Source organism: Peromyscus maniculatus, chromosome 9, assembly GCF_049852395.1.
Source record: "Peromyscus maniculatus bairdii isolate BWxNUB_F1_BW_parent chromosome 9, HU_Pman_BW_mat_3.1, whole genome shotgun sequence".
In the NCBI taxonomy this organism is placed as follows: Eukaryota; Metazoa; Chordata; class Mammalia; order Rodentia; family Cricetidae; genus Peromyscus; species Peromyscus maniculatus.
In genome coordinates this window covers 41,521,922-41,660,996 of record NC_134860.1, presented here as the reverse complement: position 1 = coordinate 41,660,996, position 139,075 = coordinate 41,521,922, and the positions used below count along the sequence as shown (strand labels likewise).

The 139,075-nt window shown below is 41.5% G+C and overlaps 2 protein-coding genes and 1 long non-coding RNA gene across 10 annotated transcripts; 2 read left to right on the top strand and 1 right to left on the bottom strand.

Annotated features, from left to right (window-relative positions):
* Nucleotides 1–40,236: 40,236 nt before the first annotated feature.
* Nucleotides 40,237–98,748, bottom strand: LOC143267339 (uncharacterized). Its single transcript, XR_013042341.1, has 9 exons — nt 98,595–98,748; nt 95,722–95,860; nt 94,860–95,024; nt 92,548–92,756; nt 52,199–52,367; nt 51,126–51,257; nt 50,293–50,476; nt 48,271–48,386; nt 40,237–47,181 (listed from the first exon to the last, which is right to left on the bottom strand). It is a non-coding gene; the product is annotated as an uncharacterized LOC143267339 (long non-coding RNA).
* LOC143267324 (uncharacterized protein C2orf78 homolog) lies at nt 64,984–72,860 on the top strand. 3 transcript variants are annotated; one of them, XM_076544744.1, is made up of 4 exons: nt 64,984–65,117; nt 66,521–67,282; nt 68,528–71,565; nt 72,723–72,860. In XM_076544744.1, exons 1-3 carry the CDS (start codon nt 65,111–65,113, stop codon nt 70,408–70,410), a joined length of 2,652 nt encoding a protein of 883 aa, XP_076400859.1. In that variant the 5' UTR covers nt 64,984–65,110; the 3' UTR covers nt 70,411–71,565; nt 72,723–72,860. The 3 variants fall into 3 exon arrangements, with proteins under 3 accessions (XP_076400859.1, XP_076400858.1, XP_076400857.1); XM_076544743.1 differs by lacking the exon at nt 64,984–65,117 and adding an exon at nt 65,233–65,330 and having other exon boundaries at nt 68,528–71,338; XM_076544742.1 differs by lacking the exon at nt 64,984–65,117 and adding an exon at nt 65,233–65,330.
* Nucleotides 98,743–126,994, top strand: LOC143267336 (uncharacterized). Of its 6 annotated transcripts, XM_076544786.1 has the most exons (5): nt 98,755–99,016; nt 101,596–101,648; nt 103,227–103,450; nt 124,051–124,152; nt 125,553–126,994. In XM_076544786.1, exons 1-5 carry the CDS (start codon nt 99,010–99,012, stop codon nt 125,770–125,772), a joined length of 606 nt encoding a protein of 201 aa, XP_076400901.1. In that variant the 5' UTR covers nt 98,755–99,009; the 3' UTR covers nt 125,773–126,994. The 6 variants fall into 6 exon arrangements, 2 of the variants coding, with proteins under 2 accessions (XP_076400901.1, XP_076400902.1); XM_076544787.1 differs by lacking the exon at nt 101,596–101,648; XR_013042333.1 differs by lacking the exon at nt 103,227–103,450 and having other exon boundaries at nt 124,051–126,994.
* The last annotated feature ends 12,081 nt before the right edge of the window (nt 126,995–139,075 follow it).

Below are 139,075 nucleotides of genomic sequence, written 5' to 3'. Positions count from 1 at the left end.
AGCCTTAAGGGACTTCTAATAAATTATTAGATTTATTTGTTTAGAATCATATCATCTGCAAATAAGGACATTTTGACTTCCCTCTTTTCTGTTTGAATCTCCTCTATCTAACTCAGTTGTCTATTGCTCTAGCTAAGAGCTCAAGTACTATATTGAATAGGAGAGGAAAGAGTGAATATCCTTTCCTTGTTTCTGAATGTTTGGGAATTGTTTTGAGGTTTTTATCCACTTAGCATGATGCTGCCGTGGGCTTGTTGTACATTGTTGTTGTTTATTATGTTGAAATATATACTCTATATACCTAGATTCTCCAAGACTTTCATCATGAATGGAGGTTGGACTTCTACAAAGGCCATTTTTTTATATACTCAGATGTTCATGTAGTTTCTGTCTTTTATTCCTTTTTTGTGGTGGAAAAAACATGTTGATTTATTATATCAAATTATCCTTGCAGGTCTGGGGTGAAGACCACTTGATCATGGTGGGCGATTATTCTTTGATGTGATCCTGAACTTGATTTGCAAGTATTCTATTGAGAATTTGTGTGGATATGTTCATCAGGGTAATTTCCTGTAATTCTATCTACTCATTCATCTATCTATCCATTATCTATCTATCTATCTATCATTTTACCTATTTATTTACTTTCTTACCTATCTATGTATCTATGTATCTCCCTCTCTCAACATCAGGGTATTCGTGGCATAAAGAATAATTTGAAAGAGATCCTTCATGTTTTAATTTACTGGATAACTGAGGAGTATTAGTTGTCCTTTAAATGTCTGGTCCAATTCTACACTGACTCTGTCCTGCTCTAGGCTTCTTTTTGTTGGGCCACTTTTAATTACTGCTTCTATATCATTTATTAGTATGAGACTATTTAAATTATTCACATTATCTTGATATAATTTTGGTGGATCACAGACATCTAGAAATTCATCAATAATTTGAAAAGCTTTTTCCAATTTGGTGGAATGAAGATTCTTAAGGTTTGAATTCCCTCCAAGTCTCCTTTTTCCTCCTCTGTTTTATTATTTTCATCCTACTCTTCCTATTGGTTAATTTGGCTAAAGGTGTGTCCATCTTGTTAGTGTTTTCAAAGAATCGACTCTTTCTTTCAGTGTATCTTTATATTTTTCTTTTTATTTCACTGATTTCAGCCATATTTAATGGGACACCTGTATCATATCCTTTCCACAAGGCTGAAAGACCATCATTAGAGGTGGGGCAAAAAGATTATAGGAGCCAGAGGTCAGGGAGGATTAGAGCAAACAGTGTCTTCTAGCCATCACAGGACCACTGAACTTATGACCAACAGCACCTGTGGTCACTTATACAATATCAGGCGATTAAACTTTCAAGCATGGTATTGTATTCCCCCAAATATTGTGCATACTAATAAACTTATCTAGGGTCAGAGACAGAGCAGCCACAATATTAAACATAAAGGATAGGCAGTGGTAGCACACGCCTTTAATCCTAGAATTCCAGAGGCAGAAATCCATGTGCTCAAGGATTCAGCCAAGCATGGTGACTCATGCCTTTAATCCCAGAAAGCAAGCCTTTAATCCCAGGGAGGGGTGGTAGAAAGCAGAAGGATATATATAAGGCATGGAGACCAGAAACTAGAAGCATTTGGCTGGTTAAGCATTTGGCTGGTTAAGCATTCAGGCTTTTGAACAGCAATTCAGCTGAGACCCATTCTGGATGAGGACTCAGAGGCCTCCATTCTGAGGAAACAGGACCAGCTGAGGAATTGGCAAGGTAAGATAGCTGTGGGTTGTTCTGCAGCTGATCTACCAGCATTAGCCTCAATAACTGGCCTCTGGATTGATCTTGTTAATAAGAATTGTTAAGATTCCTGCTACAATAGAGTGGGAAGGGTGCTTGAGCCCCTACTCTTGACTGATGACCTAAGGATGAACAATGGCTTCTGGCAGAGGGAGAGTCAGCTTTCTTCAAGCCTGCCACTGGGGTTATTTAAACGTAATTTAATGATGAAGATACAAAGTTGGGCATCACAGATGTCGGGGCAGATTTGGATGAATTACTGGGAGGAGTTTGGGGTGAATATGATCAAAATGCATTCTATGAAATTCTCAAAGAATAAGTGAAAATACATTGAAGTATATTCATTAAATTATTAATGTAAAGAATAGATTATTATATAGAAATCATTTATTAAATAGCTTTATTGAATTCTGTTAACTCTAATGTGTCTGTCCACTTATGGGATCTCCCATGGAGCATTATTAATTCTGCCACTAATAATGTTTTATTCCAAATGGCAGCCTAAAAATGGGAAAAAGAATGTTTTTGTTTTTGTTTTTTGAGGCAGGTTTTCTGTGTGTAGTTTTGGTGCCTGTCTGGATCTTGCTCTGTAGATCAGGCTGTCCTTGAACTCACAGAAATCTTCCTGGCTATGCCTTCCAAGTGCTGGGATTAAAGGCATGCATCAATACCACATGGCTGGGAAAAGGATTTTTATCAACTATGTATTCAATAGAGGGCTAATATCTACAATATGTAAAGAAATAAAAAAACTGAATATCAGGAAAATGAATGACAATTAAAAATGAGTTACAGAACTAAACAAACAATTTTCAGTAGAAAAAATTCTTGTGTCTGTAAAACACTTAAAAGTGTTCAGAATCCTTAGTCATCAGGGCAATGCAAATCAAAACTACTTTGAGACTTCATGTTACACAAGGCAGAACAGATAAGATAAATACAATAAGTTTTCCAGTTTTGTGGAGTAGAGGTTTTCGAAATATGACCTTATAATTCTCTGGATTTCCACAATGTCTGTTGTTATGTCCCCCTTTTCATTTCTGATTTTGTTGATTTGGATTCTCTCTCTCTGTCTTTTGGTTAGTTTGGATAAGGGCTTGTCTATCTTGTTGATTTTCTCAAAGAACCAACTCTTTGTCTCATTAATTTTTTGTATTATTCTCTTAATTTCTAATTTATTAATTTCACCTCTCACTTTGATAATTTCCTGGCATCTATTCTTCCTGGGAGACTTTGCTTCTTCTTGTTCTAGAGATTTCAGGTGTGCTATTAAGTCACTAGTGTGAGATTTCTCCAACTTCTTTATGTGGGCATTTAGTGCTATGAATTTCCCTCTTAGCACTGCTTTCATAGCGTCCCATAAGTTTAGGTATGTGGTGTCTTCATTTTCATTGATCTCTAGGAAGTCTTTAATTTCTTTCTTTATTTCTTCCTTAACCCATTGGTGATTCAGTTGAGCATTATTCAGTTTCCATGAGATTGTAGGTTTTCTGTAGTTTTTGTTGTTGTTGAAATCTAACTTAAACCATGGTGGTCTGATAGAACACAGGAGGTTATTCTAATTGTTTTGTATCTGTTGAGATTTGCTTTGTGGCCAAGTATGTGGTCGATTTTAGAGAAAGTTCCATGGGGTACTGAGAAGAATGTATATTCTTTCTTGTTAGGATGGAATGTTCTGTAGGTATCTATTAGGTCCAATTGGGTCATGACATCAGTTAAGTCCTTTATTTCTCTGTTAAGTTTCGATTTGGGAGATCTGTCAAGTGGTGAAAGTGAGGTGTTGAGATCTCCCACTATTAATGTGTGGGGTTTTATATGTGGTTTAAGCTTTAGTAATGTTTCTTTTACATATGTGGGTGCCCTTGTGTTTGGGGCATAAATGTTCAGAATTGAAACTTCATCTTGGTGGATCTTTCCTGTGATGAGTATGTAATGTCCTTCTTTATCTCTTTTGATTGATTTTAGTTTGAAGTCTATTTTGTTGGATATCAGGATGGCTACCCCTGCTTGTTTCTTAAGACCATTTGATTGGAAAGTCTTTTCCCAGCCTTTTATTCTTAGGTAGTGTCTGTCTTTGAATTTGAGATGTGTTTCTTGTATGTAACAGAAAGCTGGGTTCTGCTTTCGTATCCATTCTGTAAGTCTAGGACCAGATGGTTTCAGCGCAGAATTCTACCAGATCTTCAAAGAAGAGTTAATTCCAATACTCTCTAAATTGTTCCACATAATAGAAACAGAAGGAACATTACCAAACTCCTTCTATGAGACTACAATTACCCTGATTCCTAAACCAAACAAGGATACAACAAAGAAAGAGAACTACAGACCGATCTCCCTCATGAACATTGATGCAAAAATACTCAATAAAATATTGGCAAACAGACTCCAAGAACACATCAGAACAATTATCCACCATGATCAAGTAGGTTTCATCCCAGGGATGCAAGGGTGGTTCAATATATGAAAGTCCATCAATGTAATACACCATATAAACAAACTCAAAGAAAAAAACCACATGATCATCTCACTAGATGCAGAAAAGGCATTTGACAAAATCCAACACCCCTGCATTATAAAAGTCTTGGAGTGATCAGGAATACGGGGAACATACCTAAACATAATAAAGGCAATATATAGCAAACCAACAGCCCTCCTATATACAATGGACAAAGAAGCTGAGAAGGCAATTAGAGATACATCACCCTTTACAATAGCCAAAAATGACATAAAATACCTTGTGGTAACACTAACCAAGCAAGTGAAGGACCTATATGACAAGAACTTTAAGTCCCTGAAAAAAGAAATTGAAGATGTCAGAAAATGGAAAGATCTCCCATGCTCATGGATAGGCAGGGTTAACATAGTAAAAATGGCAATCTTACCAAAAGCAATCTACAGATTCAATGCAATCCCCATCAAAATACCAACACAATTCTTCACAGACCTGGAAAGAATAATACTCAACTTCATATGGAAAAACAAAAAACCCAGGATAGCTAAAAGAAACCTGTACAATAAAACAACTTCTGGAGGCATCACAATCCCTGACTTCAAGCTCTACTATAGAGCTACAGTAATAAAAACAGCTTGGTATTGGCATAAAAAACCGACATGTGGACCAATGGAATCGAATTGAAGACCCTGACATTAACCCATACACCTATGGACATATAATTTTTGACAAAGAAGCCAAAAGTGTACAATGGAAAAAAGAAAGCATCTTCAACAAATGGTGCTGGCATAACTGGATATCAACGTGTAGAAGGTTGCAAATAGATCCATATCTGTCACCGTGCACAAAACTTAAGTCCAAGTGGATCAAAGACCTCAACATAAATCCAGCTACTCTGAACCTGCTAGAAGAGAAAGTAGGAAGTAGTCTTGAATGCATTGGCATAGGAGATCACTTCCTAAATATAACACCAGTAGCGCAGACACTGAGACAAACAATCAATCAATGGGACCTCTTTAAACTGAGAAGCTTTTGTAGAGCAAAGGATACGGTCAACAAGGCAAAGCGACAGCCTACAGAATAGGAAAAGATCTTCACCAACCCCACAGGTGACAGAGGACTGATATCCAGAATATATAAGGAACTCAAGAAATTAGACATCAAAACGACCAACAGTCCAATTGAGAAATGGGCTTTAGAACTAAACAGAGAATTCTCAACAGAGGAAACCCAAATGGCTGAAAGACATTTAAGGAATTGCTCAACATCCGTAATCATCAGGGAAATGCAAATTAAAACAACTCTGAGATACCACCTTACGCCTGTCAGAGTGGCTAAGATCAAAAACACTGAAGACACTTTATGATGGAGAGGATGTGGAACTAGGGGAACTCTCCTCCACTGCTGGTGGGAATGCAAGCTTGTACCACTTTGGAAATCAATATGGTGCTTTCTTAAAAAATTGGGAATCAATCTCCCCCAAGATCCAGCTATACCACTTTTGGGCATATACCCAAAAAATGCTCAATCATACCACAAGAGCACTTGCTCAGCTATGTTCATATCAGCATTGTTTGTAATAGCCAAAACCTGGAATCAACCTAGATGCCCTTCAACTGAAGAATGGATAAATAAATTGTGGCACATATACACAATGGAATACTACTCAGCAGAGAAAAACAATGACATCATACGGTTTGCAGACAAATGGATCGATCTAGAAAAAAATCATCCTGAGTGAGGTGACCCAGACTCAGAAAGACAAATATGGTATGTACTCACTCATAGGAAGATGCTAGATGTGGAACAAGGATGACTGGACTGCTACTCACATCACCAGTGAGGCTACCTGGAAAACGAGACCCCAAAAAAGACACGGAGAAATGGATGAGATCTACATGAACAGCCTGGTCATGAGTGGGAACAATGAAGGGCAACGGTCGAGGGAAAGAGAGTGGGAGATCCTAGCTGGATCAAGAAAAGAGAGGGAGAACAAGGAATAGGAGACCATGGTAAATGAAGACCACATGAGAAGGGGAGGAAGCAGAGAGCTAGGGAGGCCCACAGAGATCCACAAAGATACCCCCACAAAAGACTGCTGGCAATGGTCGCGAGAAGGCAGGAACTGACCTACTCTAGTGATGGGATGGCCAGACACCCTGTTAGTTGTGCCATCAACCCCATCCAAGGAAGGTCTGAGGAATCTGGATGCAGACATCCATGGCTGGGCCCCTAGTGGAGCACTGGGAGTCTAATTAGTGAGAAAGAAGAGGGTTTATATGAGCAAGAATTGTTGAAGCCAAGGTTGGATAAAGCACAGGGACAAATAACCAAATGAATGGAAGCACAGGATCTATGAACCAAAGGCTGAGGGGCCCCCTACTAGATCAGGCCCCCTGAATGGGTGAGACAGTCATTTGGCTTGATCTGTTTGGGAGGCAGCTGTGTGTTGTTGCCGGGTCCTGGGCTAGTTGCATGAGTTGGCTGTTTGAATCCTGGGACCTATACAGGGATGCTTGGCTTGGTCTGGGAGGGGGGACTGGACCTGGCTGGACTGAGTCTACCAGGTCGATCCCGGTCCTCGGGGGAGACCTTGATCTGGAGGAGGTGGGACTGGGGTGTGGGGGGGGCAAGAGTGGGAGAACATGAGAATCTGTGGCTATTATGTTGAACTAAATGATGTTGTAAAATAAATTTACTTTAAAAAAAAGAATGAAACCCAACCACTAAAACATTTAGGTGTATGATATACAAATATCCAAAACACACAAAAAAAAATTAATACAATAAATGACATCTAATGTCACCAGGATGTGGAGTATGGGAAACACTCATCCATTGCCCATGAGAATGCACACTTGTACAGCCACTATGGAAATAGGTGTAGCTGTTTCTTGGGAAGCTAGAAATTGATTAAGACTCAGCTATGACACTCTTGGTGTAAAACTAAAGGATGCTTCACCTACCACAGAGACACTTACGTGTTCAAACATGTACATTGCCGCTGAATGTATAATAGCCAGAAATTGGAGATATCCTAGGTGTCCCTCAACAAATGAATGTCTAAAGAAAATGTGGTTCACTTACAGAAATTGGCTATTACTAAGCAGTTAAAAAAGAAAAAGAAAAAGAAAACCATGAAATTTGCAGGTAAATGGAGGGAGCTTGAAAAAGTCATCCTGAGTGAGACAACCCAGACACAGAAATACAAATATGGTACGTTTTCAATTATATATGGGTATTAGCTATTGAGTCAAAGATATATCACAATAACCACAGGTTAGGTATAGAATTAGGGACTCACAGGGAGGGACAGATCTCCATAAAGGGGGAATAGAATAGATTGTTATGGGTGGATGAGTAATGGAATCTGGAACAGGATGGTCAAATGAGGTCAGACACAGAACAGGGGTAACTGAAGAAATATAGGAAGGGAGAGGTAAAATTCAGGGCCATTTGAGGGATCTTATGGAAGCCTAATAGAGTAAAACCACTCTAAAATATATACATATATGAGGGATCTAGATGAAACAGCCAAAAAGGAAAAAAAAATTAAAAAATCAGGAAGACAGAACCCCAATTGGATATCTCTTGTCTCCAAATGAAGCTTCCAACACTGGCGATGGGTTACATTTAGTCCATTTGTTGGCAAATGGGTCCACTGTAAATAAGTGAAAGTGGACCTGTAACTTCATTTGGTTTTCTTGATTTTGTAAGCAAGGCTAACTGAGGCTCAAAAGAAGTAGATGCAGAGTCGGGCATGGTGGCATACCCCTTTAATCACAGCACTTAGGAAGTAGAGGCAGGCAGACTTTTGAGTTCTAGGCCAGCCTGCTCTACATAGTGAGTTCTAAGAGAGCCAGAGCTACACAGATAAACCCTGTCTTGAAAATCAAAAACAAAAACAAAAACAAAACCAGAGTTGAGGCACTCTTTTCTTTTCTGTTTGGGAACAGCTTTCACTGAAAAAACAGTACAGAGTGGGACACACTGGTTCCAGCCTGTAACCCCAGCACATAGTTGGCAGAGGCAAGAGGATGACTGTAATGTTAAGTCCTGCCTGGTGTACTTAGTGATTCCTAGGCCAGCTAGAGCCACATAGCCACGTAGTCTCATTTAAAAGGAAACCATCTCTTCTCTACAGTTTAACAGAGTTTAGAATTTACCTGTGAAGCAGTCTGAGCCTGGAGATTTCAGGGTAATGAGGTCAATTACTAAATTAGTTCCTTGTTTGTTGTGGCTTCACCATGATACCTGACAGAAACAATTGGGAGAGGAAGGTTTTATTAGGGCTCACTCTATCACAGCAGAGAAGGCATGTGGGGAAGCTCAGTCTGTGGAGTGGGAGGCTGAGGCTGTTTCCATGGCAGCTGCCATGGCAGCAGACCAGGAAGCTGCCCATAGGCTCAAGGAGCTAGTCCTGAAGTAGGCCTAGGCTAGGCTTTATTGCTCAGAGGCTCAGCTGTAGGGACCTACTTCTCCTAGGGAAGTCCCTCCTAATAGTCCCCAAACTCCCGAGGTTGGACCAGCAGCTGGAGGACAACTGTTCAAAGCACCAGACAACCCTGTGGACAGGTTCCTGAGATGCTGTGAAGCAGTCTTTAGCTGGAGGAAATAGCTCCCCGGGGAGAGAGATAATCGGGGTTCTATCTTGTCCGGTCTGTTCCCTTCCTGTCTCTATGTCTCTGCTTCCTGGCAGCCATGAGGTAAACAGCTCCCATCCACCATATATTCCTACTATGGTGATCGGCCCAAGTCAACCAGGAACTGAACTCACCTGAATTCACATGAGGATAAACCCTCCTCTCCTTAAGCCAGCGGTTCTCAACACTCCTAACACTGCAACCTGTTAATACAGTTCCTCATGTCATGGTGATCCCCGAACCATAAAATTACTTTGTTGCTACTTCATAACTTTAATTTTGATGCTGTTATAAATCATAATTTTAAATCTGATATATAGGATATCTGACATGCAACTTCTGTGAAAGTTTCCTTCCACTCTCCCAAAGGGTCTGTGGCCCATGAATTGAAAACCACTGCCTAAGTTATGCTTTCCAGATTTTCAGAATATTATTATAAAAGAGGATAAAATATTTTAAACAGAATTCATGTCAGGCAATTTACTATAGTACACCAGCATATTATTTTACATCTTAACTCTTTATCGAGAAGCTTAATAGCTAATATAAAGTTTACATACAGTGGTAGGTAGCATCTGTAATCTGAAAGCTAATGTACATTTGCCTCATGGTATATTTCATAGGAAAGATGAGATAGTTAAGCATTTGTTATGAGTACATATAAAAGTCATCTTTTAACTTTATTTGAAAATGCCAGGTCAATGGGATCAGAGTCTGTCAGTTACCTAGGCAAAATCCATCTATGGCAAGAACAGCCTCAGATGGCAAACATAGTTTACAGCTTTCTATGAACAATCCCAATTCCCTATAGCACTCATTCCAAAAGCTATTATCAAATATCCATTCTTAAGTAGTCATGAAAATATTAATAACAATTTCACATATTAGAGGAAGAGCTCTATTTGGGAAAATTATAAAGACCACTCCACGTAGTTAAAAGGAAGATTTATTTAGTGGATGACTTACAAATGAAGGAATGGATAGGTTGTGGGGGTCTGGGGAATGTGTATCGCAATCCAGTGGTGTTCTCTGGAGCTCTGCACAGTCAGTCTCCACCGTCCAGGGTCCGGGCGCAGAGCGAGCACCCAGAGAGAGTGCTTGCCCATCCAGCTCTCGGGTTTCCAGCACCTCCCCTCGCCCCGCCTCGTAGGCGTGACAGTTGCCAGAGTCTCAATGGGGGTTGGAACTTCCAGATCCAAGCTGGAATGGCTACCCACTACAGAGCTCTGCTCACCTTAGTAAATAAATTGGATGGCTTAGAGGCAAGACTACAACAAGATTCAGAGTAATGGATTTAACTTCTATTGTGTGGCAAACAGCACTGTAAAATATTTACTCAAGATCTTCCTTCCCCATCTAGATCAAGGCTGAATGGCAGTACTAACTTTCAGTTCACAAAGCATTTGGACCACCAACTTCCTAACATTCCCCTCTAAGTCCTGTTTGAAACAGTGTGGCCTCTTCTTGAATAATGATTCTGAATTTAATGAAGGATGAATCAAAGATGTTGGTGCGTATACTAACTTATTTCCTCATATAAATCTTACATCATTTTACAACACAATACTAGTTTCATTAGGTATATCACACAGATTTTTTTATATTTTGACTTGTCTCTGCTAGTATATGTGTATGTTATTCCTAAGAACTAAAAATATTAATATTGTGATCCTATTATCACTTGTGTCGCTGAGAACCAGGAATTTAACATTCAAAGCCCTGACTTTGAACTCTATCATTATAAACACTTAACATATTTTATCTTTTTGGTTTATAGAATATGCTCAAATGTAAAAACATCATAAGTCTTTAATACTACCAAAGAACAAATGTCACATGTCAATTAAAGGTTTAGATGTTTAAATGTATTTCCAATTTATTCATGTAAATTTTGAATACGTTCATCATCTGCAATTACAGAGACTTCTCATAAAATAACAGTTGTTGGTGTTTGGACTTAAGTCATACCAGCAATATAATCCCTGTCCCACATTCAGCTGCCAGTGCTCCAGACTTATGGTAGACATGTTAGACTTCATCATGAGCATATAGACACAAAACCCAAACCATTAAGAACTACATACCTCATAGAAGGAGTTTGGTAATGTTCCTTCTGTTTCCATTATGTGGAACAATTTAGAGAGTATTGGTATTAACTCTTCTTTGAAGATCTGGTAGAATTCTGCTCTGAAACCATCTGGTCTTGGGCTTTTTTTGGTTGGGAGACTTTTAACGACTGTTTCTATTTCCTTAGGGGTTATTGGATTATTTAAATAGTTTATCTGGTCTTGATTTAACTTAGGTATGTGGTACCTATCTAGAAAATTTTCCATTTCTCTTAGGTTTTACAGTTTTATAGAGTAGAGGTTTTTGAAATATGACCTGATAATTCTCTGGATTTCCTCAATCTCTGTTGTTATGTCCCCATTTTCATTTCTGACTTTGTTGATTTGGATTCTCTCTCTCTCTGTCTTTTGGTTAATTTGGATAAGGGCTTGTCTATCTTGTTGATTTTCTCAAAGAACCAACTCTTTGTTTCATTAATTTTTTGTATTGTTCTCTTAGTTTCTATTTTATTAATTTCTCCTCTCACTTTGGTAATTTTCTGGTGACCCGTCCAGCAGGCCAGGTTATTAGGTAAGACTCGAGGAGGCTCCTCCTAAAAAACCAATGGGGGCGAGAGAGAAAGGAGACCAAGCACGTAAAAAGGACAGAGTCAGTCTGAGTTGCATCAAGGTCTCGTTTATTGCAAGGGGAAGCAGGTTTATATATGCTGGTAGATAGGAGAAATGAATAGGGGGAAAGTGGAGGAATGAAAGTTTGAAGAATAGAGGAATAGGGTCCAGGTGAGGTCTCTTTGGTCCACTGCTTGTGCAACTGACCAATGAAACATACTCCAGGAAGTTAATCTAAAAGTATATTAATCTAAAGGTTCATTTTGTGGTTTTTTCCAGGAGTTATTGCTTTTTGTAACTTAGTAATGGTAGTCAAGGGTGTAGTTACATCAGATCATCCACGCAAGAAAAGTCAAGGCGCACTCATCCATTTTTTGGTTCCCAACAATTCCCCCGTCTGTCTTTAAAATGACCAAAGTGGGCTTTGGTCATAACTCGAGAGGGCCCCTGTCTTAGGCTATATGGAGTGCATCCTGTGTCTGGCAATGTGCTATGTTAAGCCGGTCTCGACGACCTCTGTATGTTGTGCCGCCAGCACAGGCCCCATCCTAATCCCGTCATTGAGTACCCTCTAGCCTTTAGTTGTAGGGGATTTTTAGGGTCGTAGGTCACTGAACCTGAGCCTTTCACCTGTTTTGATAGTTTGATCTCAAGTTTCTAAACGATGGTGATGTACTGAGACAGTTTTTGATAGAGCCGAATCAATCTGAATTGCGTTAGCCGTTGAAAAGCCCAAGGACCAAAGGTGAGGAGGAGAAGGAAAATTATCAGGGGGGCCAGGAGGGTGGGGATCAGGGTAGAAAGCCAGGGAGATTCTTTTAGCCAGCCCTCAAACCAATTGTGCTGATTTTCAAAATCACATTTTCTTTGTGCCAATCTTTCTCTTAGTTTATCCATTGATTCTCTGACTATTCCAGTGTGATCTAGGTAAAAGCAGCATTCTTCCTTTAAAGCTGTGCACAAGCCTCCCTCCTTTAAAAATAGCAAGTCCAGACCTCTTCTGTTTTGTAACACAACCTCTGAGAGCGAGGTTAAAGATTTCTCAAGAGCAGAAATGGATCTCTCTATGGCCTCTAGTTCAGTAGTCATAGCCATTTGTAACTACATAAGGTGGTTGCTTTGTATGAGGGCAGTAGTTCCTGTACCAATTCCTGCAGCAATGCCCCCAATACCTAGCAAGAGGGCTATAGTCATAGACACAGGTTCTCGAGTATATCTGCCCCTCTGCTCAAAGAATTCCATTACTGAGCTCTCTTCATGATAGGTGACACGAGGCCATAGCTGGACCATCACACAAAATTCATGAGAATCATTAAATATCTGAGCAGACACGCAAGGGGTCAATCCTGTGTTGCAGGCCCAGTAGGACCTGTTGGGTGTCTCGAGATAATAGCTCCCTTTATAGGGTGTCAGTGTTTGGTTACAGAGGTGGCTATGGGTCGACGGGACCTTGCCCAAACAGGAACCTTGTTCGGAGTTCTCAGGGAGTGTTAGCTTATGTGGCCTAGTTTGACACCTATTGCTCAGGGAAGTGAGGTTACTGGCAGCAGACTGAAAGGTGATTCCTTCATAATAAGGGGGACTGGAGGTAAGGCAAAGCCAGCAATCCAAGGTCTTGTTTGGATTTGTGACATTTAGGGCCAGATAGGCTCCCTGGACCAAATCAAACAATCTATCTCTTGTTCCCCCAAAATGGGTAAGGAGAGTGCTATTACTGGAGTCTACAATAGTAGTCACGGTGCTTGGTGTAGGGTTGGGGGAGGTCTGGGTACAGAGTGATCACAGAGGGGGTACAGTTACGTCAACAGGTACATTCTTCCTGAAACCTCAAGGGGGGGGGGTACCCGGGCATGAGTGAAGTTTACACAAAGGTCACAGTGGTCCTTCCTGGAACACCTGCAACTATTCCAGTCACAACTGAGGACATCTCTTAACAGAAATCTTTTTACATTGTTATATGGTTGCAGGGGAGATTGAACAATGGCTAAGTCAGGTTGCCCTTGGAACTAGATTTTTAGTTTTTCATCTCCTGGTGCTTGAAGTTTCTCTCTTCCTTAGGCTTGGGGGTGTAAGCCTGAAGGGCTAGGGTCTTTCATTCCCCCATTTTTTTTTGGCAAATTTTAATCTTAAAATTATGGTATTACATTTGGTAACTCATAGCCTATTTTAGTAACTCATGGCCTGTAATGGCCATGCATAGTCCATGTATAATTAGCCATCTTGTCTCTATGCCAGGGAGTTTTCTTTTGACCCATCATTTCAACCTCTTTTGAACAAGGAATTGGGACGACATATTCTCTTCTGGAACTGCTTCGAGCTGGCATTGGGGCGCCGTTATCAGGGCCCCTCCCCCAAAAGGCTGAAAAGCTGGTCAAAGACTGGGCAGGGGGCATTTGTCAGTAGCATGTAGCTGTCTGACCCCCTAGGGACAGAGAAGAATCATGTTAGCTGGGCTGGTCCACGTTAGCCTTTAGCACGTCCGGAGCCCACAGTCGTCTGGAGCAGTGGAGTCAGCAACTGAAACTTGGAGGTGTCTGCCAGCCAAGTAGAAATCTGTTGAGACAGATTTAAACTAGGAACAGAAGTTAAAATTTATGAACTTATTTGGAACCCTTAGGTCCATACCCTTAATAATGGGGAAAGCACTAATCCCAAGACCAGGAGAGAAGAAAAATACCATCTTTAGGAATACGTATCTGGGGTCCTTTGGACCGCTGTGAAGTGGGTCTAGGATTTTATGACTCTTTTGATCCTTTGAGGCCTTCTTACAAAATGACATAAAAGTTTTAGATACATTAGTATTACCTATCTGTATTGAAATCCATATTGTAGACAAAGCAGGTAATGGGTATCTGTAAAACAGCGGAAGTGGACTCATACCTTTGAGTCCCAACAAGAACTACAGATTTGAGCATTTTTCTTCTGTCAAGAAAGCCAGGTATATATTGGACAGAGATTTTTTGGCCTGGTGAGAAGCATTTTTAGGTTCACATTTAGACATATCTAGATGACATCTAAAACAAATCCAAAATGTTGAGCTTGTGACTGAACAGTAAGTAGTCATTGCTCTACCAGCTTATCAGGACTCCTAAATGTTAAGCTCTGAACCATAGAACAGGAGAGTAATCTGAAACATATCTTATTTTAGATTCATATCCGAACCTTTATGACTTATTTAAACTTTTATATCTTAGAACATTTTTTTAAAAATGAGCTAACAAGCTAGCTATGGCCTTGCAGAAGGATCGGGGTGTCTGATGCTGCCATGCTGACAAAGTTAGAGCTAGCCTAGCCATCAGTACTGTCAGAGATCTGAGAAGGATAAACTATATCTGAGTGCAGACCAAGAAGTATCCAATCCTATAAATTACAGGGACCAATCCCTACCCACGTCTCCATAGTGTTGGAGGCACCAGTCAGAACAGCATCAATCTTCTTCCACCATCAAGCCCATAAGGCAGAGTACTTTTTCTGTGGAATAGGGACACGGAAGACTGACCTCAATTCCAGTGTATTACTTGTCCACAGTCTGTGCTGGGTCCTGGCGGCAGGCATTGCACTGGGGCATCTTGCCCTGTGGTCAGCGTTGTCATAATCCAGGCAGAGACGTTGTGGTGCCTCGTATGTAATCTTCTTCAGAGACCTTGGGTCACTGCTAAGATCTGCTAGGATCTGGAAGCCTGTCTGATATAATAAACTTTTAGATCAGCATTTAAATGCCATGTTCTGCAGATCTCTGAAGTATGAGGGCTGTTCAGGTGTCTGAATAGACAAACTTTGTTTCTAATTATTTGTTTTAAGCTCAACCCTGAAAACATAATGCAAGGGAGTGAGTAAATGAGCAAACTTATCTTTGTAATATTACATCAGTACTTATTTATCCTGACTATAATTAAAAAGAAATTTGATTATTCATGACTGACTATTAAAAACAATGCTTTTAAGTTGAAGTTCTTTTAGCATCAAATACGGGTTCAGTAAAGAAGCCAAAACAAAACATCAATATAAGACATATATATGTATCAGCTTATCCAAATAACTTAAGCTTAACAAACTTAGCAAATACAAGAAGGCTAGACAACATTCTTAAGCCTAAATGTACCTTGGGTAAGGAGAAACATTTTTAAGTCATTGGTTTTTAACTATAAAAACTGTTCTTAAGGGATTAAGATCTCTCAAAGTCTTTTGTAATAACAATAAAGTACTTTTTTTTACTTTAAGCGGAGCATAAATCTGTATAAAGTAAAACCAAGCTCCAGAGTATAAACAATCACAAAATTTAATATCTGGGACTCATTTATAATCTTTTTGGTTTCTTTATTCAGAGGCTTGGATGATTTCTTTGACCTTATCTTTGGCAGCACATACATAGTCTGTCTGCTCTATTTTATTATGGCTGGTGCTTTCGGTGATCATCACCTGACACTGGCAATTTTTAAAACTGCTAAGGTCCACTATTGCAACCAGACTCTTTTTGAAACTTTAGTCCTGCCATATATTTATAAACCTTAGCTGTTTTCTTTGATTCTTTTATATCTTTAAAATCATCATCATTTTACATGGGTAAATCTTAAATTACAAAGTTTAGCTGTGAGAGTAAGGTATATTCCTGTGTAAAAGCATTGATGTGTAGCTTTAATATTTATTAAATATCTTAAACATATGTTGTTATCTATTTAAATTTTTAGAAACTTGTTGAACATTTGGTAAAGACATAAGTACTTAGATGATATATATATATATATATATATATATTTAAAGCAATGATTACTTGCACACATACACACAGTTGGATCAAAGTTACATACATATATACATACAGTTAAAGTTTGCTTACATTTCCAAGTCATATACCTGTCCATATACACACATAAGCAGTTTGCAGAATCATTAGCCATTTTTAAGATGAAAACCAACCAGAATTAACTTTCAATTCAGTATTTGCAGGTATAAACAGTTTACTGACCTTTTATAACCTTTTATATCAAAGTCTTTCTTGTGATTTTTCTCAGGAATCTAGAAATCTAAATTGCATCAGTACTGTACCTCAGACAAGAAACTGTAGGTTAACCTTATATAGGGAGTGACTTTCCATTCTTGGAGCCAGATCCTGATCAGGTTTTAGCTCCATGGCAGGTATTGGGAGTCCCATCCAACAGCATAGGAGGTTCCATGCCCTGGCTGTGCCCACAGACCTGTCAGCTCTGACCCTGGAAGGGCAGTTAGTTCTCCATCAGCCCCCACATTCTGCGCTCCTTAAGGCTCCAGCTGACTCCTGCCATCTCCGCTCTGCTCCATTGCTCACAGGCTGCCTAGCCAGTGTCTGGAGCTGTTTTGGAGGATTTTTTTATTTTTTTATTTTTTCTACACCAGCAGGTGGATCTGCATGAGGGGGGTGATTCCATCATTAGTCTCCCGGGTCCTCTGCAAGGACAGGGGGTTTTTCACACTTGATTTCCTTAATAGGGTAAAGGGGGAAAAACGGTCAGAAGGCTGCCAGGGCTGAAGGGGTAAGGTGAGTAAGGGGAGTTTGAGAAGGAAGAGGTGGGGGTCGGAGCCCCAGTGTTGCTGGGACAAGCAAAGCCGTGAGGAACAGCTTCACCCAGGCACCTGTGAAATCACATCAATCAACGTTAAAAGTGCCGTCCCCCGGCCAGCCGACTCCAAAGGCCAGCCATTCCAAGGAACAGAAGGTGATCTATTTCTTTTTTGTGACGTCCAGAGAGGCATTGTGAGCCCGAGCGAGGACATCCTTCCAGTTATCTAAAGTCAAACTTACGGGGATAGTTAGCTGTTGCCCCATATGGAGAGAGAAAGGTAGAGGCAAAAGACAGACTCCAAAAAAAAAAACAAACACAAAGAAGACAAGGACAGACACAGTCCACGCGGTAAATGCCAAATCAACCAGACAAAAGACAAGACACAATAACATAAAACATAGATCGAGCTTGTTTTTACCTCCAACTGGCAGAGTGGGGGTCCAGGGGGCACCCCAATCTTGGTGGAACTTCCAATGTTGGACCCCAAAATTTAGGGTCTCAAGTGGGCGCCCCAAGAACCCAGACTCCAGTCAAGTTGATGCAATAGCAGGAGGATTTATTAAACTTCTGTACAGAAGGGCTCCTCTGCTCCCAAGAGCAAGAGTCGCCATCAGGGGACAAGCGGCCCTTCTTTTTTTACTTTCATTTTTTGGCGGAGCGGCCGCCAGGATTCCAGACTCATTATCGGGCGTCAGGCAGGGAGAGTCTTAGAGAAACTCCTCTGCAAGGGTTAATAAATGTGAAACATGTCCGTCTCCCTCTGTTTTCTTTAAAATATCTCTAATCACACCATAAAAACTAAAAAGGGCATCAGGGACATTTTCCCCATTTCTAAGCAATTTATTAATATCTTTTTATCAAATCCTTTTTCTTAACTCTTATTCCTCTCTCCCTAAGGTTGCCTTTTATCTCTTTAACAAAAAGAGCCTCTTTAGACCAATTCTTGCCCATGGTTTTATGAGACGACTGTATTTACCTCAAGACTTCCCGCATTGCACGAGTGATGCAGTCCGGGCATCTCTACCCTTTATAATCCAGAGCTCCGCTATTATCCATCGTCCAGGAGGTCACCGTCCCTCCAGCCCCACATTTGGGTGCAACTTTGACCTGTCTAGCAGGACATGTTATTAGGTAAGACTCGAGGAGGCTCCTCCTAAAAAACCAATGGGGGCTAAAGAGAAAGGAGACCGAGCGTGTAAAAAGGACAGAGTCAGTCTGAATTGCATCAAGGTCTCGTTTATTGAAAGGGGAAGCAGGTTTATATATGCTGGTAGATAGGAGAAATGAACAGGGGAAAAGGGGAGGGGAATGAAAGTTTGAAGAATAGAGGAATAGGGTCCAGGTGAGGTCTCTTTGGTCCACTGCTTGTGCAACTGACCAACCGAACATACTCCAGGAAGTTAATCTAAAAGTATATTAATCTAAAGGTACATTTTGTGTTTTCTTCCGGGAGTTATTGTTTTTTGTAACTTAGTAATGGTAGTCAAGGGTGTAGTTACATCAGATCATCCAAGCAAAAAAAAAGTCAAGGCGCAGTCATCCATTTTTTGGTTCCCAACATCCTGGCATCTATTCTTCCCGGGAGACTTTGCTTCTTCTTGTTCTAGAGGTTTCAGGTGTGCTGTTAAGTCACTACTGTGATATTTCTCCAACTACTTTATGTGGGCATTTAGTGCTATGAATTTCCCTCTTAGCACTGCTTTCATAGTGTCCCATAAGTTTGGGTATGTTGTGTCTTCATTTTCGTTTATCTATAGGAAGTCTTTAGTTTCTTTCTTTATTTCTTCCTTAACCCATTGGTGATTCAGTTGAGCATCATTCAGTTTCCATGAGATTGTAGGTTTTCTGTAGTTTTTGTTGTTGTTGAAATCTAACTTTAAACCATGGTGTTCTGACAGAATGCAGGGGGTTATTCCAATTGTTTTGTATCTGTTGAGATTTGCTTTGTGGCCAAGTATGTGGTCGATTTTAGAGAAAGTTCCATGGGGTGCTGAGAAGAAGGTATATTCTTTTTTGTTAGGATGGAATGTTCTGTAGATATCTATTAGGTCCAATTGGGTCATGACATCAGTTAAGTCCTTTATTTCTCTGTTAAGTTTCGATTTGGGAGATCTGTCCAGTGGTGAAAGTGGGGTGTTGAAGTCTCCCACTATTAATGTGTGGGGTTTTATATGTGGTTTAAACTTTAGTAATGTTTCTTTTACATATGTGGGTGCCCTTGTGTTTGGGGCATAAATGTTCAGAATTGAAACTTCATCTTGGTGGATCTTTCCTGTGATGAGTATGTAATGTCTCTTTTGATTGATTTTAGTTTGAAGTCTATTTTGTTGGATATCAGGATGGCTACACCCGCTTGTTTCTTAAGACCATTTGATTGGAAAGTCTTTTCCCAGCCTTTTATTCTCAGGTAGTATCTGTCTTTGAATTTGAGATGTGTTTCTTGTATGCAGCAGAAAGATGGATCCTGCTTTCATATCCATACTGTAAGCCTATGTCTTTTTATAGGTGAATTAAGTCCATTGATATTAAGGGATATTAATGACCAGTGATTGTTCATCCCTGTTATTTTGGGTGGTAGTGTGTGTGTACTTCTCTTCTTTGGGGTTTACTGCTGAGGCTTTATCTATTGCCTGTGTTTTCAAGGGTGTATCTGACTTTCTTCAGTTGGAATTTTCCTTCTAGTCCTTTCTGTAGGGCTGGGTTTGTGGATAAGTATTGTTTGAATCTGGCTTTGTCTTGGAATGTCTTGTTCATTCCGTCTATGATGATTAAAAGTTTTGCTGGGTATATTAGTCTGGGCTGACATTCATGGTCTCTTAGTGTCTGCATTACATCTGTCCAGGTCCTTCTGGCTTTTCAAAGTCTCCCGGATGACTAAACCAAACAAGGATAAAACAAAGAAAGAGAACTACAGACTGATCTCCCTCGTGAACAGTGATGCAAAAATACTCAATTAAATACTGGCAAACAGACTCCAAGAACACATTAGAACAATTATCCACCATGATCAAGTAGGCTTCATCCCAAGGATGCAAGGGTGGTTCAACATACAAAAGTCCGTCAATGTAATATACCATATAAACAAACTCAAAGAAAAAAAACACATGATCATCTCACTAGATGCAGAAAAGGCATTTGACAAAATCCAACACCCCTTCATGATAAAAGTCTTGGAGTGATCAGGAATATAGGGAACATACCTAAACATAATAAAGGCAATTTACAGCAATCCAACAGCCAACATCAAATTAAATGGAGAAAAACTCAAAGCAATTCCACTACAATCAGGAACGAGGCAAGGCTGTGCATTCTCCCATACTTATTCAATATAGTACTTGAAGTTCTAGCCAGAGCAATAAGACAACATAAGGAGATTAAGGGGATACAAATTGGAAAGGAAGAAGTCAAGCTTCCCCTATTTGCAGATGACATGATAGTATACTTGAGTGACCCCAAAGATTCCACCCAGGAACTGATAAAGTTTATAAACACCTTCAACAACATAGCAGGATACAAGATCAACTCAAAAAAAATCAGTAGCCCTCCTATATACAATGGACAAAGAAGCTGAGAAGGAAATCAGAGATACATCACCTTTTACAATAGCCACAAATGACATAAAATACCTTGGGTAACACTAACCAAGCAAGTGAAGGACCTATATGATAAGAACTTTTAGTCCCTGAAAAAAGAAATTGAAGAAGATGTCAGAAAAGGGAAAAATCTCCCATGCTCATCGATAGGCAGGACCAACATAGTAAACATGACAATTTTACAAAAAGCAATCTACAGATTAAATGCAATCCCCATCAAAATACCAACACAATTCTTCACAGGCCTGGAAAGAATAATACTCAACTCCATATGGAAAAACAAAAAACCCAGGATAGCCAAAAGAATCCTGTACAATAAAACAACTTCTGGAGGCATCATGATCCCTGACTTCAAGCTCTACTATAGAGCTACAGTAATAAAAACAGCTTGGTATTGGCATAAAAAACCGACAAGTGGAACAATGGAATCAAATTGAAGACCCTGACATTAACCCACACACCTATGAACATATAATTTTTGTCAATGAAGCCAAAAGTGTACAATGGAAAAAAGAAAGCATCTTCAACAAATGGTGCTGGCATAACTGGATATCAACCTGTAGAAGGCTGCAAATAGATCCATATCTGTCACTGTGCACAAAACTTAAGTTCAAGTGGATCAAGGACATCAACATAAATCCAGCTACTCTGAACCTGCTAGAAGAGAAAGTAGGAAGTAGTCTTGAACGCATTGGCATAGGAGATCACATCCTAAATATAACACCAGTAGCACAGACACTGAGAGAAACAATCAAACAATGGGACCTCTTGAAACTGAGATGCTTTTGTGAGCAAAGGATATATTCAACAAGGCAAAGCGACAGCCTACAGAATGGGAAAAGGTCTTCACCAACCCCACATCTGAAAGAGGAATGATATCCAGAATATATAAAGAACTCAAGAAATTAGACATCAAAATGACCACCAGTTCAATTAACAAATGGGCTATAGAACTAAACAGAGAATTCTCAAGAGAGGAAACTCAAATGGCTGAAAGACATTTAAGGTATTGCTCAACATCCCTAATCATCAGGGAACTGCAAATCAAAACAACTCTGAGATACCACCTTACCCCTAAGGCTAAGATCAAAAACACTGAAGACATTTTATGCTGGATAGGATGTGGAACTATGGAAACTCTCCACTGCTGGTGAGATTGCAAGCTTGCACAACCACTTTGGAAATCAATATGGCACTTTCTTAGAAAACTGGGAATCAGTCTCCCCCAAGATCCAGCTATACCACTCTTGGGCATATACCCGAGAAATGCTCAAAGGTACCACAAGAGCACTTGCTCAGCTATGTTCATATCAGCATTGTTTGTAATAGCCAAAACCTGGAAACAACCTAGATGCCCGTCAACTGAAAAATTGTGGCACATATAAACAATGGAATACTACTCAGCAGAGAAAAACAATGACATCATGAGGTTTGCAGGCAAATGGATGGATCTAGAAAAAAATCATCCTGAGTGAGGTAACCCAGACTCAGAAAGACAAATATGGTATGTACTGACTCATAGGAGAATACTAGATGTGGAACAAGGATGACTGGACTGCTACTCACATCACCAGTGAGGCTACCTGGAAAAGCGGACCCCAAGAAAGACACGAGGATCACCCAATGATGGAGAAGTGGCTGAGATCTACATGAACAACCTGGACATGAGTGGGAGTAATGAATGGCGAGGGTCGAGGGAAAGAGAGCGGGAGATCCCAGCTGGATCAATAACAGAGAGGGAGAACGAGGAATAGGAGACCATGGTAAATGAAGACCATATGAGAAAAGGAAGAAACAAAGTGCTAAACATGCCCACAGAAATCCACAAAGATACCCCCCAAAAAGACTGCTGGCAATGGTTGAGAGACAGACGGGACTGACCTACAATGGTGATGGGATGGCCAAACAGCCTAATAGTTGTGCCAGAAACCCCATCCAACGACTGAGGAATCTGAATGCAGACATCCATGGCTAGGCCCCAGGTGGAGCGCTGGGAGTCTAATTAGCGAGAAAGAGGAGGGTTTATATGAGCGAGAATTGTTGAAACCAAGGTTGGATAAAGCACAGGGACAAATAGCCAAACGAATGGAAACACATGAACTATGAACCAAAGGATGATGGGCCCCCAACTGGATCAGGCCATCTGAATAAGTGAGACAGTTGATTGGCTTGATCTGTTTGGGAGGCATCTAGGCAGTGGTACCAGGTCCTGGGCTCATTGCATGAGTTAGCTGTTTGAAACCTGGGACTTATGCATGGACACTTGGCTCAATCTGGGGGGAGGAGACTGGACCTGCCTGGACTGAGTCTATCAGGTCGATCTCAGTCCTCGGGGGAGGCTTTGCTCTGGAGGAGGTGGGAATGGTGAGTGGGCTGGAAAGATGGGGTGGGGGCAGGAAAGGGGAGAACAAGGGAATCTGTGGCTGTTATGTAGAACTGAATAGTATTGTAAAATAAATTAAAATTAAAAAAAAAAGAACTACATACCAAACAGAGTTCTCCTCCAACACAGATAAACTTTCAAGGAAAAAAGAGTTGAGAAAAATATGTAGGTTCTGAGGATTATCACATCACAAACAATAACCTTCAAGAATAAGAAAGTGTCTAGGGATGTATAGTTGGGTGGCAATAAAGACAGGGAAGAGATTGCTTTAAGACTCAGTGTAGCTGTTGCTCCTGGTGGGAGAGAGAACATTGCCATTGGATGGAGTACCTGAAGGGCCTCTCGGGGACAAGAGGGTTCTCTCTTCAATCTGCCTGTTGATTGTGAGACATCCATTTATCACGAGCTATAGTTGGATATCTCCAGTCCTGCCCAGGCTTGCAGCCATTCTGACCCAAAGAAATACACAGAAGCTTATATTATTTAAACTGTTTGGCCTAATGTTTCAGGCTTCTTGTTATCTAGTTTTTATATCTCAAATTAACCCACAAGGTATTCTTCTATACCTTGCCATGTGGCTTGTGGCTTACTGATACTTTTCTCTTGCTTTTCATGGTGGTGGCTGGCAGCATCTCTTGGCTCAGCCTGTTACTTTCCACAATTCTCCTCTCTCTTTGTCCTGCCTACACTTCCTGCCTGGCTACTGGCCAATTAGCATTTTATTTATTAATCAATTATATCAACACATTCACATTATACAGATATCCTCAGCACTTTCCTTTTTTTCAAAAAAGGAAGGTTTTAACCTTAACATAATTAAATTACATATAACAAAACAATTATCAAGCAAGAATTATAGTTATAATATCTAGTCTATTTTTATTTGGCAAAATTAAAGAAGATATCCTCACTATCTCATATTTGTGAGTATAAGGTTTTATATCTAACTTATCTTTTATCATCACTAAGGAAATTATAACTATCTAGTGTTTAAATATGTCAAAGACTCCAGAAGGATATAATAATTCCTAAGAAACAGGAGAAGGATGCAAGCAATTTTCAGAGTCTTGCAAGGGTAGACGGAGATAGCTGGCAGCCTGGACAGCCTTCCAAAGTTCCTCTATAAAGATGGTTTATCTGTCTTTAGCCCACAGGCCTAGAGTCTCCCAGTCCCTTTTTTCTGTGTCCTGTGTAATGTCTGGCAGGTTTCTCTTCAAGGCAGGAACCTGAAGGACCATCTCATCTTAAAAAGTTTAGTGGTCACCTTTCTATGGATCTTGTATGTTGAGGCAATACAACATTTTGTCAAGCAGTCCAGGAAAGAACATTTTCTTGCCCAAATGGCTACTTTTGTCAAGAAGAAGATAAATTCTATGTAGTGACTTTGATGTCCATCTTCCTCTCTGAAGTAAATCAGTGCTGTCGGGAAATGACATGTCTCACTGTCTAGAAAGTCCAAAATTTTTAAAACATTTTAAATGCTATATTTTAAAGGCCTTTGAAGTGTTTGAAGATTACCTACCTAATTGAATTATATCTATGTATACCTGGAAAATTTGACATGACTATAAGTTTGACTATCATAGAAGAATAATTATTAATCTGTATTTTTAATTATCTATTATACATTTAAATGAGTTGTACAAACATAATACCTTAAACAAGACAAGAAATATACATATAGTATAACAAAATTAAGTTTAAATTTGTATCAATAAACTAAAATCCATAGCAATGTAAAAGATTTTTAAACAAGTTGTTTTCTTTAAAAGTAGGTTTATTAATCTATCCTTTTATCTTATCATATCCAAACTATCCCCCCTTTTTTAGAAAGAGATTGCATATATAATTAACCTGTTTTAAATAAAAATATTGGTTTTTCTTGTCCCAACAAGAGGGCTCTTTTGATATTGCACAGAAGACTCTCTCAAACTTTTGTTTCAGCAATATGTTTGGGTTTAGAGAAGGAGTGAGCCAATTTTATTTCCAAAGCCAGCTTGGTATATTTGGGAATTTGGGTGTAGCTTTTCATATTATTTATTGTTGAATGAGGGTGCTGTATTTTTATGGGGGCATAAAGAAAATTTTAGGATTATGGCGTAGTCTGTGAGGCTGTATTGTCTAAGCCAGTTGCCTTGAAATCATTTTGGATGTTGGATCATCTGGGCCATGGTGTCATCGGAGACCTTTCAGAGGGTTTTGGCTGGTTAAACCTGATGTATCCTAATCTGGAACAAATCCTTAGCCTCTTGATTTTTGTGGAAATAAAAGCAGAGCCTCCTTTTCAAAGCAACATATCTTTAGATCCAAATTTTGAAGTCAAGGTATCTTTAAAATATACATATTGGTTTAACTGAACAGTCTTTAAAATCAAATGTCTCTCTGCAGTTAAAAATCCCAAAGACAACACAATCCATATTTTTTTGTGTAATATCTATCTTTATGTGGCTTATATTTATATTATTTTTACTTTTTTTAAAGACTATTTTGTAAAACTATCTATTTTTATGTAACTATATATATTACTTTTTTCTCTATAAAGCCTATGTACATTTTTACATATATTGTAAATCATTTAGAGGTTTATCCCATCTGAATCTGTCTTATTGCGAATCTATTGCTTTAAACTGAAGTATTACTAAGCCTGAATGGCAGCTGTGGCTTCAGGCGCTGCCTACTTTACTTCCCAACATTGCAGAACTATGTTTACAGCCAACTTTGGAGGAACCATGTTCACCGCTGGACTATGGGAGGCAGTGGGTCTATGTCTCTATCAAAGCAGTGTGTAGCCCAGAAAATTCTTTTTTTTTTTTTTGTCTGTACTAACAAACGCTAAATCCACCATGCAGTGTTACATGCAGCTTGCAGATGCCTCACTCCCGCCATGCTGCAGGTCCAACCATCAAATCGAGGAGCTCAAGCCAACAGGCTGCTGGTAAATTGAGAGAGACAACTAGGAAGATGTTTTTAGATCTGTTTTAGAATCTTCTTTCTCAGGTTATATGTGGAAAATCTTGTTTGATTTTTAGAGACCTTCGACTTTTAAAGTGTTGTAATTTTTAAAGGTTGTGGGATTTTTAAAACTTATACTGTGTTTTATATTATGATATTAACATAAGAATTTGGGGAACAAGAAATAAATGGTTATGGCATTGAGGTGATGTGAGTCATGCTGACAAGGAATATAAACTCCTAGTTAACTTTATCTGTTGTAAATAATGAAGACACGACAGAAGTCTTCCCTAGTCCTCCTGTATTAAGAAGAGGGAGTCTTTGCCTTTTTATGGTTTGTGTTTTGTTGTTGTTTCCAGGATGCATGTAGTGAGCAAGAAGGAGTCTGGGGGATTTAAAGTCAAAAACACATGGCCTGAGGAACCCCACTCTTTCTGACTGCTACATTGTGTTTGTTGTGTTGGGCCTTTCTTTCTTTTTCTTTGAAGAACACTCATTTCTCCCTCCTGTGCCTCTGTCCACCACAGTTACTACCAGGCACATCATAGTTATTTCAATGTCTACTCTCCTATGTATAGAAGTTGGATTTCCAGTCGATCCCATCCTTCCCAAGAAACGAGAGATGAGTGTTTACTCCTACTTCAGCCATCCATTACCATAAGGAGGATAAAGAGTCATCATGACCATGGTATCTACAGCTGAACCAAATGTAACTTATGATTATTTTCACTTCTTCCTTTCAGTGTCTAAGAGAGCAATTTGATCAAGAATATTAGTGAAGATGGGAATACGACTGTGATAGCTATTCTTGGTTGTCAATGTGAATACATATGATATTAACTAAAATCAAAATATATAGAGCACATATATGGGAGATACCATTTGAAGTAGGAGGATCTACTTCTAGTCCTGATCTTTGAGGTGGGAAGTCACAATTTAATTCAGACTTTAACCCAGATGTAATCTGGATCACTCCTTCTTCTCGAAGCATGTATAATGAAATGGAAGAAGGAAGATTTACTCTTTCTCTGCTTGCTCTTGCCTTGTGATCACATACATTTCTTCACTGGAATTAGAACCTACTTCTTTAAGATTACAGCATAGACTACAAACAGCTAATACATCTATTCTTGTGGATGGAGCATCTACTGAATTATTGGACATTCCATCATGACCAGACATTTTTGTATAGGCTGCACCACAGCCTGGAAGTCATTCTAACAAAACACTTTCTAGATATAGAGAACTTCAGCTTATAACTTCTGTTACTTTAGAGAGCCCTGACTAATACACCAGGCATGTAGAGAGGATATTATAGAGCACTTTGTGTCTCAGCTATGTCACAAATTCTCAATGGCCACTTTCCCTCAACCATTCTTCAGGTGAGGCTTTGGTGTTGGCCTCCATAACATCTCTGTAATGACAGGAAAATCACAAAAGTCCCACACCTCTCCAATGGAATGCAGAGTAATACAGTTAAATGAGTGTCTCAGATGGAGACTTTCTAGGGTAAGTGAGGAATGGAAACTAATCCCCATGTCTTAGCTTTTGTGGGACATGACTGGGCACCCCTACCCACATGAAGATCAGAGGACAATTTGTCAGAGGTTTGTTGTCTCCTTCAATCATGTGAGACCCAGGGAAGGAACCAAGACCTATAAACCAGTACCTTTGCTCACTGAGCCAATTGTTCAGCTGAACACATCATCCATGGAATTGAATGAGCTTTGTGTATATATTGATGTCCTGCATGTATATCTGTTATCTTTTCAGGAAGAGAAGATTCTTTCTACCCTTGTAGGACATCACCAGTTTGGCACCACACAGGATTATTTCCTCCACACATTAACTCTCTGATTCAGTCTCAGAAGTCAGATCTGGTCCAGGGGAGTTTCACAAGAATAAAGTACTCATCCGGAAGGAACCCTTTCTCAGTATACAGTGAGATCTGCTGTGTGAAGAGAGCAGCATGAACCATCCCTTCCCCTTCCTAGCCTTGTATAGGCATGCTTTCCATCAGAGATATGGGGCTTTTGTTGCAGGCTTCATTCACTGTGGCTGGTCTGCATCTTTCTCCCAACACTTACCTGGAGTATCAATTGGGACTCCTACCCACATCTCCAACACCAGAGGGTCTTCTCAGTTCTGCATTTCATCAGATGGACCTAATCTGCATTGTCAGTCAGGATGAGATGTGAGAGATCTGCTACAACCCTGACAATAAGTGATGCTGGAGCAGGATCCTGAACCCACAAACACCTTGCATGAATGCCTGGCATCCTAAGACAATTACCATGCCTACATCATATATTTGTCCCTACTGGATTCCTGAAATTTCTCTTTTTGGTTGGGGCTGTTTCATTCCAACTAATACAGCACAGATGGCTAGAAGGACAAAAGTCAAGTGCAGGAGCTTAAGTGTTGGCTGCTTCACTTTGAGTAATTGTTTATCTCCCAAAGAACCAACAGGGCCACTAAAAAGCCTCTGTAACTCCTTTCAGGTAGAATTTGATGCCCTCTTCTGGCCTGTGGTGGAATTGCATAGAGATAGATTACAGCCATTCAGAAGGCAAAACACACATACATATAAATAAAAGACAGAAATCTTTTAAAACCTGTAGCACTGATGCATCATTAAGGACAACAGCAGCAAATAATAATAATAATAATAATAATAATAATAATAATAATAATAATAATAATAATAATAATAATAATGTCCCAACTTATCTTTGAATTCATTGTGTCTGTTATTTGGCTATCACTGAACTCTTATTTCAAGGAAACCAAAGACAGATATCTTCAGATTTTTAATTTGTTTTTATTTAATATTTTATTGATTCTCCATTGGTTTCACATTCTGTATCCCAATCCCAGTCTTCCAACTACCTGTTCCCTTGCATCTGTGCTCTGCCCTTGATGCAAATGATGCAATGCAAATCAAAACTACTCTGCCCTTGATGCAATGAAAATCAAAACTACTCTGAGACTTCATGTTTCATGAGGCAGAACAGAAAAAATTAATTTTAAAAAATGACATCTAATGTTGGGGAAGATGTGGAGTACAGGAAACACTCATCCATTCCTTGTGGGAAGGCACACTTGTATGGCCACTATGGAAAGAGGTGTAGCTGTTTCTTGGGAAGCTAGTAATCTATCAAGACCCAGCTATGCCACTCTTGGTGTAAACCTAAAGGATGCTTCACCTACCACAGAGACACTTACTTGCTCAGCCATGTTCATTACTGCTCCATTTATAATAGCCAGAAACTGGAGACAGGGTAGGTGTTCCTCAGCACATGAATGTCAAAAGAAAATGTGGTTCACTTACAGAGATGGGCAACTGATAAGCTGTTAAAAAAGAAAAAAGAAAACCGGGCCACAGTGGTGGTGCATGCCTTTAATCCCAGCACTCGGGAGGCAGAGCCAGGTGGATCTCTGTGAGTTCGTGGCCAGCCTGGTCTCCAAAGTGAATTTCAGGAAAGGTGCAAAGCTACACAGTGAAACCCTGTATCAAAGGAAAAAAACTCCAGGAAATTTAGAGGTAAATGGATGGAGTTAGAAACAATCATCCTGAGTGAGGTATCCCAGACACAGAAAGACAAATGGGTTTTTTTTTCACTTATATATGGATGTTAGCTGTTGAGTTAAAGATAGTTAAGCTACAATCCATATAACCACAGGTTAGGTATAGAGGAAGGGATTGGGGGGAGGGACAATTTCCACAAAGTGCAAGTAGAATATATTGTTATGGATGGATGAAGGATACAGTCTGGAACGGGATGGTCAAATGAGAAGGGAGGGAGAAGAAAGGGTAAGTGAAGAAATGAGGAAGGGAGAGGTAAAATTAAGGGCCATTTGAGGGATCTTATGGAAACCTAATAGAGTTGAATCACTCTAAAATACATACATATACGAGCTGATCTAGATTACATAGTCAAAAAAGGAAAAATCCAAAAAGCAGTGAGACAGAACCACAACTGGATGTCTTTGTAACTAAATGAAGCTTCTGATACTGGCAATGGGTTACATTTAGTCAATTTGTTGGCCAAATGGGTCCAATGGAACATCAAACAACGCAAGGTCTTATAAGGCTATTGGTTGCCCTCCATAAACTGACAGGAGGAGCTGTTCTTGAAGATGACACCAACACAAGTCACTGAACATGAATCAGTCAAGCTCATGCCCCCCTAGACATCTCACCACTTACAGACTAGATTTAAAGGCACTGGAAGGGACTCTGCTCACTATCAAAGTGGAAAGTAAACACCAACCCAGCTACAATGGTGACTGCAGCCAAGATATGATGGTGCAGTAGTGGAACAAAGCCTGTGGGAGTAACCAACCAATATCTGATTTACAAAAGGCCGACTCCATGAGATGGAACCCATACCCAGCACTGTGTGGGTGGACAAGACCTGAGACTAGGTATGCCAGGATCCATGGGGGAAACCAAACACAACTGCTCTGCTTAAGGGCCATAGCAATAAAATGACTCCTAACAATATCCTGCTGTACTCATAGATAATGCCTTTCTCAGTCTTCATCAGAGCAGCTTCCTCCTGTACCAGATCTGAACAAATATATAACCTTCAGTTGATTATAGGCAGAGAGGAAGTGATCTTGAGCACTCAACCCTAAACAGGACACCTCTGCTCCAATTCCTCCCCTCAGGACTTAGGGAACCCTGTGGAAGAGGAAGTGAAAAAAGTGCCACAGAATCTGAAGATGGCAGGGTCATTGTCCATCCACTGAGGTGAAGCACATATTTGAAGTGGAGCCAGACGAATCCTGAGAAAAGCTGCACTGCATGTGTTTCACAGGGCAGAGATGGAGAGGGAGGAATGCCCCATCCATTTGGAGCCCAGCAGATCACATGAGTACCAGATGCTGAACACTGGGCTGTAGGATTTGGATTATTACAGCTAGATTATGGCATTGTTACCAAATGAAAATTTCTGTGCTCTAGCTCTTCTCTTGTGGAATAAGAAAATATCCATTTTCTTTAGTTTATTTTACCAACCCAATTAATAAGCTTTTGTTTTTGTTTGATTTTAGAGAAGTTTGACTTTGAATTGTTGTAATTTTTAAAGATTGTGGAATTTTTAAAACTTACAATGTGTTTTATATTATGATATTAACATAAGAATTTGGGGAACAAGAAATAAATGGTTATGGCGTTGAGGTGATGGGTGTCATGCTGACAAGGAATGGAAAGTCCTAGTTAACTTTATCTGTCCAATTGAAACAGCCTAGCAAAAATAGCAATGAGAATCTCAATATAGAACCTGCATGGATAGAAGACATATTAATCTCTGAGAAATTTACTCTCAGAGTTTTACATTTTTATACCTGTTGAACATTTTCTGTATTACGATTAAATTTACAGCATGTATAATTTGTATTTGATAATGACTTTTATGGCCTGACCACTTAGGGTTGGATAACCTATCAAGGCATTTGTTCCTAGGAAAGGTTAATTTTCTCACCTAGATTTTTGAAATGTTGTGGGTGCCACTTTCTTGTCATATAGAAAAACTACCTAGGAATTAAGATTCAGTTTAAAATTTTCTTTGAAACTTATTTCATGTTATTTTGTAAAATATTATACTTTAAAGCAAAATTAGTGTAACTCAAGGAGGTGGTTAGCTTCATTGACAGTCTCAATCCATTATCAAGTGTAAACTTCAGAAGTTAACACATATATTTAATTTTAAACATTAGCATTAAATTAAGGTTAATAATTAATCTGAAGTTAATTGTAGTCCATCAGAAGTTGTGTTAGAATAACATGATATATAAAAATGAGCAAGGGAGAGGAAAGTTTTATACTTGTAAATGTTTGTTAATCTATCAGTCCACATAATTTATTACAATGATTGCTTGTTTTTATTGCATATCAAACAATTTGGCTCTATTACTGTAGATGATGAGACTTACTTACTAAGGGGAAAAGATATATTAAAAAAATTATTTTCAAATGGGAGGTGTGCTGGGGGGAAGGGGAGGAGGGCAGAAAGGGAGAGAACAAGGGAATCTGTGGCTATTATGTAGAACTGAATAGTATTGTCAAATAAATAATCAAAAAATTATTTTCATTATTTCAATGGAAAAGATATTGTCCATATAATGGTATATTATAGATTGTGGAAACTATACATGAACTGTTTAAAACAGTTGTTCAACAAATTATTGGCACAGGGTAGGGCTATTTAACATTCCCTTTGGGAAAACCTTCTTGATATCTCTTAACAGGCTGAGAATTATTATAAGTCTATACCATGAAGTCAAACTTTTCCATATCCTTTTCTTATAGAGACAGAGTAAAGAAACAGTCTTTTAAGACAACATTATAAGAGGCCATTCTTTAGGTAACAGATAAGGCAATGGCATTCCAGGGTGTAGAGAGCCCATTAGTGGAATCATTTTATTTATGGCTCTCAGATGTGTCCACATTCTTCATTTTCAATAACAAATACAGGAGAATACAAAGGGCTGAATTTCCACAACACCACACAGGTTACAGTCCATCATCAAAGGAAGCCAAGGCAAGATCCTAAGGCAGGGACTTGAAACCACAGAGGAATGTTGCTCATTCCTCTGCTCAGCTAACTTTCCTCTATGGTCTAGGCTCTCTTGTCTAGGTATAGCCCTACCCAGAGGGCTGAACCTTCCACAATCAAATCGCAATCAAGAAAATGTCAAAGAAGCATGCCTGCAAGCCAGTCTGATGGTGTAAGCTCCTCAACTATTTGTCAAGTAGACATCCAAGAAGAGCCATCCTAACAAACCATAAAGGGAAAAATAGAAGCCTCAGTTTCCTACAAAAAAATTGATTCTTGATGAATAGGATTCTATGTCCAAAGTAAAATTTCAATTGTAGGAAGAGCAATTAAAAAGTATTTAGGTAAGAAAATGAAAAAATATTTAAAATAATGAGTGACAATCAGTCCAAGCCACAAAGGAAAACTTGGTAAATTTGACTATTGAAGTCTCTTCTGGAGGCTGCAGGGTAAACATGGGGAGTGGCTGTTGCTGACAGCACCTTTGACCATCCTTGCAGTTTTTTGTTGGAGGAGTTCCCTCCAGAAGCTCCTCCCCCTTACTGCAGAAAACAGGTCCCAAATACAAGCCTGAATCATCAACTGGATGCCAGAGCTTATGTTTTATAGAAATGAATGGGGTGCATTCTGCTTGATGATTTGTGGAAGGCTGCATCCCATTTTCAGAGCTGTAGATGTTGCAATCTGCTGAAGCAGCACCAGGAACATTGTCTAAAGCCACTTCTCTTGGGGACACACACTGCAGTGCCCTCACTCATTATGCTTCGAAGTGTCAGTGGGAGCTCTGCAATAAGATTTGGCTCTGGACTCTTATATACTTCCTGGTGTTGCTACTTCCAAATCTTGCCTCTTTGACCATCAGTAAACTTCAAATCCCAATAAACCATTTTTGCTTTGAAAGCAATTGGAGTCTTCTACTGTTGTGTTAAATGAAGACTCCACAAAAGTCTTCCCTGGCCTCCTGTTTTAAGAGGGAGTTTTGGCATTTTTGTGTTTTTTTTTTTCATTTGTCTTTCCTTTCCAGGATGCATGGACTGAACAAGAAGGGGTCTGGAGGATTTAAATTTCAAAACACATGGCCTGAGGAATCCCACTCTTTTTGACTGCAGCACTGTGTTTGGTATGTTGGGCCTTTCTTCTTTTTCTTTAAAGAACACTCATTTCTCCCTTCAGGGCCCATTTCCACCACAGTTACTACTGGGCACATTATACTTATTTCAATGTCTAATTTCCTATTGTACAGAAACTGGCTTTCTGGCAGATTCCCTCCTTCCCAAGAACCAGAGATAGGTATTTAGTGCCCTTTAACCATTCCTGGGCATAAGTACTCCAATAAAGTCATCATGACCATGGGATCTACAGCTGACTCAGATGTAACTTATGATTCTTCTCACTCCTTCCTTTCACTCTCTAAGGGAGTCATTTACTCAAGAATACTCGTGTAAAGGCAAATACGACTGTGATTGCTATTGTTGGTTATCAATATGAATACATAGGATATTAACTAACATCAAAATATATACAGCACATCTATGGGAGATTTCATTTGAGGAAGGAGGATCTAATTCTGACCTTTGAGGTAGGAAGTCACAACTTTAATACAAACTGTAACTCAGATGTAATCTGGACAACTCCTTTCTGCTGGAATCATTTATAATGACATGGAAGAAGGATTATTTACTCTCTCTCTCTCTCTCTCTCTCTCTGCTTGCTCTTGCCTAGTGAACACATTCATTTCTTCATTGGCATGAGAACCAACTTCTTTAAGATTACAGCATAGACTTCAGACATCTAAGATATCCAGTCTTGTGGACTGAGCAACTACTGGATTCCTGGACTGTCCATCAGAGCCAGCCATCCTTGTAAAGGCTGGACCACAGCCTTGAATTTATTCTAACAACTCACTTCCTAGATAGAGGGAGCTTCAGTTTATAATTGCTGTTACTCTAGAGAGCCCTGACTAATACACCAGGCATGTAGAGAGGACATTCTAGAGCAGTTTGTATCTCAGCAATGTCACAAATCCCCAATGGCCACCTTCCCTTAAACATTCTTCAGGTGATGCTTTGATGTCAGCCTTCTTGGCTCCTATAACATCTCAGGAACGATAATAAAATACCAGAATTCCCACATCTCTCCAATGGAATGCAGAGTAATACAATTAATGAGTGTCTCAGATGGAGAGATTCTAGGTAAGTGAGGAATGGAAACAAATCCCCATGTCTCACCTTTTGTGGGCCATGACTTCCATACCTACAAGAAGATCAAAGGACATTTTGACAGAGTTCTTTTGTCTCCATCAATCAAGTGAGTCCCAGGGAAGAAACTAAGATGTTTAGGCCTGGCAGCAGGTACCTTTGCCCACTGAACCACCTCTCCAGCTGATCACAACATCCATGGAATTAATATTATATATATATATATATATATATATATATATATATATATATATATATATATATATATATATATTGGTGTTCTGTGTGTATATATGTTCTTTACTCATGAAGAGTTGATTCTTTCTACCCTTGGTTGACAGCACCAATTTCGAACTCCACAGGATTATTTCCTTCACACATTAACTCTCTGATTTAGTCTCAGAAGTCAGATCTGGTCCAGGGGAGCTTCATAAATATAAAACACTCATCTGAATGGAAACTTTCCTCAGTATACAGTGAGATCTGATGTGGGGAAAGAGCAGCATCAACTATCCCTCTCCCTTCCTAGCCTTGCACGGGCATGCTTTCCATCACATTCAGGCACATGGCTTTTGATGCAGACTTCATCCACTCTGCCTGATCTGAAGCTTCCTCCCAAAACTTAGCTGGAGCATCCAGAGTGACTCCTAACCACACCTACACAACCAGGAGGGTCTTCTCAGTTATGCAGTTCATCAGATGGCCCTAATCTGCATCGTCAATCAGGATGAAATGTGAGAGATCTGCTACAACCCTGACAATAAGTGATGCTGGAGCAGGATCCTGAACCCATGATCACCTTACATGGATGCATGGCATTCTAAGACAATTACTATGCCTACATCATATATTTGTCCCTACCGAACTCCTGAAATTTCTCTTTGGTTTGGGCTGATTCATTCCAACTAATACACCACACATGGCTAGAAACACAAAAGTCAATTGCAGGGGCTAGAGAGATGGCTCCTTTACTTTTGAGTAAATGTTTCGCTCCCAAAGAACCAACTGGGCAGCTAAAAAGCCTCCTTAACACCAGTTCAGGTACAATTTGATGCCCTCTTCTGGCCTCAGCTGGAATTGCAATCAGATATATTACAGCCCTTCAGCAGACAAAATACCCATACATATGAATAAAAGAAATAAATCTTTAAAAAACTGTTGTTGCACTAATGCATCATTAAGGCCAACAGGAGCAGAAAAATAATGTCTCAACTTATCTTTGGATTCACTCTGTCTATTATGTGGTTATCACTGAAGCTATATTTCAAGAAAATTAAAGGAAGATAGGTCCAGCTTTTTTAATTTGTTTTTTAATGTTTTATTGATTCTCTGTTGGTTTCACATCATACATCCCAATCCCACTCTTCTAACTACCTGTTTCTTGTATCTGTTCTCTGCTCTTGATACCTCCCATCTAAAATAAAACAATTTAAAAGAAAAATAGAAAACCCAAAACCAAAGCAAACAAACAAGAATCTTGCTGAGGAATCTGTAGTGTGGCCCAGTGAGTCACACAGTACATCCTTTCATCTATACATCTTTTCTCGTAAGTGTTCTGGCCTCTGATTTCTACTACACTGTCAATAATCCACCCTCACTGGGACTCCTCTTGGATATAGAATTGATGTCTGTGTCAGAGAGATCCTGTAGCTCTGATCTGCAGATCTGGGCCATTCACATGTTCTTGCAGTTCATAGATGAAGAGGGTGTTAGGGTGGGATAACTTATAGCCCTGGTTATGAACCTGGGTGGTAGCTGGGTTAGAGAACCCACCAGCTTTCCCTCATCTTCACCACTGAGCAAGCTCTCCTATTCTCCCCCAGCCAAATCACCCACTACAGGAGGTAGATTGTACAGAGGCCGATTATCCTGCTCTCATGAGTGGTAATATTGTGTTCCCCAAAATACTGTACCGTAATAAACTTATCTGGGGTCAGAGTGCAGAATAGCCACTAGGACCTAGAGTCCAGAAAATGGTGGCATACACACCTTTAATCTTAGCATTCTGGAGGCAGAGAAACATCCTGATGTCTTTGAGTTATAAGTCACACTGGAAATATCCAGGATATGTGACACATATCTTTAATCGCAGGAAATCATGGATGGAAGCAGAAAAGTATATAAGGCGAGAGGACAAGGAACTAGATAGAGACTGTTAAGCGTTTAGGCTTTTGAGCAGCAGTTCAGCTAAGATGTATTTGGATGAGGACTCAGAGGCTTCCTGTCTGAGGAAACAGGAACAGCTGAGGAACCAGCAAGGTGAGCAGGCTGTGGCTTGCTCTGCTTCTCTGATCTTCTAGGATTCGCCCCAATCCCTGGATGCAGGTCTGATTTTATTAATGAGACCTGTTAAGATTCATGCTACCCACCTGCCCTCACATCTGAGTCACCCACACTCAGAACACAAGGACCAGCCCTGCTGTTTGGAGAGGCAAGGTGCTGGGTCCAGTCCTCCAATTGTTTCCATAGGTGACTGTCAGACTCTCATGGCCCAGAGGCCAGCTCTCCCACCAGCCTCAGATAGCATATCCTCAGGTGGGGCAGACATCTTTCCCTCACCATTGCCAACACAGGTCAGAAGAAGGGGAGCAGAGTCAGCTCTTCTGCTCTCACACCATCACAGCCAGCTCACCTACACAACCACTAACAATTTAGGTCTACATGCTACTCAGTCCAGGTTCAGGACCAACTCTCCAAGTGCTGCAGTTGGTGAGGTGCAGATCCAGTTCTCCCTGGTGCTACAGCCTGTGAGAGGCAGGGTGAATTCTTTGAATCCCTATCCTGTGTTCAGTGGTAACAGGATCAACTGACACCAACAAAAACTGAAGCTGTGGCAGGGTACAGTTTTTAGACATGGCCATTAGCAGCAGCCTAGACCGGGAGGACACCATAGCCCCTGGTGGTAGCATAGTCCACTAAGAACTGTATATCCCTGGAAGACACAGCCCTTGTCTAAGATGGTCCTGTATGTCTCTTGGTTGGCAATATAGGCCACAAACACTGGCTGCATTAGCAACATGAACCCAGACATGTTGCTAGGTGGCTTGCTGGGCCTGGATGTCAACATGGCCCGAGTTGGCAATGCAGATCACTCAGATCAGCATGGACCCACCAGCAGTACCCAAGTGGATCCATGTGGCAGCCCAGATTCCAGGCATCTGCAATGTCTGTGATGGCATCAGGATCTGGGAAAGCAATGCAGACCCTGGTTTCAGCAGAGCCAGAGACCCCGATGTGGCTCATGGCAATGTTCCTGGCACAGATGTTACTCTTGTCCCGGTTGGCAGCACAGTCCTCTAAAACACACATATGCCCTGTGGTATCATATCCCTTTCACAATACCATAGTCACAAGTGGTGGCCCAGACTGAAGACAGCTGCTGAGCCTTCAGTGGTAATAGGAGTCATCGATATCAACACAAGATGCCCACAGCTGTGTCAGGTCCATGGACAAGATATGGTTGTTTCTCATTAATAGGGTTCACAGGATCATTTCATGAAATGTGTATACAGAATAATATAGTTGAGGGATAGCAATATATATGTCCATGAGGATGCAGTATGGATCCTTTTTGCATCAAGAATTGGGTGTACACTGAATTGGCAACACTATCCACATGCAAAGACCTATGTATCCCTGTCTTGGCTTGGAAGTCACTATGTAGCCCAAGATGGGCACACAGAGTTCTGGTGTTAAAGGAGGTTCTGGAGTTACAGGATGAAAACTTCGCACATGATATTAAGAGTGAAGAGTTGGAAACTGTCTATCTAGAACAACTTGACCTCAAGACAGTCCATGATAGATTTCCCATCACATAGGGAGGGCTAAGTAGCTTGCCAAAGACATCGAAATTAAATGGATAGAAAAAGTCTTGCTCACCAACATCTCTACCCTCCATGTTTTAGTACCCCTCACAGAAGCCACATTCTGCTGAATGTCAGGGTTCTCAGTAACTCCTGTCTCAGGTTTTCTGTGTCTCAAGCTCATTGGTGATGCTTTCTTTTCTTCAGGAGTACTGAGCCAACAGACTCATGGATCTGATGAGGGCTGGATCCCTTGGAGGTCACTTGGTGTTTGTCTCACGAGTAAAATCAAAACAAAGTGGGTGTCTTCATCTGAGGGGGCCTTAACCCTAAGCCTGAAGAATGTCTCCTGATAAAGATGTCTGGGACTTCTTTGGCCTCCTCAGGTTTCCCTTGAGACCTGCCCTCAGAGAAGGAAAGACCATCATATCTAGTGCAGCCTAGCTGGCACACAGGCTAGACAAACTTTGAACCCAAAGCAATGCTGACCAGAAAAGAAGTCTTTTTTTATTTTATAATTTAATTTAATTTTACATATCAGCCAGTGATTCCCTTATTCTCCCCCCTCCGGCCCTTCCCTCCTCTTCCCCCAGCTGAACCCCTCCCCCATTCCCATTGCCTCCAGGGCAAAGACTCCCCTGAGGACTGAGTTCAAACTGGTAGATTCTGTCCAGGCAGGTCCAGTCCCCTCCTCCCAGCCTGAGCCAACTGTCTCTGCATAAGCCTGAAGTTCCAAACAGCCAGCTCATGCACTGAGAACAGGACCCGGTTTCACTGTCTGGGTGCCTCCCAAACAGATCAAGCTAATCAACTGCCTCACTTATCCAGAGGGCCTGATCCAGTTGGGGGCTCCTCAGCTATTGGTTCATAGTTCATGTGTTTCCATTCGTTTGGCTATTTGTCCCTGTGGTTTTTCCAACCTTGGTCTCAACAACTCTTGCTCATACAATCCCTCCTCTTTCTCGCCAATTGGACTCGTGGAGCTCTACCTGGGGCCTGGCTGTAGATTTCTGCATCCAGTTCCCTCAGTCATTGGATGGGGTTTCTAGCATGACAATTAGGGTGTTTGGCCATCCTATCACCAGAGTAGGTCAGTTCGGGCTGTCTCTCGACCATTGCCAGTAGTCTATTGTGGGGGTTTCTTTGTTGATTTCTGGGGACCTCGCTAGCTCATTGCTTCCTCCTATTCTCATGTGGTCTTCATTTATCATGCTCTTTTATTCCTTGTTCTCTCTCTCTGTTCTTGATCCAGCTGGGATCTCCTGCTCCCCTAAGCTCTCTTTCTCTTGACCCTTGCCCTTCATTAGCCCTACTCACGTCCATGTTGTTCATGTAGATTTCATCCACTTCTCTGTTGTTGGGCGAACCCTGTATCTTTCTTGGGGTCCTGTTTTCTACATAGCCTCCCTGAAGTTGATAGTATCAGTCTAGTCATCTTTGTTTTACATCTAGTATCCTCCTATAAGTGAGTACATACCATGTTTGTCTTTCTGAGTCTGGGTTACCTCACTCAGGATGATTTATTCTAGATCCATCCATTTGCCTGCAAACTTCATAATGTCATTGTTTTTCTCTCCTTAGTAGTACTCCATTGTGTATATGACCACATTTAATATATTAAGAGTGAAGAGTAGGCAATCACATTTTTCTCAATAAAGATACAATCATTTTACTCAATAATGGATGAAAGGGCACACAATATAAACAGTAAATGGTCATATCAAAATACCAAACAACAAGAACCAAAGAAAGTACAAATGAATTCAAAACCTTAAACAATAACAAAGAAAACCAAAAAAACCCAACGCAAACAAAACCCAACAAAAAAACAAACAAAAAAATTATGCTAAGCAGCTTGCTAAATTAAAAGATTAAAGGGTTAGGTTAATCATGCAACAGACTTTGAGGCACAGTCAAAAGCCTGTGACTGGACTTGAAAACATGGTAGGAAGGCAGTCACAAATGTAAAAGACCATTTCAAAGCAAGTATAGCAATGCCCCATGGGACTTGGAGTGTGTATTCTTCTGAGGAGGCTTCAATCCAAGGGTGGAGAGCGCCATGGATTCAAGTGGATTGTGGCTTCTTTGGCCTCCTCAGTTCTCTCAAAGCTGTTGTATGAGAAGGAAAGGCATTCAGTCGCAGAGGCATCCTGGCTGGGCCACAGGTTAGACAAAATCAGGGCCTATTCACACTGGAAGCCAATGTCAAGAGCCCCCAGTCCCCATGAATGCCATGGTTGCACGGGTTGGAATGCAGTGGTGGCTCACTTGCCTGTGATACTTCGTGCTCCTGCTGCAGCAGCTCTCTCTGCAGGAGGCTTTCATCCGGGGCTGTGACATGTTCCAGGTCATGCTGGAGATTTTGTGACCTAGAGGAGGAAGGCAGTTAGGGAACAGGCCTGGTGGGGACCTGCTGTGTCAGCTGTTGAGCCTGAACCAGCTCTAGTCATCTGGACAGTCCAGCATGACCTCTCAGCTCAGGTCATTCCTTGATTTCATAGGAGAGTAGTGTCAGAGTGCATCTTAGGCTGGATTTAACTCTGTGTTTTAAAATCTGCTAGAAGACAAACTGAGAACTGACCCGTCCAGCAGGCCAGGTTATTCGAGGGTCTCGAGGAGGGACCACCTGTGAATCAATGGGGGGCGAGAGGGAAAGGAGACCAAGCGCGTGAAGAAAGACAAAGCAGTCTGAGTTGCGTCAAGGCCTCGTTTATTGACTGGGTGTTAGAGCTTATAAACAGGGCTTCAGGTAGGGAGGGGGAGCAGGAGTGAGGAGAGGACAAAGAAAATTCCTAAGGAGGGTCAGCAGGAGGTCGCTTTGGTCCCAGGCCCCTGCAGCTAGCTGATTTAAAGAGGTTTATTTAATCCTACATTCCTAGGTTAGACTAAAAGCCTCCTATTTACATGAGGCTTGATAAATCGTGGCAGGTAACACAAGGTTCAAGACACCGCTGTCCAGAGTCGGTCTCCAACAGTTCCCCCTCTTTTCTCAAAAATGGACCAAGTCCATGTGATCGGGGTTGCGGAGGTCCGAGAGAGCCTCTGTCTTAGGCTATGCAGGGGGACTCCCACGCATGGCAGGTGCCATGTTGAGCCGATCTCAACGACCTCTGTACGCTGTTGTCTCCTGCGTGGGCCCTGTACTATTCCCGTCATTGAGTACTCTCTAGCAAGACTGTGGGGACGTTAGGGCTTTAGGACACTGAATCTGAATCCTTGATGGGGCTCCTGGCTGGCCTCCTAGGAATCTACTCTGTGATAATGAATCGAGACGTGTCGTGGTAAGGCCAAATCAATCTGATTTTTGATAAACCGAGTCAACCGCTGAAAGGCCCAGGGACCAAAGGTAATGAGAAGGAGAAGGAAAATAATCAGGGGGGCCAGGAGGGTGGGGATCAGGGTAGAAGGCCAAGGGGATTCTTTAAAGCTTCTATATAGAAGGGCAAACCCTGCTCCTAAGAGCAAGAGCCACATCTTACTGCAGCCCCATAAAGGCTAATAAAGGAAAAACCCACAAGATTACAATTTTCATACAATTTCGTTTCACAAGATCATGGTCTGGGTACAGAGTGATCACAGACAGGTAATTTGCATCAACAGGTTCATTTTTCCTGAAACCTCAAGGGGGGGGGTATCAAGGCGGGATTGGAGTCTACACAAAGGTCACAGTGGTCCTTCCTGGAACACCTGCAACTATCCCAGTCACAGTTGAGCACATCTCTTACCAGAAATCTCTTTACATTGTTATATGGTTGCAGGGGAGATTGAACAATGGCTAAGTCAGGTTGCTCTTGGAACTAGATTTTTAGTTTCTCATTTGCTGGTGCTTGAAGTTTTCTCTATTCCTGAGGCTTGGGGGTATAAGCCTGAAGGGCTAGAGTCTTTCATTCCCCCATTTTTTTGGGGCAAATTTTTGGCAAATATTAATCTTAAAATTATGGTATTACATTTGGTACCTCATGGCCTATTTTAGTAACTCATGGCCTGTAATGGCCACGCATAGTTCATGTACAATTAGCCATCTGGTCTCTATGTCAGGGAGTTTTCTTTTGACCCAGCATTTCAGCCTTTTTTGAACAAGGAAAATGGGACGATGTATTCTCTTCTGGAACTGCTTCAAGCTGGTATTGGGGTGTCGTTATCAGGGCTCCTCCCCCAAAAGGCTGAAAATCTGGTCAAAGACTGGGCAGGGGGCATTCGTCAGTAGCATGTAGATGCCTAACACCATAGCGACAGAGAAGAATCATGTTAGCTGGGCTGGTCCATGTTAGCCTTTAGCACGTCCGGAGTCCACAGTCATCTGGAGTGGTGGAGTCAGCAACTGAAACTTGGAGGTGTCTGCCAGCCAAGTAGAAATCTGTTGAGACAGATTTAAACTAGGAACAGAGGTTAAAATTTATGAATTTATTTGGAACCCTTAGGTTTATACCCATAGTAATGGGAAAAGCAGTAATCCCAAGACCAGGAGAAAGGAAAAATACCATCTTTAGGAATACTTATCTGGGGTCCTTTCGACCTCTGTGAAGTGGGTTTATGTTTTTATGACTCTTTTAATCCTTTGAGGCCTACTTACAAAATGACATAAAAGTTTTAGATACATTAGTATTACCAATCTGTACTGAAATCCATATTGTAGACAAAGCAGATAATGGGTATCTGTAAAACAGCAGAAGTAGACTTATACCTTTGAGTCCCAACAAGAACTACAGATTTGGGCATTTTACTTCTGTCCAGAAATCTAGTATAAATTAGACAGAGATTTTTGGCCTGGTGAGAAGCACTTTTAGGTTTACATTTAGACATATCTAGATGACATCTAAAACAAATCCAAAATGTTGAGCTTGTGACTGGACAGTAAGTGGTCATTGCTCTATCAGCTCATCAGGACTCCTAAATGTTAAGCTCTGAACCATAGAACAGGAGAGTAATCTGAAACATATCTTATTTTAGACTCATACCCGAACCTTTATGATATATTTAAATTTTTACATTAGAACATTTTTTTAAAAGTGAGCTTACAAGCTAGCTATGGCCTTGCAGAAAGATCTGGTTGATGCTGCCATGCTGACAAAGTTAGAGCTAGCCTAGCCATCAGTACTGTCAGAAATCTGAGAAGGATAAACTATATCTGAGTGCAGACCAAGAAGCTTCCAATCCTATAAATTACAGTGATCAATCTCTACCCAGGTCTCTATAGCGTTGGAGGTACCAGTCAGAACAACATCAATCTTTTACCACCATCAAGCCCATAAGGCAGAGTACCTTTTCTGTGGAATAGGGACACGGAAGACTGACAGTGTCCTACTACTTGTCCATAATCTGGGCTGGGTCCTGGAGGCAGGCGTTGCATTGGGGCATCTTGCCCTGTGGTCAGTGTCGTTCACAATTCAGGTGGCATCTTTTTGTCATTCCATATCTTCTTTGGAGACCTTGGGAGTCATTGCTAGGAGCTGGGGAGCTAAGAGTCTCTGTTTCTGATAGTAAGTTTTTAATCAAATAATTTAAATGTCATATTCATCAGATCATTGACAGGTTTGAGGACCATTATCTATTAAATGTATCTGAGCCAAACAAATCTAGGCCTAATCTTGAAAATATCTCTAAGTTTGGTAATAATGACCAGGCTAATTTGTTTTCCTATAGATATATTAGTCAAATATACCTTTCAGTTTGTTTTATTTTAAATAGAACCGTTTATGCTTTAAACTAGTATCTGGATAGCCAGATGACTAGTATTAACTTGTATTCCTTGACACAGAAGAACATGCATGCAAACTCAGACATTCAAAACCAAACATACATGTGGCCACATTTTCATTCATACCTGCAGAATAGACAGACATTTTTAAGACTATGACCCTTTGGAGTCTCCATGTAACAGCAGAATAGCAAGAGAAAGAAATCTGAAACATGTTTATTTAAACTTTAATGTTAGACCTTAAAGTTTTATTTTATTTTTTTAAACCCTTATGACATGCTTAAGCCTTTAAATTTTTACATCTTAAACTGTTTCCTCAAGTCAAAAAATCATTTATTTAAACTTTTATTTTAACCAACAATAATTTGAAACCAATTTTCTTAAATGATGACAAGTATTTGTAACACATTGAACTCAAATGACCAAAACCCATGTAAATTTTTATTTTTCCTGTGGAAACAAAAGCATAATTTCCCCAGTATCTTGAACTGGTAATTTAACATTTTTTTTAAGCAATATCAGTGTTATGCCCAGATCACATCCCCAAAGAAGCCACTGGAGACCTCAGGTACAGAATGCAAAAGCAAGGTTTATACAAATGAAGTTTACAAGCCTCGGCAGGGGGGCTAGTTCCAAACCTCTCACACACAGCAGAGAGGTTGGAAGGAGCACATGCCTTTCTTTGTGAAGTTAATACAGACCACATAATTTATCTCCCACCGCCCGCATCCCTCTTTAGGTTCATATCAGTAGTTTTTCATGTTATCTTTATTTTTCATTTGTTTAGCAACCGTGTTTAGGAGTTTTATGAGCTGTCCCCGGGGTTTGGGGAGTTTGGGATGTTTGGGATGTTTTATGACCACTTAGTCTCTGCCAGATGGTCCTATATCCTAACTCTGTGTTTTCTTAAGTTTTTGTAGTTGATAAAGCCACCTGGAAAAAGGCGTCTAAGTTCTTATCTACATTTAAGAATCCTGGTTTTAGCTTTTCTTTGTCTGTAGGGGATGAAGTGGGGGGGATTACTGAGGTTTCACAATCAGGACAGAGAAGGGTTAACAAGAGAAATTCCTAGCTGGCAGAAGAGACCTTGAAGTTATCACAGTAAAGGAAGGGAGGGGGAGCAGTGGTCATAAAGTATCTCCTTGGCTGCCAGTGTTCCTGAAAAAAAGTTTTTGTTAACTCCTCTGACTAAAGTCAGATTTTTTGTTCAGTGTTCACACAGTTTTGTCAGTTGCAGGCAGCCATTGTCCTGTCCAGAGCAAGACATGAGAATCTTAGCCTGCCTGTACCCAGAGCACGCACCCCCACCTTCGTGAGAGCAGCCAGCTGCCTGCAGTCCTGATAGCAAGAGAGCTAGGGAGGGAGGGAGGTGGCCCTCGCTGTGCCTCTCTCTCCTCCCCCAAGGAAAATAAGGGAGATGAGTAGCAGAAACAGATGACATTTACACAGACAATCCAAGTACCGGCACATCAGCACTGAGATGATGATGGCCTCACTCACAGCAAGCAAGCCCCTCGATTGTGGCTCGCACATCCTTCTGGTGGGCTAGGCAAAGGTCTAGTGGAGAAGAAGGGGACTGTCCCATAGCGTCCGTCACAGTCAAGTCAACAATGAGAACAGTTAACACACTACACACAAGACCAAGGGCACACGAAAGAAAAACTTTGCCCCAATGAGACAACCAACAAAGCTCCAAGAACAATGACAGCCTGATGTGCTCTGTGGAGAGTGACCCTCTAGGCTCAATCACACCAAAAACAATCGAGACTCGAGGATCTCTGTCCTTGATCAAACAGACATCAGGGGGCTTTCACATCCCTGTCAGTCAGACATGTACCTTATTTCTTGGAAGAGAAAAGAGTGTAAAGTAACAATGACCACAATAAAATATACAAAAAAAAAAACCCCACAAAATGGCTCTAACAATTTCCCGGAACAAAATACAAAGTGGCACTTCCTCCCACCATGGGGAAAGGTACCCAAAGATGCTCCTCTCCTGAGCACTCCCTGGAGGAGACTCCTAAAATCAAATGGTCACCTCTGAGGTGGCCCCAAATGGCTCTGGACTAGGGGGTCCCTTGCCCAAATCAGGGAATGAGACGTCTCTCTTTCCCTCCCAGGATCACTGTCCGGACACGTCTGTCCCAGTGAGAGCCTGCAAAGTACAAATCAGTCGACTGGCACAAAACTTAACGAGACAAGACAGAGACAGAGACAAGACAGAGAGCGCTCTTACCGGTAGATGTCAATAAACCTCTGGACCCTTGAGGGTCCCGGTGGGTCTTTTGGTCTTTTGTTCAATGTAATTTGTGACAACCTCACTCTTACCATCTTCTGGGATGGACACATCGTTTAATAGGTCCTCAGCAAGTGCCAGAAGATGTGACACCCTACTATCCTTTTCTGAATCCTTTAAAACATCTCTGATTACTCCATAGAAACTAAAGAATGCATCGGGGACGTACTCTCCGTCCTTAAGCAAGTTATTGATATCCTTTCCAACTTTATTCCACGTCAAAGGGTGGATGCCCGGGCCATTAATAACCAGCCAGGGACATTTTTCTTCCACGAAACAGAAAAACTTAATTAAATCTTTTTTCTTTCTTTCTTTTTGACTCTTATTCCCCTCTCCCTGAAATCTTCATTTCCTTAATGAAGAAAGCCTCTTTAGAGAGTACTTTATCCATTGATTGATGAACGGCACTTACCTCAAGGCAGCCCACGGTGCACGAGTGATGCTGTTGGGGCACCTCTACCCTAGTGAGTCTGGCCAGACCCCGTTTTCTCTTTAACGTCCAGTAGTGAGCCACCATGCCTCGAGCCCCACGTTCGGGCGCCACTTGACCCGTCCAGCAGGCCAGGTTATTCGAGGGTCTCGAGGAGGGACCACCTGTGAATCAATGGGGGGCGAGAGGGAAAGGAGACCAAGCGCGTGAAGAAAGACAAAGCAGTCTGAGTTGCATCAAGGCCTCGTTTATTGACTGGGTGTTAGAGCTTATAAACAGGGCTTCAGGTAGGGAGGGGGAGCAGGAGTGAGGAGAGGACAAAGAAAATTCCTAAGGAGGGTCAGCAGGAGGTTGCTTTGGTCCCAGGCCCCTGCAGCTAGCTGATTTAAAGAGGTTTATTTAATCCTACATTCCTAGGTTAGACTAAAAGCCTCCTATTTACATGAGGCTTGATAAATCGTGGCAGGTAACACAAGGTTCAAGACACCGCTGTCCAGAGTCGGTCTCCAACAGAGAACTAGACAGTGCTGGACAAGAAAATCCACACATTTCTACAGCTGTCCAGATACAATATTTTGAGAAAAACATAACAGTGTATCAAGGTCTGAGAGACAGTTCAGGGCAGATGTACATGGCCCTGATTAGATACCAGGTTAATGAGCAACCTGGGAAACTGAATGTAGTCCCTCTAGAGACCCTACAAAATAAAAGCAGTGAAGGTTCTGAGTATTCCTACAGCACAGAGACCTGTCTGAGTTCAACACCTCAACCCCTAAATAATCTTATGTCCAGAAAAATCTTTTCTCAGGAGACAGATGCACACTGCAGAGAGCTTATAATCAGCAGGAGTGTGCTGCATGCAGATCTAACCAAAAGTAGGAACTTCTCTTTAAATGTGATGTTCTGGAAGGAAAATAAAGTAACAAGAGCACACACTGTCCTTCAAAACTAACACTCCTCCTGCTAGGTTGAGGACTACCATAGGGAGATTTATGGGGAGACACAGGGGACACTGAGAAGATACAGAGATCTACGAAGGGAATAAGGGGTACACATTCCTCAGAAACACTAAGGCTCAAACATAGTGTTTCCTGGAGAAGTTCTTGTTAAGAGGGCCAGCACAACATCCAGAGGTGGTCTTTCACTGCCTGTGGATGAGAGCCATCCAGATGGGGAGATTCCCAAAAAGGACAGAGATATAGGTACAGGTGACCTCCATGGTTCTAACTACTCCTCCCAGTTTGGGCTCCTACCTCATCTCATAAATACTGAAGTGATGTTGCAGCTTTTCTGCCAAGTCCCTTTGCTGGGTGACCAGCTCCTTCTGATTCAGCAGGCCCTTCAGTTTTTCATCCAGGCTTTCTTTCTCCTGTTCATTAGAAGATTGTGTTCTCAGGGGAGAGTTCTCACTCTCATGCACACACATAAAGTCAAGGACACACATAAGTACATTTATGCACCCATACAAGCCCACTGTAATGCACTAACATGTTCAGTTTCACTGCCAATTCTAATAGAAGGAGCAATCACCAAGAATACTATTGAGAAGAAGATTAACTTTCTTTGGATGAGAAATGAACACAGTGGCAATTAGAGATAGGCACAGTACTTTCTCAATAAAGTTAGTTGGTCTCCATCATCATTAAAAATATAACGAGTAATTTCAGAGAAAAACACACACATGAGTTTACACATTCAAAAACACTAGTACTTTTAAGCACCCATATAGCCAACACACACACACAAGCATTTACCCCTACACATACAAGAAACATGGGCACACAAACACCCACTCACCAACAGGAGGTCATATATAGAAACCAAAGGAACACTAATGTCCAAATAATAGTCAGCATTCACACACAGAGAGAAGTTCACCCACAGATGTACACAAATGCACACACACACACACACACACACACACACACACACACACACACATGATATAGTCAGTAACACAATATCAGCAAGGAGATGCACTGTGGGATTCCGTGTTGTGAAGCCAATGAGACAAACAAGACATTTCCTTTGTGTTAGCTGTGTGTAATGAAAAGGAAGAAGTCTAGTTTTAATTTTTAAAATAGATGTATTGTTTGATTTTATTATTTATTAAAGAACACATGTATACCAAAGCAATAAGAGTGTATAAACACAGGAGAAACTACTCCCTCCTTTTTCTTTCTGAGCAATTAAAACTTGTGACAATTAGATGAGACAAAACAAGACAGAAGGCCCCATTAAAGAACAGGAGATCCAGAGTCCTGGCCAGCCCAAATAGCCCAAACAGATAATTTTATGTTCAGTGAATGACCTTGGTTCAAGGGAACAAGAGAGTAAGCAACAGATGACAACATGGGGTTTCATTATGTAGCCTCTGAACACACCCGTGTATGTACACATTTACATACACCTGTAAGGATCACACACAGACAACAGGAATCAAAAGCAAGCAGAAAAAAAGAAGAGGATATCATATTGAGTAAACAGATAAATTTAGATTATGCACATCAGATGTTTCCACAGAGGCCTACAACAGATCTATCCATCTTCTAGGGACTAAAACTGCCTAGAGGAGAGCACACAGCTTAGTCAAACTATGTTGAGGTGATTGGAGAAAATGTTCTCTTCAAGCCTTAAACCTGTCACCCCAACCCTCAAGCTGTCAAAGTCCTCCCACACCGATGGTCATTCAGTCAGCTCCAGACTGGAAACTCCAGGATGGGAGAACTGCCCAGCACCACTCACAGAAAACAGGGCTGACAAGCTGATACTCAGCTTCTGAGAGTGTGACCCAAGAATTAAGCTAAAGAAAGAGAACAAAATGGAATGCAGGAAGAAAAAACAAGCCCACTTGCCACCCCAAAAGTTGACAATGAAAAACATTCACTTGGCATTGTCTAGGGCTCTAGTCCTTGCAAGCTGCTTCCTACTTATGATCTCACAGGACCCCAGAATGCAAATGAGCCACAGGCCACTGACCTAATCAATGAGAGCTCTGTGGTATTCTACAAGTAGCTCCCTGCATGACAGATTCTAATATAATGACATGTAGGTGTGTGGTATCTCACAGACCCATCTCTCTGAATGTACTGCAATTCCAGCAGACCAGGAGGGTTTGCTTTCCAATCAGCTAGTATCGAGCAAGAGGCTACCTCTACAGGAAGACTTTGAATGATCACAGAAATAGATTCTGGATGGGTGGGTGGGTGCTTACATGGGTGTTTTTATTTTATGGTTGGACAGTTGGGAAGTCTGCCCCTACTGCCTCCGCCTACCTGATGCTGCTCAGCACAGGGGTCACACATGTTCTCATGAGCCTCCTTTAAGAGCTTCTTCAACTGCTCACAGGTCTCATGCTCTTCAATCTACTCCTTCCACAACAGCATGTTCTGATGTCTCAACAGATGGACATTGTTCTTTAGCTGATTACACTCTGGTAGGATCTGGCCATTGAGGTAACTAAACAATCACCAAAACTTGGTGAGCCACAGTAAGCCTCCATTTGCCATCCTGCATCCACATACCACCAACCATGAAAAGTCTGACGTCAACAGAACAAGAATGGAGCTCTCAGTAGACTAGCCAGCATCACTCAAATGCAGGCTAAATCCAGAGAATAGCCAAATTGCAGACAAATTCAAACTACTTCTGAAAATCCAGGTATCAAAAGGGATCTTGTCCCTCTGAGAAAAGGGTGCAGTCCCCACCTTTGCTTAACTGTTCCTGATATTGGGAAAGCATCAGCAGGTAGAGGCAAAACACACTCTGAATGAGGGCAGAAGTTCCAACAGGAATAACTTCTCTCTACAGATCCCAGGCAAATCAGATCTGTGAAGCCCCTGCCAGCACCCAGAGAACCTGGGCTTCAAGAAATCCCTTTATGATACAAACCATTTTTCTGTCTTAAGTCTCCTGAGTTGGGCAGGACAATAATATGAGGGCCTCAGTGTTTGTTCACACTTAGCAAAATTGAGTCCAAGAGGCAAAAATTGAAGGGCCACAAGGCAGGCTATGGGCTCAGAGGTACACAGGCTAGAACCAGAGCCCTCACTTTTGTCAAGGACAAAGAAGGGCAGAATCAGTCCATCCCAAGCTATTGAGCACTTACCTAAAGTATTCAGTCTCCTCTATCAGCCCCTTGCACTTGTCCAAGGCTTCACTCATCTCCAATGGCATTTCCTGGAGAGCCAACATCACCTGCTTGTGTTCCATTTCAAGCATCTCTGTTTCAAAGTTTAGCCTGTGGTAGGGCATGGCCCCAGGAAAAAAGAACCCCAGGCAACAAGGCAACAAGGATCACATAAATAAGGCTGTGTCATGGACTACCCCAGCACAGTAGATGCCACAGCCTGGTATTTAAACACTGGGACTTCCTGGTGCTTATTAAACATTCTATCTTGTGCTCAGAACATAACAGCCAGAAGGTTTAAGGTGAGTGATCTAGTTCATGAGCACCCATAGTGGGCATGGAGCTATAGATAAGTGCTCTAAGAAGTTGCCAGGAATCTGTGCCACATATCTGAAAACACAAGAAAACTATTGTAACATTTCTCCTATCTCTAGAACAGGGATTCTCATTCCTGGGTGCCAATAGCTACACAGAGACCCGGAGCAAACAATTATTATTTGCCCGGAGGAGCCCCAATTTCGGAATGGTTTTATAAACTGCACAGTGATTCTTATGTTCTAAAACGGTGAGCACAGTGACCAGGAGGTGTGATGCTCAAAGTGAGGTTCCCCTTGCTTCACCAGTGCTGTAATCGGGACCACCCTTAGTCAGATGAATAAACCAGGGCCCTCAAGCTGCTTTCATGAGCTTTCATACACAATCATCTACTGGTCAAGTACAAAGACTCTCCACAAACTCACAGCACCTAGCATCTCCCACAAGCTAACGCCTGTCAAGGTCTCTTGAAGTACATGTTGAGGGTTCACACACTACTATCTGTATCCCAAGAGTGCAATTGAGGCCACACATTCTTCTTTTCATTTGGAAGAAGCAGAACAGCCTGTGTCCCTATCTCATTCCTCCTGGGTTCCAAGTCTGCATCTCAAAGGAATTCATGAAAACTAGTTTAGGCAGCAGGACACCCTGGAATTTCAGCCTTCTGTTCCTCAGGAAACCTGGGATTGATACTGTGGTTTCAAGAAGGTCAGCAGAGAACTGCGCATAATGACTACCTGTTTTTCAAATCCTTGCAATTATAATTGGCTAGGATACCACGAAGTTCATTTCTCTCACATTCCATGTCATGTAAGCAAATGGTGAGTTTTTTGATTTTTTTCATGTCTTGCTCCTGCTCCTGATCAGTAAAGCTGGAGAGTTGGGATGGTGCCTCTCCAGTAGTCCCTGCAGGTAGATAAAGACAATTTAACTTGTATTCTTGAATGGTAAGGACCAGGAGAGACCATGCTGAGTCCCAAGAAGAAGCCTAATGTAATGAATGCTAGGGACCCAGGGAACCTTCCAAACAGCAGGAAAGCTATGCTCAAACTAGGCCCACTGAGCTGTCTCTGTCCTCAACCACTGTGGATAATTATGTGCCTCCCTCCCTAATGCAGTATCCTGGCCCTGGAAGGCATAAGCAATGCCAGCCAAGTAGAATTGGAGGACAGTGTCAGCTACCATCTGATGTGATTCAAGCAAAGCCTGTTGTCCCTAGAGATTAGCAGCACCAAAACCTAATCACATGTGTTCAGGACCAAAACATCTGCTGATGTGCTGTGTGGCCTAGTTGGTTTCCCTCCCTTCCTATTGGCATCAGATTTCCATGGAAACTGAGTAATCCACTAGGATGAAGTGCAGCAACGCCCTATGGAGAGAGGGCCAGCTCAGTGGTCCTTTTATCCTAATCCTCTTTCTCAGTCAGAAGGAATTGAAGGAATTCCCAGAAAAGCAGCTGCAACCTGGACAAATCATGGCTCTCCTAAACTAACCTTTAGAAACTCTTGACTCTGGGTCTGCTCTTTAGAAAGCCAGAAAAGCTGGACTCACCCATTACTACACAGAAACTCCCAGCTGCTGAGCTACAATACTAGAAATATCAGCTCAAGTTCACCTCCTCCAGGAAGTGTCTTGTCCCCTGCCCTGGACTCACTGTGCCTTTCCCAGAACCATTTATTTCTCCAGGTTTTACACTGAGACCAAAGGCCAGCTTCCTTCTGTCTCTCTCTGGTCACACAATGTTCTCCATTCTTTCTCCCAAGCAGCCTGCTCAGTCTTGTCCACATGTCCATGGGAACTGAAGGAATAACCCACAGTCATTGATGTTGCCACAACACTGGTGACATCACAGAGAGCACTAAGCACTCTCCATCATAGAATAGAATCTCCATGGAAGGGATGATTAGGGTCACCCCCGGCAGTCCTCACTTATCCACTAACTAGCTCTTCTGCACTTCATGAAAAGCCATGTTGCCCTTCCCAGCAGCCTTCCCAGAAACAAAAGGGAAGACCTTCAGCACCTCCTCCTTACAAAGCCAGAGATCTCTTTCTGTTTCATTAGAATATTTTCACTACTTCATGTATGGGAAGTTGAAGACTCACTTCAAAACATATCTCAGGCAATGATTTTGCCCTTCTTGATATCTGTAATCAATAACATGAGAAAAAATGTTGCTAGGGAATTAAGTCAGAATGGTGAGAAGGAAAGGTTGATCCTCTGATGTCAACAAGAACATTGTGCAGGATTCACAAGGCTTTTTACAATATATGGATATGGTAGGAGTTTGTGGGTGTCCTGCCAGAACAAAGAAATGTCTCTTAGTTAATGATAAATATTTCCCTGAATCAACACAATAAATTCAAGCCAACACAATATTAGCAAATGTGTAATTAGTTAGTGACATGTCAGGGTGGATAGTAAGAACTGGGACTCTCCAGGTGATCCCTGAGACACAAGAGCAAACACTGCCAGGATGAGTGATGGTCCATTCCAGCACTCAAGTGTCAGGAAAGATGAATGGCTAGTGAGAGGCCAGACACAGATATGAAAGGACAAATGTGTCACAGCCATGGGGACAATATGTAGTGTGTCACTGCTATGTTGTTTCACCTTGTGCTACACAGAGACTAATTTTTTGATCTGGAGCCATTTGTGAAGATGTCCATGCCCTTGGGAAGGAGAGGGGCACAGCCAGCTTAAAGAATACTCATGGGAGCATGAGAAGAGCAGGCAAAGGCACAGGAGACATATGAGGGGTCCTTTACTCTAGACCTTTCCCAGAGCCGCACATCACACTTGTCAATTTCCTGGCCGTACTGAAATGAGGAGCTAGCACCATGTTCAGCCTGGATGGCAAATTCTTCAGAAGACTGGACTTTGGTCTCAGGAAGGTACTTGGTGGACCCAAGAACACATGAGTGATGTGGGGTAAACTATGTCCATTCAGATGTTATATCACCCTGACAACCAAGTTAGACAAAGTTAAGTATCTCAGTAATTCCCTAGTCTAGAAGTCAAAGCACAGTACTGCCCTAGGCATTACCTCATCTCAGTCAAACCTGACCCACTGAAGGATGCTCAGGAAGTAACTGACAGATGAGTCTTTGTCCTAGCAATTCTGCAAAGACAAGACTTGAGTCTCCCCGTCTGTGGATGTCAGTTCTTCCATCTCTCTATAGGTAGGTGGATGTCTCAGAAGTCATTGGGGTTCCTCTCTCTCCCTAGACAATGTGACCCAGGGGACATCCTTCTAAAGCTTATTCACAGCTACAGAGAATGCTCTGTAGCTTCAGAGCCCTCAGCCAAGTGCTTTGAAAAACCAGGAGAAAATTGTTAATATCACACTCAGGTAGTGTATGGATGCCCACCTCACTTGCTCTATGCTTCAGACTCTCATGTTAATGGGGAAGCCATGCAGGGGCAGAACATGGTCATCAGATTTACAAAGCCATCCTCACTGACAGTCTAAGACACCCAGAGCTGGCAGGAAGGGGACAGTCTCAGTCCAGGTTCACTGAATCTAACAGCTCTCAGGCTGAACTGCAGACCTGTGTGCCATCAGCAGTTGGTAACTCAGAAACCACAGGGGTCATTTGAAGATAGCAGCACTTGGTGTATCCTGCCCTGCTAGTAGCTGTGATGTAAAGAATGAGAACCTCAGGCTTTGCCAGGGCACCCTCCTTTTCCTATTATTATTGGCACACAACTAAAGGACACCAGTGTTTGGGGGAGGGAACACAGTTATGGTACAGAAATCTCATTACTTTCTCTGTGCCTCCTCCCCACTCAGAGTAAAAGCAGATGGTACACAGCAAAGCAGGTAAAGCCTTGTCAATTCCTGAATCTGCCAAACTAACCATCATGGATCCTTGATCTGGGTCTGCTCCTAAGGAACCCAGAGCAGGATAGGTTTATTCCTTTCCACAAGTTCCCAGTTCTTTAGCTTTATCCCTGGAAGGCTCAAGCCCATCACATCCAGAAAGCTCCCCCGCCCCTCCTGAACTCACTGCGTCTTCCTCAGGTCCAGAGATTTCTCCATGTTGTCCAGTGAGACCTAGGGCCTGCTTCTTTCTTCCTCGCTCTGGTCTCTCCATGCTGTGTATTCTCTCTCTCAACTAGACGCCTCAGTCTTGACCACATCTCTGTAGGTGAACCTTACAGCACTGAAATAATGTCCTAAGCTACAACACTAGTTACATCACAGGGGATTCCAAGAGCTCTCAAGGATACAGTAGAATTCCAGAGAAGAGACTGCTGATGTCATGGGGCACAGCCTTTTCTTCCTTGCTAATTCTTCATAAACTGAGTAGAAGCTGATGTTTCTTTCCAGGAATATCTGCTGTGACACAGGGGAAGCCATTCAGCTCCTCCTCCTTCCAAAGCTATAGATTTCTTTCTGCTTCATTAGAATCTTTTCACTACTTCACCCATGAGGAGTTGGAAGCTCATTTATAAACACTGACAATAGTTGGCCCTACCCATCCTATGGGGAGGCTACTCATTACCCCATATTTCCCCAGAATACTCTTCAGTAGGAACATTAGTAAATATTACTTAGAAATTTAGAGGTGGGAGAAACAGATAGAAAATACATCTGGTGCCCAACTTATCAAGAATCCATTAAAAACCACTTGGGGCCGGCTCCCTAGTCTGAGCGGCTGGCTCCCTAGCCCCGGCCCAGGTCTGCTTGGTTTCAGGCCGTACTAACTGTGAGCTGCTTGCTTAAAGCCAGTGCTGGAAACAACTCAGGCCTGCCATGCTTAACAGGGCCCCTGCCTGTAAAGCCAATGCACATGGTGGGAGCTTAAGGAAGCCAGAGCCAAGCTTTGACTCGGGGCAAGAGGGAACACGTGGCTGGATTTAAGCTTTAGGCCACTATGCTTTCTCTCTCTCTCTCTCTCTCTCTCTCTCTCTCTCTCTCTCTCTCTCTCTCTCTCTAGATTCACATCTAGTACACTAGGTAGCTGTTTTGAAATTCACTCAGATTTCTACTGTTCTACACAGATGTGGTAAGTCACAACATATCGGATTGATTTATTTATTTATTTATTTATTTATTTATTTATTTATTTTGGTATTTTGAGACAGGGTTTCTCTGTGTAGCTTTGAGCCTTTCCTGGAACTCACTTGGTAGTCCAGGCTGGCCTTGAACTCACAGAGATCCACCTGGCTCTGCCTACCGAGTGCTGGGATTAAAGGCATGCACCACCACCACTGCCCGGCTCAGATATTTTAAAGGAAACTATTTAAAAGAGAAATTTTTTCCACATTAAAAAAAATACGTTTTATGTGTACATTGGAAGAAAATTGGGTTTTGTTTGAAATTTTAGGAAGTCTGACAATGGAACAACTATATGAGCAGATTAGTATTGTTGGAATTATGCAGTTTATCACTACTCTTATCCTCATTTTGCTATTTAAAAAGATAGTCAATTTAAGTACCAGGGTGACAGCTTTAGAAAAACTTGTTAAACCTGTAAAAATTCAGACAGAATAAATTAACAGTGAAGTTGTTTCAAGTTTGGATCATAAAGTTACAGAAAGAACGCCTGTTTTCACACAGTCACCCTTAATTTATCATGTAACCTTACAGCAGTTGCCTGATCAAATGACTACACAAAATATTTGGGCTCCAATTGCAATGTTGGATTTAAAGAGGTTTAAGGAGGCAATAGTATCTTATGGCATGCATTCCCCATATGTAAACAAATGTTAAACTCTTGGTCAACATATAATAGGATTGTACCACGGGACTGGCGGGAGCTGGCACAAGCTGTTCTTGAACCCAGCCAGAGACTTCAATTTCTAACTTGGTTCAAGGATGAAGCTAAAAACATAGAAAAACAATGGAGGGATAAAGGAATACAAGTTTACCAGGATCAGCTTATTGTAGGAGGCTAATATGCTTCAGTAAAAACACAATGTTTATATGATGTTCAAACCCTAATTTTATGTTGAATGGCAGCCTTGAATACATGGGACAGAGTTGAGGAATCAGGAAAAAAACTGAGTCAGTTACAAAGGTCATGCAAGGCCCAAAAGAATTTTTCACAGATTTTTTACAAAGACTGGCTTCAACAGTAAAGAGAATGGTCTCAGATTTGGAAGCTAGTAAGATAATAATTGAATCTTTGGCCTTTGAGAATGCAAATGCAGCATGCAAAAGCATAATCAGGCCATTAAAGGCAAGATCTGCACCTTTAGAAGATTGGATTAGAGACATAGTTAATGTTGAGGCTCATGAGCATGATGATATGTGGGTAGGAGAAGCAATTTCAAATGGTTTGAGGAATGTTAGATGTTTTGGATGTGGAAAGCAAGGACATTTGAAAAGGGACTGTAAACAGGTCATTCCTAGAAACAATGTTTCTTCAAGGAACAATGGCAACAGAATACCCCTTCCTTCTGCAGCATGCAGAAGGTGTGGTAAGGGAAAACACTGGACCAACAAATGTAGATCAACAAAGGACAGACAGGGTAATCCTTTGCCTCAGTTCAGGAAACTCCAAGAGGGGCCTCATGCAGGCCCCCATAGCAAATCCAGTTCAAACCTTTCCTGCAGTCATAGTGGAAACCCCTGCTCAGAGCAATTAAATAACCAAATGCCTATTGGAATAAATCATGCTGGTCAGGATGATGAAACAGAGAGAATAGAAAATTCAGGAGAAAACATAAAGAAAAATTTTTGGCAAACTTCTATTAATGAACAAAGACCGAAATTAACGATAAAAATAAATGGTGTTTTGTTGTCTGGTCTGGTAGACACAGGTGCGGACGTTACCATAATTGCACCAGAATTTTAGCATTCAACTTGGCCTCTTCAGGAGGTAAATGTTCAACTGTTAGCAATTGGGACATTATCTCAGGAGAAACAGAGTGCAAGATGGCTGGAATGTATAGGTCCAGAAGGACAGAGAAGAAAATTAAAACCATATGTGGCTAACATAGCTATGAACCTGTGGGCTTGAGACTTGTTGCAACAATGGAATACTCAGATTAACATCCCTCCAATCTCAGAAACAAATCATAAACTAGCACATGTTTCTGAGAGATATATTAGAAGGCATTATTTTGAGTGGTCACCAGCCATCCATATTATACAAGAACAGGGCTCAACAACTGATGATCTTCCAAAGACACCAACAGCTCTACCTTTAAAATGGTTAACAGAAAAGCCTGTATGGGTTCAGCAATGGTCTTTAACAACAGAGAAACTCCAGGCTTTAGAAGAGCTGGTAGAATAACAGTAAAATGCTCAGCATATTGAAGAATCAACCAGCCTTTGGAATTCTCCTGTATTTGTTATTAAAAAGAAATCTGGTATATGGAGAATGGTAACAGACCTTAGAGCAATTAACAAAGTAATTCAGCCAATGGACTCCCTACAATCTGGAATGCCTATGCCTACTCTGTTACCAAAATGATGGCCTGTCATAGTTATTGATTTAAAAGACTGTTTCTTTTCAATACCCTTACAAGAAAAATACAGAGAAAGATTTGCTTTCACAGTGCCTACTTATAATAATTCTCAACTGGTTAAAAGATTTCAATGGAGGGTGCTCCCACAGGGAATGTGGAATAGCCCAAATCTGTACCAATATTTTGTACAACCACAATTGGAAATGATACATAAAAAATTTCCTAACAGAAAATTAGTGAGGTCTGTCACTCACTGTGGAAGAAGGGTGAGAAGAAACCTGGAATCTTCTGAACCTTCAACTCTTTGTGCTACTCTGTGCTCTAACAGTATCAGATTTTATTACACTTTGGCCTCTGGGACATTGGGCAGTAATTATCTTTGTCCAGGGTTAATGGTAGTAAACAGAATTCATTTATTTACTAACTCATATTTAGTTTCTTGAGAAAAGGACCCTCCCCATCGCCCAGCCTATCCTGGACCTGGCTAAATCAAACAATCAAACATTGAACTCAGAAAGAGCTGCCTGCCTTCCCCTCTGCCTCTGTATCCATGTTAATCACACCCTCCCCTTCTGCCTCCACCTCTGCCTCTTCCTCAGCCCCTGCCTCAAGAGTGCAGAGACTAAAGGAATGCAGCAAGAAGCCATGTGGAAATAGGTTATTTCTGTACAGGTGGATAACCACGTTTTAGTGCATGACTTGATATAGGGTCCATGTGTACTCCTTGGTGCATTTTTGGTACATACCTAAAACCAAAAAGACTAAACCACATGTATTTCCAAATGGAACTTAACTCAGATTCATTTTTTTTTTCTGTCAATCTACCTTGTTTCAGTTGTAAGCTACACTTGCTATAATACCTATGAATCACTAACCTCCTATGAGATGTGATAATACTATTTTGGATATTTAGTGCTTTTATGTTAAAGTTATGATTGCTTTTTTACTTCGATGAATTCGGGCATCTGATTTTTATAGAGGAATTGTATTCAGCCTGTAAATAGAGTTTCATGGTATAACTTTCTTCACAATATCTAACCTGCAACTAATGTGTAGGCCCAAAGGTGTACATTCTAAAAAGGGCTATGTCCAGACTCACCTATCTAGAAAATGTTAACAAACCCAGCATGAAAAGATCCTACTACCTGTATGCAATGATCCTCACAGGGACAAATTTGGGTACAACAGAATGATGGAAATCAATGGCTTAGGGAGGCCTCTGGTTTTATCACTCTCTGTGTGTGGTTTTAATTACAGATTTGCACACTGCCATGAGATTACTATGCTTCACTTTACACCTTAGGAGCAGTAGAAACACATTTGGATGGATATCTTTTGACCTTGACATTATTATTTTAAGCTTTATGTATTGAAACTAAGGGTCTTGTAAAATAATCCTTATTAAAGAAACTCAGGAAGCATTTTTGGCATTAAAGTAATTCAGACAATGTTGTACTTGTACTGAATCCTCAATGTCATTAATTCTCATTGTACTATTCATTGAACATGTTCTTTTAAAACTATATATTGTATACTGAGCCCAGTATCTTTATGACCAAGGCCTACCCATTCCTTAACTCTCACCAAAAATCTTAGGCATGCTTCATATGCTCAACAGCATTACCTTCAATGTCAGGAATGGAACCATGTAGGTATGTGTAATCGAGCATCCATTCATAGAGACAGCATCAGGAGATATTTGTCTTGGACTGGATACATATGGTATAATATGATTATCACGAGTTAAAAGAACTCCCCTGCAATCACCTTGACTACACTCATCACTTTAGCTGAAATGGTTCTGTTGTGTGTAGACATCACATATTCCTTATCCATTGCTCTGTTATTGGACAGGAAGATCAGGTAACATAAATATTCCTGAAAAAATACTGCAATCTATACTGATGCGCAATGCAGTAAAATGTTCATTTCCTTGGAATAGTATAGATGGGATATGTGACAGACCTTGGGTTGGTGTTTAAAGTGACTCCATACAGAAATAGAGAGAGAGTAGAATACTTCACACTATACCCACCAACTTATTGGTGTTTCCTGTGGAAGCAATACTTGGAAGCACCCTACTTTCAGTTAACTCTCCAATTCTATTCGCTGGCATCAAGAAAGACCATTTTCCAATGGACCTGGTGTTCAAATTCAAGTAATGTCTAGAATGACAAGTCAAGTTTTCATGAACCTCCATGGCTCCTTCTACTATGTACAGTTAAGCTTCACAGCCACAGACCTGTCTATCACTGAATTAATCTGTTCAATTACTTTCTAAGGTCTCCATCCATCTGAGATAATCAATGCTAAAACATCACAATGTGATGTTCACTTGATTTTGCAATAGAAAGCCATGCTACACTATTCTACCCTACTGCTCTAGCTCTCAATTCCATTGGGCTCCTACTGGCAGGACAATCCCTGAGCTTTGGGTGGACTGCTTTGTGCATGATCCATTCTGAGTACCAACCAGCCATCTCGCAGCAACAGCAGCCACTGAGTCTCAACAGCCTAAACAATGACAGCTCTCTCCAACAGCAACAGAAACAATGCCAAAGGAAGGCCAGAAAAGAGTCAGACGGTAACAGTTACAGCTGCACCTGAAACTACATTAATCTGCAAAACCACAAAGGTTTAGAAGGGAAATGTAAACACCCAATCATTCTAGTCAACAAAACAATAGCAGTTGTCTTCCCTCTAGACCTGGAACTCCTCCATCCCTGGAGATTTTGTGGTGGGTTGCAGTACAAGATAAGAATTCCCTTCTGTGTAGGTGTACACATATCAAATTGGAGAGTTGTTTAAATTATAGCTATCAACTCTGCTTTCTCCTTACTAGTGTATACATCTCTCTTGACATTTTAATATGTGGGAGAGATAGTTGATATCCTAATAGCACAAATCCAGACAATTCTCCCCCAAAATGATGGAAGAGCCTGGCTTGGATTATGAAAGCCAGCCTGCTATCAGGAGGGGGTTCCAGCTTGGGACTAATCTGACTCCTTCATAGCCTGCTACTCAATCAGTTTGGTGCTATTCTACGTTTGGCTCATAACTTAAAGAGGAATGAAATAGTTTTCATATTCTGGGAAGTCCTAAGGACATTCTTGGCCAACATCTCCTGAGGCTTAAGCCCCATCTTGGCCCTTAGCATTTAGCAGGCATATGTCTTCAGGGAGTGCCATTTTTCACCCATGCAGGATACCATCTGTCAAATTATTTAACTTACATTCATTTTCCTGGAGATGCTGTCCCAAAGTATTATTTTTCCATATTTATGTGTTACCTCTTGAAAGTCTTTTCTTTTCTAAAGAGCAACAGAAAGATAGTAGGAACTGACAGGTAGGGACTTGGAAAAGAATTAGAAGGAGTAGAGGGTTCAGAAACTAAAACCACTATAGGTTATTAGAGAAAATAAGTTCATGACTTAACTTCTCAAGTTATGACACTGAAAAAAAATAATGGGGAAATGTTAAAAAAAAAGCACTGAAATAATGGAAATTAAATACAGAACACAGTTCTAACTCTCTAACAACTTATCTATCTATCTATCTATCTATCTATCTATCTATCTATCTATCTATCCATCTCTCATATCTATGGATCTCTCATTTTTGCTCCACTCTAAGACTTCTCAGTAACACAGGCCCAGTGATGTTCTACTCACCTGGGTCTATGCTGCTACAAGAACACACTTTTTTTCAGAATGGTCTACAACCAGGACCTTGGATGAACCTTCCAACTTTCAGTCATTGCCACTTGGAATGTGTCACATTATCTGACAAGTGGTTAGTCATGAAGGAAACTGGAAGGGTGAAAGACAAAGGCAGCCTACTGGCCTATGAGAAAAGACACTCTTATTGCAGAGCTTTGCCAAGCACTACAAACCATGAAACAATGTGCATGGAGGAACAGTTCTACTGAGCTGGGGGTGTAGCTGCAAGCTACAGCACTAGCTCAGTGTAAAAGAGGTCCGAAGGGAAAGTGCTGACAGCTCATGTGAATGCAGGAGGAGGGCTAAACATTCTCCAGGGTCATTTTTAATGAGGACTGACAGACAGACACTGTCATAGTAGTGCTTGTTGAGGCAGTTAGAATAAGAAAGGTACATAAATGCACAATACACCCATGCCATGAGACAGTCTATGAACCCACCAGTGAGTACCCAAGGAGAATGAAAACAATCTAAACTAAAGTGAGGAAACACACAAGATTTACCCATATTTAAACAAAATATCATATTCCTGTCTGTGTTATACACTGAGATGGGAAGTGGGTTGTTCTTTTTTTCAAATATAAAGTGAAATTTAGGATAAAAGAACCAGCCAAAGAAACCCTCCCTACCCCTGAAACCAGGGTGAAAACGATAAAAATGGCCTGTGAAAGAAACACACTTTGGCCCTGAAACCAGAATCAAAGAAACACACTCTGCCCCTGACCCACTCCGCACAAAAAAAAAAAAAAAAAAAAAAAATCGCTGAGCAGGAAAACCTACAGAACATAATTGAACCAATCTCTGGGTTTGTCCAAACTCAGGGATTGGAATCTGAGCAATTCTTACCCTGCAATGCTTCACCCTGGAAAAACTCCCCACTAAGAAGTCCTACATAAGCCCTGTACCTGTTCATTTGGTAACTACCTGTTTTTTCTTCCTGGCAGAGGCAGCCACCCTCTTGGATTCTTCCCCTCCAATAAATTTCTTGAATGGGGGTTGGGTGAGACCTTCTTTTGTCAGAAGGGAGCAGAGCAGAGGGGGAACATGAGACACACAGGAGCAGAGCAGAAGTGTTAACACTTTCCTTAGGGAAACCTTCCCCTAACAAAGCAAAGTGGTTTCATTGGGGAAAACTTTCCCTGGAGCAGGGAGGTAAGCTGCTATGCTTAAGTCAACTTTGTGTTATTCCTTGGTTCTCAACAGCCAGGATCCCTTTCCAACAAGCTGCCACAGTTACAAAAACACATACACTGCTTTTTTCATGTAACCCACCGCCACATACCAACAAATGCCTTTCTGCTCAAGGTGTTCCAGTCTCTATTTAGCCCTTTCTCAGAAAAAAAGCATGGCAGAGAATGCTAGAGCCCAGGATTCTGCAGAGACTGTTGCCAGGAGGAAGAAGGTTCAGTAACTGTCATACTCATTATACTTGCAGATGAAGAGAGAAGGCGGCCAGACTCAATGACTAACAACCTCAATACTGTAAGAAGGGAGGCAAGATACAAAGAATGCCCATGTGTTTGACACCAGAGTGAGACACAAGATGAGCACCCAAACAACAGGGGTTACCCCTCAAGTGCTTGCTACAACCAGCAGCATCCAATTACAAGCATCTTCACGATGACCAGAAGACCACTGCTTCTGGAAGTTCACCATAACACTGCCCACCATTTTAACGGTACAGGTTCACCCTAGTCCAAGAATCACACCCTAACAAGAAGGGATAAAAAGCAGAGAAGAGAGATGTGAGTCTTGCCTGGGGCCACACAGAATAAGGAAGGCATCTAGGAGAAGAAACCCAAAGCGAAGATTCTTGGAGTTCATCATCCAAAGTGCTCTCAATACACTCAACTCTGTCCTTTAACACAGTCACAATGGAGCCCTTTGATCTCTTCCTTGGGTCATGGGCTGATGATAATGGCTCATAAACCAGATCAACTGATACAGTTTCTCACCCGAGTTCCCTCCTCCCATGCTGACCTCTCCTTCCTGCCCAAGGGGACTGAGTGTATGTACAGTGTATGCTGAAAGCACACTCACACCTGGAAGGTGACAACTCATAGGAACAACAGACACAGCTTCATAGATGAACATTATAAGAAGCTACCAATATCCTGGACTAAACCTCCTGAGAGGAGGACTTCCAAGCCAGATTTGCCTCTTTCACTAGCATACACCTCAGCCTGCATGGCTACTGTTAGTGTCCTGGCATCCTCTCCAACCAATCCCACCTGTTAGCTCAGAATGCGACTTTCTCATTGGTTGCTGCCCCGTTTATGACATCATTCGCCCTTCAACCCAACCTACCAGCCCTGGTAAGTTCTTGGGGTTGCCATGGTGATGCCTGTAAACAAATTTGGATCATCACAGGTCACCTGTGACCAGTGACCAGTAAGTGCTGTCTGATACTGGACACACTTGCCACTCAGGTCAGCTGATCAGACAAGGACAAACAATTCTCTTGCTCCATTGTACTGTGGATTGCTGATACTCTCCCCCCACCCCACGACCATGGCAGGTAAGGAAAAAAATTTTAAAACATTAAAGAAATAAGGGATCACTTCTCCCTTATTTTTTACTATACTTTTAAATTTTTGTGTAATGGGTATACTGTTGATGCTGATAGAGATATCGAATTGAATGTCACATTTAGATTTGGTTCTTACTGAGGCTGGAAAATATGGACCTAAAAGAAGACAAACTGTAGAGATGACCCTGGATGTACACAAAGGTAGTTTGGAACTAATGTTACAGATAACCACAGAGTAAATAAATGGCACAAGACATTATCATATCCCAACCCATTACTATGCAGCCACACTGTTGAGATTAGTCTAGGTAAAGGTTTCCTGTCACATATAGAAAACAATATCCAGCTCTAGTCCCTGGCTCTAACACTCTATCCAGCCCATCTTCCACAGCATTCTCCTCATCTTTTGGTAGGGTTGGATGTTATCAACATGGACTGGCTACTCCACAGTCAGTTGTTCTCTGGACAAGAACTGACACACCAGTGTGCGCACGAATTCTCACAAGGATTCTCAACTAGGAGAGTTATAAGAAATTAACAATTACTGTGGAAGTGTTCATTGAAGAATCAATGTAACCAACTTTTAATTAAGAAACAATCTTATTCAGAGATGAACCACATGCTACGTTAGAAATCCCAAACTGTCGCTTGAAACATAGGCACTCAACATGAAATGTTATCAGCAGGTTGTATTCATGTAGTCATATTGGATGTGTACTGAATTTATATTAAAAAATAACAAGTAGTGACTTACATAAAAAGTAGTGGGGAACAGAAGGAGCTAGATGACAAAGGTCATCTTAGCTAAATACAGTTCTTATCTATGATTGTCCTGATATGACTTTTCATTAAGAAAGGTCAGAGTAAAGCCAAGCCTGGTGGACATGGAAAGAACCTACAATGCCAGCAGTCTGATACAGAGATAGTCCAGTCTGTGTGATTTCAAGGCCAGACTGATCTAGGTAGAGACTCTCTCTGCCTACATAGAAGAAGATCTGCACAGAACAGGACAAAGGCACAGGCATGAGAAGCTGTCTAAGGTTCTCCTACTTTAAACACTTCTGTTCTGGGACACAGGTGTGAGGCAGTGCCACAGCAGGAATCAGAACAAGACAAAGCAGGGCAAAGAAGGCTGTTGTCTAGGTCAGAGCAAGGGTCAACATGGATGAACTAGGAAGTCCATGCCAGCACAGGAAGAACAGGCAGCTTACTAAATGAATGCCATCCTATCCTTTAACAAGAATCATTCTGAACCATTTGTTTGGGATATGTGAAGGAAAATGGGTCTCAGACTCTCCCAGACTGTACAAACTGGAGATAACAAAGATCTTCAAGGAAAGACATACAGATTCCATCTCACCCTCTTCCCATTTTCCTCTTGCTTCCTACAGAAAATTTCCAAAGTGCACCTTTCCTTGGAACAGAATGTGCTCTGCAGCCCTCTGTGCCTGGGATGAGGAATGCCATGCCCATAGCAGGAAGTGTGTGCAACTTCTCCAGGGTCTCCACCCCAGCTGTGAGTGCAGCATGGCTCCTGCCATCGGACTCCAGCACTTGTTGCCAGCAGCTAAGGGACAGTGCCTACCCCTACCTACCAGCTGGCACAACCATGGTGACTGCACTGACTGACCAGGGCCAGATCTCTGCCTCAGCACTCTCCTATCCAGGTGTTCTCCAGTGGGATCCCACAGGAAACACTGACCAGAGGGGAGCTGCACTCCGGGACTTCACTGTAACTGTCATTGACCAGAATACCACATTCTCCTCCTTCTCTAGGAGAGGCCAGGGTGATAATATTTTAGATCCCAATGCCTTAGTCCTCTCCTATCCAACAATGTTTGCCAGCCTTGTTCGGGCCACACCACCACAGGTACCAAATCAAGGATACAGCCTGGCACTTTCCTACCTGGAGGGCAGCCAGGTCTATTACAATGACTTCAACAGCCTGGGGCCTCTGAGGTCTGGAGAACATGGGCAGTGCCTGCAGGCCTGTGGCTCTGTGTCCTACTTTGGGGGTCATGCCTCTGCTCTGCAACCAGAGATGGTGATGGTGCCAAAGGAGTTTCAGTCAACAAATGTCCAAACACCCTTCTCCACCTCTGCCATCTACTATCCCACACCTGCTCAAGACAAGACAGACACCTGTTTTCAAGGTGAGTAGAGCCAGGAGGGAGGACTGAGATCAGCACTCAAAGCTCAAACTTTCAGGAGTGGATGTCCTCAGGGAGAAAAAATGGGAGTCCTGAGAGTTCAGCCTTGTTCTGGCTCACCATCCCCATCTTCAGTCTCTATAATGACTGACAATGCAGGGCAATGAGTGGCATCCATCTCCATTAAGACATGTCCAAGGACACCACCACAGACAAACACATCACTGACCTAGCTAATCAGTCCCATGCACCATTCACAGCAATCGCCTCCTTCCTAGTCTATTCCTCGGGGCTGTAGAGGACACCAAGGCCTTTCTGTTTGGTAACACGTTATTTTCTCTTGCTTGAATTCTGATTCTAGAGCAGTGCACTGCAAAACTGTCCTAGAGGAAGTATTACTTGCAGATTCCAAGTACTGGCCCTGCTGTTCTCTTAAAAGCATAAGTGCATTGAGAGTCATGTATACCTGCTGTACCAGAGTACAACTGCTTAGTTGGGCAAAGCTTCTCTCTCATTCTCATTCTCTCTCTCTCTCTCTCTCTCTCTCTCTCTCTCTCTCTCTCTCTCTCTCTCCTTCTAATTCCGCTTCTCTCTCCCTTATTCTTTTGCTATGGTTATTCAGAGGTGAGCCAAGGCTATGCATGATCACTAGGATATGTTCTAAACTACAAAGATAACCCAAGCTAAAGATTTCACCTTCTTAAACAAAATTTCATATCATTAATAACAAGACTGTGAAATGTGGAGCTGGAGGAAATCCAGGGTTTTTGAAAATATTGTCTTGCAGGAGTGACGAACTGGGTTTGGATACCTGAACCAATTTAGAAACTCAGGCAACAGGGGGAATTTGAGTAATGCCAAGAGTTGGAAGACACAAGCAAGTTCTTGAAAATTATGCACCAGACATGCTACCTGATAGCAAACTTCCACAGAAATGAGGGTCACTCATTCAAAGACATGGGAAAGGAAAGGGAGGACTACACCCCAAGGGAATTCTGTCACCTCCCCATGATCACTATGCATGCACATGACACACAAACACCGAGGAAAACACAAACATCTGAGAAATGATGATAAAAATAAGAGAGTGGTCACAAGTCTCCCAATAGAGGTGCCGCCTGTGCTACTCAAGCAGAGCTCATAGGAATGCCTTCCCCACTGCTGTAGGGGTCTGAGTACTGAGGAGCACTGAAAAGTGGGGAGCACCTCACTTACCAGGCACTGACTTCTTCCTTGACTCTTTTTCAGTGGTGAAAATGGAGACAGCCCTGGGATTGACAGCTGCAGGCCAGACACTCTGTCTGCTGCAGAGTCCAGACCTCTGCAATGCCTGCATGCAGGATGTCCAGAAGTCACCACCTGTCCATGGGGACTGGTCATTAACTGCCCCCATCGACAGTCCTACAGAATTCCTGCCCTTGCCTCCTGCTCCAATCTTGGAACAAACAGAGAATAACGACTTGGGTTTGATGACAGATGATCTGTCAACTCCTCTGGATGCCTATGAGGGCATAAAAGAAAACCAAGACCCAACACTTCTCCCTTTAGCACATGCCAACATGCAGCAGGCCCTGAACTACACTGATTCAGGGAGCCTAAAACAGAAGCTTTCTCCTGACAATGCCACCTTGGGAAGCAGCAGCCTTGGTCAGGATGAGCCTGGGGTGCTGCAGAGTGTGATGGGCTCCAGCATGGACTTTGCAGACATGACTACACTGGTGGCAGATATTCACCTTCCCAGACTCTCCAACTCAATCACTGATAGGAACCAATTCCAAGATCCCACAGCAACCCAATCCAAAGACATCAGCAGGGATCAGGTCCAGGAAAGCTCCAGCACTATCAGTGTACCCGTGGACCAAGTGAGAAAGAATGGCCAGAAAGCCTCAGAGATGCTAGATGGGTTTCCTCAGGCCAGAATCCAGCTCCAGGAATGGGTGAAGGGAGAAGAGGCAGTGGGCAGTGCTGGGTCTAGAGAAGGGGCTATAGACAACATGCCTAAGTACTTGGAGGGCAGAGCCCAGAAAGCCACACCCAGCATGCCCAGCAAAGCAAGGGCTCAGGGGCAAGACAAGACCAAGAGATCCAGAGAAAACAAGTGCAAGAAAACAGAGGAGCTCAAGCAGTCAAGGAATAGAGTCAAGGCAGACGAAAACACCAGCATACCAAAGAACAAGAGGAAGAGGAATCCACCTGAGCTCAGCCACAACAGCTTTAAAAAGCCCCGAACTCACCTCGGCATGCACATGCTAGAATCCGTGCAAGTCTTTCACCCACTGGGGAAGAAGAGTGAGAAAAATACTGGCATCTCTTCCTCCCGGGCTCAGCTAAACTTCAGCAGCAACAAAGATCCAAGGACAGGCCCATCCACCACATCACTTCTGGATGTGCCATGTGATGGCCGAGGCCCTGGTAAAACCCCAAGCAATGCTCAGAGAACAGAGAGAAATGCTTTCAGGGCGTGTAGTCCATCTCCATCCCAGTATAAGCTGCCCCCACCTGGCAAGGTCAAGTTAGTACCTCTGCCTTTTCCAGCCCTGGACATGCCACAAGCAAGACCTATTTCTACAAAGCCTCTCTCCCTGGCTTCACACAGGGCACCTGCACTGTACCCTGTGACAACTCATTCTAACTCAGCTCAGTCTACCACACCCAATCCATCTAAACCAGCTCATGCCAGCACTTCTTTGATGGCCTCTGACAAGCCAGTTCTGCCTATTGCTACCAGTGCCACACGAGATAACATTACCAACGCCATCCAGTCTTGCACTGGGCCTCAGCAAGCTGTCTGTAGGCCAGTATCCTACAGAGCATCATCTCACCCTTCACTACAGAGGGAGCTTGCCTCTACTGACAGGAAAAAGGCCCCGTCACCTCCCAAACCTCAAATCCAACATCTACTGCAAGACTTCAGCCACCAACCAATTCCATGGAGGAATGTCCACATTCCAGGGCCAGTCATCTCACAGTCCATCACAGAAGAGCAGAGGCCAGAGAGGGAGGCCATGAAGAGGCGGGCTCAACAGGAGAGAGAGAATGCTGCCAAGTACACCTCTCTGGGAAAACCGCAGCTCTTCCTTCAGAGGCAGAAGGATATGGAAATTTCCAGATATTTTGGCTATGTCATGTAAGGGCTGTCCTAGGCATTGGAACACAGTACTCTTCAACATAGAGAAGGTGAGATATGGAGACACATATGTATGCATACATTGGATATAAAGACTTGGACATAAGTATAGATATGTAGGTACGTATGGAGTTAAGGTGAATAATATGTGTACATCCCAGGATTTACACATAATTTTTCAGACATAGTTTCATTACTTGTAAATATCTAAAGACACTAAATGTGACTGGAGAAACTAAAGTTGGTTATATTTTATCCATGTATAAATATATATATATATATATATATATATATATATATATATATATATGGTTTTGATGGTTTCTTTGTACCTTTCCTGTTATTCTTTATGTTGTCGAAGTAGTAATATATGTTACGTAAATACATCATATGCTATAAGTCCCTGGTAGTGTTATTTAAGGTAAAAGTAATTAGCCAAAACTTGTAGTGGTAATACAATTATACTCTTTGACTTTTATTTTTAGGTAAAATAAATTCTCTGAATTTGGTGTGTTTTCTATAATGTATTCTGTTATAGTAAACACACTCCTGTTCTTACCACAATTCCTCCCATTTTGAAACACTCACCCCAGCCCTTTAATATTTACTAGTCTGGGACAGAGCTCCTCCTGAAATTTCATGAAATGAAATACAGGAGTCCATGTGCACACTATCAAGTACCCACCATAAAGAGAAAATAGACAAGGTTGATCAATTTCCTGACTTGGGCATCATTTGATTACTCTGTCTCAATTGTATCCATATTTGAAATCATCCAATTATGCTTTATTTTGTGTTTGTGTGTTTGTTTGTTGTCCACCTGAATTCCTGTGGAACACATGTGTGGAGTGCCCACAGAGGCCAGAAGAGGCCATCAGACCTCTGAGGTCTGGAATTAAGAGAGATTGAAAGCTTCCAGAAGGTGTTCCGAAGTAAGCCTGCGGATAATGTAAGAAAAGAAAGTATTCTCATCTACTGAGCCATCTCATGAGCCTGAGTTGAATCCACATACTTCAAACAACACAACTTCATTTTCTCTATGGCTGAAAAGACTTCACGTTCAATGAACATCCCCCTTTCTTCACCCATTGCCTTGCTGTTGGACACCATGCTTGGTTCCCTAATATTCTTGAAACGGTGCTGCAGTCAACACTGATGGGCAAGTACCTCTCTAATATATTGAGTTCTTTCTTTGGAAAGGCATATATGAACCATGTGGTGGGCCAGGTTTTGGCTTTTGGAGGATCCTCCACACTAACATCCAATCAGGCTGGAAATTTTCCATCCTCTCCAGCATTTCCTAGCATTCTTTTTTGCAGACTCTCTCAGGAGCGGCTGTCATTTCTTTTCTAGTTGGCCTTGGATGGCATCTAGGAGGTTCACTATGCCTTTCCCTGATTCTTCCTCAATCTGAACCATTGTATGTCCTCACTATCTTTGAAGAAATCAGGGAGGACTGTCTTTCTCTTTGCACTGTACTCCCTGGGTTGCCTTCTTTCTTATGATTTATGTATTTTCTCTAATTCAAATAATCTGATATTAATCTTCTTACTGGGGTAGCAATAGCAAAGATGTCCTCCTCTTCTCTAGCACCATCTCTCAAATAACTGTTTCTTTTTTTCTGGGAACAAATGCTTTACTTCCCTGAGAGACCATCTGTCAACTACGGCCAGGATTTCTTGAGTGGCCCGTGTGTTGCTCCATTCTGGCCTGTCTGTGAACATTCAACTCTTTGGCACACTCTGGGCTCTAATATTATCAGGGATACTCACACCATTGCCTCTGAGGCATTTGGCACTTATTTGAGAGGGTGACACATAGGAGATATAACCAGTTGATTTGTTACTTTGCTTTTAGTTTCTTGAGACAGGTTCTCTCTCCATAACCCTGCATGTTCAGGAACTAACTATGTTGATCAGGCTAGCCTTGAATTCACAAACATCAGCCTGCCTCTACCTCTAACACTATCTCTGCCTTTGCCAATGACTCTGACTCTGCAATTACCCTGGCCCTGTCCCAGGCCCTGGCTCTAACACAAGAGTGTTGAGACTAAAAGCACAATCACACAAATAGAATCAAGTTTCTTTTTATCTATGTGCATATCCAGGTTTCCCAGCATGACTAGATGAAGAGGCCAAGTGGAAGCCAAGGTACATTTTTCTTATCTACTAAAAATCTGAATATCTGAATATCTGTAGCCATGGCAGAGATCCTAAGAATGTCATCCAGCTGTTGCAGGGGCCTAAGTGCAGAAGTGCACTGAAAGGTGCAAATCCCACTTACCAGGTACTGAGTTCTTCCTTGACTCTTTTTCAGAGGTGCAAACAGAGACTTCCCTGGGAATCACACATCAAGCCAGAGAATCCCTCAGCAGAAGAACAGAACTCTGCTACTCCTACACCCTGGATTACCATATGAGGACACCACCTGTTAATGGGCACAAGTCATGAACTACCCTCAACCACAACCTTCAGAATTCCTGGCATTTCCAGAAGCTCAATGCCTGGAACAAACAGAGAACAACAACCTGCATGAGATGGCAGCAAATCTGTCAGTGCCTCTGGCTGCCTTTGAGTGCATGAAAGAACACCAAGACCCATCTCCCCTCCCTTTAGCACACCCTGACATGCAGCATCCCTTGTACTTCACTGATGCTGGGAGCCTAGGGCAGAAGCTTGCTTCTGACAATGCCGCATTGGGAAGCAGCAGTCTTGGTCAGGATGAGCCTGGGGCATGCACAATATGTTGGCCTCCAGCATGGACTTTGCAGACATGACTACACTGGTGGCAGAAGTTCACCTCCCCAAATGCTCAACCCGCTCTCTGAACTGAACAAATTCCAGGTTCTCACAGCCACCCATTGCAAAGACTCCATCGTCATCGGGAGCGATCAAGCCCAGTTTTATTAATTTTTTGTATTATTCTCTTAGTTTCTAATTTATTAATTTCACCTCTCACTTTGATAATTTCCTGGCGTCTATTCTTCCTGGGAGACTTTGCTTCTTCTTGTTCTAGAGCTTTCAGGTGTGCTGTTAAGTCACTAGTGTGGGATTTCTCCAACTTCTTTATGTGGGCATTTAGTGCTATGAATTTCCCTTTTAGCACTGCTTTCATAGTGTCCCATAAGTTTGGGTATGTTGTGTCTTCATTTTCGTTTATCTATAGGAAGTCTTTAGTTTCTTTCTTTATTTCTTTCTTAACCCATTGGTGATTCAGTTGAGCATTATTCAGTTTCCATGAGATTGTAGGTTTTCTGTAGTTTTTGTTGTTGTTGAAATCTAACTTTAAACCATGGTGGTCTGATAGAACACAGGAGGTTATTCCAATTGTTTTGTATCTGTTGAGATTTGCTTTGTGGCCAAGTATGTGGTCGATTTTAGAGAAAGTTCCATGGGGTGCTGGGAAGAAGGTATATTCTTTCTTGTTAGGATGGAATGTTCTGTAGATATCTATTAGGTCCAATTGGGTCATGACATCAGTTAAGTCCTTTATTTCTCTGTTAAGTTTCGATTTGGGAGATCTGTCCAGTGGTGAAAGTAGGGTGTTGAGATCTCCCACTATTAATGTGTGGGGTTTTATATGTGGTTTAAGCTTTAGTAATGTTTCTTTTACATATGTGGGTGCCCTTGTGTTTGGGGCATAAATGTTCAGAATTGAAACTTTATCTTGGTGGATCTTTCCTGTGATGAGGATGTAATGCCCTTCTTGATCTCTTTTGATTGATTTTAGTTTGAAGTCTATTTTGTTGGATATCAGGATGGCTACACCCGCTTGTTTCTTAAGACCATTTGATTGGAAAGTCTTTTCCCAGCCTTTTATTCTTAGGTAGTGTCTGTCTTTGAATTTGAGATGTGTTTCTTGTATGCAGCAGAAAGATGGGTCCTGCTTTCGTGTCCATTCTGTAAGCCTATGTCTTTTTATAGGTGAATTAAGTCCATTGATATTAAGGGATATTAACGACCAGTGATTGTTCATCCCTGTTATTTTTGGTGGTAGTGTGTGTACTTCTCTTCTTTGGGGTTTACTGTTGTGGCTTTATCTATTGCCTGTGTTTTCGAGTGTGTATCTTACTTCCTTCGGTTGGAATTTTCCTTCTAGTGCTTTCTGTAGGGCTGGGTTTGTGGATAGGTATTGTTTAAATCTGGCTTTGTCTTCAAATGTCTTGTTCCTTCCGTCTATGATGATTGAAAGTTTTGCTGGGTATATTAGTCTGGGCTGACATCCATGGTCTCTTTGTGTCTGCATTACATCTGTCCAGGTCCTTCTGGCTTTCAAAGTCTCCATTGAGAAATCGGGTGTTATTCTGATGGATTTTCCTTTATAGGTCACTTGGCCTTTTTCCTTTGCTGCTCTTAATATTCTTTCTTTATTCTGTACATATAGTTTTTAATTATTATGTGTCGAGGGGACTTTTTTGGGGGTCTAGTCTGTTTGGTGTTCTATAGGCTTCTTGTACCTTCATAGGCATTTCCTTCTTTAAGTTGGAAAAGTTTTCTTCTATAATTTTGTTGAATATATTTTTTGTGCCTTTGAGTTGGTAGTCTTCACCTTCTTCTATCCCTATAATTTGTAGATTTGGTCTTTTCATGGTGTCCCAAATTTCTTGGACATTGTGGTTCATGACTTTGTTGGCTTTAGTGTTTCCTTCGACTGATGAAACTATTTCTTCTACTGTATCTTCATTGCCAGAGATCCTCTCTTCCATCTCTTGCATTTTGTTGGTTATACTTGCATCTGAAGTTCCCGATCTTTTACTCAGGTTTTCTATTTCCAGCATTCCCTCTGTTTGTGTCTTCTTTATTTTTTCAATTTCCCTTTTCAGGTCATGGACTGTTTCCTTTATTTGTTCCATTGCTTTTTCATGATTTTCTTTCAGTACTTTATTGTTTTCTTCCAGTACTTTATTGTTTTCTTCCTGGACTTTATTGTTTTCTTCCAGTCTTTTTTGTTTTCTTGCAGGACTTTATTGTTTTCTTCTAACTTGTTTGCCCTTTCCTCTAGTTGTTTACAGCATTCTTCCAATTTTTTTGTCTTTTCCTCTACACAAGCCTCTACCTTCTTCATGATGTTACTCATAAGGCTATTTTCTTCTGCTTCTTCCAATTTTTGATGTTCAGGTCTAGATATTGGAGGTGGGCTAGGTTCTGGTGAAGCTGTATTGCTCTTTATTTTGTTCTATGTACTTCTGCCTTGACATCTGCCCATCTCCTTGTGGTTCCTTCTTGGTCTTATCAGTGTACTTGATTCAGAAAGAGCTGACAGATTCCTGTCTGGACAAAAGCTCCCATCCTTCCCCAGACTTCCAGTCCAGATAAGAGCTTCCATCCTGCCCCGGAGTTCCCATTTGGACAAGAGAACTCCCATTTGTATAGACTTTCTGTTCTGCCTTCTCATTGGTTGTAAACCCAACCACATGACTGCCTCATCACAGCCTGTCTGTACAGACCTCCTACAGATCTTCTATGGTTGGTATTGAGATTAAAGGCATATGTCTCCAATGCTGGCTGTATCCTTGAACACACAGAGATCTACCTAGCTCTGTCTACCAAGTGCTGGTATTAAAGGCATGCACCACCACCACCCAGGTTTGCTATGGCTCTAATACCTCTGACACCCAGGCAACTTTATTTATTAATATACAAATCACATTTTAGTACAAATAAAATATCACTATATAAAGAGTAATTTTTTTTATTTTATAGGAGCCCACAGTTGAGAGTTAAAAATTTAAAGAGATCCTGGAGTTTTACAAAGAATTTGGATTCTAAAAGAAAATTGGGATTCTAAAAATTCTAAAAGAAAAACTTTTTTGAATTTTTAAAGATCCAAGGCATTCTTAAAACTTGTAATATTTTATATTGTGACATTAATGTTAATGTGAGATCTTGGGGGTGAATATGAAAGAAAAAGTTATAACTTTAAACTGATGTGTTTGTGTGTCAAGACAAGGGGTCAATTGAGTTGACTAGTTTTATCTCAACCTGACTCAAGCTAATGTCATCTGAGAGAAGGATCTTCCATGTTCCTGGCCTGACTTCCTTTAATGATGGACTATGATATGGAAGTGTAAGCCAAATAAACTCTTCACTCCACAACCTGCTTTTGGTCACAATGTTTCATCATAGCCAGAGTTACCCTAACTAAGACAATGACCACAGAACCTTGGGGAGAAAAGGATTAATTTCATCTTACAGCTCACAGTCCATCATTGAAAGAAGGCAGGGCAAAGGAACTCTAAGAAAGAACCTGGAGGCAGGAACTGAAGCAGAGACCATGGAGGAATGCTGCTTACTAGCTTACCCAATGAGCGTTATTGTAGCATCCAGGACTACCGGCCAAGGGGTGGCAATGCCCATAACGAGCTCGTCCCTCCCACATCAATCGTTAATCAAGAAAATATCCCCACAAACTTGCCTAAGGAAATTTCAATTAAGGTTTCTCTTCCTCAATTACTCTCACTTGTTAACAAAAGCCTAAACAAAACAGTGGGTGTTTCATATCATCACACAGACCTCAAGCTTTCTGCTTTTCCATCCCATGGAACCCAAATGTTCTGTTTATCATCCTGCCTAACCATCTTCACCATGGTCTGCAAGTCTCTCTTCCTCCCCTGTCCTCAGGCCCTGATATAGTGATCTCCCTGATTCATTCTGCTGAAGTTTTCCAAGGAGATTTGCAGTTGGTTTGGTTGTTACTCAGTATTTCTCTTTATTGAATTACATTTTCATATCCTCTATTAGCTTCCTTTTGTGTACCTTGGAATACAATCAGAAGTTATTTGTGTCCTTTGAGTTATTTAGACACACTTATAAGCATTCTTTTGAATTCTTTGTCTGAGATTTCATCTATTTCATTATCAGTAGAGGGCATGATTGTAGAAACAGCAATTTTGGAGATATCACATTGCCATCAAATCCAGAATGATTCTGTCTAGACCCTGTGTTTTACAGCCTCACCAGCCATTATGTAAGAGAGCAAATGCAAATCATTTCCTGCTTTAAATCCTTTCCCCTTCATACTTAGCTGGCAGGGGAGATACCATGTTAAAGGTATTCTTCCCAAGGCAAAGCATATCTATTGAACTTGGGATGTGCTAGCCTCAGCAATTTCCACAAATGAAGGGAATTTGGAGGGAAGCAACAAAAAGCAAAAACAAAAATCTATCCTAACTCAATCATTTCAGAGTCAGATAAATACTCCCTGATTACCATGGTTTCTTGCACCTAGCCATTTGGTTTTTTGGTGTGTGTGTGTGTGTGTGTGTGTGTGTGTGTGTGTGTGTGTGTGTGTTTTGGTTTTTTATCATGAAATGTGGAACGTCCATGTCTTACTTAGGGTTTCCATTGCTGGGATGAGACACTAGGACCAAAAACAACTTAGGAGGAACGTTACACTTACAATTCCATATCATGGTCCATAATTGAAGGAAATTGAGGCAGGAATTCAAGGCAGGAAGCAGAAGCTGATGCAGAGACCGTGGAGGAGAACTGCTTACTGGCTTGCTCAGTAGGCTTTCTTATACTACCCAGAGCCACCAGCCCAAACATGCCTGCATTTGCAGTGGGTTTGGCCCTGTCCCATAAATCAAAAATTACAAATATGCCCTGTTCATTTGCCTGGCTATAGCTCAATCCTCAACCTGATGGAGGCATTTTCTCAATTAAGGTTACCTCCTATCAATGACTCTATCTTGTGAAAAGTTAATGCGGCAACTAGTCTGCACAACACAGACACAGATATTATACATTAATTAAAAAAACACAATCATGCAGAAGTACTATATCAGCAAATGCACAGAATGATTGAGATAGATTCTACCTCAAAAGCTTGGTTTTTACAAACAGAAACATGAACTCAGAATTACCTGTGGAAATTTAAAAAAAAAACATTTCCTGCCTCACTGTTTGGGTATTTTTAATTTTACATACACAAGTGTGTTGTCTGCATGTCTGTATATACTTGTCTTGTCTGGTCTGGTAGACACAGGTACTGATGTGACCATAATTGCAACTGCAGGAAAGGTTTGACAGGATTTACTGTGGGGGCCTGCCTAAGGCCCCTCTGGGAGTTTCCCGAAGACCAAGGCAAAGGATTACCTTGTCTGTCCCTTGTAGATCTACATTTGTTGGTCCAGTGTTTTCCCTTACCACACCTTCTGCATACTCCAGAAGGAAGGGGCATTTTGTTACAAGTGTCCCTTGAAGAAACATTATTTCTAGGAATGACCTGTCTACAGTCCCTTTTCAAATGTCCTTGCTTTCCACATCCAAAACATCTAACATTCCTCAAACCTTTTGAAATTTCTTCTCCAACCAATACCTAATCTCAATACCAACCATAGAAGACCTGGAGGTCTGTACAGATAGGCAGTGATGAGGCAGTCATGTGGTTGGGTTTACAACCAATGAAAAGGCAGAACAGAAAGTCCATACAAAGACAAACACACAGGAAGTACGTCTCTCTTTTGCTGAAGAGGCTACCTGCAGCAGACGGGTAAGGCTCTTAGCTCTGATCTCTTGGCTTCCTTCTTTGCATTGGTTCTGTGTTTCTTATTTAATAAGATGGTTGGTTACATCTACAAAAGATGATAGAGACAAAGAGACACAGAAAGAAAAATACAGAGAGAAGGAAAATCAGGTCAAGAGAAAGACAGACACATACGGGAACATCAGAGATAAATGAATTATTGGGTTGACAGACCCAGAATGATGGAGAGCGGCAGAGATGAAGGAAGATAGAAAATCAGAGAGAGAGATGGAGAGACACAGAAGCAGAGAGAGAGGGAGGGAGGTAGAGACAGGGAAAATCAGGCATAGAGATGAAGAGAGAGAGACAGAGAGAGACAGAGACAGAGAGATGAAGGGGGGCAGACACAGGCAGACAGAGGTACAGGCTGGAGGCTGTGGAAGGTAGAAGGAGCCCAGTCAGGAAAGGCAAGTGGACAGGTGGAGAGACACTGGGCACCTTGTGGGCGACCACAGCAGCAGGACCCTCTCACCTGGCCTCGGTGTCTGCATCCCCAACCCCAGCTCAAGCCCTGCAATTTAAGGGGCACCATAGGGGTGGGTCCTGTCCCTATCCACAACTTATCTGCCCAGACCCTGGCCTTGCAGCTAAATTAAGCCTCAGCTGTCAGCACAGCCAGCAACAGCTGCACAGTCAGCCATACCACAAACCTCCCTCCCATGGCCTGTGCCTCAGGCCCCTGGAGGTCAGCATGGACCTCCATATCAATGGGCATCAGGGAACCCCCAGGAACCCACCAGCTTCAGGACAGGCCTGGTCAGGCATGTTAGGGCCAAGGTGCTCTCCTCAGAAGTTAGGTCGTCAATGGGGCACCAAGTCAGCCCTAAGGACAAACAGGAAGAACTGAATCTATGCAGACCTGCACACTTCCCTCCACAGGCTCCTCATTTAGAACCTTATTTGGTCACAGCTGAGGATGCACCTGGGATGTCACAGGCCAAGAATAGAAACACTCAGGGAGTCCTGGCAGCTGTCCCCTTCCTGGGACTGGACAGGCAACAGGTGGAGCAGGGGTGGGCAGGAAGGGGGGAGATGGAGCATAGAGAAGGTAAGCAGCCCAGAGACCCAGAGGGACTTCAGAGCCATGGGAAGAGATGGGGTAGTGGGGTATGGTGGCTTACACCTGTAATTCCAGCACTTCGGTACCTGAGGCAGGAGGATCGTGGCAAGTTTGAGACCAATTTGGGCTATACAGCGAGACTGTGTCTTAAAAAGAGGAAAAGGACACACACATGCACGTGCGCGTGCACACACACATACAAAGAGGTGGCTGAATGGAAGAGTTAACTTGGACACATATGGAGAAGGACAGGCAGACAAAGGAGACCCAGAGAGGGACTAGAAGGCTGGAAAAGACAGAGGCCAGGGAGCAGCAACGGTCCCAGGCTCCAAGGCTGAGTGCTCTGGCCATCCAGGATGTGTCCTCCACATGCTGCCTTGGTTTTTACTTTGCAACTTGCCCTTTGACCTCAGAAGTCTTAAGCCCCTGCCTTTTACTAGCATGGTGCCAGGATGTGGCCTTCAACTCCCGATGAATTCACTACCAGTGTAGATCCTGGCCAAGGTGGGGTGTCATACCCCAACCTGGGCCCCTCCTCACCCATAGTCTCTCCTGGGTCCCTGTTGCCCAGGCCTGTCCCTTCAGCTGAGAACAATCTCCCCCCCCTTGTTTCCTACAGGCCCTAGGGCTCAGGGCCAGATCCTGGCCCCCTCCTTCCCCTCTTGGGGCTCATGCCATCATCTCCACTGTTTCTTCAGGGCCTCCTTCTGGTTCCAGTCCTCCTTCCAGTCTGTCCCAGATAGGTCTGTCTGTCAACACCTCCCCAAATAGCTGTAATGGTGACAGCAGGGCCGCAGCCCTCTGGGTACATCAGCAACTTCCAATTTGGGGCCCCACGAGGTTCACAGCCTCTTGAGGCTGTCTGGCTGGTGACTGTGATGGAGGCACTCCTCTTTTGCTCCAGTCTGGTGCCCTAGGAAAATATTCCTTCACCATCCTTTCGGTCTGTTCCTCTCCTCCTGCAGGCCTGAGCCCACCTAGCCCTCCTCAGGCGGCCCAGCTCACCTGAGGAAAGGGCAGCAGCTGTGCCAGGTTCCTGCCCTCGTCACAGCTTCAGATCTCACACACTGGCTGTCCCTGTGGGGGTCAGAAATTCTAAATGGGCTCCCCTGGGCTGGCCTCCTGCTTTAAAGGATCCTGTGACTTCATCCAGCCACCCACCAAGTCCATTGTTCCTGAGGGAGCCTGGTTATATCCAGTCCTATGTGCTGTCCAGCTCCCCTGACCTTGGGAAGTCAAGGTCTGTGGTCACAGGCTGCTGGACCCATGGCCATCTTTGGGGACCACTGTCAGCCTGCTTCCTCACTGATGGTCTAAATCTTAGAGAGGAGTGGTTCCTGCTTCATCTTATGTTACCCTACTGATTTTGGGAGACAGCATGTTGGTCTCTGGATTCTGCCTCCCTCTGGGCACTGGTCTGTGACTGAGAGCCGTCCCCAGGAGCTTGGGCGCAGATAGCAAAAGAGCAGATTTATTGAGGCAGCAGTGGTTGGGGGGAGTGGAGACCCTAGGGCAGGGCACAAGCCTCCTGAATCCTGTAACCTACAAATCCCACTCTACCCCACAATTCCACCCATCCTCCAAGACTACAGCTGCTCCCTGAGACACAGACTCCAAGAGCGCCAAGTGGACCAAGAGCTCCCATTGGAATAAGTGCTCCGATTGGACCAAGAGCTCAAATTGGATCAAGAGTGCCAACTGGACCAAGAGTGGCTCCCTGAGACACAGATACCTTTACACTGATTGGAGAAAGAGATGGATAGATGCCGGTGCAAGAATACATTCAACAACATAAAGAGCAGTATGGCACCACCAGAAACTAGTAGTTCTAAATCAGCAATACCTGAACATCCCAACATTGAAGAAGCCAAATAAAATGGCCTGAAAATGACTTTAAGAAGATGATAGAGGCCTTTAAAGAGGAAATGAAAAATTCCCTAAAAGAAATCAAAGAAAAGACAAAAAAAATTGAAGAAATCAATATCCCTTTTAAAAAAAAGCCAAGAAAAACAAGAAAAAGGAATCAAACATGTGAAGAAAACAGTTCAAGACTTAAAAACTGAAATAGAGTGACCCCCCAGCAGGCCAGGTTATTCCAGGGTCTCGAGGAGGGGCCACCTGTGAATCAATGGGGGGTGAGAGGGAAAGGAGACCAAGTGCATGAAGAAAGACAAAGCAGTCTGAGTTGCGTCAAGGTCTCACTTTATTGACTGGTGTTAGAGCTTATAAACAGGGCTTCAGGTAGGGAGGGGGAGCAGGAGTGAGGAGAGGACAAAGAAAATTTCTAAGGAGGGTCAGCAGGAGGTCGCTTTGGTCCCAGGCCCCTGCAGCTAGCTGATTTAAAGAGGTTTATTTAATCCTACATTCCTAGGTTAGACTAAAAGCCTCTTATTTACATGAGGCTTGATAAATCGTGGCAGGTAACACAAGGTTCAAGACACAGCTGTCCAGAGTCGGTCTCCAACAATAGAGGCAATAAAGTAGACACAAACCAAAGGAAAACTGGAAATGAAAAATCTGAGTAAACAAACAGGAACTACAAATGCAAGCATAACCAACAGAACACAAGAGATGGAAGAGAGAATTTCTGGCATTGAAGATACATAAAGGAAGTAGATTCATCAGTCAAAGAAAACATTAAAGCCAACAAAGTCATAACAGAAAATAATCAGGAAATCTGGGACACCATGAAAAACCAATCTAAGAATAACAGCACCCCATGGAAATTTCTCTAAAATTGACCACATACTCAGTCATGAAGTAAATCTCAATATATACAAAAAATTGGAGTAACTTCCTGTATCTTATCAGATCACCATGCCTTAAAATTAGATTTCAACAACAACACAAATTGCAGACAGCCTACAAATTCATGGAAACTGAGTAATGCTCAGCTTAATCACCACTGGGTCAAGGAGGAAATAAAGAAAAAAATTAAAGACTTCCTAGAATTCAATGAAAAAGAGTTAAACATACCAAAGCTTATAGGACACTATGAAAGCAGTACTAAGAGGAAAATTCATAGCACTAAATGCCTATATAAAGAAGTTGGAGAAATCTTACACTAGTGACTTAGCACACCTGAAAGCTCTAGAACAAAAGAAGCAAACTCACCCAGGAGGAATAGATACCAGGAAATAATCAAATTTGGAGCTGAAGTCAATAAAATAGAAACAAAGAGAACAATACAAAGAATCAATGAAACAAAGAGTTGGTTTTTTGAGAAAATCAAAAAGATAGACAAGCCGTTATCCAAACTAACCAAAAATTAGAGAGAGAATATTCAAATTAACAAAATCATGAATGAAAAGAACAAACAATGAGGAAATACAGAAAATCACTAGATAATACTGCAAAAACCTGTACTCCACAAAATTGAAAAATCTAATAGAAATGGACAATTCCATATATTCAAATTAAGTCAAGACCAGATAAATAATTTAAATAGACCTATAACCCATAAGGAAAAAGAAGCAGCTATTAAAATCTCCCAACCCCCTCCCCCCCCCAAAAAAAGGCCAAGGGCCAGATGGTTTCAGCAAAGAATTCTACAAGAATTTCAAAGAAGAGCTAATTCCAATATTCTTCAAATTGTTCCACACAAGAGAAACAGAAGGAACATTGCCAAACTCTTTTAATGAGGCTACAGTCACCCTGATAACACAAACCACACAAAGATGCAACAAAGAAAGAGAATTATACACCAATCTCCCTCATGAATGTTGATGCAAAAATACTCAATAAAATACAGGCAAACTGAATCCAAGAACACATCAAAAAAATCATCCATCATGATCAAGTAGACTTCATCCCAGAGATGCAGGGATGGTTCAACATACGAAAATCTGTCAATGTAATCCATCATATATACAAACTGAAGGGGAAAAAACACATGATCATCTCATTAGATGTTGAAAAAGCCTTAAACACAATCCAATATCCCTTCATAATAAAGGTCTCGGAGACATCAGGAATACAAGGAATACATAATAAAGGCAATTTACAGCAAGCCAACAGCAAACATCAAATTAAATGGAGAGAAACACAAAGCAATTCCACTAAAATCAGATTAAGCCAAAGCTGTCCCCTCTCTCCATATCTGTTCAAGATAGTACTCAAAGTTATAGCCAGAGCAATAAGACAACAGAAGGAGATCAAGGGAATACAGATTGGAAAGGAAGAAGTCAAACGTTTGCTATTTGCAGATAAAATGACAGTAAATATAAGGTAGCCAGAAGGGGGAGCTTGTTGAGAACTAAAGAACTGTGCTTTTCTGAGACCCTGGCAATATCTCTTTCAACTCTGCTTGAAAGTGACCCCAAAAATTCTACTAGGAAACTCCTACAACTGATAAGCATCTTCAGCAATGTGGCAGAATACAGATTAACTCAAAAAAATCAGTACCCCTCCTATATACAAATGATAAATGGGCTGAGAAAGAGGTCAGAGATACATCACCCTTTTACATTAGCCACAAATGATATAAAATTCCTTGGGGTAACTCTAACTAAACAAGTGAAGGACCTGTATGATAAGAACTTTAAGTCTCTGAAGAAAGAAATTGACAAAGATATCAGAAAATGGAAAGATCTCCCATGCTCATGGATAAGTAGGATTAACATAGTAAAAATGGCAATCTTACCAAAAGCAATCTACATATTCAATGCAATCCCCATCAAAATCCCAACACAATTCTTCACAGACCTGGAAAGAACAATACTCAACTTCATATGGAAAAACAAAAAACCCAGGATAGCTAAAAGAATCCTGTACAATAAGGCAACCTCTGGAGGTATCACCATCCCTGACTTCAAGCTCTACTATAGAGAGCTACAGTAATAAAAACATCTTAGGATTGGCATAAAAAACTGACATGTGGACCAATGGAGTCGAACTGAAGACCCTGACATTAAACCACACACCTATAAGCACCTGATTTTTGACAAAGAAGCCAAAACTGTACAATGAGACAAAGAAAGCTTCTTCAAAAAAATGGTGCTGGCATAATTGGGTGTCAACATGTAGAAGATTGCAAATATATCCATATCTGTCACCATGCACAAAACTCAAGTCTAAGTGGATCAAAGAACTCAACATAAATCCAGCTAAACTGAACCTGATAGAAGAGAAAGTAGAAAGTAACCTTGAATGCATTGGCACAGGAGACCAGTTCCTAAATAGAACACCGGTAGCACAGACACTGAGAGCAACCATTAATAAATGGGACCTCCTAAAACTGAGAAGCTTCTGCAAGGCAAAAGACACAGCAAATAAGACAAAACAACAGCCTACAGAATGGGAAAAGATTTTCACCAACCCCACATCTGATAGAGGGCTGATCTTCAAAATATATAAAGAATTCAAGAAACTAAACATCAAAATACTGAACAATCCAATTAAAAAATGGGCTACCGAGCTAAACAGAGAAATCTCAACAGAAGAATCTCAAATGGCTGAACATTTAAGGAATTGCTCAACATCCTTAGTCATCAAGGAAATGTAAATCAAAACGACTCTGAGATACCATCTTATGCCTGTCAGAATGGTTAAGATCAAAAACAGTGAAGAAAGCTTATGCTGGAGAAGATGTGTTGCAAGGGAAACACTCCTTCACTGTTGGTGGGAGTGCAAACTTATACAGCAACTTTTGAAACCAGGATGGTGGTTTCTTAGAAAATTGGGAATCAATCTTCCTCAACATCCAGCTATAGCACTCTTGGGAATATAACCAAGGAATGCTAAATCATACCACAAAGACACATGCTCAACTATGTTCATAGCAGCATTATTCACAATAACCAGAACCTGGAAAAAACCTAGATGCCCCTCAAAATGGATAAAGAAAATGTGGTACATATACACAATGGAGTACTACTCAGCAGAGAAAAACAATGACATCATGAAATTTGCAGGCAAATGGATGGAACTAGAAAATATCATCCTGAGTGAGGTAACCCAGACTCAGAAGGACAAACATGGTATGTACTCACTCATCAGTGGGTACTAGATGTAAAGCAAAGAATGACCAGGCAACAACCCACAGCTCCAGAGAAGCTAGGTAACAAGGAGGACCCTAAGAGAAATGCATTGATTGCCCTGGGAAGGGGAAATAGATGAGATCTCCATGAGTAAACTGGGGATGAGGGGGGCATTGGAAGATAGTGGATGGGGAATAAGAACATAAGGGAATGGGGTGGTTGATCTGGAACAGGGATGGAGTGGGAGAGCAATGAAAGAGATACCATAATAGAGAGAGAGAGACATCATATAGATAGAGAGAAACCAGGTACAAGGGATGTTCCCAGGAATCCACAAAGATGACCCCAACTTAGACTGCTAGCAATAGTGGAGAGGGTGCCTGAACTAGCCTACCCCAGTAATCAGATTGGTGAATACCTTAACTCTCATTATAAAGCCTTCATCCAGTAACTGATGGAAGCAGATGCAAAGATCCACAGCAAAGCACCATGCTGAATTCTAGGATTCCAGTGGAAGAGAGATAAGAGGGAGTTTATGAGCAAGTTTATGAAGATCATGCTGGGGAAACCTACAGAGACAACCAAACCAAACTAGTGGGAACTCATGAATGTGGACCAATAGCTGTGGAGCCTCCGTGGGACTGGACTAGGCCTGTGCACAAGCCAGACAGTTGTGTAGCTTGATCTACTTAAGGGGGCCCCTGGCAGTAGGATCAGGACCCATCCCTGGTGCATGAGCTGGCTTTTTGGAGCCCACTACCTATGGTATAGCCTTGATACAGGGGGAGCCACTACCTGGTACAGTCTTGATGCAGGGAGGGGGGGACTTGGACCTGCCACTTCTAAATGTACCAGGCTCTGCTGACTCCCCACAGGAGGAGGGAATGGGGAGTGGGTTGGGGGCTAGAAGTCTGGAGGGGTGGGAGGAAAGATATTGGCATATAAAATGAATAAATATTGGTATATTAAAAATTCCTTAATAAAAAAATAGATTTTTAAAATTCATATTAACACAAAGAGCTAGTTGGACAAGCCTAAGCAAGAGGCCAAGCTTTCATAATTAATGAGAAATCTCCCTGTCATTGTTTAGGGACTAGCAATCCAAAGATAGTCCCACAGGGAAGCTTGCTACAGGAGGCTGTGCCAGGGAAGCTGCACCTGCCACACAGCATCAACAGGAAAAAGCTGATTGTAGCCTGCCAGCAGGAGATCCTTCAGTTTCACTGGCAGGCAGCCAGGACCGTTGTCAACCAAGTGGTGCCCTTAGCACATGTCCAATACTGCTGGACTCCATCTACACCAAGCCTCTGGAAAGCCAAGGTGATGAAAACAAATTGGTGAGAGAGCACTTCAATGTTGCTACTTTGCTTCCTGGTGGACAATAAGCATATCACATGAAGATGTGCATGCAGATGCTGCAGCCATTCCAAACGTGGAGTGGCAGACCAGAAGCTGGACCCTGCATGCTACAAGGTCCTGTGTGTGAATAGTACACCATTATTCTTCAAGCAATGATTGGTATCAGTGACAACTTTTTGCTATAGTCAAAATGACAGCCATAGGAAGGCTACAGGACACAAACAAGAGCCACAGAAGTTGGTAAGCTAATGAGTCCCAGAAGAGGAAAAAAGAAAAAGCGCTTGCCAATCAGGAGGAGGGAGCCTAAAGACTACACATAGCCAGAGCCCTGCCAGCCCTGGGACAGAGTCCAAAGCAGAAGACACTGCAGCTCAGTGTTCTGAAGGCTCTCATTCCAAGTCACATGGCCCCACTGCTTTAGGTTTATGGCAGGTGTGCTGAGTGGCAGAGACAGAAAGCGCTGCTCATCTCATAAGCCACATAGCAAGGAAAGTCAGGAAGGGCCAGGGTCTTACACTCCTCTGTATAACCTAACTTCTCCCATGCCCCCACATCCTAATGGTTCCATTGCTTCCCCTTAGAGCCCTCCCCACAAGGACCACACCTTTAAGACATGGGCCTTTGAGGGACATTCAAGATCCAGACCATTGCACCTGAGTAATAGGCCTTCCCCATCTACTTCCTGACCAGTGGTCAAAACATCCCACATCTGCCTTCAGGCCATAAGTGTTCATCATGAAGGTGACAGTTATGGAACCCTCTCTTAGAACACACACACACACACACACACACACACACACACACACACACACACACACACACGGTTGGTCAGCACTCTGACTAAACCCCTGATGCTGCCTTTGCTGTTGAACTATTTCTGCTATTTCTGACTTGCTAGACTTGACACCTCAAGTGTCACCTTTCAACTTAAAGTTTCCTCTCAATGATGACAAAATATATGGACTGGGAAAGAAAGGTTACACTGGGTGGAAAGAGGGGGTGGCTCCCATCTGGATCAGAAGGGGCAGAGTCTCCTGCAAGCTCTGCACTGTCATTTTCTTGTCACTGGAACCCAAGGAGCATAAATGGTCAGACATGTGACATTGGGGAGCAGCTTTTAAACATTTATCTTCAGGACTCAGCTACCAGGGATGATTTCCCACTTCATTATCTGTTAACTGGTGGGTAAAAGAAAATCTCCTGGGCACCCTTTGAGTGTCTGTCTGTCCTAGATCTCACACTGTGATCCATCACACAGCTTTATCCCTTCTAATTAATGTCTAGTCCAGAACTCATGTACTGAAAATTAACATCATTGATTATATCATTGATTACCATCCAGGAATATGGTCAACAGGCATAATTTTTTTATCAATGTTACTGATCAATTGCCTAATTTATGTGCAGATCTCATATCCCTTGGTGATGGCTCTCTGCTGGAGATTCAGCATTAACTGGGATCACTTTGCAAGAACAGTGAGAAATGCCTGTGTGCTCTGTGGCTCCAGAAGACAGGGCATCTCCAGAGAAAGGGGGAACACTTTAACAAGTACAGTGCTTGGGACAGACAGAACTCAGCTTAGAACAGACAGAAATTAGCATGCCTGCTTCAGCCAGGCAAAGCAAAGAGGTCAGTTCAGGGAAGTGACAAACAGAGGTGAGCTCCTCACACTGTGTCCCCTCAAGTACTGACTTCCTGCAACCCTTTAGGGGGATCTTTGGTGGGTAGAGTCAAGGGTATAATGAAAGGAAACAAGGTACTTGTCCCTAGTTACATCCACCAGAGATAAGTAAGATCCCAGAGGCTCTGTCCTAGTCATATGGAATCTATTGTCGTTAGGAAGGAAAGTGGAACCAGTGTATGTAGTCTGATGCTCAACCCAGCCCACCTCCAATTTTGACCTCTACCTGGTCCCTTGCTCCCCTCCACATCATGACTCTTTCAGAGAAACAGGCTACAGATGTACCTTGGGACATGATAGGGTTTACTTAGTACCCTGTCCAGGGACATTTGCATTCCAGAATATGACCCTGAAGAAAGCTGGTAACCTCTGCTGATGGAAGGACTCTCCTCTCTGTTATTGGGATCTGGAGCCCTGCAGTTCCCTGGGACAATACCTTGCTTGTTACTCCATTGACAGTGACAGAGGATGTGGCATGATATGGAATCACACCACTTAGGAAGCATGGACCAGCTGCTCAGTCATTGCTTCACTCCTTGACAAATGCTGTCTGCACCCCACATACACACCTCAGCACTGTGGGGCCCTGCCATCCCACCTGCCTTAAGCTCCTCTCAAAAGAACTTTTCTTCCATGTTGATGAAGAGGGAAAATTGAAATCCCAATGAGATAGCACCAATAAATGTCATCATACACACACTAAATGCCAAAACAGTTCAATAATCACAATTAGTAACAATTTCCCTAAGTGACTTCAGTTCCCTGTCTGTTATCTACCTGTTAAGGGAAATGCCCTGGTACCTTAAATTCATGAGCTTGTGATTGTATATAATGCACAAGGGTGGACACATGAATGCTGTTCAATGCACAGACACTCTGCAGATATGAACGTCCCTACAAAGCCATAACAAGGTCACTGGGCAGAAAATCCTTTTATGGAAAAAGAGGAAAGAATACCTTCAAAAATAAAAAATAATAAACATAAAGTCCGAGTGACAAGTCAAAACCCCTTGCATTCATCAGAGCAGCCCTATATTGGACACACTAAAATCTGCCTGTGCATCCTGTCCTCTGGGATGGCCGGCCTCCTGCCCTTCCACCCTCTTGAGCAGCCACCAATCCAGGAATGTCATCTGCAACCACATCTCATCTTTCTCTCTCCCTTTAACCTCTGCCTCATGGAAGTCTCCTGGCTCTGTTGAGATATTAAATCAAAATCCATCTACAGTGTTTACAGAGAAATAACTCTGATCCTGAATGTCCCCAGCTCCTTCTTATAAGAACCAGCTGTGATCCCCAGAAGTAGTGGGTAATCCTGACTTTTAACAGGCATGGAGGGAAATCACTCCCTGACTCAGGAAGGTGCCAGCCCTGATTCATTTCTGATCCTATACTGACATGTAGTAGGAAACTAAAGTATCATTCTGAAGACCCCCTGCAGCTTTGATGATCAGTTCTCCATTCTGGCCACTTCCATGTCCAAGATCTGCAGGGAAAGATTTCAGAGCTGGAAGAAAATGAGTATTGCTAGGTCTGGTGATGCAAACTTGCTATCCCACCTACTTGAGGGGCTGAGGCAGGGAGATCACAACTTCAAGGCTAGCCTGGGCACCCTACCCTGGGCTTAAAAAAAATGCAAAAAGGAGGGTAGTGATTGGGCTCGGTGGCAGAACACTTGCCTAGTACACATCCAGTGGTAAGGTCATCTCACATGTAATTGTTTATTAGACAACTAAGCAGGAAGTGTGTCTGTGACCTTGGGGTGGATTGATGTTCAGTAATTATCCGTGTGCTTACTTTACTTTATACATGAGGCTGCCAGTGAGAACCATGATCATGGTCTTTATAGCTATTATTGCGATCATTTGATCACCTATTAAGTCCATCCTTTCCTCTAAACTGTTTGATGTGTCTGTCATAGTATCTTATGGGTCTTTTCTTCCAGTGCAGGCACCTAGGACTCCCACAGTTCTGTCCTCTCCTGGTTTAGCCTGAAGTTTCCTGATTCTGATAGCACCATCCTCTCCTGGTCTAGCCTGCAGGTTCCTGATTCTGATAGCATCATCCTCTCCTGGTCTAGCCTGAAGATTCCTGCTTCTGATAGAAATATCTACTCTTGGTCTAACCTGCAGTTTGCTGCACCTGTATATCTTTCTTGTACATTGCTTTTGCATATATTCTTCTATACTGTTTTTTATAGTTTAAGCTACATGTTGCACATTAAAGAACAGAAGAGACATTAGAAGCTAAAGGTATTTCTGCCTTTCACAAAGCATGTGCCTTTTAAACTGTTGCAAGCAGCTGTGCTGAGGGGCTCTCTTCTTCACAGAACTAGGCTAACCTTGTCCAGGTCTGCTGTGGCCTGAAGGGGAGGTAGGTCCCTCCCTTCCAGCTAGGTGTTAGGACACAAGCAACACAGCCAAACTTCAGTTTTTGCTTGCACTCCTTTCTCTCTCTCACTTCCCAGTATTAGGAACCACCATGGAGGCATGCACAGGGGAAAATGAGGTCTGCAGCCAGCATCTACTTCTCTGAGACTGAACATGTCAGAAAGGAGAGTACAAGTACGAACTGAGTGCATGCCCTTGCAGCCTATAGTGAGAGTCCTTGAAACTCCTCCAGTGTCTCAGGAAAAACTCCCAAATCCAAAGAGCCTCAAATTCATATGGGACCCTCATATAAGCCAAACCAAGTTGTACTCGATGGAATAGGCTCACAGCAACTTAATCTGAAAACCTGGAATATTGGTTCACACCTTTAATCCCAACACTCAGGAGGTAGAGACAGATGGATCTCTTGAGTTCAAGACCAGCCTGGTCTACACATAGTGAGTTCCAGGACAGCCAGGGCTACATAGTGAGACACTGCCTTGGCAAAGAAAATCGATGAAGCTCTATTGTACACAACATGGATTCAAGATAGCCTAAAAAGTGACTTTCACAGGTTGAGAGACTATGGAATTGCATTTTTTCAAATGTTTCAAACTGATGTTGGGCTATACATGGTATGTGTCATAGCTATACTGTTGATATTAAATTTAAACCAAATTTTAAAATATGGTAACATCTGTTGACTAGGGGAATGCATGTGATCAGGCCTGTGATTTCTATTGCCAATGTGTCAGTTTATTCAATGCAGGAAATGCAGGAAATGATTTGCCCAGCAGAAATGCCCAATGCTGAGATAGGGTAGAGCTCAACAAGTAGATCTGTTGCCTAGCAAGTGGGAAACCTGGGTTCCATGCACAACATTTTGGAGCATCACAAAACAAAGTGAGGGAAGTAAAGTCTAATGGCAGTCTCTTTATTCTCCAGTGGCCTCTGATGATATTATTAAACCAGAAGAACGGAGCCAGCAAAATGAGGCAGTAGGTAAGGGAGCTGGCTGCCAAGCCTGACAACCTAAGTTCAGTATCCTAAACTTACATGAAAGAAGGAAAGAAACAACTATTTTAAGTTGTCTTCTGAGCTACACATACATGGCATGGTGAACACACAAACACACATACACACAAACACAATAAATAACCAACCAACCTGAAGAATGCTGGTGCCATTGGGTCCATGTTCTCCTATATCAACACCTGTAGTTCTGCTTGCCAGTCCTCTGTATTGACACCAGAGTTTGGACCAAGTGAAAAACAGGGTCAGGAAGTTCATAATCTGTGCCTTGCATTTTTGAGGGCATGGATAAAGCTGGTATCTAATGTCAAGCAGTGCTGTCCTGCAGAGTAGTCCAAGCCAGCCTATGAAGCAAGCACAGGAGAACCCACAATTCAAGAAATGCAATGACCCAAACCCAAAGTGTCCTGAAAAACCTTCAGATTTCAGATTAATTTACAGCTTTAAGTTTCAGATTAGCATTGTTCAATCAGCAAATCCATGCCAACATTCCCACAGTCCAGAAAACTCCAAAGTATGAGACACTGCTAGTCCCAAACATGGTGGAAAAGATGAGAAATCCTCACCTTCTGCTGTTCTCATAGTATTAAATACAGGGCTTTCTAGTGTGAAAGTCCAAAAAGGGCTGTCTCTCTCACATACATATAACCATTCAAAAGAACCAGAACTGGACCTGATCGTGATTTCCTATAGTCCTGTCACTGGGCAGGCAGAGGCACAAGTATGCATGTGTATATACATGTTTCATACAACAAATGAAATAAAAGAGTGAAGAAACAGTTTCTAGCTCTCATGATCAATAAGGCCTCTGGTTCTAATTGCATGCTTGGAGGTAATTTCTTTCTAATCACTAATTTTTTAAGCAGTGACTAGAAACTCCAGTAGAAATGTCTCTCCTTAATCCAAAAGTGAAGTGGGCTACAGAAAGTAATTCCCACTGTCACCAGAAGTCATTAGATAAATGGATCTCATTCACTAATGGAACACATGGTTTGAATCTGCAGTGTCTCCCAGAGGCTCATGTTTTGACCACTTGTTCCCCAGCTGGTGACACTATCTGGGAAGGCGATGGAACCTTCAGGAAGCCCTACTTCCTGGCAGAAGTAGATAATTAGGCACAGAGTCGCCTTCAAGGTTATAGCCCAGACATAGTTCTGGTCATTCTGCTTGTCCTGGTCAGCCATGACATGAGTAACACTGCCACACACTTCTGCAGCCATGGACTGAGCCACTGCACCATACCTACCCTGGTGTGATAGTATAGTGTCAATTTCAGCAAGAAGTAAACTAAGGGGCTGGCACGATGGTTTTTATGGGTGTGCTGTCTAGTTGTGTGTCAACTTGACACAAGTTAAAGTCACCTGAGAGCAGACAAAATGGAGGTTTCGACTGAGAAAATGCCTCCAGAAGTCAGGCTGTAGGCAAAACTACAAGGAACTTTCTTAATTAGGGATTGATGTGGGAGGGCCCAGCCCACTGTGGCTGGTGCTGGCTGGGCTGGTGGTCCCAGGTTCTGTAAGAAAACAGGTTGAACAAGCAATGAGGGGTAAGTCAGTAAGCATCACTCCTCCATGGCCTGTGCATCAGATCCTGCCTCCAGATTCCTTCCCAATTTGGGTTCCTGCCTTGACTTCCCTCAATGGACTGTGACTGGGGATATATAAGAGAAATAGACCCTTTCCTCCCCAAGTTGCTTTTGGTCATAGTGTTTCATCACAGCAGTTGAAACCCTAACTAAGACAGTGGGTAAATGTGCTGGCTGCCAAGCCTGATGACAGGACTTCAATTTCAGGGACACACAGAGTGCAGCATGAGGACTGACTCCTTCAGCTCTCCTTAGACCATCACACATGCTGTGGCACACACATGCCAACACACGTAGACACACATAGTAACTGTAATAGAAAAAAGAAGGCTGGAGAGATGGCACAGTGGTTAAGAGCACTGGCTGTTCTCCCAGAGGTTCAATTCCCTGTACCCACATGGCCACTCATGATTGTCTATAACTCCAGTTCCAGGTACCCGACACACTCATATAGATATACAAGCAGGGAAAACCAATGCACAGAGAGGAAAAAAACAATAATAAAATAATAAGGAGGAAAAGAAAGTAATCCAATTTATGGCCTGATTTTCAAATATTCATGTGTTTAATAACTGAAATTATTCTTGAGTTTCTCTATGAAAATGTGCTTCTTCTGTCTTTGATAAAACAGCCTGAAGGTCTTAAGACAGCAAGCCAACATAATCTGCACAAATGTAGCAAGATGTTAGCTATAGAAGCATACTGGCACTGACTAGAGTAGGTGTGTGTGAGTGTGATACACACATGCCACAGCATGTGTGGGGAGGTCAAAGGTCAACTCTCTGGAGTCAGTCCATGTCTGTCCTGGTAGAATTTGATGATGGAATTCAGGTGGTCAGATTTAGCTGGCAAACACCTTTACCTGCTGGCCATCTCACCAATCCTACTTCAAGTTTTCCATAGTAAGTTGTTGTAGGTGGGTGGAGTCACCATTATTTCATTGAACCTCAAATTCTCACAGAATTTTCATAGATTCGCTCATGGGAAAATGCATGAATATCCATGATTCAAAGTCTACCATTCATTGCTACAAAGAGAAAAAAATTGAGATGTCACTTTCATAAAATGAATTTTTTAAATAAGCAAAGGTGTTTCCTCATCCATTTATAAAACCTTTCAATGTATTTGTATAATTGTTCTCTACAGATTTGGTTTTATTTACCAATATTTCTATAACCATCGTAAAAATTGTTATTATCTAACCTGTAACCTGACCTATTATGTACCTGAATATAAGAACATCTCATCTGAAAACATTCTTTAAAAATACAGGTTCTAGGGGCCGGGGAGATGGCACAGGGGTTAAGAACAATTGCTGCTTTTCCAGAGTCCCAGAACCCACATTGGGTGGCTCCAAACCACGTGTAACTCGAGATCCACTGGAGTTTTGTTCTGGACTCTGTGGCTACTGGCACATGTGTAGCGCACATGGGCCCACACACATGTATACACACACACAAACACATAAACACTTTTATCTTTTTTCAAAACATAGATACTGGGTGTAGGGAGCCGCTATTCAAAGATGGTGCTGGCTTCCTGGTAGCCTAGCTGTAAACAACTCCATATTTGGCTATGATGCATGAGTATGGTAATTGACCTTATGTCCTCAGCTTATCCCGTGGCTCCCCGTGCTAGCATTCTGGCGGGACCCAATCACAGTACGGCACGTTTGCCTGAGTCCTCATATAAGCAGCTGCAGTTTAGTCCTCGGGGCCCCTCACCTCCCGCTCTCCCTTGATCAAGAGGCGCTCCAATAAAGTGTGTTCTGAGACGGATCCTCGCATGGTGGTCGTTCTTCCTCGCTGGCCGAGGAGCGCGCCGCAACTGGGTACTCATTTACTAGGTAACTCTAAGAGATGCCTAGGAATGAGAAATTTTGAAACCTTTAATTTGTTTGCTTTCTCAAACAGGGTCTCACTGTATCCTAAGAGGACCTTAAACTCTCTGTCCTCCTGTCCCAGCTTTCTGGTGTGCACTCTATCACCCATGTGATAGGTTTGCACTCTATCACACATGTGATAAATTTAATTTACCAAATAAATCAGCACATACTTCATTTGCTCAGTTTTGCTGTCAAATATTATTCTGAGTACTTTGCTGTCATAAATAATAATGACAAAAACTCTACTAGGTATCTCTCTTCATACACTTTTTCTGAAGAGGATAAAGTGGGGGCACTCCCTTCTTAAAATGCAAATATTTTATTAAGCAGGCAACTGTGGTCACTGTTGCTATGGGGAACCCACCTCCCTACTGTAATCTGAAAATCACAGGGAACACTGGCAGATATTCAAAGCTATGCTTGCTATATAAAAACGATTCATTAAGAGATTCCTAATAACTGGGCTAGAAAGAGGGCTCAGCAGCTAAGAGCACCTACTATTCTTGCTGAGGATCAGGGTTCAATACATATTGAACACATAACGGCTTACAACCATCTCTGTAAATCCAGTTCCAGAGAATCTGGCACCCTCTTCTGGCCTCTGCAGGAACTGGCCACACACAATGCACATACCACATACGTACATACATGCAGTCAAAACACTGTAACATAGAGTCAGGCATGGTAGCACATGCCTTTAATGCCAGTACTCAGGAGGTAGGCAGGATGATCTCTGTGTGTTTGAGACCAGCCTCGTCTACAGAGGGAGTTCCGGGACAGCTAGGGCTGTTGCACAGAGAAACCCTGTCTTGAAAAAACAAAAAGAAAAACCACTCATAAAATAAAAATAATTCTTTTCAAAAAGAGAGACTCCTTTGCCTCTGTCACTATAACCACAGAATCCATGCTACTTTTGAGTCTACAACCCACAAAATGACTCCTATATTTTCAGTTGTCTAACCACACCCCCACCACCTGCTACTCTGGTAATTAAACTCAGGGCCTCAATGTACAAAGCAAGTGATCTACCACTGAGCTACACCCCTAGTTCACTATTGTCTTATGCTTATCTAAGTTCATAATTGTGAAGGAGGGATAGCTCAGTGATACAAAGCATAAGTTAGGTCCTGGGTTGATCCTAACCACCAAAAATAAATAAATAAATTCATTAATTAAATAACTTTTTAAAGAAAAGAAGACCAAAAGCTCATACATAATAACCTAATGTATGTCATAGCTACTATAGTAGCAGCATATACTTGAAAAAAAATCACTAAAATTTTAAATGTCTCACCATAAAACAATTATATGAGGTTATTTAGAATGATTAGCCATTTCACAATATATAAATTTCAAAGTGTTATTTTAAGTGTGATAAATATATACAATTTTTGTTAAGTAATCTTTTACCATGTTTTAATCCCAGCACTCTTAAGACACAGGCAGGTGGATCTCTGTGAGTTTGTGGCCAATTTGATCTACATAGCCAGTTCCAGAACAGCCAAGACTACAAAGGGAGGCCTATCTCAAAAAAGAAATCTTGTGTTCATTATTGAGTTCACATTTATGAGTCCCCAAGGGCACTTTCTCACACAGTCTTATACATGCTAAACATTTGTCAGGCCTTTGCAAATGCAACACATTTGGTGTCCATCCTGTTGTCAGGCTGGCCTCAAAGTCTAAAGTATATGTGTGTTACCATGGCCTGTACCGCTAAAGATCAAAATGGCACACAATTATCACCCAAAAACATATAAAGCCTATTTTTCTTAAACAAGAATTCAGTGCTCTTTGCCCAAGTTTCTCTAAGATTTCTTTTTCCTCTTTAAAAGGAGGTCGCACAGTACTCAATATTAAAAATCACTGACTAAAGAGACCACAGGGACCATAATTCTGCTTTCTCTCACCCACCATCCAAGTTAGATCCAGCACTCATCAGAAATTAAGAGCAGTGTCTGGACAGAACCTAGGCAGGCTGAGAAGGCTGGGCTGGGCCTTTGTGTCCCAGATCTGCAGCCATGAGAATCATTTTTTGTCTTTTATCATATTGACAGAAACTAATGCTCCAAGTCTCAAGAATGCTTTCTGGGTTGGATGTAGTAAGAGAGGCCTGTAAATTCCAATGTTGCAGAGGCTAAGGCAAGAATATTGATTATACTTAGGAGCTCAGCCTCGGCAGCATAGAAAGTGTCTGGGCTACACAGGGAGACTTTGTCTTCAGAAGGAAAAATAAATATATTTTAAAAAGCAAGTATTCTGAGACTAAAGCCAGCTAAAGCTACTCTATTTTACTCATAGGAAAGAGACCCTTAAACGAGGTCATAAAATTACATAGTAGCTTAAATAGAAGAAAATACCCGGCCACCATTACAAATGATAACTAGTAATCTTGTGAGTGAATTCTAGGCCAGCCAGAGACACATGAGTCCCCTGGGAGGCGGAAAAAAAAATTCCAGATGATGATGGCTCATGCCTTTAATCCCAGCACACAGCGGGCAGAGGCAGGCAAGTCTCTGAGTTTGAGGCCACCTGGTCTACAAGAGTGAGTTCCAGGATAACCAGGGCTCTTACAAAGAGAAACTAAAACTCGAAAAACTAAACAAACAAACAAAAACCCTAAGACCTCAACACAGCTATTACGTCCACTACTTCGGGCCCATTTCTGCCCTCCGTAGTCCCAATCTCCCTCGCATCCTCTCCATGACAGCTTGCCTCTCTATACTTCATTAATCCTGACCCGCAACTGGACTGTTCCCGCCAGGAGAGCCATAAACTGAAGAGGCCACAAATAACAGACTCCACCAGCCACAGAACCGGCGCTTAGCGAGCCCCTCCCTCGGCAGCAGAGCTAAACCCAAGGCGCATGCACCGCCAGAGCCCGTCGCGCTTCGATGGCGTCACGCAAGGCGCCGTATCTGAAATCTGGACATATCCATTGATGCCGCCTGGAACAAGTCTGTTTGTGTACTGTGCGCACGTTGTTTCTTGGGCACAACGGATTTTTGCAGCGGAAAGGTAAACAAAAAAGAGTCCTGGTAGCTGAAAGCTGCTGAACAAAGCGAAGAAAGGGAAAGAGTGAGTGAGACCTGACGGAGACGTCACCAAAGCGCTCCGGAAGCTTCCGACAATGAAGGGTAAGCTGGGTGAGAGACAGGAAATTGGGCCGGGATGACAGTATAGAGGGTCTGGAACAGGAAGCTGAGTCAGGGATACCTGTCGCAACAGAGTCCCAAGACAGTTTCCAGGGAAACCGTGTACTATTGACTTATAGTACACAAAAGTAATCGAGGCGCAGAGTGTGAACTGGCCGGACACAGTCTCTAAGCTAGGAATAGATGTCAGGATCGAGTGTGTTCTCCCCAGGGGAGCTAGGGCCGCTCAGGGGAACTGGAAGAGGTGGATTCAAGGCCTTGGCCAGACCTACTCACTACCTGCCTAGATAACTGCTGCCAGGACCTGCTCCCCTCTACCACCTGGCTTTTCACCCTTTGTCATGTGAAAACCTTCTTAGGTGCAGTATTGCAAACCTAAGGCTTTGGTATTTGAGCAGAAAAGAGATGTTCCAGGAAGGGAAGCAAGCACTGGAGCAGTATAAGAGGGGAGAGAGGATACTGTAAAGATTTAGCCTCTGATCTGTTGATTTACACTCTTGCCATGTCCTTTCATCAGAGATCAAGTGCCTTGGCATATCTCAACTTCAGTATTATTTTGTACATAACTAGGAATAACTATGTTTAAAATTCTTACAAAGATGAATGAGATTGAAATAAATGTGTACACACACCCATGAGTGTATATATGTGTTGTTTTAAATCAACTACTTGACAAGCAGTGAGTGTACCAGAGCTATTACAAGTGTACTTCTGCAGAAAGATTTCCAACTCTGATTCTAGGCATCTGGGGTAGGTTAAAAAAAAGTTATTCCTAGGGTCCTAGGCCCTGCACATTAATCTCAATAAACAAACTGGAGTCTCAATTTGCAGTTCAAGGGAGAACTAGATTCTGTATGTAAAACTGGTAACTTCCTTGGTTTGTTTGCTTGGTCAAACATGTACTCAGGGAAGTACAAGAGAACAGAGGTAGATTTTTGTTTTTTTGTTATTATTGTTGCTGTTGGGATAAGGTACACTATATATTTCTGACTGAGCTGGAAACAGACTGTAAACAAAGCTGGCCTCTCCCTCTGAAGTGATGGGATCAACTGTGTGCGCTACCACACAGTTGTAGTGTGAGCTACGTTTTCTGGTCGTTTGCCCTTTCTTACCACATTTACAACTGTACTCTGTCCCCCAGTGCCACCGTGATGGTTTCCTCCAAACAAATAAGCAACAGAAGCATGGAGGTTTAGAGAGATTATGGCATCATGCTGGTCATATTTAGAATTTGCAGAAAGACTGTTGTATTTTGTCTGTCGGATACATTCCAATTTTATTGATTCTAAACAGCAAAAAATCTGTTTTAAACTTCTTGTAATCATCAAAATACAGTGTGTAAACCAACCACCCACTAACTATTACCATCACCTTAATTTTAGTGTCTTCATTTCTTAGTGAGCAACTGCCCAAGTATAATTATAACTTGTATTTTAAATCAGAACTACTCTAAATGTGATCCAATGAGAAGTTTTTTTGAACCTTCAGAGTCTGGAGTAGGAACTAAAACCCCATGTTTTAATAAGATCCCCGAAGTTTCTTAAACACATTAAGCTCTGAGAGGTGCTCTTTTAAACCTCATCCTAAGTATTTCTAAGACAAATCTGGCCAGAGGGAAGAATTAAGAAGTATCTAAGATAGTTGTGGTACTTGTCTGTAATCCCAGCAACTAGCAATTAGAAGCCTGAAACAGGAGTACTGAAGGTGTAAGCCATTGTGAGCTACATAGCAAATTCTAAGTCAGCCTAGGATTCAAAGTGAGACTGTGTCTTTAAATAAATATGTAAATAAGCAGCATTCAGTAGGACCAGGGACATGGATCCATGGTGAAGCACTTGCCAGGCATGCATTAAACCCCACTGAGTTTAATCCCCCAGTACTACAGACTAAAATAAAAGGATAATGTGGTGGTATTGTGTTCCCCAAAATATTGTGTACCTTAATAAACTTACCTGGGGTCAGAGAACAGACAAGCCACTAGTTAGGCAGTGATAGCACACGCCTTTAATCCTAGCATTCCAGAGACAGAAATCCCTCTGGATCTCTGTGAGTTCAAAGCCACATTGGAAATAGCCAAGCATGGTGACACACGCCTTTAATCCCAGGGAGTGGTGGTAGAAAGCAGAAAGATATATAAGGCATGAGGACCAGAAACTAGAAGCATTTGGCTGGTTAAGCATTTGGCTGGTTAAGCATTTGGCTGGTTAAGCTTTCAGGCTATGGAGCAACACAGTTTAGCTGAGATTCATTCTGGATGAGGACTCAGAGGCTTCCAGTCTGAGGAGACAAGACCAGCTGAGGAATTGGCCAGGTGAGATAGCTGTGGCTTGTTCTGTCTCTCTGATCTACCAGCATTGGCCCCAATAACTGGCCTTGGGTTTGATTTTATTAATAAGAACTTTTAAGATTCCTGCTACAGGATAATCCAAGAAAGCTTTGCCTTTTCATACTAACCAAGTACTCCATCTCTAAATAAGTGTAGGTCATACTTAGAAGAGCCTTGGATATTACAATCATTCCTAACAGGAAGTAATCTTCTATTTTTGTCTTTCATCCCCGAGCTGTGATTTACCATGCCTTTTCTCATAAAGAAGCCGAGGAGCACTATGTACAGGTTCAATCTTTCAAAGGTGGGCTGGGAGCGGTAGACTTGAGAGCAAGGATGGTTCAGTGTCTTCGAAGACTGGTCTAGCTGTCCTTTCCCATGGGTTACTCTTCACCTTTACAGTCAGCATATTAGGCCCCATCGATGTCTTTTGTGCTGATGTCTTCTTGTGCCAGGCTCCTTTCTTAGGGTATCAGAGGCAGCTCTGAGGGACTAGTACTCTAGATTTCATGTCATCTCCCTCTCCATGGTGAATGACAGCCTGTGCCTACCTGAAACCTGACTTGCTCTTGTTTCTGTGTTCAGTGCTCAGACCATTTCATAAGTGAATGTTATAAATTCTGTCTGTCTGTCTGTCAGCATGCTTTGTCAGTTGGGTAGAAGCATCACCTGTGGCTCATAAAGAGTACTTGTCCCACCAGGCTGTGTGGTGCATGCCTTTAATCCCAGTTCTTGGGAGGCAGAGGCAGGCAGTTCTTTGAGTTCAAAGATATCTAGGGATACACAGAGAAACCCTGTCTCAAAAAAAGCAAAAGAGAGAGAATATCCTTGAAATCAAGATTTTAAAAGGCCTTGATTTTATTTCCCCATGAAAGAGAGACCACATATGTGTTTAAAAGAGGCAAATTGTTCTGGTATTGATGATAGATTGTTTAGCCATCCCAACTTTGAACTACCTCAAAGATTGTGTGTTCTTTCTTTTTACCCCCTGCTTTAGCAGAGAGAAGGTATTGGCCACTGTTGATATGTTTAACCTAAATAAAGTTGGCAGTTAGCCTCAGACTTGTTTTTACTGTCTGGTTAGTTCAAAAAGAGCCCAGCAAATGGTCCAGCCAAGAGGTAGGTCCTCAGGAAAGAGCACTGCCCAGGTTGCAGCAGATGAAAGCCGAGTGAGATGCCTGCTGCCCAGTGAAGAATAGAATGTTGCTGCCCTAACTTGAGAGGTGCTGAAACTAGAGTGTCTCAGGACTGGATGCAACAGTGAAATGGTTTCACCCTCTCTTGCCAGGGGTATTACAGTCCTGTGGATAAGAGTGAGTAGACCCCGAGATGCCCTTCATGCTTTCTGCCTCAAGGAGGACTGGAGCAGACCTCTCCAACAGCAGCCACATGGAGGCCACAAGGCTGAAAAGCAAGGAAAGGGGACTGTGGTGCTCAGTGTCAGATTTCCTCCTCCTTGACCTGCCTGGAACCCCCAGGCAATTTCCCCTAGTTCTGGAATGGCTCATTTCCCTAACAACCCCAGCTCCCTTCCACTTCAAGATAGTCTTGTGGTCATGACTTATTAAATAACCTGTATCATGCGGATTAGAGAAGCCTTGCATTACAAAGTATTTTGAATGCTCAATAGAGTAACCTCAGAGAAACAGGACAGGAAGTCAGTGTTTGACCTGGCTACAGTGTAGGACAGTGTCACAGTTAGCACGTGAGTGTTATTTTACATCTTGGCAGTTGTGTGTAGCAAACACTTGGAAGACAAGGGATTTGTAGCCAAGATCATCAAAGCTGGTGGCTCTCAAGAATGGGGTCTGAGGGCCCTGGAGTCTGAGAGCAGAACAGTAAACCACACCACCTGTCTCTGAGCAGGAGCTGGGGAGCCAGCGGCCTGGGGCCTTTGTGAGGGCCTTCCTGAAGCAAAGCATGCCTCACTGGAGCCAGCAAGACTGTGAGAGCCATCTGCAATGCAAGGCTGTGGTCTTGGAATACTTCACTCGTCAGAAGCCAGAGCAGCAGCAGAAGAAATCCAAAGGCCTCACTGCCAAACAGAGGAGAGACATGAGGCTCTTTGACATTAACCCAGAGCAACAGAGGTACCCCCATCTTTCCTAAAGGCCTTGCCACTCATCATTGCCTAGTCTTTCTGGTCAGGGTGTAGACTGGTGATTCCAGGGGCTCACTAGGCAGCTCTGCCCCCTTAGTCTCAGGGGCTTCCCTCCTAGGCAGCCTCCCCCTACCAATTTTTATTGTCTTGGCTTGGCGTCTAAAAGTCAGGCATTGGTGAGCCTGAGAACTTTCATCTTTTAGTGTCTCTCCTAGGCTCACTAATAAGTAAGTCTGTTACCCATAGGCATAGACTGTCTTGGCTTTCTAGAAAAGAGGAACTGATATTCTTTAATATGGACTTTCCTATAGCTTTTAATATCACTAGACAGAATCACCCACTCAAAGGTTACTGCCAAGGAGAGGTACTGCCTACACATGTCTGAAGTTTCTGAAAGGAACATATCACTTTCTTGTGGGAGGATGGCTCCCTTAAGACAGTTCTGAGTTTGTGTGTACAGCCACTATTTATAGGCTTTGTACAACACGCTATAAACACATAGCCTTCCATGTCCCAGAAGGCATGAGAGTGTCACTTTACCCTGGGACTGTCTCCCTGGGGTTCTTGCAAAAAGTTCTTGTTTCAGGTTTGAGCCTGGTGTTCTTGACTCCCTACCCTGGCTTTGTGTGAAAGGGCACCAAGACAAATGGTAACAACCTCAGAGAAAAACTTTGGTCCTCTCCCTTCACTTTCCCTACAATCCCACTACTTTACACAAGGAACTGCTTTGCAAATCTGCGCCTTAACCTCCTATGTCAGTGGGTTAAACAAGGTTGACGTTAATTGTTTTTGTGTCTTGTTGGGTGAATTCCTGCAGAGCTGCAGCTGCTTTGTTTCCTGAGTGTTAGCACCTAGCTTTGATCTGCTTTTTGTGATTGCTACATCTTGTCTCCATTACCTCCTGTTTGAAGTCTCATCTGAGTGTTTGCTAGGAGTTCAAAACCTATGAAAACTTGGTTTAGGGACAATCCAGAAAACTGTGCTATTCCTTTACTGAGAATTTGCAGTTGGCATAGTCCCTTTGGAGAGGCTTTGGAGAGGCTTAGATAAGATGTTTTGGTATATGGAATTGACTTCCTAAAGGTATTAATTGTATAACAATAAAAGGGCCCTTTGCTTATCTACAATGTTTCAGTCCAGAGAGATGGACCCCCTCTGAAGGTGGAAAAGTCTAAAAATCATACTTAGAAGGCTCTGTGCCCTCTTTCCATGGACCCCTGTGAACACACACCAAATATACAACGTTTTGGTACAACATTGTGATGGTGCTTCAAGAAGGACAGAGGATTCTGACACTTTTAAGAATTGGAAGAAGTTCGCCCTCTGGGTAAGATGACTCCAGGATTGGCAGGGTCATGGGGAATTTAAACTCCCTATCTCTGGAGCACAAAATGTACAATTGCTAAAAATGCTTGTTAAATAGAAAAGCAGTAACTGTCCATTTTTTAATGATAGAAATAAAATGGGTTCTAGCTATTATAAATAATGCTGCTATGACCATAGTGGAACAAATGTCCTTGTGGTATGGTTGAACATCTTTTGGGTATATGCCCAGAAGTGGTATTACTGGATCTTGAAGTAGGTTGATTCCCAATTTCCTGAGATACTGCAATAATGATTTCCAGAGTGGCTGTACAAGATTGCATTCCCACCAGCATTGGAGGAGTGTTCCCCTTTCTCCACATCCTCTCCAACACAAGCTGTCATCATTGTTTTTTATCTTAACCATTGTGACAGGTATAAGATGGTATCTCAGAGTTGTTTTAGTTTGCATTTCCCTGATGGCTAAGGATGTTGAACATTTCCTTAAATGTCTTTCAGCCATTTGAGATTCTTCTCTTGAGAATTCCCTGTTAGCTCTGTAGCCCATTTTTTTTATTGATATTTTGCTATCTAGTTTCTTGAATTCTTTATATGTTTTGGAAATCAACCCTTTGTCAGATGTGGGGTTGCTAAAGATCTTTTCCCATTCTGTATGCTGCCTTTTGTCTTGACAGCATCCTTTACATTAAAGAAGCTTCTCAGTTTGAGGAGGTTCCATTTATTTATATTTGTGCTCAGTGTCTATGCTACTGGTGGTATATTTAGGAAGTGGTCTCCTGTGCCAATGCATTCAAGAGCATTTCCTACTTTCTCTTCTATCAGGTTCACTGTAACTGGATTTATTGATTCACTTGGATTTGAGTTTTGTGCATGGTAATAGTTATGGATCTATTTGTATTCTTCTATATGTAGATACCCAGTTATGCCAGAAGCATTTGTTGAAGACGCTTTCTTTCTTTCTTTTTTTTTTTTTGTCACCGTATAAATTTGGCTTCTTTGGAAAAATTGAGGTATTCACAGGTGTGTGGATTGATGTCAGGGTCTTCAATTTGATTCCATTGATCGTGTCTGTTTTTATGCCAATATCAAGCTGTTTTTATTATTATAACTATATGGTAGAGCTTGAAGTCAGGCATGGTGATGCCTCTAGGAGTTCCTTTATTGTATAGGATTGTTTTGGCTATCCTGGAGTTTTTGCCTTTCCATGTGAGGTGGAGTATTGTTGTTTCAAGGTCTGCATTGGGATTTTGATGGGGATTGCATTGAATCTATAGATTGCTTTTGGTAAGATTGCCATTTTTACTATGTTGGTCCTACATATACCATAACATGGGGAATCTTTCCATTTTCTGATACCTTCTTCAGTTTCTTTCTTCAAAGACTTAAAGTTCTTGTCATACATTTGTTTGCTTAGAGTTACCCAAAGATATTTTATGTTATTTGTGGCTATTGTAAAGGGTGATGTTTCTCTGATTTCTTTCTCAGCCCATTTATCATTTTTATATTGGAAGGCTACTGATTTTTTGGAGTTAGTCTTATATCCTGCCACGTTACTGGTACTGAAGCTGTTTATCAGCTGTGGAATTTTTGGGGTCACATGTATACTATTATATTGCCTGCAAATAGTGGAAGTTTGACCTCTTTTCCAATTTGAATCCCCTTGATCTTCTTTTGTTGTCTTATTGTTCTAGCTAGAACTTCAAGTGCTATATTGAATAGATATGGGAAGAGTGGACATCATGTCTTATTCCTGATTTTAGTGGAATTGCTTTGAATTTCTCACCATTTAGTTTGATGTTGGCTGTTGACTTGCTGTATATTGCCTTTATTATGTTTAGGTATGTTCCTTGTATCCCTGATCTCTCCAAGACCTTTATTATGAAGAGGTGTTATATTTTGTCAGAGGCTTTTTTTTAGCATCTAATGAGATGATCATGTGGTTTTGTTTTTCCTTTCAGTTTGTTTTTATGGTGGAGTACATTGAAATATTTTCATATGTTGAACCATCCCTGCATCTTGAGCATAAAGCCTACTTGATCATGATGGATGATTTTTTTTGATGTGTTCTTGGATTTGGTTTGCTAATATTTTATTGGGAATTTTTGTATCAATGTTCATGAGGGAGATTGGTCTGTAATTCTCTTTCCTAGTTGTGTAGTTTGGGTATGAGGATTACTGTAGCCTCATAAAAAGCATTTGGAAATATTCCTTCTGTTTCTATCATTTGGAACAGTTTTAGGAGTATTGATATCAGTTCTTTTTGAAATCTGGCGGAGTTCTGTGCTGAAACCATCTGGCCTTGTGCTTTTTTTTTTTTTTTTGGTTGGGAGACTTTTGATGACTTCTTCTATTTCCTTGGGGGTTATAGGTCTATTTAAATTGTTTATCTGATCTTAATATAGTTAGTGATTCCTAATATGTGGAAATGGTGGTATTGCATATAGAAACTGCTAAACTTATTCCTGATAATTCAGAATTAACTTTATTATTTATACTACCACAATAGGCAATCCAAGAGAGGACTTTTCCACTTTATATTACCCACATTTGATCTCATACTGGGTTGCCTGGACAGTTAGCTAAAGGTAATGAAGAAATTGATCAATTACTGATAGGAGATGTATTGTGAGCCTCAGAATTTCACAAGAAACATCATGTTAATAGTCGGAGCTTAAAGAAATGTAGATGAATTTCTAAATAGTCTTATTACATAAAAACATGGAGCCAGATACAGGGGTGAAAGCCTGGGAGAGATCAGAGAAATAGGGAAAGCCACAGCTCAACCTTACTCACCAACTCTGCAGCTTCCAAGTGCGAGTTACTCCTGTCTACCCACATCTATATGGCTTGCTGTTCTGCCATCTGATTTGCTCTCTCTATTCACTTACATCATTTTCTCATCCTACCTAGTTCTGTCACTTCCTCTCTGTCTGTACAGACCTCCAGAGTTAACTAGTTTTGGAGTTTATGGCGTGTGCCACTACACCTGGCTCTGTTTCCAGTATGGCCTTGAACACACAAAGATCCTGCCTGCCAAGTGATAGGATTAAAGGCATGTGCTACCATTACCTGACTTCTTTGTTTATTTAAAATGGCTTACTGTTTCATCTGATCTCCAGGCAAGCTTTATTTATTAAAACACAAGTAAAATATCACCACAAAGAAAAAAATTTTTCATTACTTGGCAACAAGCTAAGGAAATTAGAAAAAAAAAACTGTCCTGCTTGTTCTTTGTATAAGCAAGTTCCTTTAGATGCAGGAATTAATCTTAAAGGTACACAAAGTAATGAAATTTGGCAAATGGATGTATTCCATTTAGCAGAATTTGGAAAATTAAAACACATTCATCATATCCTTGATATATACTCTGGATTTTAATTGGCACCTGCATTATGTTCTGAAAAGGCTGATTCTATAATTACACTTTTATTAGAAATAAAGGCTGTAATGAGCATACCAATACAAAATAAAAATGATAACACCTCACATATATCTCCTACAAAAGGACACTTTTTTTTTATATGTTACATCATAAAACACATTACAGAGATACTATATAATCCTACCGGACAAGCAATTGTTGAAAGACATAATAATACTCTAAAGGAGATGCTTGTCAAACAGAAGGATGATATGAGGACCCCCGGGATAGACTGCACAATGCTTGACTTACCTTAAATTTTTTAATTGCTAATGAAACAGTAACAACAGCTACTGACAGGCAAAAAAAAATTTCTGTACTGAAAGGTTGTCTTTACATCAGTATGGAAAATGGGAAAGGTGTTATGATGGGGTTGAGTTTATGCTTATGTTTCTGGAGGAGATTAGAAATTGTGGATACCATCAAAATTAATAAAGCTTAGACATGAGCAAGAGAAGTCTCCTGGATGCTTCTTGTTACTGAGATGCATCTGGGAAGGAAAAAACACAGAATGCCTTTGGAGCAGACAGTTAATCCTTCTACTTGGGGACAACTTAAGAATTTATATGACAAAGGGGAGGTGGTAATTCCTATGACTCAGAAACCTCTGAATTCTACAAATCTAATACTTGTCATGTTTCCTATGGTAACTTTACAGGTAAAAGGGACTGATCATAGTTACTGGGACTTTACTCCTAATCCTCCAGTTAACTTAGCAGTAAGGTGGGAAAATATGGATATTCCTGTGGTGGTTAATAAATCTTCTTGGCTCTCTGGTCCTTATGATAACTGAGGCCCTGCTCAGCCAATGGAGGAGGGTAAAGAGATTAAAAATTTTACTGTGAGAGCATAAGGAATTCCTATTCCTATGGGAAATGGAATTCAGTATCTAAATATAACCTCTCAAGTAGGACTATCCACAATGCTACCTAAGGTTATCATAATAAGTTTTATATACTTCATGCATCTGGTTTTAAAGGACAGGAGATTAATGCTACTAGATCCATAAGTCTGCCATTCTGTGAGATGAGGGTTGCCAACAAGGAATCTGACTGGGTACATTGGCAACAGTGCAACATTGAGAAACCTCGAGTGCTAATTAATATCTCCTGTGGAGACATCATTGATTTGAGCCTTATGGCTCCCCTCAAGGAAAATATTCTCACTTAGAATTAAAATTGAAGTGGTATAGTTTGAGTGGAACTGTAGAAATTAGTTCTTATGTTAATGAACCTATCCAGTGGCATGGAGTTAGAATGTCAAGTTGTCTCCTGCACTTTGGCAGTTCAATTTGTACTAACTTGTGAAAGTTAGCAAGTGTGTCCCACCCTCTTTTTTTTTTTATAAATTTTTTATTAAAAAATCTTTTCTTTCATTTTACTACCATCCTGTTTCCTCTTCCTCCCCTTCCCCAGTTCTTCCTACCCCCCCTTCTCACCCCATCTCCTCATAGAGGGTAAGGCCTCCCTTGGGTAATCAACACAGGCTGGCATACCAAGTTGGGGCTGGACCTAGCCCCTCCCCACTGCATAAGGGCTGAGTAAGATATCTCACCACAGGGAATGGGCTCTAAAACCAGTTCATGTACCCAGGATAAGTCCTGGTCCCATTGCCAGGGGACACACAAAGACATCAAGCCACACAACTTTCACCCCCATTGAGAGGGCTTAGTGTGGTCCAGTGCAGGCTCCCTGGTTGTCAGTCCAGAGTCCATAAGCTCCCACTAGCTTGGGTCAGCTATCTCTGAGATTTTTCACATCATAATCCTGACTCCCCTTGCTCCTATAATCCTACCTTCCTCTAGTCAACTGAAATCCATGATCTAGGCCAATTGCTTGGTTATCGGTCTCTGCATCTGCTTCCGTCAGTCACTGGATGTAGGTTCAGATGTAGGTTCAATGATGACAGTTAGGGTAGACACCAATCTCAGTGCAGGGGAAAGCTAGTTAAAGCACCCTCTCCACCAAAGCTATGAGTCTTAGCTGGGGACAATCTTGTGACTTTCTGGGATTTTCCATAGCTGCAGATTTTTCCCCATCCCCTTCATGGAACTTTCTGTCAAGATATCTCTTTCATTGCTCTCCCTCCCCATCTCTCCCCAATCTCAAGTGCTCATGTTCCCACCTTCCATCCCTTCCCTCTAATTCCCACTCCCAGTTTACCCAGGAGATCTTAACCCTTTCCCATTCCTGGGCAATCCACATGTGTCCCTTTTGATGTCCTCCTCTTTACATAGCTTCTCTAGGGTTGTGGATTGTAGCCAGGTTATCCTTTGCTTTGCATCTAATATTCACTTATGAGTGAGTATATTACTGTGTTGCTCTTTCTGGGTCTGGGTTACCTCACTCAGGATTATTTTTTCTTGTCCCATCCATTTGCCTACAAATTTCATGATAACATTGTTCTTTTTGCCACTGTGTAATACTCCACTTTAGAAATGTACCATGTTTTCTTTATCCATTCTTCAGTTGAAAGGCATCTAGGTTGTTTCCGGGTTCTAGCTATTATAAATAATGCTGCTATGACCATAGTGGAAAAAATGTCCTTGTGGTATGGTTGAACATTTTGGGTATATGCCCAGAAGTGGTATTACTGGATCTTGAAGTAGGTTGATTCCCAATTTCCTGAGATACTGCAATAATGATTTCCAGAGTGGCCATACAAGATTACATTCCCACCAGCATTGGAGGAGTGTTCCCCTTTCTCTCCAACACAAGCTGTCATCATTGATTTTTATCTTAAGCATTGTGACAGGTATAAGATGGTATCTCAGAGTTGTTTTAATTTGCATTTCCCTGATGGCTAAGGATGTTGAACATTTCCTTAAATGTCTTTCAGTCATTTGAGATTCTTCTCTTGAGAATTCCCTGTTAGCTCTGTAGCCCATTTTTTTTATTGGATTGTTTGATAATTTGCTGTCTAATTTCTTGAATTCTTTATATGTTTTGGAAATCAGCCCTCTGTCAGATGTGGGGTTGCTAAAGATCTTTTCCCATTCTGTATGCTGCCTTTTGTCTTGACAGCATCCTTTACATTAAAGAAGCTTCTCAGTTTGAGGAGGTTCCATTTATTTATATTTGTGCTCAGTGTCTATGCTACTGGTGGTATATTTAGGAAGTGGTCTCCTGTGCCAATGCATTCAAGAGCATTTCCTACTTTCTCTTCTATCAGGTTCACTGTAACTGGATTTATTGATTCACTTGGATTTGAGTTTTGTGCATGGTAATAGTTATGGATCTATTTGCATTCTTCTATATGTAGATACCCAGTTATGCCAGCAGCATTTGTTGAAGAAGCTTTTTTTTTTGTCACCGTATAAATTTGGCTTCTTTGGAAAAATTGAGGTATTCACAGGTGTGTGGATTGATGTCAGGGTCTTCAATTTGATTCCATTGATCGTGTCTGTTTTTATGCTAATATCAAGCTGTTTTTATTATTATAACTATATGGTAGAGCTTGAAGTCAGGCATGGTGATGCCTCTAGGAGTTCCTTTATTGTATAGGATTGTTTTGGCTATCCTGGAGTTTTTGCTTTTCCATGTGAGGTGGAGTATTGTTGTTTCAAGGTCTGCATTGGGATTTTGATGGGGATTGCATTGAATCTATAGATTGCTTTTGGTAAGATTGCCATTTTTACTATGTTGGTCCTACATATACCATAACATGGGGAATCTTTCCATTTTCTGATACCTTCTTCAGTTTCTTTCTTCAAAGACTTAAAGTTCTTGTCATACAGGTCTTTCATTTGTTTGCTTAGAGTTACCCAAAGATATTTTATGTTATTTGTGGCTATTGTAAAGGGTGATGTTTCTCTGATTTCTTTCTCAGCCCATTTATCATTTTTATATTGGAAGGCTACTGATTTTTTGGAGTTAGTCTTATATCCTGCCACGTTACTGGTACTGAAGCTGTTTATCAGCTGTGGAATTTTTGGGGTCACATGTATACTATTATATTGCCTGCAAATAGTGGAAGTTTGACCTCTTTTCCAATTTGAATCCCCTTGATCTTCTTTTGTTGTCTTATTGTTCTAGCTAGAACTTCAAGTGCTATATTGAATAGATATGGGAAGAGTGGACATCATGTCTTATTCCTGATTTTAGTGGAATTGCTTTGAATTTCTCACCATTTAGTTTGATGTTGGCTGTTGACTTGCTGTATATTGCCTTTATTATGTTTAGGTATGTTCCTTGTATCCCTGATCTCTCCAAGACCTTTATTATGAAGAGGTGTTGTATTTTGTCAGAGGCTTTTTTTTAGCATCTAATGAGATGATCATGTGGTTTTTTTTTTTCCTTTCAGTTTGTTTTTATGGTGGAGTACATTGAAAGATTTTCATATGTTGAACCATCCCTGCATCTTGAGCATAAAGCCTACTTGATCATGATGGATGATTTTTTTTTGATGTGTTCTTGGATTTGGTTTGCTAATATTTTATTGGGAATTTTTGTATCAATGTTCATGAGGGAGATTGGTCTGTAATTCTCTTTTCTAGTTGTGTGGTTTTGGTATGAGGGTAACTGTAGCCTCATAAAAAGTGTTTGGAAATATTCCTTCTGTTTCTGTCATTTGGAACAGTTTTAGGAGTATTGATATCAGTTGTTTTTTAATTCTGGCAGAGCTCTGTGCTATAACCACCTGAACCATCTGGCCTTGGGCTTTTTTTTTTTGTTGGGAGACTTTTGATGACTGCTTCTATTTCCTTAGGGGTTATAGGTCTATTTAAATTGTTTATCTGATCTTGTTTTAATTTTGGTATATGGTACCTATCCAAAAACTTGTCCATTTCTTTTACATTTTCCAATTTTGTGGAGTACAGGTTTTCAAAGTATAATCTAATGATTCTCTCGATTTTTTTCAGCATCTCTTATTATGTCCCCCTTTTACTTCTACTTTTGTTAATTTGGATATTCTCTCTCTGATTTTTAGTTAGTTTAGATAAGGATTTGTTTATCTTGTTGATTTTCTCAAAGAACTAACTTTTTGTTTCATTGATTCTTTATATTATTCTCTTTGTTTCTATTTTATTTATTTCAGCCCTTAGTTTATTTCTTGTCTTCTACTCCTCCTGGGTGAGTTTGCTTCTTTTTGTTCTAGAGCTTTTCAGGTGTCCTGTTAAGTCCCTAGTGTGAGATTTCCCCAACATCTTTATGTGGGCATTTAGTGTGATGAATTTTCTTCTTAGCACTGCTTTCATAGTGTCCCAAAAGTTTGGGTATGTTGTGCATTCATTATTCATTGAATTTGTGGAAGTCTTTAATTTCTTTATTTCTTCCTTGACCCATTGGTGATTCAGTTGAGCATTGTTCAATTTTCATGAGTTTGTAGCTTTCTGCATTTTGTATTGTTGTTGATTTCTAACTTTAAGCAATGATGGTCTGGTAAGATACAGGGGATTTCTCCATTTTTTTGTATCTGTTGAAATTTGTTTTGTTACCAAGTATGTGGTCAATTTTGGAGAAGGTTCCCTGGGGTGCTTAGAAGAATGTACATTCTTTTGTGTTTGGGTGAAATGTTCTATAGATGTCTGTTATGTCCATTTGAGTCCTAACATCTATTAGTTTCTCTGTTAAATTTCTGTATGGCCAACCTGTCCAGTAGTGAAAGTGGCGTGTTGAAGTCTCTCACTATTAGGATGTGGAGTTTGATGTGTGATTTGAGCTTTAGTGCTGTGGGATATTCTATAAACTGTGAATGTGTTGCTCTGATTGATTGATTGATTGATTGATTGATTGATAAATAAAATGCTGATTGACCAGTAGCCAGGCAGGAAGTATAGGCTGGATAAACAGACAAGGAGAATTGTCAGAAGTGGAAGGCTGAGTCAGGAGACACTGATAGCCGCCAGCAGAAGAAGCAACATGTAAAGATACCGGTAAGTCATGAGCCATGTGGCAAGGTATAGATGAATAGAAATGGGTTAATTTAAGATATAAGAACTAGATAGCAAGAAACCTGCCATGGCCATACAGTTTATACATAATATAAGTCTCTGTGTGTTTATTTGGGTCTGAGTGGCTCTGGGTCTGGGTGGGACTGGAGATAACTCTAGTTGCACGTTAGTAATATTTCTTTTACAAATGTAGGTGCCCTTGTAATAGGGGCATAAATGTTCAAAATTGAGACTTCATCTTAATGGGTTTTTCCTGTGATGAATATGAAATGCCCTTTTTCATCTGTTCTGTTTGATTTTTGTTTGAAGTCTATTGTGTTAGATATTAGGATAACTGCACCCACTTGTTCCTTAGGTCCACTTGATTGCATATTTTCCTAGCCTTTTACTCTGAGGTAGTGTCTGTCTTTGAGGTTGAGGTATGTTTCTTGTATGCAGCAGAAAGATGGATCCTGTTTTTGTATCCATTCTGTTAGCCTTTGTCTTTTTATAGGTGAATTGAGTCCATTGGTATTAAGGCATATTATTGCCCAGTGGCTGTTAATTCCTGTTTTTCTTTTGTTGTTGTTGTTGTTGTTGTTTAGGTGGTGGTAGTGTGTGTGTTTCCCTTCTTTAGGATTTGCTGGTGTAACTTTATCTATTGCCAGTGTTTTGTTAGTTGCAGTAACTGCCTTGGGTTGGAGTTTTCCTTCTAGTACTTTCTATGGGGCTGGATTTGTGGATATGTAATGTGTAAATCTGGTTTTATCATGAAATATCTTGTTTTCTCCATCTACAGTGATTGAAAGCTTTGCTGGGTATAATAGTCTGGGCTGGCATCTGTACTCTCTTAGTATCTGCATAACATCTGTCCAGGACCTTCTGGCTTCCAGAGTTTCCATTGAGAACTCAGGCGTAATTCTGATAGGTCTGCCTTTATATGATGTATGAACTTTTTTCGTTGTTGCTCTTAATATTCTTTTTTTATTATGTATGTATAGTGTTTTAGCTATTATGTGACAATGGGACTTTTTTGTGGTCCAGTTTATTAGGTGTTCTATATGCTTCTTGTACCTTCATAGGCATGTGTGTCTTTAGTTTGGGAAAGTTTTTTTCTGTAATTTTGCTGAATATATTTTCTGTGCCTTTGAGCTGGAATTCTTCTCCTTCTATACCTATTATTCTTAGTTTAGGTCTTTTCATGGTGTCCTAGATATCCTGGATGCTTTGTATTAAAAATTTACTGGATTTCAACATTTTCTTTGTGATTATATCCAATACATAACATTCCAATCACATACCTACATATCCAATCACACATACCTACATGGTTCCATTCCTGACATTGAAGGTAATGCTGTTGAGCATATGAAGCATGCCTAAGATTTTTGGTGAGAGTTAAGGAATGGGTAGGCCTTGGTCATAAAGATACTGGGCTCAGTATACAATATATAGTTTTAAAAGAACATGTTCAATGAATAGTACAATGAGAATTAATGACATTGAGGATTCAGTACAAGTACAACATTGTCTGAATTACTTTAATGCCAAAAATGCTTCCTGAGTTTCTTTAATAAGGATTATTTTACAAGACCCTTAGTTTCAATACATAAAGCTTAAAATAATAATGTCAAGGTCAAAAGATATCCATCCAAATGTGTTTCTACTGCTCCTAAGGTGTAAAGTGAAGCATAGTAATCTCATGGCAGTGTGCAAATCTGTAATTAAAACAACACACAGAGAGTGATAAAACCAGAGGCCTCCCTAAGCCATTGATTTCCATCATTCTGTTGTACCCAAATTTGTCCCTGTGAGGATCATTGCATACAGGTAGTAGGATCTTTTCATGCTGGGTTTGTTAACATTTTCTAGATGGGTGAGTCTGGACATAGCCCTTTTTAGAATGTACACCTTTGGGCCTACACATTAGTTGCAGGTTAGATATTGTGAAGAAAGTTATACCATGAAACTCTATTTACAGGCTGAATACAATTCCTCTATAAAAATCAGATGCCCGAATTCATCGAAGTAAAAAAGCAATCATAACTTTAACATAAAAGCACTAAATATCCAAAATAGTATTATCACATCTCATAGGAGGTTAGTGATTCATAGGTATTATAGCAAGTATAGCTTACAACTGAAACAAGGTTGATTGCCAGGAAAAAAAATGAATCTGAGTTAAGTTCCATTTGGAAATACATGTGGTTTAGTCTTTTTGGTTTTAGGTATGTACCAAAAATGCACCAAGGAGTACACATGGACCCTTCATCAAGTCATGCACTAAAACGTGGTTATCCACCTGTACAGAAATAACCTGGATTCCACATGGCTTCTTGCTGCATTCCTTTAGTCTCTGCACTCTTGGGGCAGGGGCTGAGGAAGAGGCAGAGGTGGAGGCAGAAGGGGAGGGTGTGATTGACATGGATACAGAGGCAGAGGGGAAGGCAGGCAGCTCTTTCTGAGTTCAATGTTTGATTGTTTGATTTAGCCAGGTCCAGGATAGGCTGGGCTATGGGGAGGGTCCTTTTCTCAAGAAACTAAATATGAGTTAGTAAATAAATGAATTCTGTTTACTACCATTAACCCTGGACAAAGATAATTACTGCCCAATGTCCCAGAGGCCAAAGTGTAATAAACTCTGATACTGTTAGAGCACAGAGTAGCACAAAGAGTTGAAGGTTCAGAAGATTCAAGGTTTCTTCTCACCCTTCTTCCACAGTGAGTGACAGACCTTCACAGACTCCAGCATGTGCTCACTGAGGTGGGTTTGAAGCTTGTTAAATCTATCATGGCTGAGCTCCAGTAATTCCTGCTTCCTTGTGTTGTTAAGGACAGTGAATTGATGGCTTCATTGCTTTCTTGGAGTTATTTCTCTAGTTTTCTTGATCTTGTATACTATGATTCCTAGGTCTGCTGGGTCTGCAGAATGTGGCTTTCTGACCTTAGCCCTCCATTTGCTGGGCCATGTTATCAATATCCCCTTCTCTGGCCACAGCACTGACCCCAGCTTCTCTCCCTATATCATGTCCTGATAAAGGATTCTGAACAGAGAAGCTATGTGAAGAAGATTAGAGCTTTTTTTCTTCCATCTTCCTCAACTGGTTTAAGGATGTGCTGAATACACCTTAACTTTACTGGGTCTGATCACTCCTGATGACCATGGAGTCTTTGTATAGGGTGACTGTGGAAACCTATACAACCTGGAATTGGTTTAGTTCAGAGAGGGAGTTGAGCAGTTGGGGAGGTGAACTTCTGCCACTAGTGCAGTCATGTCTGCAAAGTTCATGCTGGAGGCCAAAACACTGTGCATGTCCCAGGCTCATCCTGACCAAGACTGCTGCTTTCCCTGCTGGCATTGTCAGAAGCAAGCTCCTTCTCTAGGCTCCCTGGGTTAGTGAAGTACAAGGGATGTTTCATGTTGGGGTGTGCTAAAGAGAGGAGAGATAGGTCTTGGCTTTCTTTCGTGCACTCATAGGCATCCAGAGGCATTGACAGATTTGCTGCCATCTCATGCAGGTTGTCATTCTCTGTTTGTTCCAGGCATGGAGCTTATGGCAATGCCAGGATTTTTGAAGGCTGTGGATTGGGGCAGTTAATGACTTGTCCCCAAGTGTGGTAAGAGCAGGAATGTGTTTACTGTAACAGTTCACTGTAACTCCTACAGGAAACATACCAAGTTCAAAGACTTTTATTTTATTTGAAAATAAAAGTCAAAGGGAATAATTACTTTTACCTTAAATAAACAATACCAGTGATTTATAGTATGTAGTTTATTCATATTACACATATTTTAGCATCAAAGCCTCCTATATATTCTTACTCATGGTTGATATAACTGACTTTTGTTTCTTCAGTCACTTTTAGTGTCTTTTACAAGTACAGAAACTCTGTCTGACATTTTTATATATAAATCCTTGCATCTACCAATTAATCTCCTTAATTCCATATGTACCTACATATCTACACATGCACTCAGATCTTTAAATCCAATGTGTACATGTATATGTGTCTCTATATCTCCCTTTCTCTATGTTGAATAGTAATGAGTTCCAAAGTCTAGGCCAGACCTTACATGACATACCCAAAATATCTGGAAATTTTCATATCCTTCTGCCTCTGAAGGAAGAGCTGCAGTTTTCCCAGAGACGTGTACTTGACAGCATTCTCTCTCTCCTGTTGAGCCCGCCTCTTCATGGCCTCCCTCTCTGGCCTCTGCTCTTCTGTGATGGACTGTGAGATGACTGGCCCTGGAATGTGGACATTCCTCCATGGAATTGGTTGGTGGCTGAAGTCTTGCAGTAGATGTTGGATTTGAGGTTTGGGAGGTGATGGGGCCTTGTTCTTGTCAGCAGAGGCAAGCTCCCTCTGTAGTGAAGGGTGAGATGATGCCCTGTAGGATACTGGCCTACAGACAGCTGGCTGAGGCCCAGGGCAAGCCTGGATGGGGTTGGTTATGTTAGCTTGTGTGGCACTGGTCACAATAGGCAGAACAGGATTCAATACACAAAACTGCAGAGTACCCTGATTAAGAGAAGGACCTAAGCAAAGGCACCTGATGTGCTAGTCACACAAAGCCAGCCACGGACACTGAAAACTTTTACTCTGACTAGATGGGAAGCTGCTAAAGAAGAGGCAAATGGCAGCTGGTAGTCTGACGTCTGATAACAGCCCTCATTTTGGGAATTTCATGTGGTGTGTATGTGGAAAAAAACAGTATGTGAGCTGGGGAAGGGGGAGGAAAAGCTTCCATACCAACATGAGGGAGCTGGAGGTAAGTTAAATTCAAAAACAAGGTATTAAATGACTTGAGGTGCACGATTACGAATGAGGTGATGCGTGTGTTTCTAGGTTTCTAGGCTGAACAAATTGTATACAGAGATGTGTCATTTTTGGAGATGAGGAATTCAAGTCACAGAGAGCTGACCCAAATGGAGACCAAGGGTTCTGTGTTAGATAGGTAGTTTGAGGTACCTCCTGGATGTCCAGGTGGCTGTTGGGGGCAATGAGGTGAATGAGGCTGGCAATCACAGGAAAGGTCTGCACTGGTGATGGCACACTGGAAACCATGATGAGAGAGAATCTGCCCCCAAGAGTCTCAGCTAGGTTCCAACAGTGTGAGCCAATGACATGCAGAGAGCACTTAGTGTATTTAACAAACTCTCAGGATGGGTCAGGTCACAACCATCTTAGATCTTCACTGTTTGTAACTTAGAGATAACTCAAGGATACCAAGTGAAAGATGACAGGCAGAATACTGCCACTGAATAACATTGCCCAGATGATCATATGCTCTCATAGAAATTACCTGAGATAATAGCACCATGAAGATTTGCCTTTATGTGCTTGGCCTGAATCATCTGTGGCTGCCTAGGTGGTGAAGTGAGCCTACAAAGACGTAACAAAGCAAGCAGGATCACAAACACCCACAGCCAGATGGTTTCTCAGGCTGCATCTCTAGTGTTCTCAAGACTTGGGGTCTAATCCCATGGCAGGCTTCAGAAATAAACTCACATGTCTGGCTTGAGCCCATTGCACAAGTCACAGATGTACTGCTTCCAGAGTTAATGCAGAGGGAGGAAGAGACTGTATCTGTCATAAAGTCAGGAACAGGTACAAAGTCAGAAACATGAGCTTGGGATTTCCAGTGTTCAGGAAGACAGCTGGGCTCAGGGCTGAGAATGAGCATGAGGGAGCACTGGAGACTGCCTGTAAGCCCCAGGATCCAATGACAATGTGGCCAAGGCCGAGTGCATTTCCCGTCTTGAACCTCAGTTTCTTCCCTGGCAGAACCTTCTCAAGGCTAAATTTCTGCTTTTGAGAAGGGAAGAGGGGGCCCTTTGCTTTGATTCTCTTCATGCTGGCCAGTTGTAGATGTGAGGGTGGAGCCCCTGGCTCAGACCAGGAATAGGATCTGAAAGTGGAGATAACATCAGCTGTAAAAATCCAGGTGCTGTTCACTCAATCTCCTTTTCCTAAGAGAAACTGTGGTATATTGGATGTGTGTTCATGGGGGCTCAAAGAAAGAAGGCACAGAGCAGTCTAGGAATGATTTTAGACTTTATCACATTCAGAGGGGGTCCATCTCTCTGAACTGAAACACTGTAGATAAGCAAAAGACCCTTTTCTTGTTATGCAATTCACAACTTTAGCAAGTCAATTCCATATACCTCTTCTATAAGCCCCTCAAAGGGACAATGCCAAATGCAAATTCTCAGTAAAGGAATACTACAGTTTTCTGGGTTGTCCCTGAACCAAGTTTTCATAGGCTTTGAACTCCTAGCAAACTCTCAGATAAGACTTCAAACAGGAGATAATGGAGACAGGAGGTAGCAATCACAAAAGGCAGATCAAAGCTAGGTGCTGACACTCAGGAATCAAACCAGCTGCAGTTCTGCAGAAATTCTCCCAACATATCCCCCTATTTACATGCAACAATTAATTATTTTGGAGGTTATGTAGCTTCACAGCAAATACAGCCTTTTCTCTATCTTTCTGTTTTACAATCTATGTAAGTAAATCAAAACACATCTTAAAGCCAATAAGGTTACTGTTGCTAGCAAAAGAATAACCCTTGCTAAAACAAGAAATCTATTCAAGTGATGTACATGGTTGAATGAGGCTATAGTATCTGCAAGGCTTTCCATAACATCCATTCTTGTCATATCAGGTAACATTTAACAATTCTTAATTTCTTGCTGTAAATCATAAATCATTTGAGAAGAGTTAGGGTGACCCATCAAATACATTTTTATCTTTTCCCAACCATACTTGCTTTCATTAAACTTTAAAGGAGTAATACATAACATTCCAATCACATACCTACATATAGGTATGTATTGGATATGTGTGAGCATCCATTCATAGAGACAGCATCAGGAGATATTTGTCTTGGACTGGATACATATGGTATAATATGATTATCACGAGTTAAAAGAACTCCCCTGCAATCACCTTGACTACACTCATCACTTTAGCTGAAATGGTTCTGTTGTGTGTAGACATCACATATTCCTTATCCATTGCTCTGTTATTGGACAGGAAGATCAGGTAACATAAATATTCCTGAAAAAATACTGCAATCTATACTAATGCGCAATGCAGTAAAATGTTCATTTCCTTGGAATAGTATAGATGGGATATATGACAGACCTTGGGTTGGTGTTTAAAGTGACTCCATACAGAAATAGAGAGAGAGTAGAATACTTCACACTATACCCACCAACTTATTGGTGTTTCCTGTGGAAGCAATACTTGGAAGCACCCTACTTTCAGTTAACTCTCCAATTCTATTCGCTGGCATCAAGAAAGACCATTTTCCAATGGACCTGGTGTTCAAATTCAAGTAATGTCTAGAATGACAAGTCAAGTTTTCATGAACCTCCACGGCTCCTTCTACTATGTACAGTTAAGCTTCACAGCCACAGACCTGTCTATCACTGAATTAATCTGTTCAATTACTTTCTAAGGTCTCCATCCATCTGAGATAATCAATGCTAAAACATCACAATGGGATGTTCACTTGATTTTGGAATAGAAAGCCATGCTACACTATTCTACCCTACTGCTCTAGCTCTCAATTCCATTGGGCTCCTACTGGCAGGACAATCCCTGAGCTTTGGATGGACTGCTTTGTGCATGATCCATTTCTGAGTACCAGCCGGCCATGTCGCCACAACAGCAGCCACTGAGTCTCAGCAGCCTAAACAATGACAGCTCTCTCCAACAGCAACAGAAACAATGCCAAAGGAAGGCCAGCAAAGAGTCAGACTGTAACAGTTACAGATGCACCTGAAACTACATTAATCTCCTGCAAAACCACAAAGGTGTAGAAGGGAATTGTAAACACCCAATCATTCTATTCAAAAAAAACCATAGAAATACTCTTTCCTCTGGAACCTAGAACTCCTCAGTCTGAAGAAATTTTGTGGTGAATTGCAGTACATGATAAGATTTCCCTTCTGTGCATGTGTATGCATATCATTGGAGAGTTGTGAATGTACATAAAATCTGTGCCTTCTCTGTAGCAGTATTGTCAACAGTCTTGACATTTTATTATGTGAGCGAGACAGCCTGTCAGAATGGCTACGATCAAAAACACCAATGACAGCCAATGTTGGAGAGGATAAGGAGCAAAGGGAACACTCCTCCACTGTTGGTGGGAATGTAAACTTGTACAACCACTGTGGAAATAAGTATGGCAATTTCTCAGAAAATTAGGAATCGAACTACCTCAAGACCCAGCCATCCCACTCTTGGGCATATACCCAAGGAATGCTAATTCATACCATAAAGATATGTGCTCAGCTATGTTCACAGCAGCACTATTTGTAATAGCCAGAACCTGGAAACAACCTAGATGCCCATCAACGGAAGAATGGATGAAAAAAAATGTGGTACATATACACAATGGAGTACTACTCAGCAGAGAAAAACAATGACATCATGAAATTTGCAGGCAAATGGATGGAACTAGAAAAAATCATCCTGAGTGAGGTAACCCAAACCCAGAAAGACAGTCATGGTATGTACTCACTCATAGGTGGATTCTAGATATAAAATAAAGAACAATCAGACCACAACCCATAGAACCATAGAGGCTATATATATACCATGGAGGTCCCTAGGACGACTGTGGCTTATAATAAATTTCAGTTTTCCTCAATTATTGAAAAAAATAGCCAAATGAATGGAAACACATGAACTATGAACCAAAGGCTGAGGGGCCCCCAGCTGAATCAGGCCCTCTAAATAGGTGAGCCAGTTGATTGGCTTGATCAGTTTGGGAGGCAACTAGGCAGTGGGACCAAGTCCTGTGCTCATTGCATGAGTTGGCTGTTTGAAACCTGGAGCTTATGCAGGGACGCTTGGCTCAGCCTGGGAGGAAGGGACTGGACCTGCCTGGACTGAGTCTACCAGGTTGATTCAGTCCTCGGGGGAGGATTTGCCCTGGAGGAGGTGGGAATGGGGGTAGAATGGGGGTAAGGGGAGGCTGTGGAAGGGGGGAGAATAGGGGAACCCATGGCTGATATGTAGAACTGAATGGTATTGTAAAATAAATAAATATATATAGGATTTTTCCATAACCTGGCAACAAGCCAAAAAAATATTAAAGAAATGTCCTACTTGTTCCTTCTGAAATCAAACGCCATTACCAGCAGGATGTAATCCAAAGGGTACTCAGAGGAATGAAATCTGACAGATGGCCGTGTTTCCCTTTGCAGAATTTGGAAAACTGAAATATGTACACCACACCATCGATACTTATTCAGGATTTCAATGGGCAACTGCTTTGAGTTCTGAAAAAGCTGATTCTGTAATCACTCATTTGCTAGAAGTTGTGGCCATCATGGGTATACCTGCACAAATCAAAACTGGCAATGCTCTGTCATATGTCTCTGTTAAAATGAAACAGTTTTTTGCTTATTACAATATAAAGCATATTACAGGCATACCACATAATCCTACAGGTCAAGAAGTTATAGAAAGATAAAACAGAACTCTAAAGGATATGCTAAATAAACAGAAAGGGGTAACAAAACCCCCCAGAAATAGACTGCATAATGCTCTATTAACTTTGAATTTTCTGAATGCCAATGAGAAAGGAACAACAGCTGCAGAGAGACATTGGATAATAGAAAAAACTACAGAATTAAATCAGCCTATATACTGTAAGGATGTGCTGACCTCAGAATGGAAACCAGGGTATGTATTACATTGGGGACAAGGTTTTGCTTTTGTTTCTACAGGAGAAGATAAGCTGTGGGTACCATCAAAATTGATAAAGGTTCGATTTGAACAAGAAAAACCTCTTAATTAGAGGAGGTGATAGTTCATCAACCAGCATGAACATCCAATTTAAACTAAATTGTACCAGTAACACATGCCTTTTCATTTAATCAGATATTAACTTGCCAAAAAAGAACACCCCCAAAATTAGTCTTGGAGAAAGGTTTTTGTTTTTGTCTTTTAGGAGAATGAAGGTTAAGGAATCTGAAGAACACAAGACAAATGTGACAACTGGAGAAAAGGGACAAATCATCTACCCCAGGAAACAGAGTGAAACGCTGTATGGGTATATATTATCTAAAAAATTTTATGTCTTCCTAAATGTTTGTTTCTGCTTTTCTCTAAAGATTTAACACTGTTGGTCTTCTAATAGTCCCAGTTCAATTAAAATTTAAAGCTGACTTTGGAGTTGGAGAATGGTTCTCTCCTTCTTTAAACTCAAGCATGTTGTTAAAAGGAAATTGCAAACTCCCTGTATCATGCCAGAAGAAAAGAGCCATCATCTGCTGTGGGACAGGACAAAAGCCAAATTAATTAAGGGACTATTCTATTACTAATCTCAACTCTTTGATTCTATTCTGATTCTTTAAACTTTTCTTAAAGTATACATTTTATATCAAAATTTACAAGATTAATATATAAATAGACATATATACATTTTAAACTTTGTTAAGATATGAATGGTCATATAGAGTACTAACTAATTCTAGAAAAAAGGCTTCAATTAGCTATATATATATATATATATATATATATATGTCTTTGTGTTCGAGTCTCTTATCAGTTTTCTGCAGGAAATCACGGCCAGGCCTAACATCAACTGAAGTCTCCAGAAAGAATATGGGGCCCCACAACAACAACAATTCCATGTGGATAATAATAATATCATTAAGCTGACAAACATCATATACAGATCAGCTTTGAACTACAAGGTGCTCAGAGCAATTTTGAGATGACTAGCTGAGATGATCCAGTCTCAAAGACTACTTGAATAAGGACTTAAGATAAACCCTGAACTTTGGCATTATCCACAGACTGGATAATGAAGGATATAGTTACCTTTCCTAGAATTTGACAATTAACCTAAAATTTTTCTTTCAGGATAATGATAACTTCGCCCATACCCAACAGGAAGCAATTTTAAGAATACGAAGCCCACATTCCCAAAGAGGTGGTGTGGGGCGGGTGGTTTTTGTTCTTTTTAATGGGTTTTGGTTCTGGGATAATTTTCATTGTTTAGGGGGGTCTGTTACAAGTTGTTGTCAAGGGTTAGGAAAAAGGCTAAACAAAGGAGATTAGATTTAAGGTTCTTGTTTAAAAAAAAGAAAGAAAAGACAATTACTAGTTTTAAATACTTTACATTGGATTGGATTGTTTTATATTGTATACAAATTTGAAATAGATATTGTTAGAAAATGCTGTATGTATATTTCTAATTGTATTTATACCATTCATTTAACAATATAATGTAATTTTCTGATCCTTGAATGTTATTATTACCAACTATTAGGATATAAAGAAATGAAAGTTAGTAGTTAGACATTACAATAGAACTTGTAGTCATATTAGATATGTTTTAAAAATTGAACAGATATATTTTAGACAGGTCATCTTCAAACCCTTCAGAGATCTACAGAATATGACATTTAAAATGTTTTAATAACTTAGAAATTTTTCTTTTTTGAGACATGTTGGCTCCTGGCAGTACCAATCTACTTCCGAGAAAATATGGGCATTGAAGAAACTGCATATGGAGTTAAATTTCATTGTGGCAAAAGTTAGCTACTGGACAACAAAGTATCCTCGAATCAACAGGACAAAATGGACGGACAGGACACGAAACAAAGGACTACTGATTGTTGCCAAAAGAAGTGTGGTTATGGCTTTATCGAAAGGCATCTTCTGAGGCCAGGACAATATGGCATCATCCGTGAAGTGGCCTTCACAATCCGGAAAAGGTACAGTGCCCTTTTCTTCAAAGGCAGCTGAACAGGCAGTGGGCCGATGGCTTCTGTTGTGCAATGGAACAGCAGCTGAATGCTCACGCCTCTCAGTAGTAGACTGGCATTTAATAGAGGGATGTGGAGAAGAAGGGGATGCTGAGATGAAGCGCTATATACACAGCCAAGAAGAATGGACAGCTGAATTAAAAAACCGTCAACAATTTCCAGAATTTAAAATCCTGAATCATGACATGACACTAGTGGAATTCAGGTGTTTCTGCTACATGGACTGCTCTCACCCAATGTGAGGTTGAACTGTTGACCTTGTGTACATCCTACTTCACAAATGAGTCTGCCAGATACACTAAGCCTACAGGCTGAAGATGATGCCCAAACACTGCGGAGAAACCTCAAATGACTGTCCAGGCAGCTGGCTGTTTCTGTCAACTCACAAATTTTTTTGAAGTTGCTTGCATGCACTTCCTGTTTTTATTTTTGTTAGCTAATATTATTTCCTTCTTGGGTCTCTGAGAGAGTTGAAGGTTAGTTAGTTATAGTTGAAGATTAATTAGGATAGAAAGTGAATTAGATACATTTTGGACTTACCAAAATAGGATAGATAAGGGAATTATTTTCTCTGATTTGTCAAATACAAATAAACTAGACATCGCTAGGTATTTGTTACTTGTATATATTGTATATAGTTATTGTACTTTTGTAAATAGTTTTTCTTTTGTTAGTTATAACGTTTTGCATTTTTTCTTTTTATTAAAATAGAAAATGGGAAATATGGTAACATTTTATTTGTACTGAAATATGTTTTTAATTGTATGTTAATAAATAAAGTTACCCAGGGGTCAGAGCTATTAGAGCCATAGCAAGGGCATGGTGGTGGTGGCGGCACACGTGTTTAATCCCAGCACTTGGTAGAAGAGCTAGGTAGATCTCTGTGTGTTCAGGGATACAGCCAGCATTGGAGACATATGCCTTTAAGACCTGGAGGGCTGTACTTACAGGCAGTGACAAGGCAGTCATGTGTTTGGGTTTACAACCAATGAGAAGGCAGAACAGAAAGACTATTTAAAGACAGACATACAGAAAGGAGCTCTCTTTTGGGGAGGTAGGAACACTGCAGGAGGTAAAATTTTAGCTCTGAGCTCTGACCTCTCAGCTTTCTCTTTTTCATTGGTTCTGTGTTTCTTATTTTAATAAGATGGTTGGTTACATCTACACCAGTGTGTGGGGGAGGGATCACAGTTAAGATACAGAAATCTCATTACTTTTTCTGTGCCTCCTCCCCACTCAGAGTGAAAGCAGATGGTACACAGCAAAGCAGGTAAAGCCTTGTCAATTCCTGAATCTGCCAAACTAACCATCATGGATCCTTGATCTGGGTCTGCTCCTTAGATACCCAGAGCAGGATAGGCCTATTCCTTTCCACAAGTACCCAGCTCTTGAGCCCCAGCTCTGGAAGGCTCAAGCCCATCACATCCAGAAAGCTGCCCAGCCCCTCCTGAACTCACTGTGTCTTCCCCAGGACCAGAGATTTCTCCATGTTTTCCAGTGAGATCTAGGGCCTGCTTCTTTCTTTCTCACTCTGGTCTCTCCATGCCGTGTATTCTCTCTCTCAACTAGACGCCTCAGTCTTGACCACATCTCTGTACGTGAACCTTACAGCAGTGAACTAATGTCCTAAGCTCACGTGGTGTTGCTACAACACTAGTGACATCACAGGGGATTCCAAGAGCTCTCCAGGATACAGTAGAATTCCAGAGAAGAGACTGCTAATGTCATGGGGCACAGCCTTTGCTTCCTTGCTAATTCTTCATGAACTGACCAGAAGCTGATGTTTCTTTCCAGGAATCTCTGCTGTGACACAGGGGAAGCCATTCAGCTCCTCCTCCTTCCAAAGCAATAGATTTCTTTCTGCTTCATTAGAATCTTTTTACTACTTCACCCATGAGGAGTTGGAAGCTCATTTATAAACACTGACAATAGTTGGCCCTTCCCATCCTATGGGGAGGCTACACATTACCCCATATTTCCCCAGAATACTCTTCAGTAGGAACATTAGTAAATATTACTTAGAAGTTTAGAGGTGGGAGAAACATATAGAAAATACAGGATAGCCTGGAGAAGAGCTGAATGTCTCTGCCCTAGGGTATTTAAAGGACAGCCAAGGGGTGGAACAAAAGACCTCCCCCGAGTGCAGACCATCTCAGACACCTGCACTCAGGCCCATAGTCCAATCATCCTCTCTATGCAGATCTGCTGATTATAACCACTATGAAACCTAAAAATGGGCTCCAACCCCATTCTAATACCCATACCCAATAATAGAAGAAATAAAGCATTCCAAGAAATTAGTCAGGATGATGTGGAGGAGGAGGACTGAGTCCCTTGAAGTAAACAAGTGCCTAGAGAAGGCTAAGGTTAAGGGAAGGTGGCCATTGGTAATTTGTAAGTGAGCCGAGACTCTTATGAGACACAAACTGTTGTAGAATGTCCTCTCTACATACATGTGTGTTAGGGCTCTGTAGCACAACATAAGTGATAAAATGAATCTCTATATATATTGAAAAGAGATTTGTTATAATTACTTACAAGCTGTACTGTGGCTAATCCAACAATGGCTGGCTATGGATAGAAAGTCAAAGAATTCAGTAGTTGCTCAGTCTACAAGTCTGGATATCTCAGCTGTCTGCAGTCTATGCTGTAATCTCAAAAAGTAAGGTCTAATGCCAGTGAAGAAATGGATGTGCTAACAAGGTAGAAGAAGCAGAGAAAGAGGAAAAACTTCCTTCTTCCAGGTCTTTCTATAGGCTTCCAGCTGAAAGCATGGTCCCGATTACATCTCGATTAAAGATCTGAATTAAAGGTGTGACTTCCTACCCCAAAGATCCAGACTAGAAAAAGATCTTCCTACTTCAAATGAAGTAGAAATGGCTGACAGCTGTGTGCTCTATTTTCTGGGTGTTAGTTGACCTTAGATGTAGTCACACTGACAACAAGAACAGTCATCACAGTTGTGTTCTCTTCTTCACTGATAATCATGTGCAATTGACCAGAGAGTGAAAAGAAAGAGGGATGATGATCCAAACTCACATCTGGACCTCCTGTAGATCTCATGACATGATGATGTTCAGTGCCACGGACTGGCCCACCAGGAGTACCACGACCGTAGGAGAATCAGGGCTTGGGTAGTCAGGAAGGCAAGGATTCGGCGACTGACAGACAGACAACTCACTCAAAAGTGGTTTGAATCTGCTGCAATTTTACTTCTGCAAATCAGTAGTTTATATACAGAAAACTATCAAGTCATACAGGGAACAACAAGAGCTTGGCAATAATTCAATTACATCATCTTTAAAAACAGTAAGCATATAATTATTAATCGGCACTAGACATATCTCTTCACTCGCAAGAACTTTATGACCCAAAGAACAGTCTGTGTTTTTTAAACTTAGTACAGTTCCTAGGCTTGTGTAGGCTTCTTGCAGCTGTGTCCTTCATCTTTATCTCAGCTGCTCACTAGTTTATTATTCATTTTTACTTTTCTGGTTCTCATGACCCACTTAGCCAATTTGGATGCTGCAGATCCTCCCTAAGTCTTTCTTCCATTCTTTACCATATATCTCTTCTAATATAAGACCTTTTTTACCTGCTGGAATATGGACTCTTGTACTTTTACACCTGTAAGGGGAAGGGGTTCTGTTGTAGTCCTTAAGTTTTCCATGCTGAACTTCCTCAACAGAGGGGCCATGTTTTCTGCCATAAATCACTTTAGTTGGGATTCCTAAAGGATTCCTAGTGGGTGAGTGTTCATTCCCTAGAAGTGCTGAAATATTATACTTTCTATTATCTAGAAACTTGAGGCTTGAGGTCTTTAAGGAATTCTGCTATATCTAAATAAGTTCCATGTCCAGCTTCCCCTTTCCTCCATAGTTCACAAACCAAGCATTCATTAATTTTGGCTGTGTTTTATAGATTAATTAGAACATTATCAGAAAAGCAGTTATACAGAACCCATAGCCCAGGGAGCTCTTGATCTGTGAAGCACGTCTCCTTCGAGAAGGAGGCATAACACGGGCACTCTGCCAGGGACCTCCAGGGAGCTTAGTCCCGTGGGATATGTATCTCCTGTCCGCTATTATTGACATAACTTTTCATGTCATACGGACGACACTGGAGTTGGTGTGGCAGTTCAGTGGCCTTTTTATGACCATGGATGGCTAATATAGGATGAAATACCACTCTGTGCATTCTTGGGTAGGAGGGATCAACTAGAAATCCAGTTACAAAAGAATTCAGTCAATCTCTGTAACTGAAGATTTGGAATTCAAATAATTATGTTATGTCTTGTAGGAACTGTGTTGTAAAAGGGTCCAAGAGGCAGAAAATGGGTACTCCTTCCTTAAAGAAATAGGAAGAAAGCAAACACACTGGACCTGAAAGAAAGAGTGGGGTGTCAGAAAGAGTGTGTGAATTTGGACTTGAACTCCTACAGGCCACATCTTGCTTAATCCATGCATTCTGAGAAAGGAAAAAACTCCTACTGAAGATAGGAGAACCCTGGGAAGATGTCTGTGGGGTCTTCATTGTAAACAACAGCTACTAGCCTCCTATTGTTTTCTAAGCAAAAACGATTTATTGAGTTTGAAGTTTCTCTGGTGGTCAAAGAGGCAGGAATTGGAGACAGCAGCAACAGGAAACAAATCATACTCCAAAGTTAAATCATGTTACAGAGCTCACCACTGACACTAACATGATGAGCATGGGCACTTCAGTGTGTGCCACCAAGAACACTGGGTTTGTGCCTGGTGCTGCTTTAGAAGTTTTCAAAATCTATGGCTCTGAAAATGGGATACAGCCTTCTCCAAATCATCAAGCAGAATGGGCTCATCCATTTCTTTAGAACATAAGCTTATAAGGGGTAGAACTTCTGATGGGAACTCTTCCACCAAAACACTGCAAGGATGGCCAAAGGTGCTGGCAGCCAACAGCCAATCCCCATGCCCACCCTGCAGCCTCCAAAAGGGGCTTCAATGGGCAAATTTACGAAATTTTCCTTTGTGGCTTGTGTGATTGTCACTTATTTTAAAGAGAGTTACATTTTCCAATATAAATTCTTTGAAATTATTCTTCATACATTTGAAACTTCACGTTGGACATAGAATTCTATTCATAGAGGGTCAATGTTCTTTGCAGTAAGCTGAGATTAATATTTTCCCTTTTATGGCTTGCTGTAATGGCTAATCTTGGCTGTTTACTTAACACGTAGTGAGCATTTGACTTCCTCAGACTAGCTTGTAGGTATGCTCCTTTGGCATTTTCTTGATTGCTAATTGATGAAGGAGGGCTCAGTACTCTGTAGGTAGTGGCATTTCCAGGCATGTGAGCCTGGGCCATAGAGGAAAGGTAGCTGAGCAGAACAGTGAGTAGCATTCCTCTGTGGTTTCAAGTCCCTGCCTTGGGATCTTGCCTTGGCTTCCCTTGATGATGGACTGTAACCTGTGAGGTTAGTAAACACTTTACTTTCCCAGATTGGCTTTTGGGCTTTTATCAGAGCAACAGAAAGCTAACTAGAACATTTGACATATTCTCAGAGCATGCTCTGATAACCCATCCTTTTCTATGTTGTCTGTAGCCTCTTTTTTCTACAAATACAAAGTTTGTGGGCACTTCATCTGTTGCAATACCCAGTCTACCAATCTCACAGACTGCTCACATAACTCTACTGAAGTATTTTTTATTTTTTAATTTCATACGACGTATTTCTGTCTAATATGGCATGCTCCCTACTTTTCCCTCTTTAAATCTATCTATCTATTTATCTATCTATCATTTACCTATTTATTTACTTTCTTACCTATCTATGTATCTATCTGTCTCCCTCTCTCAACATTAGGGTATTCCTGGCATAAAGAAGAATTTGGAAGAGATCCTTCATTTTTTATTTTATTGGATAGTCTCAGGAGTATTAGTTGTCCTTTAAATGTTTGGTTCAATTCTACACTGATTCTGTCCTTGTCTAGGCTTCTTTTTGTTGGGCCATTTTTAATTACTGCTTCTATATCATTAATTAGTATGAGACTATTTAAATTATTCACATTATCTTGATATAATTTTGGTGGGTCACAGACATCTAAAAATTCATCAATATTTTGAAAAATTTTTGCCAATTTGGTGGAATGAAGATTCTTAAGGTTTGAATTCCCTCCATGTCTCCTTTTTCCTCCTGTGTTTTATTATTTTCATCCTCCTCTTCCTATTGGTTAATTTGGCTAAAGGTGTGTCCATCTTGTTAGTGTTTTCAAAGAATTGACTCTTTGTTTCACTCTATCTTTATATTTTTATGTTTATTTCACTGATTTCAGCCATATTTAATGGGACACCTGTATCATACTCTTTCCACAAGGCTAAAAGACCATCATGAAAGGTGGGGCAGAAAGATTATAGGAGCCAGAGGTCAGGGAGAATTAGAGCAAACAGTGTCTTCTGGCCATGACAGGACCTTATGACCCACAGCACCTGTGGTCACTTATACAATATCAAGCCAGTAAACTTTCAAACATGGTATTGTATTCCCCCAAATATTGTTCATACTAATAAACTTATCTAGGTCAGAGACAGAGCAGCCACAATATTAAACATAAAGGAAAAGCAGTGGTAGCACACGCCTTTAATCCTAGAATTCCAGAGGCAGAAATCTATGTGTTCAAGGATTCAGCCAAGCATGGTGACTCACGCCTTTAATCCCAGAAAGTGAGCCTTTAATCCCAGGGAGTGGTGGTAGAAAGCAGAAGGATATATAAGGCATGGAAACCAGAAACTAGGAGCATTTGGCTAGTTAAGCATTTGGCTGGATGAGCATTCAGGCTTTTGAACAGCAATTCAGCTGAGACCCATTCTGGATGAGGACTCTGAGGCCTCCAGTCTGAGGAAATAGGACCAGCTGAGGAATTGGCAAGGTGAGATAGCTGTGGCTTGTTCTGCATCTGATCTACCAGCATTCTCCTCAATAACTGGCCTCTGGTTTGATTTTATTAATAAGAATTGTTAAGATTCCTGCTACAATAGAGTGGGAAGGGTGCTTGAGCCCCTTCTCTTGACTGATGACCTAAGGATGAACAATGGCTTCTGGCAGAGGGAGAGTCAGCTTTCTTCAAGAGCCTGCCACTGGGGTTATTTAAACGTAATTTAATGATGAAGATACAAAGTTGAGCATCACAGATGTTGGGCAGATTTGGATGAATTACTGGGAGGAGTTTGGTGTGAATATGATCAAAATGCATTCTATGAAATTCTCAAAGAATAAGTGAAAATACATTGAAGTATATTCATTAAATTATTAATGTAAAGAATGGATTATTATATAGAAATAATTTATTAAATAGCTTTATTGAATTCTGTTAACTCTAATGTGTCTGTCCACTTGTGGGATCAACCATGGAGCATTATCTATTCTGCCACTAATAATGTTTTATTCCAAATGGAAGCCTAAAAAATGGGAAAAGGATTGTTTTTGTTTTTTGAGGCAGGTTTTCTGTGTGTACTTTTGGTGCCTGTCTGGATCTTGTGCTATAGACCAGACTGTCCTTGAACTCACAGAGATCTTCCTGGCTATGCCTCCCAAGTGCTGGGATTAAAGGCATGCACCACTAACACATGGCTGGGGAAAGGATTTTTATCAACTATTTATCCAATAGAGGGCTAATATCCAAAATATGTAAAGAACTAAGAAAAACTGAATATCAGGAAAATGAATGACAATTAAAAATGAGTTACAGAACCAAACACAATTGTCAGTAGAGGAAATTCTTGTGTCTGCAAAACACTTAAAAAATGTTCAGTATCCTTAGTCATCAGGGCAACACAAATAAAAACTACTTTGAGACTTCATGTTACATGAGGCAGAAGAGATAAGATTAATAAAATAATTGAAATCTAATGTTGACAGGATGTGGAATATGGGAAACACTCATCCATTGCCAGTGGGAATGCAAACTTGTACAGCCACTTTGGAAATAGGTGTGGCTGTTTCTTGGGAAGCTAGGAATCGATCAAGACCCAGCTATGCCTCTCTTGGCATATACCCAAAGGATTCTTCACCTACCACAGAGACACTTACCTTCTCAACCGTGTTCATTGCTGCTCTATTTATAATAGCCAGAAATTGGAGACATCCTAGGTGTCCCTCAACAGATAAATGTCTAAAGAAAATGTGGTTCACTTACAGAGATGGGCTATTACTAAGCAGTTAAAAAAGAAAAAAAGAAAGAAAACCATGCAATTTGCAGGCAAATGGATGGAGTTAGAAAAAGTCATCCTGAGTGAGATAACCCAGACACAGAAATACAAATATGGTATGTTGTCACTTATATATGGGTATTAGCTATTGAGTCAAAGATATATCAGTATAACCACAGGTTAGGTATAGAATAAGGGACTCACAGGGAGGGACAGATCTCCATAAAGAGGGAATGAAATAGATTGCTATGGATGAATGAGTAATGGAGTGTGAAACAGCATGGTCAAATGTGGAGGGACACAGAAGAGGGGTAAATGAAGAAATATAGGGAGAGAGAGGTAAAATTAAGGGCCATTTGAGGGATCTTATAGAAGCCTAATAGAGTAGAACCACTCTAAAATATATACATATATGAGGGATGTAGATGAAACAGCCAAAATGGAAAAAAATACAAAAAATCAGGAAGACAGAAACCCAACTGGATATCTCTTGTCTCCAAATAAAGCTTCCAATACTGGCAATGGGTTACATTTAGTCCATTTGTTGGCAAATGGGTGCAAGTGAAAGTGGGCCTGTAACTTCATTTGGTTTTCTTGATTTTGTAAGCGAGGCTAACTGAGGCTCAAAAGAAGTAGATGCAGAGTCAGGCATGGTGGCATACCCCTTTAATCATAGCACTTAGGAAGAAGAGTCAGGCAGATTTTTGAGTTCTAGGCCAGCCTGCTCTACATAGTGTGTTCTAGGAGAACCAGAGCTACACAGATAAACCATGTCTTGAAAAAAAAAAACAGAGTTGAGGCACTGTTTTCTTTTCTGTTTGGGAACAGCTTTCATTGAAAAGACAATACAGAGCAGGGCACAATGGTTCCAGCCTGTAACCCCAGCACATAGTTGGCAGAGGCAAGAGGATGACTGTAATGTTAAGTCCTGCCTGGTGTACATAGTGATTCCTAGGCCAGCTAGAGCCACGTAGCCACGTAGTCTCATTTTAAAAGGAAACCATCTCTTCTCTACAGTTTAACAGAGTTTAGAATTTACCTGTGAAGCAGTCTGAGCCTGGAGATTTCAGGGTAATGAGGTCAATTACTAAATTAGTTCCTTGTTTTTTATGGCTTCACCATGATACCTGACAGAAACAATTGGGAGAGGAAGGTTTTATTAGGCCTCACTCTATCCCAGCAGAGAAGGCATGTGGGGAAGCTCAGTCTGTGGAGTGGGAGGCTGAGGCTGTTTCCATGGCAGCTGCCATGGCAGCAGACCAGGAAGCTGCCCATAGGCTCAAGGAGCTAGTCCTGAAGTAGGCCTAGGCTAGGCTTTATTGCTCAGAGTCTCAGCTGTAGGTACCTACTTCTCCTAGGGAAGTCCCTCCTAACAGTCCCCAAACTCCCGAGGTTGGACCAGCAGCTGGAGTACAACTGTTCAAAGCACCAGACAACCCTGTGGAGAGGTTCCTGAGATGCTGGGAAGGAGTCTTTAGCTGGAGGAAGTAGCTCCCCAGGGAGAGAGGTAATTGGGGTTCTATCTTGTCCTGTCTGTTCCCTTCCTGTCTCTATGTCTCTGCTTCCTGGCAGCCATGAGGTAAACAGCTCCCATCCACCATATATTCCTATTATGGTGATCTGCCCAAGTCAATCAGGAACTGAACTCACCTGAATTCACAGCAGGATAAACTCTCCTCTCCTTAAGCCAGCAGTTCTCAACATTCCTAACACTGCAACCTGTTAATACAGTTCCTCATGTCATGGTGATGCCTGAACCATAAAATTACTTTGTTGCTACTTCATAACTTTAATTTCGATGCTATTATAAATCATAACCTTAAATCTGATATGCAGGATATCTGACATGCAACTTCTGTGAAAGTTTCCTTCCACTCTCCCAAAGGGTCTGTGGCCCATGAATTGAAAACCACTGCCTAAGCCATGCTTTCTAGATTTTCAGAATATTATAAAATAGGATAAAATATTTTAAACAGAAGTCACGCCAGGCAATTTACTATATTACACCAGCATATTATTTTACATCTTATCTCTTTATAGAGAAGCTTAATAACTAATATAAAGTTTACATACAGTGGTAGGTAGCATCTGTTATCTGAAAGCTAATGTACATTTTGCCTCATGGTGTATTTCATAGGAAAGATGAGGTAGTTAAGCATTTGTTATGAGTACATATAAAAGTCATCTTTTAACTTTATTTGTAAATGCCAGGTATCGGGGACTATTGGGGTCCAGCCTCTAATAGTCTCCTTTGCAGGGTCCATGGAAGAATCTATCAACCAGCTGGGAATCTATTCTTTAAGGTCGGCAAATCAATCTACGCACGCAGAGTCCTTTGGTCCATTCGCTTTAATTCTCTTCCCCATCCCTTGCTTTACAGTTATATATCCCCCAGAAATCACAATCCTCCCCTCCACCCAGGACACCCAGCCTGAACTTCCTCAGGCAGTGATTGTCCATTATCAGGATCAAATGGAGGGGTGATAAGAATTACAATGAGGGGCAATAGTTGTTAATTACCATTTGCAACTCAAAGGGGAAGTGACTAATGAATTGACTAAAGGCTAAATTGGGTTAATATCTAAGAGGGATCTTATGTGCACAATTGTAGTCTAAAATGTGTTTGGTAAAGAATGTTAAAAATCTAAATATTCCTAGAAGTGGTTAGGTAAGGAGTTAGAGGTCTAAAGTTAGTAAGGCTTTAAGAAAGGAGGGACTAAGCTAAATTGTGTAAAGCTATTACTTAGTGTCCACCTGACCTAGGTGGCGTCCTCTTGTGGAATTTACTGTAAGTCAGGAGACTTGTACGTGGGCTGCTATCACTGTTAGTCCTTAGAAGTTGGGCGCCCCCTGGGTGGTGTCTCCTTGTGGAATTTAAGTCAGGAGACTTTCAGGTGGGCTGTTATCATTGTTAGTCCTTGGCAGTTGGGCGGCCACCTGGGTGGTGTTTCCTGTAGTCCTTGAAAGTGGCTAAGGGTTAACTGAGGCTGTTAACTGGTTCCAGAGAAAGCCTTTCCTGAGGCTGTTCTCCAAATACCTGGAATGTGTATGTCCAGAGAGTGATCAGTCCACACTGTTAGCCCTTCTTAGGGAAAAGTCAATTGGGAAAGCTATGAAGGCACACATGATTTTCATAACAGAATACAGCTGATATATAACAAGTCAAGTAACACCCAAAACTCCTTGGGATTTGGCTTCCTCTGGAGGAATTACCTGATTCCTCCAGGTAGTGACTTTGCCATAACCAGCTGAGTTCTTATGATATTCCTGCGGCCCACAGCAGTTCCCCTTTTTTCATTTAGTTAAAAAAAAATTTTTCCTGGACCAGAGTTGAGTATCCGGTCCCAACCCGGATGCCATCCCTGGGCACCAGCCACTCTGGGAAGACCTGCCCAACTTGGCCCCAGGTTCTGGCCACCGGGCAGGTCCCCTTCTAGCCCCACCAGGAGGGATTCCCTTTTCCAAGCCCCCCCTGGAAGCCCCTGCAATCTCCATGCCCTGCCCCCATGCCCATCTGCCCGAGACTCCAGCCACTTCCTGAGACTTAGAGACAGGCCCCCAGCTCCCATCCTGCCTCTGACTTCCCTTCTAGACCAGAGGTGAGTATCCGGGTCCAACCCGGACCCCATCCCTGGGCACCAACCACTCCAGGAAGACCTGCCCAACTTGGCCCCGGGTTCTGGGCACCAGGCAGGTCCCCTTCTAGCCCCACCAGGAGGGATCCCCTTTTCCAAACCCCTCCTGGCAGCCCCTGCAATCTCCACACCCTGCCTCCACGCCCATCTGGCCGAGACCCCAGCCAATACCTGAGACTTAGAGACCGGCCCCCAGCTCCCATCCTGCCCCCGACTTCCCTTCTGGACCAGAGAGAGAGGGCTCCCATCTTGCCCTGGACTTCCCTCCGGGACAAGAGCGCACATCCTACCCTGGACTTCCTGTCTGGACAAAAGCTCCCATCCTTCCCCAGACTTCCAGTCCAGATAAGAGCTTCCATCCTGCCCCGGAGTTCCCATTTGGACAAGAGAACTCCCATCTGGACAAGAGAGAGAGACTTCCTGAATCTCTCAGCTCTTTCTGAACCAAGTACACTGATAAGTCCAAGAAGGAACCACAAGTAGATGGGCAGATGTCAAGGCAAAAGTACATACAACACAATGAAGAGCAATACAACATCACCAGAACCTAGCCCGCCTCCAACATCTAGACCTGAACATCAAAAATTGGAAGAAGCAGAAGAATGCAGCCTTATGAGTAACATCATGAAGAAGGTAGAGGCTTGTGTAGAGGAAAAGACAAAAAAATTGGAAGAACATTGTAAACAACTAGAGGAAAGGGCAAACAAATTAGAAGAAAACAATAAATTCCTGCAAGAAAACAATAAAGTCCTGGAAGAAAACAATAAAGCACTGAAAGAAAATCATGAAAAATCAATGAAACAAATAAAGGAAACAGTCCAAGACCTGAAAAGGGAAATTGAAAAAATAAAGAAGACACAAACGGAGGGAATGCTGGAAATAGAAAACCTGAGTAAAAGATTGGGAACTTCAGATGCAAGTATAACCAACAGAATGCAAGAGATGGAAGAGAGGATCTGTGGCATTGAAGATACAGTAGAAGAAATAGTTTCATCAGTCAAAGGAAACACTAAAGCCAACAAAGTCATGAACCAAAATGTCCAAGAAATTTGGGACACCATGAAAAAACCAAACCTATGAATTATAGGGATAGAAGAAGGTGAAGAATACCAACTCAAAGGCACAGAAAATATATTCAACAAAATTATAGAAGAAAACTTTCCCAACTTAAAGAAGGAAATGCCTATGAAGATACAAGAAGCCTATAGAACACCAAACAGACTAGACCCCCAAAAAAGTCCCCTCGACACATAATAATTAAACAACTAAATGTACAGAATAAAGAAAGAATATTAAGAGCAGCCAAGGAAAAAGGCCAAGTGACCTATAAAGGTAAACCCATCAAAATAACACCCGACTTCTCAATGGAGACTTTGAAAGC

Excerpts from the sequence above, each read along its gene's own strand:
- LOC143267324 (XM_076544743.1), top strand. The coding sequence starts at position 65,240 with ATGTCACATTTAGATTTGGTTCTTACTGAGGCTGGAAAATATGGACCT. Across the intron at positions 65,331-66,520 it reads GACCCTGGATGTACACAAAG|AAAATTTCCAAAGTGCACCT; the intron begins GTAGTTTGGAAC and ends TGCTTCCTACAG. Across the intron at positions 67,283-68,527 it reads GACAGACACCTGTTTTCAAG|TGGTGAAAATGGAGACAGCC; the intron begins GTGAGTAGAGCC and ends ACTCTTTTTCAG.
- LOC143267336 (XM_076544786.1), top strand. Across the intron at positions 101,649-103,226 it reads CCGAGGAGCACTATGTACAG|GAGCTGGGGAGCCAGCGGCC; the intron begins GTTCAATCTTTC and ends GTCTCTGAGCAG. Across the intron at positions 124,153-125,552 it reads CAGAGTGAAACGCTGTATGG|ACATGTTGGCTCCTGGCAGT; the intron begins GTATATATTATC and ends TTCTTTTTTGAG.